Genomic DNA, 144,179 nt, shown 5'->3' on the forward strand with positions numbered 1-144,179 from the left:
TTCCACATTTTGTTGTGCCCATGCTGCGGAAAAAAACGCAGCATGTTCATCAATTTTGCGGAATCGCGGCGATTTTGCCGCTATATAATTGTATTGGGACGCATGGAAAAAAAAACACATGAAAAACACGCCCAAAAAAGTGAAAAAACGCAAAAAACCCCCCAGAAAAACACGAGCGGATTTCCTGGAAAGGGAGTCCGGTTTTGATGAGGAAAATTCTGCTTACATTCCGCAACGTGGGCACATAGCCTTACACAGAGTTTTCTGTGTGGATTTTCCCCATAGACTTACATTAGATGCTGGAAATCTACAGAAAAAAAACACATGCATTTTTAGTGCGTTTCCGCGGCAGAAACGCATAAAAAAATGTATGTCAATAAAGTTTTGCCAACGCAAAATACAAGGAAGTATCAGAAACAAAGCAGCTTTATTTAAAGCATGATATACCAAAAATGTGACACAAACGCAATGAAAAATAGCAAGAAAGCTAATTTAAATATTAGGTGCAGAAATTCTACATCATCAAAAACGCACCAAAAGCTCCTTGTGGGAACGTAGCCTTGGGGAGACTGCAACTATGATCAACTAGGGAGTGTAATACGGTGGATACATACACCCTGTCCTTGGACCCTTCAAACCACACTCGATTTTTAGTGTTTCATACACTAGGTATCTCTGAAACCTACCTACACCTGGATATTTATCTAAGGCCGGTTTCACACGTCAGTGGCTCCAGGACGTGAGGTGACAGTTTCTTCACGTACCAGAGACACTGACTCACGTAGACACATTGAAATCAATGTGTCTCTGCACATGTCAGCGTGTTTTCACGGACCGTGTGTCCATGTGCAAAACACGGAGACATGTCAGTGTTCGTGGGAGCACACGGATTACACGGACCCATTAAAGTCAATGGGTCCGTGTAAAACACGTACCGCACACGGACGTTGTCCATGTAACATAGTAACATAGTAACATAGTTAGTAAGGCCGAAAAAAGACATTTGTCCATCCAGTTCAGCCTATATTCCATCATAATAAATACCCAGATCTACGTCCTTCTACAGAACCTAATAATTGTATGATACAATATTGTTCTGCTCCAGGAAGACATCCAGGCCTCTCTTGAACCCCTCGACTGAGTTCGCCATCACCACCTCCTCAGGCAAGCAATTCCAGATTCTCACTGCCCTAACAGTAAAGAATCCTCTTCTATGTTGGTGGAAAAACCTTCTCTCCTCCAGACGCAAAGAATGCCCCCTTGTGCCCGTCACCTTCCTTGGTATAAACAGATCCTCAGCGAGATATTTGTATTGTCCCCTTATATACTTATACATGGTTATTAGATCGCCCCTCAGTCGTCTTTTTTCTAGACTAAATAATCCTAATTTCGCTAATCTATCTGGGTATTGTAGTTCTCCCATCCCCTTTATTAATTTTGTTGCCCTCCTTTGTACTCTCTCTAGTTCCATTATATCCTTCCTGAGCACCGGTGCCCAAAACTGGACACAGTACTCCATGTGCGGTCTAACTAGGGATTTGTACAGAGGCAGTATAATGCTCTCATCATGTGTATCCAGACCTCTTTTAATGCACCCCATGATCCTGTTTGCCTTGGCAGCTGCTGCCTGGCACTGGCTGCTCCAGGTAAGTTTATCATTAACTAGGATCCCCAAGTCCTTCTCCCTGTCAGATTTACCCAGTGGTTTCCCGTTCAGTGTGTAATGGTGATATTGATTCCTTCTTCCCATGTGTATAACCTTACATTTATCATTGTTAAACCTCATCTGCCACCTTTCAGCCCAAGTTTCCAACTTATCCAGATCCATCTGTAGCAGAATACTATCTTCTCTTGTATTAACTGCTTTACATAGTTTTGTATCATCTGCAAATATCGATATTTTACTGTGTAAACCTTCTACCAGATCATTAATGAATATGTTGAAGAGAACAGGTCCCAATACCGACCCCTGCGGTACCCCACTGGTCACAGCGACCCAGTTAGAGACTATACCATTTATAACCACCCTCTGCTTTCTATCACTAAGCCAGTTACTAACCCATTTACACACATTTTCCCCCAGACCAAGCATTCTCATTTTGTGTACCAACCTCTTGTGCGGCACGGTATCAAACGCTTTGGAAAAATCGAGATATACCACGTCCAATGACTCACCGTGGTCCAGTCTATAGCTTACCTCTTCATAAAAACTGATTAGTAAGCGCTGTCCCCCCCACGTGGTGCTGAAGCCGCCATTCATATCTTCTCTCCAGCAGCGTTTGCTGTAGAGAAGATATGAAAAATCCTTTTTTTTTTTGTTTTTTCGTGTTTAAAATAAAGATCCCTGGACCTGCATCAAACAATTTGTATAAAAGAGAAGATTTTGTAATGAAATAGTAACCTTATTTTTATGTTATGGGTTAAAAACATGTTTTATGGGTCTCAGTCTTGTCAAAAATGTGGAAACTGTTCTTGTATTCAGTAAGATATTGATACAAATCTTACTTTTCATAGAGGTGTACTGATTTATGCTGAGCACTGTAATTACCTCTGACATGACAGTCCTCCTGACTGTTGAAAGTGCAGACACCATCACCTTGAGTCAAAACCCACATCAACCAATCAAAGTTCAGCTTTCATTACAGTCATGAATATGCAGCTCCACCTCCCATAGGGGTGGAGCCGCATATTCATTACTGTAATGGGCGGTCCCACGTGACCGCTCATACAGGAGAAGCTGCGGCGAGGACAGGACGCTGCGAGGGAGCCGGGTGAGTATTTCATTAACAGCGAGGAGGGGAGGGGAGGGGGGGGGGGTTGCACAGGGGGTGGGGACAGGGATCTTTATTTTAAACATGAAAAAACAAAAAAAAAGTGGTGACGTGTTTCTATTACACTTTTCCTCTGATTGTTCCCTTCCTGGTTTGACTCACAAATACTGAGGTAAAATACTGACCAAATACTGAACATGTGAACGTGTCCTAGAGCACTTAATGACATCTCTGGATTTATTCCCTAAATACTAGATATCTATGATATATCTTATTTGTATGGGTCAGATTTGCACTTAAAAATCTCTGGTACTGTAAGGCTGCTGTCACACTATCAGTATTTGGTCAATATTTTACATCAGTATTTCTCAGCCAAAACCACGAGTGGGTGATAAATGCAGAAGTGGTGCATATGTTTCTATTATACTTTTCCTCTAATTGTTCCACTCCTGGTTTTGGCTTACAAATACTGAGGTAAAATACTGACCAAATACTGCTAGTGTGACGGCAGCCTTATCCGTATGTGGGACCTGTATGCTGATCTTGTTTTATATGATTGATTAAGGGGATCCTTGGGATTTAGGGATCCATGGTACTCAGTGGCGTAACTAAAGCCTGTTGGCCCTCCACCCATGTTGGTTAGATGTATGGGCCCTTGTAGTGCTCTAAATCCTAAAAAGTGAAACCTGGTGCCCCTCCATTATGTAGTAATGTCCCCCATCCTGTGCCCCTTTCAGATTTACATGTCCCGTTATGTCTATACTAGCTATTGAACCCGTTCTACGCCCGGGTGGCGAGCATTTATATTGGTATATGGTCTCCATCATGTGCTGCTGCCATCCTTCGCCCGTTCTGTGATGTGCTGCTCCCATCCTGCGCCCCCGTTCTGTCATGTGCTGCTGCCATCCTGCGCCCGTTCTGTCATGTGCTGCTCCCATCCTGCTGCCATCCTGCGCCCGTTCTGTCATGCGCTGCTGCCATCCTGCGCCCGTTCTGTCATGTGCTGCTGCCATCCTGCGCCCGTTCTGTCATGTGCTGCTGCCATCCTGCGCCCGTTCTGTCATGTGCTGCTGCCATCCTGCGCCCGTTCTGTCATGTGCTGCTGCCATCCTGCGCCCGTTCTGTCATGTGCTGCTGCCATCCTGCGCCCGTTCTGTCGTGTGCTGCTCCCATCCTGCTGCCATCCTGCGCCCGTTATGTCATGCGCTGCTGCCATCCTGCGCCCGTTCTGTCATGTGCTGCTCCCATCCTGCGCCCGTTCTGTCATGTGCTGCTCCCATCCTGCGCCCGTTCTGTCATGTGCTGCTGCCATCCTGCGCCCGTTCTGTCATGTGCTGCTGCCATCCTGCGCCCGTTCTGTCATGCGCTGCTGCCATCCTGCGCCCGTTCTGTCATGTGCTGCTGCCATCCTGCGCCCGTTCTGTCATGTGCTGCTGCCATCCTGCGCCCGTTCTGTCATGTGCTGCTGCCATCCTGCGCCCGTTCTGTCATGTGCTGCTGCCATCCTGCGCCCGTTCTGTCATGCGCTGCTGCCATCCTGCGCCCGTTCTGTCGTGTGCTGCTCCCATCCTGCTGCCATCCTGCGCCCGTTATGTCATGCGCTGCTGCCATCCTGCGCCCGTTCTGTCATGTGCTGCTCCCATCCTGCGCCCGTTCTGTCATGTGCTGCTCCCATCCTGCGCCCGTTCTGTCATGTGCTGCTGCCATCCTGCGCCCGTTCTGTCATGTGCTGCTGCCATCCTGCGCCCGTTCTGTCATGCGCTGCTGCCATCCTGCGCCCATTCTGTCATGTGCTGCTGCCATCCTGCGCCCGTTCTGTCATGTGCTGCTCCCATCCTGCGCCCCCGTTCTGTCATGCGCTGCTGCCATCCTGCGCCCATTCTGTCATGTGCTGCTCCCATCCTGCTGCCATCCTGCGCCCGTTATGTCATGCGCTGCTGCCATCCTGCGCCCGTTCTGTCATGTGCTGCTGCCATCCTGCGCCCGTTCTGTCAAGTGCTGCTGCCATCCTGCGCCTGTTCTGTCAAGTGCTGCTGCCATCCTGCGCCCGTTCTGTCATGTGCTGCTGCCATCCTGCACCACTATTGTATTATATGCCCCTGTATGCTGCTGCCATATAAAAAAAAAAAATACCATACTCACCTATCTTCCGGCTCCACTGCAGGTGTGTGTTCAAGAAAATGGCGCCGGAAAGCACGGACTGCGCAGGCGCCGATTCCGGCAGCAGGAATCGGCGCCTGCGCAGTCTGCGCTCTCCGGCGCCATTTTCTTGAAGGCACACCTGCAGTGGAGCCGGAGTGTGTCTTCAAGAAAATGGCGCCGGAAAGCGCGGACTGCGCAGGCTCCGGTTCCGGCAGCAGGAATCGGCGCCTGCGCAGTCCGCGCTTTCCGGCGCCATTTTCTTGAACACACACTCCGGCTCCTCTGCCTGTGACTGGACTCTGTCACAGCAGAGGAGCCGGAGACGGAGCCGCACGCAGCGCTGGAACGGAGGACAGGTGAATATACTTACCCTCCCTCCTGGCGCGTCCACGGTCCCTGCCTCTCCGGTGGAGATCGCGGTATGCGTTCAGTGCTTACGCATACCGCGATCTCCTGGGAGCATCACACTGTGGGGGCCAGACTGCGCCGGCGCTTGCGCCTGCGCAGTCTATAAAGGCTTCGGACAGAGTGACGCTCCCAGCGTTATATTATAGATACATAAAAAAAAAAACAAGCGGAGAGAGGAGCAGAGTGAGAGACAGAAATATTGTGCTTTGCTTTTTAACCAGATTTTTTTTACCTCATCCCAGAGCTGGATTTAGGCTGTGTGCACACGATGCAGATTTATTGCAGAGCTGCAGTCGTTTTTTCCGCGCAGAAACGCTGCAGAGCCGCACTGTGATTTACAGTACAATGTAAATCAATCAATGTGAAAAAAAAAAGCTGTGTACATGGTGCACAAAAATCTGTGCAGAAACGCTGCAGATTTCAAAGAAGTGCATGTCACTTCTTTTGTGCAGTTCTGCAGCGTTTCTGCACCCCTCCATTAATAGAATTCCGCAGAGGTAAAAACTGCAGAAAATCTGCACAAAATCCGCATAAAAAACGCACTAAAACCGCATAAAAACCGCGGCAAATCCGCAGCTGCAGATTCTGCCAGGAGATGCGGATTTTGTGCAGAAAATTCTGCACCTCTTTTCTTACGTGTGCACATAGCCTTAGATCTACACAGCTGAGGACGGCTGTATAATTTCCACCATGCTGCTTCTCTCTGTGTGCTAAACAATGAAGAGCAGAAATCCATTACGGTCAGGCTATGTGCACACGTTGCGGATTTTTCACACTTTTCCGTGGATTTGCCGCTATTTTATTGCATTGGGAAGCACCGCAAAAAATCTGCAAAAAAACCCGCAAAAACCGAGAGAAAAATGTGAAAAAAAGTGTGTGAATTTACTGCGAAAGTAGTCCGGTTTTGCTGAGAAAAATTCTGCACACTTTCCTGAAAGTGGGCACATAGCCTTAGATGTGATGTGTGGAGGCGACCTCATTATTGCTAGTCTCCTCTCATCAAATTAGAGGCAGATGCAAATTTGCCTCCAATATCGTTTTTCTGAGGTACAACATATTTCCATTCCTACTTTCAAATGGGCACAGAAATATTTTACCTCAAAGAAAACAGCAGCTGTGATCCCGTGCTGTAATGTCTGTATACTCGTTTGCTTCCTCCCTGCCCAGGAGCTGTGGTATGATCACACCATGTTCCTGTACGGTCAGACACGGCCATTACACAGTACATAGCAGGGGCACATTTAGGCTGTGTGCACACATTCAGGATTTTTTGTGTTTTTTTTCCGCGATAAAAACGCATACATATGCATCCCATCATTTATAATGCATTCCGTAATTTATGTGCATATGTTGCGTTTTTTTCCGCAAAAAAAACGCCTGGCGGTTAAAAACGCAGCATGTTCATTAATTTTGTGGATTTTTTTTGCATTTTTACCGCTATTTAATTGCACTGTAAAAACGCAAAAAAAACGCATGCGGATTTCCTGCAGAAAAAGTCCAGTTTTTGTTCAGGAAAATTCTGCAGAAAATCCTGACGTGTGCACATAGCCTTATAAGATTATCTCAGCACAGGGACATTATTTATTTATTTTTTTTTACAAATCCAATTGTGGAATATATTTCAAAATGTACTTTGTGGGAATCCCCCCCTTAAAGAAGAAGAGGCTGCAGAGATGTGAAAAAGTAGGATGCAAGTAACGTAAAGTTACTTGAAAGTGTAGTTCTGCAATCACAGAAAAAAAATCCTATTCTATTAAAAAATACATCTGGCCAATTCACAAACAATATTTGCACAAGTAAATTTTGCACGTTACAAAGTCTTGCAATTTATGCCCTTTGGTTTAAAAAAAAAAAAACCACAGGATCCCTATGAGTGGTGTTTTTGTGTGTGTGTGTGTGGGGGGGGGTGGAGCATGTGGTTTCAGCCTTTAAATAATGGATGTTAATGAGCCCCCTAATCAAAGATTCAAGTACAAGGTGAGAAAGGGCATGTGAACAGCTTTGACAGGGTCTGTGGACTTTGGGGTGATCTCCATATGCTATATACATGTATATGGAGGCCTGAGTTCAAATGCCACTAAGGAGCTCATCTGCAAGGAGTTTGTATGTTCTCCCCGTGTCTGTGTGGGTTTCCTCCCAGACGCTAAAGAAATACTGATAAGAAATTTAGATTTTGAGCCCTAGCGGGAACATTGACAACAGCATGTAAACCGCTGTGGAATATGCTGCCAGGTACAACGGACACATTTGAGATAGATGGAGACAAACAGGAAGTTGTAAAGGACTTCAACCTATTCGGATCAATGATCACTCAAGATGCAGCGATGACATTGGAATTCAATAGGAGCATAGCTATGAGCAAATCAACAATGAAATTCCTGGACAAGGTCTTCAAATTAAGGAAAATTTCGCTGGCAAAGAAGATGTTGCTTGTATAGTTTGGTCTTTTCTGTGGTTACATATAGATGCAAAACCTGGACAACAAACAAGACAGAAGAATCGATGACTTCATACCGCACTGGAGAAGGATATTGTCAATACCATGGATAGCAAGAAGAGCAAACATTTTGGTGCAAATCAAGTCAGATGTTACTTGAATCAATGATCACCAAGCTATGACTTCCCTACTTTAGACACATCATATGAAGACAGCGATGACAGGAGAAGGACATCATGATTGTAATAATCAAGGCAAAAAAGATGACCATCAACCCGATGGCTTGATACTATCAAGATAACGGCAAAGAAGACCCTGGTGGACATATCTAGTCTTGCAGAAGATCAATCTCCCATCCATCAGGCCGCCATGGCTCGAAATCGAGCTGAAGGCCGTTAAAATAAGAAACATAATTAAGTAAAAAAGTAATATATTACTATGTGCTTTGTGGTGGCCAGTTCATTGACATGCTAAAAGGCCATCATAATGTGCACCATCACTTAACCAAGAGAAGCGACACAACCACATGCAAATGTTATGGAAGCACACATAGAACTAATCGTTGGTGCAATGCAGACTACCTGTTTTAGTTACAATGGGCTCCTCAACATTTCACATAGGAAAAAGTATGAGTACAGGCTTGATAATGATTGTGTTGCTATCTGGAATACTGATTCGAGAAAGGTGATAAATGAACGATTCTGAAGTGTAATTACCCTTTACCCAAGAGGCTGGTTTATGTTTAGGATAAGAAAAATGACTGAGCAATAACACCCTGTCCATTAGGTATGCTTTGCAGGACGACTTCATTCACACAGTATGGCATCGATTTTCAGCTGTCCCTGGTTGTGTTCTACAACAGTATTGGTACACACCTCTTAATCACTGAAAGAAGGATTTTTCATCAGTCTCATTGCCACAGGTGTATAAAATCTAGCCTTAGCCATGCAGTCTACCCTACTCCTTGGTTGTTCTAAAGAGCTCACTGAATTACTGCATGGTCCTGTAGTAAGATGTTACCCAGGTAACAAGCCATTTGTGAAATTTCTTCCTTCCAAATCTGTGAACGGCGTTATTAAAAAAGTGGAAGTGTTTAGGAACTGCAGCAATGCAGCCAAGAAGTGAGAAATCAAAGTTGCAGAGGGTGGAGGTCACAATGTGCTAAGGCGCATAGTGCAGAAAAGTCACCAGTGCTCGGCTGACTCTGTGCCAGAGGAGGTCTGGAACGCTGCAGTTATTAATATCAACACAAAACAATGCACCGGGAGCTTTACAGCACAGGTTTTCATGGCCGAGCAGCATACAGGCACCCCTATCCCATCTCCTCCACCCATCCCATCAACTCCCCTTCCCCAATAATGGAGTGGTGTAAAGCAGGGGTCCCCAACTCCAGTCCTCAAGGCCCACCAACATGTCATGTTTTCAGGATTTCCTTAGTCTTGCCCAGGTAATAATTGCATCAACTGTGCAATGCAAAGGAAATCCTGAAAACATGACCTGTTGGTGGGCCTTGAGGACTGGAGTTGGGGACCCCTGGTGTAAAGTACACTGCCACTGCGTTTAGCGAATGCTGGATCATCATTATCCTGACTACATTTTGCTAATTGTAGAGTTTGGTGAAAGTGGTAAAATGCTATTGGATTGTTTTTCCAGGATGACTTGGGTCCTTTAGTTTCTGTCAAAAGAAATCTTAATGCTTCAGCATAAAAAGAAAAATTGTAGAGTTCACCTATTTGGAACAGTTTCGGTAAAGACCTTTTCAAGTGTACAAAGTAATATTCATAAAGGCATGGTTGGCAAAGTTTGATGAGGAAGAACTTGAATGGGCCTGAAAGCCATGACCTCAACCCCACTGAACACCTTGGGGATGACCTAAAAGATTGTAAACCAGGTTCTCTCATCCAACATCAATGTCTGATCTCACAAATGCTCTTCTGTATGAATAGGCAAAAATTCCCACAGACACTCCGAAATCTTGAAGAAAGCCATCTAAGAAGAATGGTAGCTGTTTTAGCTGCAAAGTGGTGACCACCTACAATTTTTGTGTTTGCCAGTACACAGGGTCGGACTGGGACTAAAATTCAGCCCTGGCATTTGAAGTTACACAGGCCCACTTGTCACATGGTGACTGTATAATATCTTTGTACACTTGTAGGTTACAAAAAGTGAGGGGAGTGTAGCACAACTATATAACATATAATCACAGCTGTATCCAGCATTACAGCTCAGTCCTATTTATTGCTTTTAGTTGCAGGACCAAGAAAAGCCGCTACTTTACCTACATAACTGGATCTCGTAGATAATGAAGGGATGAGACGACCAAAGGCTATGGGAACCTCATTCTGATGCTCCATAAACTTTGCCTACAGCCACTTTTGGTTCCGCTGCGCAGCACGAGACCCGGTGACTCTGAAGAGCGGTGACATCAGTAACGTCACCGCTCTTTAGATATTCCGGGTCTTGCGCTGAGCTTGGTGACTCTGAAGAGCGGTATTGTTACTATGACGAAGGAGCTGTGCGTCCGAAACGCGCGTCGGGGTGCACCATACACTATTTGGCGATCTGTCTATTCAGTCCATATACCCTAAAGTAAGTGGCTTCATATGTGAATCTATAGCACCTTATTCATATTATCTCTTGCACCTTATGCAGTTGCACTTTTTTCACGGATTGCACTCTTATTTGCTCTTGTTCTTGGTATGCACATTGTTGCACTTTGTTATAGAAAGAGCTTTTATACACACTATTGAAATTTTTTTTTTCGTTTTTTCACTATTGTTTTACCATAGTAAGTCCTTACGGGTATGGACATACATATATAATATATATTATGGTAGCCAAATAGGTATGGGCACTATTTTGATGTTACATACATGTATATTAAATGATATAATTTTTGGTTTTTAAATATTAAAATAATCTTTTTAATTGATGTATACCATGCAATAAATAAAATACTTACATCCTTTGTTGTGAATGGTTTCTTGGCCTTACCATGCTATAAGCACGACTCACACCGAAAGCTCTTAACTGGGAGCTTGATCTGGTCATCTTATAATGGAGCTTGGGGACTCGTGGTTTTGTAACCTAAACAGAATGTTTTTCAATGCCTATATAGAATGATTCTGTTTTTGAACATAGTATTTTCTTATGAACGTTATGTATACTTGTTCAGCATATATGCTTCTGTGTGAGGGATTAGTGTATAACATGCTGGCCTTCTTTATCTTCTGTGCACAAACTTATTTTAATACTCCTAGGCTATGTGACCTCTACGGTTTATCACTCCTGACTGGGGTAAGTAGCCAGACTTCAACAAAAATGGTTTCATTTTTATTTCCTTTTTTATCTTCAATTTTTGATTTTTATTATTTTGATTCTTTATCTTTATTTTTTCCTTTTTTTCATCTTTGTTATTTTTACTCTTTTTTCGGAATTTTTCTTGTTTTTCTTTGTATTCTATTTTTATTTTTTTTATTTCACTTACTTTTGCTCCCAAATTTCCAATTTTGCTAATTTTTATTTTCTTATTTTTTTAAGTTTTATTATTTTTTTTCGTTTTTCTTTTCATTATTTTTTCCTTTACTTTTCCCAATTTTTTATTCCATTGTCTTTCTCTAAAAGTTGCTGCAGTGCTACTACCTTCATTTGCATTCTTCAGTTAATTTTTCTGGTTCCACACGATCTTATACTTTTTCTTCAGCATCATTATACATTTCTATTCCATTTTCTTTTTTTTCCCTTTTTTCCCAATTTTTTATCTATTATTTCTGTTATTTTCACTGCCCCTTTACTGCATTCTCCTTTCCTCATTACATATCTTCACTCTGTTCCTATCCACGCTCCCTGTGCTCATAGCTGCATATTGTACTCCCTTCTATCCGGGCCCCCGCCCCCTTCCAGCGCCGCCCCAGGTCTCATACTCCTTGCTTCTGGTCGAGACAAACTGTCCCCACCACACTGCGCATGCGCCCGCCTCCATCAGCGCTGCTCTTAAGTACACATTATGATTCACTGCTGCGGCCCAGGGCTCTTCGTGCGCAGGCTGCGCTTCACACGCAGACACTTGTCTGCGTTCCCAGCCTCACTCCCATCATGCATACTACGCCGGCGCTCCCTCTCCCCGCTCAATTCCCTACCTGCCCACCCCCTTACTTCTTGTCCTGGCGCTATATTAACCCACAGACCACCTATGACAACACACAGCACCACAGGGAACTCGGCAGTCTGGACCTGCAGGTATCTATTCCGGCCATTATGGCTTTTATATTCACGCAATTTCTTGGCATCTGATCCCTTACGGACCTGATTCATTACACTGGTCTACAAAAAAAAATTTCTGGCATGGACTTTAAGAACAGTTTTAGACTAATTTGAGGGTGCTGAATTCTAATCTGATCTTATAATTTCTCTATCACATCACGTTTGTGCGCTATAGGTATATAGCCCATTTTCATGAATTCCATGATAAAACAGGATTTTTGGTTGCTTACCGTAAAATCTGTTTCTCGGAGCCTTCATTGGGGGACACAGGAACCATGGGTGTATGCTGCTGCCACTAGGAGGCTGACACTATGCAAATAAAAAAGTTAGCTCCTCCTCTGCAGTGTACACCCCACCGACAGGAAGTAGGATATTCAGTTAGTGAGAAAGCAGTAGGAGAAGCAACATGTAAAAGAGAAAGAATAATATAATAATAATAAACTTTATATAGCGCCAACAAATTCCACGGCGCTCCATAGATTAACAGTTTCAAACACTCAAAGAGTGTTCAAAGAACTCAAACGTATACAGTAAACAGAGCTGTTCAACTTGGGAGGGTGCTGTGTCCCCCAATGAAGGCTCCGAGAAACAGATTTTACGGTAAGCAACCAAAAATCCTGTTTTCTCTATCGCCTTTCATTGGGGGACACAGGAACCATGGGACGTCCCAAAGCAGTCCCTGGGGTGGGAAAAACAGACTTCCATCAGGTCCGAGGACTCACCACTGCCGCCTGCAGGATCCTCTGCCCAGGCTGGAGTCCGCCGTAGTTCGGCGAAACGTGTGGATGGAAGACCAGGTTGCCGCTTTGCAAAGCCGTCGGCAAAAGCCCCGTGACGTACCGCACTGTAAGCGCCGACTGCCCGGGTAGAGTGAGCCTTATCTCAGGAGGAGGCACTCTTGTTCTTGACCCGGTAAGCTTCGAAAGTTGCCGTTCTGATAGAGTGAGCAATAGTCGCCTTGGAAACCGGCAGGCCTCTACGCACGCCATCAGGGATGGCGAAAAGAGAATCCATCTTTCGGAAAGCGGCTGTGCTAGCCAGGGAGATCCTCACTGCCCTGACGAGGCCCAGCCTGTTCAACGATCACTCCAGAGGATGAGTCGGAGCTGGACAAAGGAAAGGTAGAACGATGCCCTCGTTGAGGTGGAAAGATGAAAACCACCCCAAGGAAGGAAGGAAGGAAGGAAGGCAGAGGCTGGGACCACCTTGTCCTGGTGGAAAATCAAGAAAGGAGGTCGGCAAGAAATGGCCGCCAACTCGAAAACACGGCGGATCGAAGAGATGCACCTGAGAAAGGCCACCTTCCGAGATAGAACTGACAGGGAAAACTCCCTGAGAGGCTCAAAGGGGGAACCCCTAAGAACAACCAACACAACCTTTAAATCCCATGAATCCACAGAGGCCCTGTACGGAGGGACAGTGTGGGCTACTCCTTGAAGGAAGGTCGTAACCTGTGGCTGAGAAGATAACGCCTTCTTAAAAGAGAAGAAGAGCGCAGAAACCTGGCCCTTTAGGGAACTGAGAGCGAAGCCCGAATCCAGTCGTGCCTGAAGGAAAACCAAATGGAAGGCAGGGAAAAAGGACATAGGAGAAAAGTGGTTGGACTCGCATCAACGAAAGTATGCCCTCCAGGTAGGATAGTAAATCCTGCAAGAAGACGAAGGCTTCCCAGCCTGAATTATAGAGTGGCTCATCTGGGCCGAAAGGCCGGACGCTCTTAGAACTGTGGAGTCCACAGCCACACCGTTAAACTGAGCGACCGATAATTCGGGTGGCAGATCGGACCCTGAGACAGCATATCGGGTCCGTTTGGAAGGCACCAGGGGTGTCCGCGAGAAGATTGACGATGTCTGCAGACCAAGACCTCCTGTGCCAATCCAGGACGATCAGAATGACCGGCACCCATCCCGCCTTGATCTTTTTCGACAGCTTGGAAAAGCAAGGGAAGGCGTGGGAACCGATAGGGGAGCACGAACTGCGACCAAGGAATGGCCAGAGTGACAACACCACTGTGAGAGGATCACGGGACCCTGGGCCGACCCGAGGGGCCTTCCTGTTCAATCAGGACGCCATGAGGTCCACCTCTGGAGTCCCCCATTGAAGGGCAATCCGATAGGAAACCTCCTGAAGAACCCTTCCCCTGCCGCGAGGCCCTCGCGGCCGAGGAAGTCGGCGGCCTAAAAGTCCATGCCGGGGACATGCACTGCGGAGCTCACCAGGACCGTTGCCTCTGTCCAAAGGAGGATCCTGGAATCTCGGCCGAGGCCAGGGAACGTCGAGTCCACCCCTGGTGGTAGACATATGCCACTGCTGTGTCATTGTCTGTCTGGATTCGAATTGGCAGGCTGCTGAGAATCCTTACCCAGTGAAGGAAAGACAGAAAGATGATCCGGAACTCGAGGACATTGATCGGCCAAGAGGACTCCTGCGCCGACCAACAACCCTGACAGAACAGGAAACAAAGCCCCGCGCCTCCGCCGAGCGGGCTGGCGTCCGTCGTCACCACCTGCCAGGGAACTGGAAGGAAGGCTGTGAAGGATCTACTCTGGGATAAGAGAAGTGACCTCGGCCACCAGTCGAGGAACCGTTTGACCCGGGAGAAAGCCGGATCGGACGATGCAGAGAAAAGACAGACCTGTCCCCTGTGATAGAATAGCCTGCCGAAGAAGTCTTGAATGAAACGGGCGAAGGGAAAATTGCTTCCGATGTTGCAACCAACCTCCTTAGGGCCTTCAAGGCCCGTCGGAGAAGAAGGGAGCCGAAAACCCTGGAGCAAGCGAACTTCCTGACAAAGGAGGGATATCCTGTCTTCGGGAAGGAAGACTCTGGTCCGACAAGTATCGAAGAACATGCCCGGAGATACGAGGTGCTGAACAAGATGGAACTTCTTCCTGTTGACGAACCACCCGCAACGGCTAGAATGTCGGGAAAGATGGATAGACTTTCGGGAGCCTGAAACCGAAATTCCTGAGCCTCCATGGAAGCGATTACTGAACGAGGGAATATCATCCTGAAGTGTCTCCAACGAAACTTCCTGTTCAGCAGATTGAGATCCGGACTGGGACGAACCTTGTCGTCCTCTGTCAGTACAAAAAGATTCGAAGAGAAGCCTGTGAACCGTTGAACCGTTCCAGTTCTGGGACGGGAACGATTACCCCGGATTTAAGGAGGGAAACAATGGCAGTAAAGAAACCCGGGACTAGAGCGGGGTCTCTTGGAGGTTGGGATTTGAAGAAAACGATCCCAGGACCGTGAAATGAAGATTTTGTATCTAGAGGGAACAAGTGCCCTGGCCCATGCGTCCTCTACTGAGGAGACCCAGACGTCCCTGAGGAACAGAAGATGGTTGCCCAGTCTGAGAAACGGGCTGGGGTCTAGTCGTGGGTCATGCCTAGGTGGAACTTCCAGTCCTGGACCTGGATAATCCGCCTTAGGAGTAGCGGGCACGCCAGGAAGGAGTGAGTCCGATGAATACCTTCTTCTCTTAACGTGCCTGTGGCCTCTGCTGTTGCGAAGAGGAATCTGATGCCGCGAAACTACGAAAAAGGTCGAAAAGACCGAAGTAGCCGCCTAAGGGAAAGTGGGCGAGGTCTGGAGAAGGGGACTGGTGCCGCCAGTGGCGTCCTTAATAAATTTGGTCCAGCTTGGAACCGAAAGGACGTGAACCTTGAAAAGACAGGCTCGTAAGGGACTTCTTTGATGACTCTTGAGCCAAACAGTGCGACGGCTGGCAACAACCTCACTGGGCGCCTGTGCGGCAGAAGACGCGACGTCCAGGGAACCAATTATTCCCCTGCGTGAGTAATCTGGGTGGCAAGTTCCGCCAGCCGGCCTGATGGAGCTCCAGCTTGAATGCCCCAACGGAGTTGTTTAGCCCCTCAGATACAGACTTTGAAACCCAAGTGGAAGCCAAAGTCGGGCATTGGGATGATGCGGCAGGTTTCGAAAGCCGACTTCACGAAGGATTCCATGATCCAATCGATGGAATCTTTCAGAGCCGCCCCACCGGACAGTATAAGGACTGTGTTGGTGGCAAGTCTAGCAGCCGACGGATCCACAGGGGGAGAGGTCGTTCTCTAACGCCTCTCAATCCGGTTGGCAATGAGATCCGGAGGAAAGAGATTATGAGACTCCAAGACGCTTGTCTCATTGAGAACGTCTGGTCGAATTCGCTCTTTCTCTGGCCAGAAGCTCCTCGAATTCAGGATGAGGAGCCAATACCTTGGGAGGTAGTTTAGACCGTCTAAACGAAACCGCCTGATCTGCGGGTTTCGTAGAGGAATCTTTGATGCCACAGGTCTGATTGGTCGCTCCAATGAGGCTTTGAACCATATCCCTCATGTTAGCGATTTGGTTCGAATCCGGCCCCAAATTATCCTCCGAAGGCGCATCAGAGAAAACCTCGCCTGACTCCGGGGGGAAAGGCCAGGGGGAAGTCGACCACAGAGAAGGACCGTGGGGCGAAGTGGACCGAGAAGAGAACTCAGACCAGCGTTCCTGTCTGGATCTTTCGCGGCCTGTATTAGAAGTCTCGGACGGAGCTTCTTGCGACCCACTGGCTACTACGGAAGTCTGCAGGGGCAACCGATCTAGCACGGACACAAGGGTCTGGGACACCCGTGTGAGATCCGCTACTGATAGAGTGGCGGGGGGGGGGGGGGTCCTGGGCGGTGAGCATAATGTGGATTGCTGCAGGCCTGCCTGAGAAAAGGTAGGAGGCCGGAAGCGAACTCCCGTAAAAATAGACCGAACGGGTCCGAGGAAAAATTCAGAAGGGAAGAGTATCAGTCTGCGGTGCAAGAACAAAAGCGACTTCCCTTAAGATTAGACATGGCGATGAAGAAGCCAGAAGGTTAGTACTCACGACAGGTGATGGATGGAAAGCTGCACCTCATGATGTGGATGGTCCTTAACGCAGGGGTGCAGGCAGACAGAGCAGACTTCTGGGACACTCTTCTGTCCAGGACCGGCTGCAATGCTGAGCCGCAAGGGATGAGGACGCCAGGCTATGCGCTTTGAGGAGCCAGCGCAAAGCGGTCCTGGTGCCGAAAAACCACTTCAGGGGCGCAGGAGAAAGTGGGCGGGGCTAACCGCCAGGATGGCGCTGGTGGGCGGGGCTCACCGACTTGAACCAGTCGGGCGGGAGAAAAGCCCGCCTGATGTAAGGAGGAAGTGGCGGAGTGCGGCCGGAAGTAGGCCCCGGGGGAAGCCGGGGCCTAAATTAGAGGCCGGCGTCCACCGGTGCAAGACCGCGGCGCCGGAGCTGTGCGCCGCGGGTATGAAGCGGCGGGGCAGCCTGGGACAAAGGCATCGTGGCCGCAGAGAGCGGCCGGAGAAGCGTGGCTGCAGGGGCCCGAAGCGGCCTGCAAATGCCGCCGCGCTGGCAAAGATGGCAGGGGAGCCGCCACGCTGGCACAGATGGCGCTAAGGGCGGCCGGAATCGTACGGTCGCAGGGGCCAGAAGCGGCGCGGCAGACAGAAAAGCACGGCCGCCGTGCGTAAAGGGATCTCGGCCCGTGCGCGCGGATAAAAAGGCCCCTGCAACTGCGTGCAGCTGCCCGTGCACACGGGCGACGACCAGTGGGATCCCCCCTTTAGAAGATCTGTATGGGGTGGGATGGAATGGGGAAAATACTCACCTTAAATATCCCACGTCGTTACTAACCTGAAGAGGAATGAGACGTCCAGGGAGCTGATGGACGTCCTCGTCTCCGCAACCGACAGGCTCTGGTGGGCGAGTGGGTGGGGGACGGAGCCAGGACCGGACTTCTAAGCACGCTTGTGTGCTAGGATCTTGGTCCTGGTGAGGGATCTATGAGGATACGGGGTGGCAGTACACGCCGTACTCATAGTCCGCACTGTGGGACTACAGGTGTGACTGTTCACCCTGTATCCCTCCGGAAAAACCTGAAAAGAAACGACGCACATTGAGGTAGATAAGGGTCTAATGAAAGACCCGTGTCCACCTCCTACTGACACTAAGCTAAACTGAATATCCTACTTCCTGTCGGTGGGGTGTACACTGCAGAGGAGGAGCTAACTTTTTTATTTGCATAGTGTCAGCCTCCTAGTGGCAGCAGCATACACCCATGGTTCCTGTGTCCCCCAATGAAAGGCGATAGAGAAATATAAGTAGTGTATGAAAAGTGTCGGTTTAATACTGTTCACTAAGGTAAATTTAGTTTTCATTTAGTCTCCCAATAAATGTGAGAATATCTTTGTTTTCATTGAACATGCATAATTCCCATTTGTTATGATAACACCCTTGTTTTGTGTGCTACTGGGACAGTAGAGCTACAGCAGAGCATTGGGTGAAAACTGAATGGCCTCAGTTTGGCATCTGGCGATAAGAATGTCATCCATGATCCTCTAGTGGAGAGGAAGAACATTGTCTTTCCTTCCTTACACATAAAACTTGGATTGATGAAGCAGTTTGTCAAAGCTCTCAATCACAGTGGAGAATGCTTTAACTATATATGTTCAACTTTTCCTGGTCTTAGTGAAGAGAAGATAAAGGCTGGAATATTTGATGGACCTCAAATAAGAACACTTATGAGAGAGCCAAATTTTATCACATCAATGAATGAGACAGAAGAAAGAGCTGGGAATGCATTTTGTAATGTGGTGCAGAATTTTCTAGGGAATAAGAAAAAAGACAACTATGAAGAGATTGTGGAAGAGCTACTAATGAGTCTGCGAAATCTTGGATGTAGAATGAGTATCAAGATTCAGTATTTACACAGCCATTTGGACTTTTTTTCCCAGAGAACCTTGGGGATGTGAGCGCTTTCATCAGGACATTAAAACAATGGAAGTATGGTATCAAGGCCGGTGGGACTCACATATGATGGCGACTATTGCTGGAGTTTGAGACAACCCAGAAGCTGTACGTCACAGATCAGCCAAGAAAAGAAAGTTCAAATAACTGCCATTTGTCATTCATCTGTGTGCCATATATATGTGTTTTTATATTTTGTAGTTTAATTCTGTAAATATATTTGATTTGCTGTACATAGACTTTGTAATCATTGCTATTCCTTGATTAAAAATATACAAAATGTAGTACCGAAAATGATGTTTTTATCATAAAACATTAGGAGTAATTTTCATCAAAAATTGAAAATCTCAAAATCCTGATGTAATAGCCAAAAACAGAGTTCATATTCGTGATCAGCAGCCAAAATTGACTTAATAGGTTTTAAAACTTTTTGCCAGAAAAACTGCGTTGACCAGTGTTATTTATACCATAGTATTCCCTCAGTCTCTATAGTGACCGTAATCCCTTCCCGTTGCTTTCCAGATTCTTGTCTTCAAAGCCAATTGGTATGTTATCTTACATACCTTTTCTTTTTCTACCGTTTGTGGCTTTTACTCAGTACAACCTTTTTTTTCCCACAGCTCTCTCCAGGAGCCCATATCTGAGTATTCCGCACTGCGGGTTTTTCTCCTTCTCAAACTATTTTCCTTTAAGGTCAGTCTCACATGTTTACACCTCAATTTTAGTATAACAAAACTGTTTTGCCTTTGTGTATGTGTATCACATGTATAGTATAACAATTCTGTTCTGCCTTTATGTGTATGTGGATCATACGTGGTGCTTACCACTTTCAGTTGCGCTCCATTATGTGAAAATTTGTTTTCTACATACGCAATTCACAGCTTCCATTTTTAGGGGCCTAGCTCGATGTGCATAGATGTATATTTTATACTTTGTATATAATTTTGTATATATTTCCACATAGGTGTAGTTTTTTTAGACCAAATATGTTCCATTGTATATAACTGGTATTGGCCTCGTTTATATTTGACATTGTATATACTTACACTGGGATTTTCCCATATTTTTTGCAGCACAAGCTTTTGCCTTTATAATGTCTAGTTTGGTGTATCTATTGTTTTTTCTAGTGAGGTTTAAAAAAGACTCGCTATTGGGTCGAAACGTTACCTCAAACACCCTTATGTTTTACTGTGGTAACTTCAATAAAACGCTTGCTTTTGACACTCATTTGAAAATCCATATTTAGAGTGCGGCTGTTTTCTTCAAATTTATGATTTAATTGGATCTACTCAAAGTTCAGCCCGCAACTGGTGTCTTTTTTTCAGTGTGCACGCCCTTGCTCTAAACGATACAGTTGAATGCGGCGGCGCTGGTGGGGGGGTGAGTTGGCGCTGGCGCCGCTGACAGCGTGCACAGATCGAGCGCCCCACTGCTGGCACCGGCCCTTCTGGCATTTGCCAGAAGTGCCCAATGGCCAGTCCAGCCCTGCCAGTACAGTAATGTTATAACTTCTCAAGATAAATATACAGGGGCCTCGTGTCCTACAGTCTCTCCCTGGCATAGATACACGCTACATCATATTCACAGGTGATCATGGATTTAATCATACTCCGCACTACCTGCACTTTATGGATCTATTGAGCATTACTCTCTATGCCTGGTCATCCTTTATGAGGTCATGATTTCTATGCAGCTTTATTATATACAGAGAAGTCAGTCTATACTTTGATGCACTGGATTTCATTATGGTGCAAGTATAGACCCTGAAAAACTATGTAAATACTATAATTTTTTGGCACCCCCCCAATTTATGTAGTTATTTTAGGCTGTGTAAGTGATTTTTTTTTTTTTACGAGAAATTTTGCTATGTGAAATAGTTTTTAAAGTTGTGTAGTAGCACCTCTTTACAGTTACTATTTTATGGAGGATGACCTTCTGTAGTACAGTGTGTTCTGGAACACCCTGAATCAGATCCTCTGCATAGAATGTTATTTACAACTTGGAGCTGCTATTTTGGAAATTAACCCCTTCATGACCCAGCCTATTTTGACCTTAAAGACCTTGCCGTTTTTTGCAATTCTGACCAGTGTCCCTTTATGAGGTAATAACTCAGGAACGCTTCAACGGATCCTAGCGGTTCTGAGATTGTTTTTTCGTGACATATTGGGCTTCATGTTAGTGGTAAATTTAGGTCAATAAATTCTGCGTTTATTTGTGATAAACGGAAATTTGGCGAAAAATTCGCAATTTTCACATTTTGAATTTTTATTCTGTTAAACCAGAGAGATATGTGACACAAAATAGTTAATAAATAACATTTCCCACATGTTTACTTTACATCAGCACAATTTTAGAAACAAAATTTTTTTTTGTTAGGAAGTTATAAGGGTTAAAATTTGACCAGCGATTTGTCATTTTTACAACGAAATTTACAAAACCATTTTTTTTAGGGACCACCTCACATTTGAAGTCAGTTTGAGGGGTCTATATGGCTGAAAATACCCAAAAGTGACACCATTCTAAAAACTGCACCCCTCAAGGTACTCAAAACCACATTCAAGAAGTTTATTAACCCTTCAGGTGCTTCACAGCAGCAGAAGCAACATGGAAGGAAAAAATGAACATTTAACTTTTTAGTCACAAAAATTATCTTTTAGCAACAATTTTTTTATTTTCCCAATGGTAAAAGGAAAAACTGAACCACGAAAGTTGTTGTCCAATTTGTCCTGAGTACGCTGATACCTCATATGTGGGGGTAAACCACTGTTTGGGCGCACGGCAGGGCTTGGAAGGGAAGGAGCGCCATTTGACTTTTTGAATCAAAAATTGGCTCCACTCTTTAGCGGACACCATGTCACGTTTGAAGAGCCCCCGTGTGCCTAAAAATTGGACCTCCCCCACAAGTGACCCCATTTTGGAAACTAGACGCCCCAAGGAACTTATCTAGATGCATAGTGAGCACTTTGAACCCCCAGGTGCTTCACAAATTGATCCGTAAAAATGAAAAAGTACTTTTTTTTCACAAAAAAATTCTTTTAGCCTCAATTTTTTCATTTTCACATGGGCAACAGGATAAAATGGATCCTAAAATGTGTTGGGCAATTTCTCCTGAGTACGCCGATACCTCATATGTGGGGGTAAACCACTATTTGGGCACATGGTAAGGCTCGGAAGGGAAGTAGCGCCATTTGACTTTTTGAATGAAAAATTATTTCCATCGTTAGCGGACACCATGTCGCGTTTAGAGAGCTCCTGTGTGCCTAAACATTGGCGCTCCCCCACAAGTGACCCCATTTTGGAAACTAGACCCCCCAAGGAACTTATCTAGATGCATATTGAGCACTTTAAACCCCCAGGTGCTTCACAGAAGTTTATAACGCAGAGCCATGAAAATAAAAAATAATTTTTCTTTCCTCAAAAATGATTTTTTAGCCTGGAATTTCCTATTTTGCCAAGGATAATAGGAGAAATTGGACCCCAAATATTGTTGTCCAGTTTGTCCTGAGTACGCTGATACCCCATATGTGGGGGTAAACCACTGTTTGGGCGCACGGCAGGGCTCGGAAGGGATGGCACGCCATTTGGCTTTTTAAATGGAAAATTAGCTCCAATCATTAGCGGACACCATGTCACGTTTGGAGAGCCCCTGTGTGCCTAAACATTGGAGATACCCCAGAAATGACCCCATTTTGGAAACTAGACCCCCAAAGGAACTAATCTAGATGTGTGGTGAGGACTTTGAACCCCCAAGTGCTTCACAGAAGTTTATAACGCAGAGCCATGAAAATAAAAAAAAATTATTTTCTCAAAAATGATCTTTTAGCCTGCAATTTTTTATTTTACAAAGGGTAACAGGAGAAATTTGACCCCAAAAGTTGTTGTCCAGTTTCTCCTGAGTACGCTGATACCCCATATGTGGGGGTAAACCACTGTTTGGGCACATGCCGAGGCTCGGAAGTGAAGTAGTGACGTTTTGAAATGCAGACTTTGATGGAATGCTCTGCGGGCGTCACGTTGCGTTTGCAGAGCCCCTGATGTGGCTAAACAGTAGAAACCCCCCACAAGTGACCCCATTTTAGAAACTAGACCCCCCAAGGAACTTATCTAGATATGTGGTGAGCACTTTGAACCCCCAAGTGCTTCACAGACGTTTACAACGCAGAGCCGTGAAAATAAAAAATCATTTTTCTTTCCTCAAAAATGATGTTTTAGCAAGCATTTCTTTATTTTCACAAGGGTATCAGGAGAAATTGGACCCCAGTAATTGTTGCGCAGTTTGTCCTGAGTATGCTGGTACCCCATATGTGGGGGTAAACCACTGTTTGGGCACACGTCGGGGCTCGGAAGTGAGGGAGCACCATTTGACTTTTTGAATACAAGATTGGCTGGAATTAATGGTGGCGCCATGTTGCGTTTGGAGACCCCCTGATGTGCCTAAACAGTGGAAACCCCTCAATTCTAACTCCAACACACCCCTAACCCTTATCCCAACTGTAGCCGTAACCCTAATCACAACCCTAACCCCAACACACCCCTAACCCTAACCACAACCCTAATTCCAACCCAACCCTAGCCCTAAGGCTATGTGCCAACGTTGCGGATTCGTATGAGATTTTTCAGCACCATTTTTGAAAAATCCACGGGTAAAAAGCACTGCGTTTTACCTGCGGATTTACCGCGGATTTCCAGTGTTTTTTGTCCGGATTTCACCTGCGGATTCCTATTGAGGAACAGGTGTAAAACGCTGCGGAATCCGCACAAAGAATTGACATGCTGCGAAAAATACAACGCAGCGTTCCCGCGCAGTATTTTCCGCACCATGGGCACAGCGGATTTGGCTTTCCATATGTTTACATGGTACTGTAAACCTGATGGAACTCTGCTGCGGATCCGCAGCGGCCAATCCGCACCGTGTGCACATAGCCTAATTCTAAAGGTATGTGCACACGCTGCGGAAAACGCTGCGGATTCGCAGCAGTTTCCCATGAGTTTACAGTTCAATGCAAACCTATGGGAAACAAAAATCGCTGTACACATGCTGCGGAAAAACTGCACGGAAACGCAGCGGTTTACATTCCGCAGCATGTCACTTTCTGCGGATTCCGCAGCGGTTTTACAACTGCTCAAATAGAAAATCGCTGTTGTAAAACCGCATTGAAATGCGCAGAAAAAACATGGTAAATCCGCCATAAATCCGCAGCGGTTTAGCACTGCGGATTTATCAAATCCGCAGCGGAAAAATCCGCAGAGGACCAGAATACGTGTGCACATACCGAAACCCTAACCCTAACCCTACCCCTAGTTCTTACCCTAACCTTAGTGGGAAAAAAATAAAAAAAATTTTTATTGTCCCTACCTATGGGGGTGACAAAGGAGGGGGGGGGGGGTCATTTACTATTTTTTTTTATTTTGATCACTGAGATATAACCTATCTCAGTGATCAAAATTCACTCTGGAACGAATCTGCCGGCCGGCAGATTCGGCGGGCGCACTGCACATGCGTCCGCCATTTTGGAAGATGGCGGCGCCCAGGAAAGAAGACGGACGGTCCCCGGGAGGCCAGGTAAGTATAAGGGGGGGGGGGGAGATCAGGGCACGGGGAAGGGGGGGCGTCAGAGCACGGGGGGGTGGATCGGAACATGGGGGGGTGGATTGGAGCACGGAGTGGGGGATCGCTGTGCGGGGGGATCGCTGTGCGGGGGGGTTTGATTGGAGCACGGGGGGTGTGATTGGAGCACGGGGGGAGCGGAGCACAGGACCGAGGGGAGCAGACCACAGATCGGGGGGCTGGGGGGGCGATCGGAGGAGTGGGGTGGGTGCACATTAGTGTGACCAGCCATGGCCGATGATATTGCAGCATCGGCCATGGCTGGATTGTAATATTTGACCATTTTTTTAGGTGAAATATTACAAATCGCTCTGATTGGCAGTTTCACTTTCAACAGCCAATCAGAGCGATCGTAGCCACGAGGGGGTAAAGCCACCCCCCTGGGCTAAACTACCACTCCCCCTGTCCCTGCAGATCGGGTGAAATGGGAGTTAACCCTTTCACCCGATCTGCAGGGACGCGATCTTTCCATGACGCATATGCTGCGTCATGGGTCGGAATGGCACCGACTTTCATGACGCAGCGTATGCGTCAAAGGTCGGGAAGGGGTTAATATGGAGGGACCTGTAGTAATTTCATTTCAGCCACCAAATATGCATTTTGTTGCAGATTTTACCCTATTTATCACAAAGGGTATACACAAAAAATAAATCAGAGTTAACATGCTGCAGATTTGAAAAACTGGACTGCACATCAGTTCATTTATTTATTTTTTCTTGTAAACAAGAAATAAAGACACACTCCGCTTTCATTTAGCTAAGTTTATTAAACCAAAAACTCTACGCAAGAGTTTTTGGGGACCTTGAAAAAGTTCTCTGGATGCATGGACACCTGCCATATAACAGCTGCTATTAAGACTATACATTTAAATGTTAGAATTGTTGGAGACGTCTTACCCATATTAGTAAGAACATGTACCTGACTACTTGCTATTGGACAATTTGTTAAAGCGATTCCACAGAAGCAAAGAAAATCACATCCATAAAAGAAATAAATAGGTGAACAGCAGTCTAAATTCCTTAATATCGACACTTAAATATATTTGCATTGTGCTGAAAAGTGATTTAAAAACACCTTTGCGGAAAACTGAACAAAATGGGTGGCAAATATTTATCCTAGGATATTTCTCAAAGCAGTGTGATCTCAGCATTAAATAATGTCGTCATCTCAATTAGCACTTATTTTTTTTGTTTTTATACAGCAGCCCAAAAATAAGGAATGTTTTCATACATTATCTCCTTTTTGACAACTAGAACTTTCATACATACAAACTAAATATGAACAAAAGTCGATTAAATTAAGGACTTCACTGTTAGTAATGAGTGAAATCCATTTAGCCTGGGACTATGTGGAAACCACACGCCCGCAGAGACTCAATTCTACCGACTAGAGCAGCTAGATCTTGCCTGCAAGTTTAAGGGGTCACAAAGCCCATAAATGTGCAAAGAAATGCAATATGAGAAACCATGCAGAATACAAAGAAAACAAACTGTAGAACAACTAAATAATGGAAATAGAGACAAACACACAAAAAAAATTGCTGTATAAATACATTTCTGCTCCCCTGCTTTGTAAGCAAAGGACCCAAATATGATCTGTATACAAATGGTAGTCTATAGCATTAGTTGTATACCGAGGCAGAGCCGACACCAGATTTAATGCTTCCACGTCTGTGCATTTATGCCATGCCATCTTTTTTGTTTTTTTTTTTTTTTTTTAACAGAAACTTTATTCTGGATTTCAACATAGGTCATGCCATCTTTGGTTGGCTGCAGTACCGAAAGGAGTGAATGGGCACATTATTTACGGATTTTAAAAAAATGTCAACTATCAGTAGAAAGTTGAGCTTCAATGTCCACTCTACAAATGGGGCACTTTTTGTTTGTGATCAGCCACTGGTCCACACACACTTGATGGAAGAGATGCATACACGGAAGGCGCCTGGGTGGAGAGAAAAACAGAAGATTAGTACAAATCTACAAACTGCCTGATAACACGGGCTATCCCCACATGTACGGTGTCTAACAGCTGCGAAACATGTAGCTGTTGGGAATCGGACATTTTCCTCGAGCGTCCACGATACTCGGTGCATAACCGCGCACCCTAGGCAAACTCGAGTGACGAGCGCTTGTGCTCATCACTACTTATAAAAACATTGTGTACTAGTCATACAGCCATTATCCGTTCACATGGTTGAGGCACCCAGGCGACCCATCACAGCTGCGACTGCAACGGAGCACCCACTAAATACAGTATAATAACCTATTAGTACATGATATCGGCTATTTTGCCCATATAGCAGCTTCTATATCAATAGGAAGATTGTCATATCCTTGGACTCCAAAGTAGAAACAACCCTCTTAAGCCATCTATATGGGCAAGCAGGTCACAGATATCAAGTTATCGTTTTATTCCATTTTCTGTGATCCGATGTCTTATTCCAGAGAAATCCACATTTTTCTTAATACATAAGCTAAGATCTGGAAATCTCCCCGAGAATCTTTTTCTAGAGGTAACATTAAATGAAAGGTGGTATTGCCAGTGTGAGACAAGTCATGACTGACAGACTGCTCTCCTGAGTTACATGTCTCACACTGGTAACATGCCCTTTCAATTAAACCACCCTCTAGAGGCAGATGCTCAGGGACATCCATGTCCGGCCCATAGATGATAATCGTCATTTACATATTAAGAACATTTAAGATAAACAAAATGAGCAAACACCCTGCAGTAAATAAATCGCAATAGTGCTTGAAAATAACAGTTAACGTGATTTTGATTAAAAAAATAAAAATGCAAAAGCCATCCCACCACGTCAAGGCGACCCTATTCGGGACGGTGCTAACCTCTAGTATTAAAACCTTGCCATAAATCAAATGATGTGAATGAATAAGGGACGAGCAGGACCGAGACCCGACTAACAGACACCCAGCCATGGGGAGCTATATAAACGTAATGTCCAGTTCACAGAAAAGGGAGGCCAGGCAGTGTGAACATGCACCTACACGTTGTATGTATACCAACTTTAAATAAAACATTTCCTTAATATAAAAACCCAAAGCTGAATTGGAGTATAAAGCCGGGTGAACACTATACAAAGTAGCAGCGCACATTCGCTGCGTCCAAGGTGCTGCTGTCTATTGAACGTAGGTAAATCCTTATGTGTTCACTGAACCGGGCGGATTTACCACGTCCAATATATTCGATGGGTGAAATTTCTCTTGCGGAGAGTAGCGTCTACACAAGAGAAGCTAACATGCTGCCGTCTCCGCAGGCGTCTCTGAACGCATAGTGGGCATGGGATTTCTTGAAATCCCATCCACTAGGTTGTAAAACATTTGGACGCTGCACAAGTACACAGCGTCCAACCCGCAGCATTTACTAACCGTGTGCACCTACCCCTAGACCTTGGATTGCAGATATCCAAAGGTATCAGTTTATTCAATCATCTATGACCTGCATGCCCATATAGAGATCTCAGAAGGGTTGATTCTACTGAGAGATTCCAAGCTAAGCAAAAGAGGAGCCGCAGCTGCAGTTAGGTAAAACGCAATTGTTCGGGCTCCAGTCTAACGGTCACAGAATATAGACCTGGCTGCTGGACCGGGGATTGAGAATCAATCCTCCCACATAGAATACCTACTATAGGAGAAATACAACTAACTGAAATTATATTTTGACATTTGCGAATAAGTATTTTACAGAAAGTTTGTCGTGTATGATTTATAACTTCTCAGTACAGAATTCAGCTGGTACATTACCTGACATCTTCACCTTCCTCTAATATAGAAAGGCAGATGGTACACTTCTCTTCAGTGTCCTCCTCAGTGGCTTCCTCCCCATCTTGCTTGCCATGCAGTTTCCTCTGTGAGAACCAATCAGTGGATACCTTATTAGAGATGAAATTATTGGCAAGCTTTATAAAGACCAGTTTTAGGAAGACATTTACGACAACAAACATTTAACTTTACTATTACATTTAGCAATAAATCCGGATTTCATTGACCAGAAGGGCTATTCCTGGCTCTCAAAGAATCGCTAACTCCCGGGGCCACGTTGCAAGTATACATCTGGATAAGTACATTACGGGGGTTGGGCCCTTCCAGTTTATGTATTCTCCGGCCTCCCTGGAGGGACCTATATTACGGTCCCACCAACCTGACATCATATTGTACCCACGTGACAAAAAGTGATCAGTAAAAGAGTGGGGAGGCAAATGTGCACAATAATGCCAATATTTGGATTTTGGCATCTGAAAGCTATGCCCACTCTGTTTATGAAACAATATACACGTTTCAAACAATGTTGGAGAAAGTTTGTATTTTCACGTCTCACCTTCTTATATTTGTGTGGGTATGTGCATCGCTCTATGGTCCCTTGTGAAGCGCCACGATTTACATTTCCAAGCCTTTCCTCCAGATGAATAAGCTCCTGCAGGAGGAAAATCGTAGCCATCAATGGAAAGAAATATTGCTAGTTACTGACAGACTGCTGGGGGTGTCAGGGTACAACGTATTGACGACTTATTTAATTTGGGCCTTCAATATCAGATCAGTGGTAGTCGGACATGGCAAACCCCATCGGCTGTTATTCACTCCGATTCAAAGGAACAGCCATTGCACAGTGTCCGAAAGATACATCCGGCAGACCCCAAAGCAAATAACAGCTGATCTATGGGAGTCCGACACCTGGCAACCCCAATAATCTGAGAATCGTGATCTCTCTTAAGGATGGGTCATAAAAAGATTACGCCTGGACAACCCCTTTAAAAATGTTTCCTCATGCCAATATAAAATAAAAGTTTATAGCCATTCCACATGGTATTACTTCACTATAGGTTTTAAATTTTTTGTGCTGAACAGACTTGAACTCACTATAAAAATAAAGGAAGCATGGGTTGCAGAATAAAAATAAAAAAAGCAAACAAAACCCCCCCCAACAATCCTCGGCATGGGTTTGCAGGAATATAGCAGTTGCCACTTTGAATACCTAGCAATAGTGATGAGCAAATTTGCTCGGATAAGGCGTTATTGGGGCATGCTCGTGTGCTAACCAAGTGTCTTTGCCGTGCTCGAAAAACATGTTCAAGGCCCTGTAGCTGCATGTCTCCTGGCTGTCTGACAGCCCCAACATATCCAGGGATTGTAGTTTGTTAGGCAATCGCTGCATGTGTTGCGACTGTCGAACACATGTTAAATATATTACTCGGGCATGCTAAAAAAAACAAACAAAAAAAACAAACCGCCAAAACACTCCATTAGCACACGAGCATGTTAGGATAACCCCTTACCCGAGCACTTTCCCTCATCACTACCTAGCAGTGTTTGGCCTCTTCATGGGCAAAGAGCAAAAGAATGGCGTGATGTTATAGAGAGGCACATACAGAATCACTCCACAGAGTGACATTCAGTTGTTTCAAGAAACTATGGAACTAAAAAGGTCATTGAAACAAGATGATCTTACAGAAAAACGTTGAAATGGCAACAAAGAACCTAATCGGAGTAATTAAAGTAACAGAAGTTAAAAAAAAAAACAAACAAAAAAAAACCTAATTCACAGCGTTTTTATAATAAAGTGTTGCCGTCTTTGAAAGTGAAACTACTTTTATTCTTCAGGAGCACACTGCTCCCCTGCCTCCCGAGGATTAGCGTATTCCTGAAGATTGACAGTTCAGGCAGGCGGCACGGCTGAGCCACTGGTCTGAGCTGAGAGGCAGCTTCACCTCTTCAGGATGGGAGAAGAGCAGGGACACAGAGGCAGGCCAAATCCAGCCACGCGCCTTGCCTAGGAAACCCAACACCTCTGAGGTGGCCTGTATCCTTGGTAACAAGCTGCAATATCTTTAAGGTGGTGAGAATTTTAATTTTTTTCAAGAGGTAAAATTTTAAAGCCGCTTACACTCCAGAAGAGTTTCTCATTTTACAGTCTACGGTGACATTTGAATGCATTACAGAAAAGATTAATAAAAAGATTTAGAAGAATTCTGGTGTTGCCAATAGCAGCCAGTCACAGAGCAGCTTTTCTTTTAGACAGTTGCATATATCCCCTCCAATATTCTTCACCTCTCGATCACCAAGTAAAGCTTGGTGGCCAACAATCTCATGTCGGGGAACATGCATGTTACGTTTTAAGTGGCAGATCCTTTTATCAGGAGAAAAGCAGTCTCCGTACTTGTCTGGTAGCAGCTGATACCCCTCTTCCATTTGTTCGGCCAAGCATAGATTAATTTTCAAAGTGTGCATATGTTATTAGTGGACGGGAAGGAATGACTGATTAGACTAAAGTTCCACCAAACACGTTCAATACTTGTTGGCCAAGTGTTCTTTTACTGTGCTGCACAAATCAAGATAAGCAGCTTCCCAACTCCAAGAAGTGGATAGTAGACAAGCGACAGCGTGGAGAGGACAGGACTGGATATGTTACTGCCCAACCCCGGTTACAGGCTAGGATGACTGTACGCTGCACAGAGAGGGTACCAGGCATATTCATAAAGGAACGCCTCAGAATAGCACACACTATACTGCAATCATTTTATAGTCCTTTACTTTGTATTAAAGATCTTACGTGATAGCAATACTTGTCAAATTTATTAGCCAATATTGTATGTACAAATCAGTTTTGGTATGTTTTTGAGATAAGTGTACAATTCTGAAGACCCTGGTTCAGTGGCCAGGTCAGTATTCTGTGGGCACTGGACAGAAGCCCCGTGTACCCCCTCCTAAATGATGCCAGCCGCAGTTCCACTTGCATACACGTCCTAGCGAGATATCATTGCGGCGTGAGGCACACATGATATCCTGCCAGGCCGGCTAATGAACGAACGAAGAAGAGTGTCATCAATGCAGTCAGGTAGAAGGTGGTTCACGGGGTTCTTGCCCAGCGGCCATGGACACAGACATGGCTGCTGGGCCAGAGTCCAGCGAATTTATCAGCTCATCTCTACTAGTCGTAGGCTAGGAACATGTGCTATGTGTGGACTCATTACGTTTTGGGAAGGGATCCCTGTATTTTTGTTTCAGCCCAACACCCGTACAATCGTTCTCTTTTGCTCACACATTAGTTACTGAATACAGAGGATACACAATGACCAAAGCTACAATATGCAGGAAAATGGCATCAATTCATATATAAATTACATACTAGACATAGATTATAGTTGGCTTAGCTACAAATCATGCTAGAAGTAAGCTTTAGCCTTACAGGGTGCACTAAAACAAGAAATCATGTGGATCATCAATGTGCATATAAAGTACACTGAACGTCACAGTAGAATAACTCCGGCAAGGAATTAAACGCCACTTTCATGTCTAACGGCTCACGCCAAGATGCTTGCTAAAGACATCTGCAGCAAACCTACTAATTGGCCTTGTATTTGGGGAACACATTAACACTCTGCATCTGATGGCGGGGGGGAGGGAGGGAATAGTTTATTGTGTATCCTGTTTAAAGACACCAAGAACACAGCAACCTCATGGAAAGATTCCATAGATGTGTTGCTCAAAAACATGACAGCAAAAAGCTAACATTCAGTTACAAACCTCAAAATTGCCCCTGAAAGGAACTCTGAATGACCTTCCATCCAATCCAGATGAAATGTAGCGGATGTGAGGGTAGCCCGCCATGTCTGGAACCTATTCAAATAGCAGATGTAAGTTAAACTTTAACACAACTGCTTGGAAATGATCGCATTGATCTATTTGCTGTTAGAGGGCTTTGTAGTGAGCACCCATCTGGCACCAAATAGCTCAAATGAAAAAAAGAAAAGTATATCAAACACATAACTATAGTGAAGGACCAGAAACTGGTTTAGCTTTTTCAAATCGCAGGAGAAAATGGTGGTATGCTTTATGAGACTCCGTACATTACAGTGTTCCTTACACTAAAAGAGGCCAAAACACCGTGTGGATGCATCGTGAGCCTCAGACATGATGGTTATTTATCTTTTTAAAGAAGACCACTTCTGTGACATAACACAACAAACAAACATGGGGCAACAGAAAGCAGCTGACTTGGCGCCCCAAAATACAAAGCTCTACAGTCTTTACAGGTTTTATTAGGTATAAAAAAGGTAACAGAACCCTTCAAAATGTGCAACATCAAAGACCTGACGAGACCAATTCAAGTCATGCTGCAATTATTGACATTTTATTCCAGTAAAGGGGTTGTCGGGTAAAAAAAAAAAAATAAATACATTACCCACCCACAAGATAAGTGAAATCTTATAGGTCCATGCAGGTTTCAGTTGTCAAACCCCACCAATTGGACGTAGATCTGGGGATTTATTATGATGGAATATAGGCTGAACTGGATGGACAAATGTCTTTTTTCGGCCTTACTAACTATGTTACTATGTAATTGTCAGAACAAAGCTCCTTTATTCCCATTACAAAGATGTGGCGGGGCGCATGCTCCACTGCCACTATTCATTTTCTATGGGGATCTGCCAGAAAGTGACAAGAGCAAAGTCCGCCCTATAGAGAATGAAAAGCGCGGTGGTCGAGCATACACACTACTGCCCCTTCTAACAGATAAAAGTGCCCCAGACTTGGCGACCAGTCGGACCCCATTGATTACATATCCAGACATGCACTAATCAGGAATAATAAGACAAGAGTAGAAGGGCGCTACGAGATACCTACTGTAATGTGTGCAGTAAAAAAAAGAAGAAAAAAAAAAAAGATAAAATATCTGAAAACTGCAACATCAGCTTTCACAATCTAATCAACCAACCCTTTGCTTTTCTAATCTTTGACATTTTGATGGACTGACAAATGTCATTAAGAATAGAATATACAGCAGAAATCCAGTAATGGAAAGACAAGCGTAGGCAATAAATGAGGCACATCCTCAGGAGCTACAACACGTGGTGAACTGGAAGGAGAGTAGGAATCAGATGCAGAGTGTCAATTCCGTTTTCAGGGAAAGCAAAAAAGGTCAATAAGAAGCTGGAAAAAATACAATATCAATATATTCTAGGGAACTAAAGATTCAGGCTGCTTCAGGTTATACGTTACAAAAAAAGCCCTCGTACTAGCATCTACATCCCGTACATAGTGCAGAGAGCGACTTTAAAGTAGCCGCCTGGCTCTGATGATACCACAGTGGTGTTCTGTATGAAAACAGTGGTGGTTGTCAAGGATTATGAGGCTTTAAAGCTGCTGGCGCTTTGCAGATTTCTTTAGAATATCTTTACACAAATTGCTTATACAAGGCCCCTATTGTAAAAATTGTGAAACATAAAAGGTATAGATAACATACAATTAATATATAATATTCTGTGTATACTGTATATTGACAGAAAGCTGCTGATCAGTGCTGGGGGCATGGTAGGACTAGGAAGCACGAGACCCCCTAGTCCTGTAGTAATTAAACCCCCCTCCCTGATTTTATTAAAAACCACAAAATACAACCCAGTAACATCTCTTGAATCAGACTCTACATCATGCTGAACATCTATGTAGAGCAAAAAGGAGTCCTCCAAACTCAATAAAATGTATTTTTTATGCATTACCTTAACAAAACTTAAAAATGTTAAAAGGAAGTGTTTTGGAGATGTATACAGACTATATAGAAAAAAAACCACATACATCAGGAGATCTTCGGTATGTATATTCCATTTATTATTATTATTTTTTTTCTTCTTTTAAATATTTTTTTGTACATTCCCATATATTTCTTTATGCCTGCAATTCAGACACTGTCTGGGTTTCTTTCTTGTAATTATGCATTTATTATTATTATTTTTTGTTTTCTCGAATGTCTGCACATTATCTATATTACACATTCTGCCACTAAGTTGCAGTCAATACGATGCAAAAAAATCTCTCATACTACATAGCAATTCATCTTTTTAAGCACGTGCACTGAATATGCGCATATTCATCACTGCAATGAGCGGTACCATGTGACCGCTCACACAGGACCTGCTGCCGGCGCTGAGAGCATATATCGCAGGAGCTGGGTGAGTATTTCTTGGCAAGCGTGCGGGAGCACAGGGGATGGGAGGCGGGAGGGGACCCACAAACTTTATTTTTAACACAAAAATAAAAAACCCTGATTTTTCATTCCTTCTCTCCAGCAAACGCTGCTGGGGAGAAGGAATGAATGCCGGCTTCAGCACCACACGCAGGGGGGACAGCGCTTACTATAGCTCTGTTTCTCCTGCGGCGGTACTTGCACACGGAGGAGAGTGCACACTGTTCTCCGTGTGCACGTGTGCGGGACGTATTGCGGTACGTGCTGCCGGAGAAAAGTGGACATGTCTCCGTGTTTTGCACACGGACACACGGTCCGTGAAGACACGGAGACATGTGCATAGACCCATTCATTTGAATGGGTCTACGTGTGTCAGTGTCTCCGGTACGTGAGAAAACTGTCACTACACGTACCAGAGACACTGACGTGTGAAAGAGGCCTAATGTGTGTCTGCTTTGCACGTTTCCCCTTCTCATATGCACTTGCTCACTTTAATGAAATGCAACAAAATCTCTTTGGGAAATAATTTATGATCTTGCTTATGTTTTTACACCCTATTCCTTTTGGAATATATTATTTATTATATACATTATTTTTCGTTGTTACCCATGTTTAATTTTTTCATTATATTCTTTATTTTTTGGTACTTTTTTTGGTCTAAACTTAATCTTTTATCTTATGTGGTGCATGTGGGCCCATTTATACCACACTTTGGGTCTACACTTTAATAATTTTAAACAAATGATGCATCATTAACTTTCAATTTTTTTTTTTAATCTAATCATGGTTAAATGTTGCCATGAATGGGTTAACATGACTCCTGATTTCTGAGGAGACTCAGACAGAGGCAAAGTGATGTGTTTCGGTTGATGTGCATGATGCTGCGATCAGGTCCTCACCATTACATCCAGCTATAACAACTACAGCTATGATGCTGCAGTCACATGACCTTCATGGGGCGGTACCACAGGTCCTCACCATTACATCCAGCTATAACAACTACAGCTATGATGCTGAAGTCACGCCAGTTGCACGTTAAGACGACACACCTCCCGTGGAGTCTCTGGCCGATTCCTCACTTGGGTCACACACTGGAAGGAACGCTTCCGGGAGACGCTGACCTAAGATGGAGTGTCACTTCCGGTCACGTGGAGATCACATTACTCACATTTGACAGGGTATGAGCTTTAGGAGATGGGTATAAATAGGTGGCATGTTGGACTGGTTTTATTTGCACCCACTTCTGAAGAAGAAACATCGAAATGCAGGTAAGGGGCACACTGGGACTTCGGACACTCTGGCTCCTCATTACATGCTTATGATTGAGAAGGATTTTTCTACTCTGCACCTTCAGCCATGGTATACATTGTCTCTGGCTTCCCTCATTAGGTGTTTACTTATTTGTTTCATGTTTTGAGGTATATCCCCACTGCATTCATACTATTAACCCTTTCCAAGCCTCATTAGGGGCAGCCATGGACATTACCCCAGTAGTGTCTGGGTATATTCATTTAGTTACTTATTTTGCACCCTATTGTTGTAATTTTTCTGCACTTTGCACTTTATTTATCTCTATAGATGATTATTGCTTTACAAGTGCACCTTGTAACTAAATCTCATTTTGTATGTAGTTGCAGATTGCTTATAATTATGGATGCAATATAATTATTCTATTGATATCCATTTTTTGAGCCCAGTGTTTTGCTTGTTTTTTTCTGTATACGGTACATTTCCAAAACACTTCCTTTCAACATTTTTAAGTGTACATATCATTAAAATGTTTTTTTTTATGCATTACCATGTTTGGAGGACTTCTTCTTGCTCTACATAGGTGTCTGGTGTTATGACGGTCCTCCGTGTTAATGATTTAGGGCATTTTTTGTTTCTACATCATGCTGATCTCAGATTCCATGGCAAAAACCTGATGCCAGATTCCCTTCAAGACTTCATTTCCCCAGCGGTAATATACAAATGACTTACTCACTTTACTCATCACTTACATATAAAAACAATGTCCCAAACAACACTATATTAGAAAACTGCATAGATTCACGCAGATAGAAAACTACAGGGAAATCAAAGCAATTACAGTGGTGGACCCTGGTGCCTGCTGGAAAAACCAGACAAGAATTACAGCACTAATTATAGAAAAAACCTGTAAAAATATCATCAGCAAGTGTACTTACAGGCTAAAAGAACTGGAATCTAACCTGCTTACAGGAGACAATCAAACTTCTGGAATTTTATACCATTACCTAAGCATTCCTTTAATAAAAATTAGAAGCCCAATATATATTAATAAAAAGGTAAGCAAAAAACCCAAGAGATGAAAAACATTGTTCTACCACAAATCTGAATACTGCAGCATTATACACACAGCACTAGCCTTCATCTTATGAAAAACTGCTAACAACTTACTGCAGCATAAAGGAAAAAAAAAAGTCAGCATTGACCAATATTTTAGTGACATACATGGGTTAAGCTTAGACAAGTGCAATGATTTCTGCAAGTACACGAAAATATTTTACTCTATGGCTGCTCTAAGGTTAGACATGTGCAATTTGGTTCAATTCACTGACCAAACTCATACCGTGTAAAAGTTTGGGCACCCCTGGTCAAACTTAGTTATTGTGAACAGTTAAGCAAGTTGAAGATTAAATGATCTCTAAAAGGGGCTACAGTTAAAGATGTCATATTTTCTTTGTTTTTTGTTTTTTTCTTATATTTTTTTTTCATAAAATACAATCTTAAATTTTAGAAATTACAAAAAAGGAAAAATGGGTCAATACAAAAGTTTGGGCACCCTTGGAGATGTGTGTGCTCATTTAACTTTGGTCAAGGTTTCAGACTTCATAAAAACCCAGCCTCCTTTAACCTTGTGCCAAAAAAAACAGCAGCCATGGGTTCTTCTAAGCAGCTGCCTGGCACTCTGAAAACAGTGGAGGCCCACAAAGCAGGGGAAGGCCATAAGAAGATAGCAAAGTGTTTTCAAACTGCCCTTTCCTCAGTTCGAAATGTATTTAAGAAATGGCAGTTACCAGGAACAGTAGAGGTGAAGATAAGGTCTGGAAGATGAAGAAAAATTTCAGTGAGCTGCTCGCAGGATTGCAAAAAAGGCAAATCAGAACCTCCGCTCGACTGCAAAAGACCTTCAAAAAGATTTAGCAGACTCTGGAGTAGTAGTAGTACATTGCTCTACTGTTCAGGCACACCTGCACAAATATGGCCTTCATGGAAGAGTCATTAGAAGAAAACCTATCCTGTGCCTTCAGCATAAAATTCAGTCAGAAGTATGCAAAAGAATGTCTAAACAAGCCGGATGCATTTTGGAAACAAGGCCTGCGGACCAGTGAGGGTAAAACAGAACTCTGACCACAATGGTATGTGTGGAGAAAAATGGCACAGAATTTCAGGAACCTCGACAGAACAACGGAATTCAATTAAACTTCAACAAATTCTTGATGGAAACAATCTGTAAAAAAAAAAGCGGACACTGAAAAAAGGATGGCTTCTACAAATTGATAATGATCCTAAACACACGTCAAAATCCACAATAGAGTACCTTAAAAGATGATCTGAACGGGGGCGTGGCTTGCTAGGGACTGGGAGCAGACCTGTGTCACAGGAGCTCCTGCTAAATCCCTAATTATTAGCGGCAATTATCATACATTTTGGGAGGAAACAGCTCAAAACTGTATTTAAAGCGTTCAAGGCCAGGACACAATATGAGGAAAACGACTTTGAAGAAGCCCCAAGCAGCACAAGGACATATGGATCGCGGCTGTGGCCTTGCCGCAGGCGGGAAGCTTTCAAGTTCCGGACCATTTCCAGCCACAGGAGGATACTTGGACAACCCCCCGTCCACAGCGACTCCCGCACCGAAATCCGCAGGACCCACGGGCATCCCCACAAGAACCGGAGCTGCCGACATTTGTGGGCCCAAAACCGCGGTCTCGCCTGAACTGGCGAGGCCGAGAAGCAGGAGAGGGGAGATGACCCCACCCATAGACCCGCCCATTACTCCGCCCACGATATGCGACGGTGCCGCTCCCCGAGGACAGAGCTGCAGCCCGAGGATGGAGGGGACAGCAGGTGAGCCCGCGCCACAAACAACTCGTGCTGCGGGACCCCCGAGACCCTCCGATTACCGCTCTAGAGCTGACACGACTTCCGGGATCAAACCCGGAACTGAAGCAATACGAGCGCTGAGAGGGACGGGGAGAGGAGGCGGGGCCGAAGCCCCGCTCATAACTCCGCCCACAACTAGCTGCGGCAACGCTTCCAAAGAGAAGAGGACGGCCACAGCTGCAGGGAGAACCTCAGGTGAGCTCTCATCACGAGCGACACCTTCCATAAGGTCTCCTAGACCCTCTGCCCCAGCCCCCAAGACCGGCACTACATCTAAAATCATAGCAGCAGCTGCATTCATGCCGGAGGGCAGGGGGAGCAGAGGCAGGGAGGAAACCCCACCCACTACTCCACACTCAACATACAGGGACACAAGGAAGCAGGCTGTCAGCCGAGCACTAAAGTATAGTGCCCCAGAACTTGTGCCCTGCCCTGGTCCCCAGATAACAGCTACTAATGTGTCTGTGACAAGTCAAACTTCAAGCCACACATTAAGAATTGATGCTCCCACATTTACACCGCAGCGCAGACCCCATATGAGAGGAAAACATCAGACCACAGGTCCTGTGGTGACACTAATTGAACTGGAGGGAGCGCCACAGGAAAATCGCCACTCACAGGCTACCCCACAACAGGGAGATGGCAGTTATGACAACAAGGGGGAGGGAAGCTCCACCTCAGAAGTTTCATGCCCTTTTCTTGGTACAGAGGGAACGGTAGATGCAGAGGGACCCCCCACTGAACTAGCAATGGACAATATGCTTAAAAACTTCTGCGGCATCATTAATAAAAAAATGGAAGAAGGATCACTAATATTGGATAAATATATATTCTCTCTCAACACATTAAATACAAGATCATCACGCACGGAGAAGGCATCTGAGTCCTATGTGAGAGACGCACTGACTTCCATTGCAGAAAGTCTTAGTTCCTCCTCATCCGAGTCATCCTCAAGGTCATCCCAATGTAGCTACTCTTCACCTACATGTGACTCGTACGCTTCCTCTGTATATTCCTCAATCAGTAGCATGGAAGAATACTCACCTGAGGGTATGGATCTCCCCTTTTCGGAAAGTTCGCCAACTTCCCCTGTTTCCGCAGTTCTGCTAGAAAATCTACAAAAAGAAATTGCCTCACTAAAGCGTAACCTGACGAGTCTAGAGGACCATAAGCGGAGAAACAATGTAAAAATCAGGGGAGTTCCGGAGTCTGTTAAACCCCCCCATCTAAAAAGCTATATTCAAAAAATGATATCCAAATTTATTCCTAATAACAACGAACCTAACATTATCGAAAATGCCTACCGAATTAAGAGACCTGTGTCGCTCCCGCCTGACGTGCCAAGAGACATCATTGTCTCCTTTTTCCCAGCTTGGGTTAGAGGTAAACTGTTTGAACTCTCCTCCGAAAAAAATTTTCTGCTTTCCCCATATGGTCACCTAGCATTCTATAGAGACTTGTCCAAAGACACTTTAAAAAAGCGACGGGATTTTTCACCAGTTACGCGGGAGCTCCGGAGGTCTCATTTCGCCTATTCATGGTCGCCATCCTCTACTCTTTTAATAAAACTCTTGTCCGGAACTGTACACATCACAACCCCTTTAGAGGGCATGTCCTTCCTGCGGCAGCATGGTCTGAAATCCTACAGAACCCACAATAGTCCTACCTGATTTATAGTTCTGCTTTACACATAGCGACACCTTTTTCTACTATTAGGAGCTATAGATATACCTCTTCCCAAAGATTAGCTTTGACAATGAGCCAGATATTTTGCTGCCCACATTGTCGCAGGGTCACCCGAAGGTGCTCCCGGACATAGTAAGCTACCTTATAACTTACTGTAAGCTTAGGTTCAAAATAGGCCTTTGCATTTTATTATATACTGATTAACCAATATAGCTTTAGATATTCTTGTAGCGAACCTGTACAAAGTATCACCTATGTCACTTAACAACCTACTGAGTTATTTTATCTTCATTATGTATACATTAACTTACTATGTAATCGCCTGTTTCCCCTATTGCTATAGGGGCTTATTTTCCTTACCTCCATACCCCACCCCCTTCCCTCCGTCCCCTCCTATCCTATCCTTCCCAGTTAAGAGTTAAAATCCTAATAAAAATTTTTGGAAAAAAAAAAAAAAGATGATCTGAACATCATCGAAAAACTGTGGCTAGACCTCAAAATAGTTCATGCAAGACGACCCCGGAATCTCACAGAACTGGAAGAGTTTTCCAAGGAAGAATGGATGAAAATCCCACAAACAAGAATCGAAAGCCTATTGGCTACAAATAGTGTTTACAACAGTGGTCCCCAACTCCAGGTTTTCAGGATTTCCTTAGTATTGCACAGGGGTTGGAATCATCACCTGTGCAGATGATCACATTACCACCGATGCAATACTAAAGAAATCCTGAAAACCTGCACTGTTGGCGGCCCTCGAGGCCTGGAGTTGGGGACCCATGGTTTACAAGCTGTGATCCTTTATAAAAAAAAAAAAATTAAAAAAAAGGAGGGTTGGGGTGGGGGGGGGAATGAGGGGGAACTAGGTACTAACCATGCAGGGTGCCCAAACTTTTGCATCAGCCCATTTTCCTTTTATAATTTTTAAAATCTAAAAAATATTTTTTTTTTGCCTAAAATACAGAGGAAATGTGTCATTTTTAGCTTTAGGCCTTTTAGAGATCATTTTCAACTTGCTTAACTGTTCACTACAACTGGAATTTTGACTAGGGTGCCCAAACTTTCAAACGTGCCAGCGTGCATTTCAATGAATCCATGGATATTATGGATGGACAGCACGAGGATGTCATCCGTGTAGCATGCAGGTACTGTGTTTCAAACGTGGGCACGTGGATTTAGCCATGTAACGTTGACAGCATACGTCATGACTGAGCCGTCTCGTTCCTTGATGGCCATAACACATTAGCTATACCATTGCCACGTGTATGTCAAATAACAATGAATCTATGCCCATGACATTGTTGGCATACTGCTCTCCTATTGGTCCAATACAATAGTATTAATGGAGTAGTTTTAAAGGGAACCTGTCACCCCGTATTTTAAAGATGAGATAAAAATGGCATTAACTAGGGCCAGAGCTGTGCTTTACATTACTGTCTTCTTTGTGCTTTTATTCCGCACCTATCCTGCCGAAATACCTTTTGAAAGTCGCCGTTTGGTGCTGTCACTCAGTCAGGTCTGGTCAGATGGGCGTTGAGAAGTTGCGGTTCCTCCCCCACCTCTTGCGTTTCCCTGCGAATTTTATTCCCGCCGTCAGCGTTGTGCTTAGCGCCTGCGCAGTAACGTTACCGGCATCCAGCTATACAGTAAATGCGCATATGACCACTTCCGGGGCACACAGGTAAAAGTGCCGACCAGCGCCTGCGCAGTGATGTAACGTATGCTATGCCCACAGTTGGGCACAGCATAATGAGCAGGCGCAAGAGGCTAATTTACTGCGCAACTGCGAAGAAAGTGCGCGATCTGTGCGATTCACAGAGCGCATTTAAGTCATACACGCCGAGGAGCAGGGGGGAGGAACCGCAACTTCTCAACGCCCATCTGACCAGACCTGACTGAGTGACAGCACCAAACGGCGACTTTCAAAAGGTATTTCGGCAGGATAGGTGCAGAATAAAAGCACAAAGAAGACAGTAATGAAAAGCACAGCTCTGGCCCTAGTTAATGCCATTTTTATCTCATCTTTAAAATACGGTGTGACAGGTTCCCTTTAACATTATTCTTCGCACAAATCACATACATCTGGAGAAAGCGAGTTGTGGCCCTCATTTTCTCTGGATGTATATGATGCATCCGAAGAAGGGGACAGTGACGCCAGAGCAGATTGGCCACAGGGACTGCGTGACAATGTTACACAATCCCTGGGAGATACAGTGTTGACCCCCTTTGAACAGCACGGGAAACGGGAGCATAAAAGGGTTATTTTACAAGAAGGAAACATGGGGACTTAGAAGGTGCTGTCAGGGTAGTGGACAACTTCTTTAACAAGTAAATTGCAAAGTTGCTTGTTTTGACATGCAAGCTGCAATTTTTCCCCCCATTTATGATGCTGAGAAAACTCCTTTAAAAAAAATATATGTCAAAGTAATTTCCTAGGTGAAAAACAGTAGTAATAGTATTACCCTGAGGATACAGAAATGCAGTACATAGGAAGTCTGACAGGAGTACAGGCAGGAGCTGTACGTTTTATGTATAAAGCACCTAATAATTCTTGCATTATATATACCCACAGTTAACAGATCTTACCATTAAGGGGAGGGCTCCGAGCTGTAAGTGGTGAAGCCTTGGAGGAGTATGGTAGTGAGATAAGTGGGGATGTAAAGGACTGGTTTGGTAGGGTGCTCCAGTCACTCCAGTTTCAATTGCTATCTCCCTGCAGGATTTAAATAGAAGAAATCTAGTTATGTCCTTGGTACCATAAACAGTGAAATAGGACCACAACATCACATCCGAAGAAAAAATAAGTAGGTAAAGTGCTCCAGGAGTGTCAAAGCACCTCCCAAGCCACTGCCCTCCAGGCGCTATACCCTACCCAGCTACACTTACTCTTCTTGACTGACAGGTCACTGGTTTGGCTACAAAGTCAGAGCTGTCAGTCAATCCTCCTGACAGACTCCCTTTAATTTCACATGTTCCTGTCCTCAGGACTAGAGATGAGCAAGTATGTTCGGGTCCCTCCTTATTCTGTAAGGAATAGCGCTTACCAAATAAGCTGCTGAGAATCCAAAGAGAAAAGCATTACTGCAACAAGTCGCACACCTGCAATTAATGAGCAACAAAATACAAGCTGATTTTATTGACAGATCAAAGAAAACACACACCATAAACAATAAAAACATAATTAAAAACATAAGCACCATCAAAAACACACAGGAAAAATGGACCATAATACAGTGTAATAAGGTAGCCCAAAATTAACCCAAATGGCTCATGGGGTACAGCGCAAAATTGTAAATAGCGGGACGGTGCCAAAATAGTAAGCCAGGATGCACACAGTGCAAGGCCAACAAAACAATAGTAGGCACAACAATATGTCCCAAGCAGAAGTAAAAAGAGGCGAGCCCAAACAATGGCTAATGGGAAACCTATATATGGTGAAATCACTGGGTCACAGAAGGTAAACGGGAGATAACCTCCCACAAAGATACAACCTGGTGAGGTGATGCCCCACGCGTATCGCCCGGCGGACCAGGCCTACTATGCCTACTATTGTTTTGTTGGCCTGGCACTGTGTGCATCCTGGCTTACTATTTTGGCACCGTCCCGCTATTTACAATTTTGCGCTGTACCCCATGAGCCATTTGGGTTAATTTTGGGTTACCTTATTAAACTGTATTATGGTCCATTTTTCCTGTGTGTTTTTGATGGTGCTTATATGTTTTTAATTATGTTTTTATTGTTTATGGTGTTTTTTCTTTAATCTGTCAATAAAATCAGCTTGTATTTTATGTATTTTGTTGCTCATTAATTCCAGGTGTGCGACTTGTTGCAGTAATGCTTTTCTCTTTGGATTCTCAGTATAGTGTTTATTACTGTTACCGCACCCTCATAAATGTCTTTATACAATTATATGGCAGTGCGCCCAATCCCCTTTTAGCTTTACCAAATAAGCTGCAGAGGGAACCTGGCTACCTGGATCGCTCTGGCCGATCAGCTGTTTGGCTCCGCAGCTGCATGTGAGGCAGCTGTGTCACTGTCACAGCACATGCATGGAGAGCCTGTTGGTTGGGCTGGCCATGCATGTGTTGTTACTGTCACTCGGCCACGACACATGTAGCTGCGGAGCCGAACAGCTGATCGGCCGGAGCGATCCAGGTTCCCTCTGCAGCTTATTAGGCAAGCGCTATACCTTACTGAATAAGGAGGGAGACGAATATACTCGCTCATCTCTACTCAGGCCACCTACAGCAGATTTTACCAAATATATTCTTAGGCCAATTTCACACGATCAGTATTTCACACGATCAGTATTTCACACGATCAGTATTTCACACGATCAGTATTTCACACGATCAGTATTTGTAAGCCAAAACCAGGCTAGAAAACCAATGAAAGTGTACAATAGGGCAGCACGGTGGCGCAGTGGTTAGCACTACAGCCTTGCAGCGCTGGGGTCCTGGGTTCTAATCCCACCTAGGACAACATCTGCAAAGAGTTTGTATGTTCTCTCCGTGTTTGCGTGGGTTTCCTCCGGGCACTCCGGTTTCCTCCCACATTCCAAAGACATACTGATAGGGATTCTAGATTGTGAGCCCCATCAGGGACAGTGATGATAATGTGTGCAAAACTGTAAAGCGCTGCGGAATATGTTAGCGCTATATAAAAATAAAGATTATTATTATTATTATTATAATAGAAACACGTCACCACTTCTGCATTTTTCACAGTCTCCAAGTTTAGGCTTTCAATTACGGACCAAAATACAGTGGTGTGAACGTGGTCTAATGGGTGAAAGCCACAAAGAAAAATCTGGAACATAATCAGATTTCTTTGGCAGCATCTAGAGGAGTAGGTCATCCACTATTGTGTAATTGTACAAGGCCCGTGTTCAGGTTGCAATACCCAGAACGACCACCAGGTTTCCAGGCCAGAGACAACTTCCTCATAGGCATATATGACTAATGTGGAGTTAAAAGGGAGTTTGGTCTTAAGGTACCTTCACACATAACGATATTGTTAACGATATCGTTGCTTTTTGTGACGTAGCAACGATATCGTTAATAAAATCGTTCTGTGTGACAGCGACCAACGATCAGGCCCCTGTTGGGAGATCGTTGGTCGCTGAATAAAGTCCAGAACTTTATTTGGTCGCTGGACTCCTGCTGACATCGCTGGATCGGCGTGTGTGACACCGATCCAGCGATGTCTTCACTGGTAACCAGGGTAAACATCGGGTAACTAAGCGCAGGGCCACGCTTAGTAACCCGATGTTTACCCTGGTTACCATCCTAAAAGTAAAAAAAACAAACAGTACATACTTACCTACAGCCGTCTGTCCTCCAGCGCTGTGCTCTGCACTCCTCCTGCACTGGCTGTGAGCGTCGGTCAGCCGGAAAGCAGAGCGGTGACGTCACCGCTCTGCTTTCCGGCCGCTGTGCTCACAGCCAGTACAGGAGGAGTGCAGAGCACAGCGCTGGAGGACAGACGGCTGTAGGTAAGTATGTACTGTTTGTTTTTTTTACTTTTAGGATGGTAACCAGGGTAAACATCGGGTTACTAAGCGCGGCCCTGCGCTTAGTTGCCCGATGTTTACCCTGGTTACCGGCATCGTTGGTCGCTGGAGAGCTGTCTGTGTGACAGCTCTCCAGCGACCAAACAGCGACGCTGCAGCGATCCGGATCGTTGTCGGTATTGCTGCAGCGTCGCTTAATGTGAAGGGGCCATTACTCTTCTGCATGACTGCCAAGGTAATCACATGATTTTAATAATTTGTTGAAAATACCCATTCAAAGTTCATTTGTCTGTCTCATTTAAAACCCCAACATGAGGAAAACAAAAGATCTAAATAAGGGAAACACAACTCTATTAATGAAGTCTGAAGAGAATAAAATATTGGGTTCTTTCCCAGGTCAGAGTTGCTAACAGAGGTCATAAAATGGCGAGCTATTTTACTGTCTGATTTTCAAGATCAACTAAATCTGTGGAATTATGGAGAGAAGATCAAATGTAAAAAAGGAGACCAGAATAGTATTGAGGCATGTAGAAAAAAAAAATCTGAACCTGTGGCTTGATGTCACAGAATAAACACAAGAGGCACCCGGCTGCCGCGGCAGTTCATCAGTACCCTACAATTGCGTTGCGAGAAGTAGGAGGTGGTTATGCATGCAATGGGCCCCAAATGAACACGCAGGTAAGGATCGTGGCATTTAAATGGTGTGGTCATTGATTGACACCAGCAGTCAATAGGTTAATATCGCTAGCACCAAGTGCTGCCGTTAGAGGAAATGCCAGCTATAATCACACAGCCACCACCTGCCCTGTGTGGATCAGGCTCAGCTCCTGAGCCTACACCCCACACCCAGATATGCTTTTAGACACATCAGCCATGGAGTGTTAAGGCGATAATGAATTTCCATTTCTGCTCTGCGCAGACATAATCCCACATAGTTTATAAGCCTGTACACTTCATATTCAGACTACTTACCAAGCTGACCGTTCAGAAGCTTGCCTGGGAAGAGAAGACATGGTTTGTGGCACATGAATATGGCGTCCATGTCCATAGTTTGGATGCATTCTGTGCGGATGTGGAGGTGGACGTTCATGAGCACGTCTAGAAAGCAGACCAAAATAAAATAAAATGAGAAACTTACCAGTAAAGTAGGCATATTAAAAGAATATAAAACTGGCTTACGTTGGATGTTGTATCAGGCGTCGCCTTTGAACTTCCATTCTCTGGATAACTTCATGAGGGTGTAGCCTCTGTGTTGCAGGTGCTGTTGCAGTCATATGATGGGCCATGGACTGATGAGAGGTGGTAAGATGCTGAGGCAATTGGGCAGTAGCACTTGTAAAGTGATGGGATGGTGGCGGAGGAGGAACAGGATGTGTGGATGAAAGGCTAGGAAGTGATGGATGGAAAGGGGGCACTGCGTGAGCAATCACATAGTCCATCTGAGGAGGCGGTGGAGGGGGTGGTGGCGGCGGTAGCTGGGGAGGAGGATTGGCATGTGAATGAGGACAGGCAGATGTTTGATGGTGGAGAGGTCTTGAAAGGGATGCATCTGCAAAAATGAAAAAAAAAAAAAAAAAAAAAAAAAAAAGATTTGCATTAAACAAAGTGCTCTAGTTCAATATCACACCCTTCTAGAGTGAGTATTATTCTAATGGAATCCAATGGAAACATGACACCTAGCAAACCAGTACCAAGTATATCCAAGTAGATAGAATGCATCTGAGAAAAGATGCTTGAAAGGAAGACAAATGAAGGGGAACCAAAGATTATGGAAACTGCAATGGTGTCTACAAGCTTATCTTTTGTTAGGGTATGTTCACGAGATCTTTGTTTCTAGAGAGGAGCGGGTCACCTCTCACCTCCAGTCCATGGTACAAAGTCAGAAGTCTCTGTCTGCACAGATAATACTTGTCAGTCCGGTTAAACATAAGCCGAGCCTGGGATCCTGGAGGCTAAGAGAATGCATGCAGCTCCTGTCAATGGCCAGAGACTACTGACATGAACCACAGACCAGGGTCATGAGAGATGCACGTACCCCAGAAAACCAGCGCACAGTGTAGCTGGAACCTATGCCAGCTCGTGGCTGGTATACATTTCCTTTTTCTGGTGCAGGCCATCCCACAGTATTTTTCACTTTGGTAGAAAAAGAAGCTCAAGAAAGTTTAGCAAGACAAAAGTTTAAAAAAAAAAAAAAAAAACAGAAAAAAAAGTAAACAGTATGTCTGCAAAATCAGCAGTCAAAGCATTCAATACCTACATGGGGCATGCATAAAATGCCGACAGGAGGAGAGAGAAGTCTGGGGAGGCGGTTGTGCCTGGGCCACCAAGCTAGGTCCATAGCCATCAATAGCCATAGTTTGGGCTGTATTGGCAGTTGACTGATGTCCATAAACTGAAGATCGTGAAGATGAACCAGGACAGCAAGGGTCAAAAGCAGAGGTGCTATGAAAGCTAACACTTCCGTGGCTTCTTATACCATTATTGCTCAGATCCACAGGCAAGGCTTGCTGTAACATGAATGGTATAGATAAGAACAAAGTTCTGAGTCTGCAGAGGCATGAAATAAAAATCTACCTGCATAGTATAACAAATAAATAATATATAACTAGGTTCTAACTCTGCAGCATTGAAAGGTAGTGATAGAAAAGAAAAAAAACAAACACTAGACAACGTTCCTATTGCTGTAATAACAATGCTATTTTACATAAACAGTAGGTTCTATTATATTTGGAAAGTTCCCATCTTCTATATTAAGGTACCTTCACACATAACGATATTGTTAACGATATCGTTGCTATTTGTGACGTAGCAACGATATCGTTAATGAAATCGTTATGTGTGACAGCGACCAACGATCAGGCCCCTGCTGGGAGATCGTTGGTCGCTGAATAAAGTCCAGAACTTTATTTCGTCGCTGGACTCCTGCTGACATCGCTGGATCGGCGTGTGTGACACCGATCCAGCGATGTCTTCACTGGTAACCAGGGTAAACATCGGGTAACTAAGTGCAGGGCCGCGCTTAGTAACCCGATGTTTACCCTGGTTACCATGCTAAAAGTAAAAAAAACAAACACTAGATACTTACCTACCGCTGTCTGTCCTCTAGCGCTGCGCTCTGCACTCCTCCTGTACTGGCTGTGAGCCGGAAAGCAGAGCGGTGACGTCACCGCTCTGCTTTCCGGCTCCCAGACAGTACAGGAGGAGAGCAGAGAAGCAGAGCGCAGCGCTGGAGGACAGACGGCTGTAGGTAAGTATCTAGTGTTTGTTTTTTTTTACTTTTAGCATGGTAACCAGGGTAAACATCGGGTTACTAAGCGCGGCCCTGCGCTTAGTTACCCGATGTTTACCCTGGTTACCGGCATCGTTGGTTGCTGGAGAGCGGTCTGTGTGACAGCTCTCCAGCGACCAAACAGCGACGCTGCAGCGATTCGGATCGTTGTCAGTATCGCTGCAGCGTCGCTAAATGTGAAGGGGCCTTTATTTTAGCCATTCTTCCATTATGCAAATCACATCTAATATTGCAATAGAGAACAGACCAAAAGAAATTGAACCGTATGATAATCTTGAGGATTCTTACCGGGTCGTGGTAAGAGGATGAAGAGCCGCCCGCTGCTCCACAAGGTGGGGGCACAGGGGCATTTCTTTCCACGGGACAGTGTGCATCCGTGAATGAGGGAGACAAGGGAACGGAGGGGTGAGAACCGAGATGATGGTGGTGGTGGTGGTGATGTGGAAAGTGGTGACTGTGCGTTGGATAACAACTTGAATGAGTATGTCCTAGGACGTGGGGATTCTGAGATGAACCACCACAGGGAGAATGCTCTGGGCAACAAGATGGTAATCGTGGCATTGCTGGGGGGCCACCATCAGCAGTTGTGCCAGTAGTCCTCCTGGTGTCATCTACAAAAAGGAATTACAATATAAAAGTCAAAGCTAAAACACTATAGCATCTCACACTGCATTGCAACTTGTCACTTACAGACATTTATTCATTATGTACAGACAACTTTAGCCTGGCTCAAAAAACTGATTGCAGCTGGCTCAGTTTTTAACATTGAAGTCTATGAAAAATGGATCTATTAACTAGCCATCAGCTTTCATTCCATTTGAAACGGATCACTTTTGTGTTTGCTGGATGACCGTTCACATGTACAGTAGTGCACTGTTGGAAATCGTCCTGCAGAGATACTAGATTGCAGCTGGATCCATTTCAAACAGATGATTATTGGACAGAACAGATCAAGTAAGCAAAAAAACAGATATTTTAAAATAGGAGAAAAGCAGAAAGCTATTTGATATATTTTCCATAGACTTCAATGGGGGTGGGAGACCGACCACAAACAGATCCCTTTAAAATCAGTTTCTCTAGTGGTTCTCTATAAAATATACATACATACATACATACACACACTATATAATTGTCTAAGGGTCACTTCCGTCTGTCTGTCCTTCTGTAACGGTTATTCGTTTGCGGATTGGTCTCGGCAGCTGCCTGTCATGGCTGCCGCGACCAATCAGCGACGCGCAGTCCGGAAGAAAATGGCCGCTCCTTACACCCCGCACTCACTGCCCGGCGCCCACATACATCCCTCCAGTCTGCCCTCACACAGGGTTAATAGCAGCGGTAATGGACCGCGTTATGCCGCGGTGTAATGCAGTCCGTTACCGCTGCTATTAACCCTGTGTGACCAAGTTTTTTTTCCTATTGACGCAGCCTACGCAGCGCCAATAATAAAAACATCGAATGTTAAAAATAATTTAAAAAAAAAATAAAAATGATTATATACTCACCTACGCCGCCTTTCCCGCTCCTCGCGATGCAACCGGCACGTTCCGGTCGCACGGATTGTCTGGCAGAAGGACCTGCCATGACGTCACGGTCATGTGACCGCGATGTCATCACAAGCCCTGTGCGCCTGCGCGGAAAGGACCTGCCGTGACGTCGCGGTCATGTGACCGCGACGTCATGACAGGTCCTGCAAGACAAGGACCTGCCGTGAAGTCACGGTCATGTGACCGCCACATGGTCACGTGACCGCGACGTCAGCACACCCTGGGACCGGAAGATGCCGCCTACACCCCACACAGGCGACAGTGCTACAACGTGCCTGCGGAAGGTGAGTATATGTTTATTTTTTTACCTGTGTCATACGTGGCTGGGCAATATACTATGTGGCTCTGTGCTGTATACTACGTCACTGGGCAATATAATACGTGGCTGAGCAATATACTATGTGGACATACATATTCTAGAATAGCCAATGCGTTAAAATCGGGCAACCATCTAGAAATAAATTATATATATTGACGCATACCGCGATCTCCCGGGAGCGTCACTCTGAGGCCCAGACTGCGCCGGCGCTTACACGCTGGGAGCGTCACTCTGTCCGAAGCCTTTATAGACTGCGCAGGCGCAAGCGCCGGCGCAGTCTGGGCCTCACAGAGTGACGCTCCCGGGAGATCGCGATATGCGTTCACACTGAACGCACACCGCGATCTCCAACAGAGAAGCAGGGACCGCCAGGAGGGTGAGTATCGGCCATATTCACCTGTCCTGCGTTCCACCGCTGAGCGCCGCCATCTTCCCGGTCTTCGGCCTGTGACCAGTTCAGAGGGCGCGATGACGCGCTTAATGCGCGCCGGCGCCGCCCTCTGACTGAACAGTCACAGCCAGGAGACCGGGAAGATGGCGGCGCGCAGCGCTGGAACGGGACAGACAGGTGAGTATAGGAAGTGCTGGGGGGCCTGAGCTGGCGGCGATACCGGCACCTGACCCCGCCTGCTCAGGCTCCCGGATGGGTGCAGCACATACCAGGATGGGGACGCAGGATGGGGACGCAGGATGGTTGCAGCACATACCAGGATGGGGACGCAGGATGATTGCAGCACATACCAGGATGGGGACGCAGGATGGGTGCAGCACATACCAGGATGGGGACGCAGGATGGGTGCAGCACATGACAGGATGGGGACGCAGGATGGGTGCAGCACATGACAAGATGGGGACGCAGGATGGGTGCAGCACATGACAAGATGGGGACGCAGGATGGGTGCAGCACATGACAAGATGGGGACGCAGGATGGAGCAGCACATACCAGGATGGAGACCATATACCAATATAAATGCTCGCCACCCGGGCGTAGAACGGGTTCAATAACTATATATCTATCTATCTATCTATCTATCTATCTCTACACACACTGGATCTGTTCTAACCGAGGATTACTGGACACGTGAACACAGCCTTAGGAGAGGAGTCCGGTATGTCTGACTTTGTAGGCCGATCTTTTTGTTCTCAGCAAGGATAAGCAGTTTTCTCAGAGAAAACAGGAGCCCTCTCTCAAGATTCGGTGCCAAAGAGAACAGGACCAACCCTTTGTTTCCTTGGAGTGGAAAGCTACTAAAAATGTTTAAACTCAAGTTGCCCCTCTATCGAAAATGAATGTGATTGCTAAATTAACGCAATTATGCAATTAAGTAGTAAGGGAATATGGTTGTCCAACGCTCGGCACATACACTCTGCTAAACCATGCCTATGTAAGTGTTCTAAACCGGGAGAAGAATATGCCGCTGTCAGACATCCTAAGGATCCTAACCTCTACCCCAGTCCTGCCAACAGCTAATGGTATAGCCACATTAACAAGCCCATCACAGAAAGTGCAGATGTAATCCAGTAATTAGATGGTTTATATGTGCACAAGTCGCCTTTCATACATTTCCCTGGAGACTTTCCTGAAATGATCTAGTCGGTGCTATAAGTGGAAGTCCATCTGGTAGCTTCGCTGTTAGTTGTTCAGGCACGAGTGCTCACTGCACACAATGATCAGAGTAAGGACATATAGAAGGATTTCTAACATCCAAGATAAACATGACAGCTGTGGCTTTGATATATGAAGTGAGGAGATGGCTACAGCAGGAAACCAGTTGTTGGCTTCATGGTTCTCAGGCATGTAGAAAGAATCTGGCATTCTGTACAGTATATTAGCCACTCGGTGTAATGTCTCAGTGCAAAGATCACTTAATAGAAGTAGTTCTCATTAAGGTGGTTATGAAGCCCCCGCTGCACTTGGAGATAGTGCATTACTAATACTTGGACTGGTCAATATTCATGTAGTTCAGGGAGGAAAGCACAACTTACATACATGTGGGTCGCTCCCTGCTCAGTCCTGGCACCCAGAGGTGGCAGTGACCAGTCAGTCTGACCCCCCTACCGAGTACCAGGGGCAGTAGGCTAGCGATTCTTTACCCTTTACCCCATGATGAACCATTTCCCACACATTCACCCCGCGGCCGTGGGAAAATGTCATATGACAGAAGTGAGGAGCAGAAACACTAGGAGCCTGAACTGGAGCAGGTTTGCAGACAAAAGCAGTGTTCAGATTGGCTGCATTCAGCAACATTGTACACGGGCACAGTAAGTTAAGGGTTAATATACAGAGAATGACCATCTGGAGGGGGTCACAACACAATCTACATATAAATGTGTATATTAAGACCACTGCATAGATTTTGAGCTACAATTCATCAAGAATTACATTCCCGATTGCCTATGGAAAACTACTATATGCTGCCTGATAGCAGGAGCTCTCACGAGGCTTTTTGGGGTCTGTTATATATCTGATTATTAACCATTAAAACAAATAAATAATGCTATGTTAGTATAGAATCCAATACTGCTGGGCAGGAAACTGACTTACCTGCAGTCACACCTGTTGTACTGTTACTTGGTGGGACAGCAGGAGCATCAGGAATCGATGTCTGACCCACCAAGGGTCCAGAAACAGCATCAGAGGCCGGCTCTGAGGTAGACGAGTCACTGGAAACAGTGCTGACAGGCTGAGACTCTGTTCTGCCAGAGGTAGTTGGCACAACTGTAGGATCTGTGTTATAAAAACAATGTATACATACATTAGACACACACCCTACATGTATAGAAGCCCACTGCCCTCCTGCAAAGCCATCAGTGGTCACCAACATATGCATTCTGAACCACAGGCGGGGTACACATACCATCTTCATCTACAGTCAGGTCCACAACTTCAGTTGCATTTTGCCTGAGAGGCTGAATCACAGTGGAAACCCTACTGCGACTCCGGTGCTCCTGGGATCTTCCAGATTGTGAACTTGAACTTTGGCCCCAATGAGATCGAGAGTGTCCTAGTGAGGAGCGAGACCTATGGGGAAAGCAAAGTGGCCGGTGTTAAATATGTAGAGCTAAGGTGTTGTGAATCACTTAGACACCCTAAATGGATGTACATATATCTCTAGTGTGACGCAAAGTATGGAAGCTGCTAAGACCTGGCCAATAACAGCATTTAGAGTGCAGACTTATCACATGGCCTTCCGCTTGCTCACAGACACTAGATAGGATTTTGAAACAGTCCAAAACATATTTTAAAGGCAAAAATTACCTCCAAACAAGATATAACAACAACACCTACCTTAAATAAATAGATGTTTAGGGGAAAGAGGGTCCCATTTTAAAAGATCATTTAAACAATTACATTTTTAATGAATTGTATTAAAAAATGTAATTTTTCAAGCAGGTAGAACGTATAGTAGCATGCTGACAATCAGATGAATGCATCCTGTGTGGAGCTTTCATAAGGGGCAAAGTGGAGTGTTCAATTCAAATCGCTGAACATATTATGACTTTAGATTCGACCACTCAAATCACAAACTGCATGGTTGCCCACAGCCCAATTATAAAGTGCATGTACATAGTTTATAGAGCTAAAGATATGAGTGATATGTAGCTGGAGCAGGAAGACTGCAGGAAGAAAAAAAAACAAACAAAAAAAAAAAACAGGAGTGGGGTAACAATTCTTCAAATATGAACTGCTGGAGAGTCAAGAACAGTAATAGTCTATTTCCTGCAGGTACAGAATGAACGGAGCAGAAGTGCATTATCTCGAAAAGCAGCATTATCAGGTTGTTTTTATTTAAATTTTTAATTCTTGCACTTTTGTTTTTATTTCTTTATTTCTTAAGGGTGGTGAAATTATGCAAGTCAAGTTTGTTTTGTAGTTAATTTACCCGTCGATTACAATTCATATTTTGACAGACCGGACTTATACAGACCATGAGGAACAAAATGGTGGCGACGGGTGCCTTTAACATGTCCCTGGCTGCCATAACTACCCATTGGTTACGATGTTTGTGGAAGTTGGTCACCGTTGGCATTGCCACCAACACTGATTCACAGGGGCATTGAAGTGCTTTAACTACAGCTATTGAAGCTCGCGGCGGCCAATGTAGTTCCAGCTATTGAAGCTCGCGGCGGCCAATGTAGTTCCAGCTATTGAAGCTCACCGCAGCCAATGTAGTTCCAGCTATTGAAGCTCACCGCAGCCAATGTAGTTCCAGCTATTGAAGCTCGCGGCGGCCAATGTAGTTCCAGCTATTGAAGCTCGCCGCGGCCAGTGTAGTTCCAGCTATTGAAGCTCGCCGCAGCCAATGTAGTTCCAGCTATTGAAGCTCGCCGCAGCCAATGTAGTTCCAGCTATTGAAGCTCGGCGCGGCCAGTGTAGTTCCAGCTATTGAAGCTCGCCGCAGCCAATGTAGTTCCAGCTATTGAAGCTCGCCGCAGCCAATGTAGTTCCAGCTATTGAAGCTCACCGCAGCCAATGTAGTTCCAGCTATTGAAGCTCACCGCAGCCAATGTAGTTCCAGCTATTGAAGCTCGCCGCAGCCAATGTAGTTCCAGCTATTGAAGCTCGCCGCAGCCAATGTAGTTCCAGCTATTGAAGCTAGCCGCGGCCAATGTAGTTCCAGCTATTGAAGCTCGCCGCGGCCAATGTAGTTCCAGCTATTGAAGCTCGCCACGGCCAATGTAGTTCCAGCTATTGAAGCTCGCCACGGCCAATGTAGTTCCAGATATTGAAGCTCGCCGCGGCCAGTGTAGTTCCGGCTATTGAAGCTCGCCACGGCCAATGTAGTTCAAGCTATTGAAGCTCGCCGCGGCCAATGTAGTTCTAGCTATTGAAGCTCGCCACGGCCAATGTAGTTCCAGCTATTGAAGCTCGCCACGGCCAATGTAGTTCCAGCTATTGAAGCTCGCCGCGGCCAGTGTAGTTCCAGCTATTGAAGCTCGCCACGGCCAATGTAGTTCCAGCTATTGAAGCTCGCCGCGGCCAATGTAGTTCCAGCTATTGAAGCTCGCCGCGGCCAATGTAGTTCCAGCTATTGAAGCTCACCGCAGCCTCTGTAGTTCCAGCTATTGAAACTCGCCGCGGCCAATGTAGTTCCAGCTATTGAAGCTCACCGCAGCTGCTGTAGTTCCAGCTATTGAAGCTCGCCGCGGCCAATGTAGTTCCAGCTATTGAAGCTCACCGCAGCCGCTGTAGTTTCAGCTATTGAAGCTCGCCACGGCCAATGTAGTTCCAGCTATTGAAGCTCACCGCGGCCGCTGTAGTTACAGGCAGATGTCTGCTACATATTACATCTGGTATGTTATGAGCTCAGCTCCAGAGTCCCCTCCATATATGAAGATCAGATTATAAGATGCATTATCGCATCTTATGTCGGGAAAGGGTTAATCAGAGGACTTTGGACCACGGACATATAATCAATTGTGGTCCCAGAAATCAGGCACTTATTACCTATGTGTTGATCTTGGGCTAACCCCTTTAATGTGGCGGACAGCATTTAGATGGCATAATCATTAAAAACCAAACGTCCTCAGTGTCTGTGATTTATATCATAACTGAAAGAGAACAGGAAATCTTCCCGTGTGATAAATATGTAATCAAGGCAGCATCTGAATGCGTAGTCCTCACATCAGTGTAGGCCGGGGTCGTCCTGATCAGGCACAAAGCCATCCATTTCTCCCAGCAATGAGAGCAGCTGTAGAATGAAGCACACATTTATAGTGCTCAGCAGCAAATGGGTTAAAAGCTTTCATTTAATTTGCTTTGTGTGTGAGGAGGAAACTGCAGAGCAAGCAAATTCAGGAGACTGCTCCAAGGGCCCGTGACACCAGAGCAAGTCCCAATTATCGGAGCGTCTTCCATCTCACACTGAACACAGATGAATGTTTAATAGCGCCTGGAGATCGCGGCTAGCTCGGCACGTGGCAGGGCATGTTCTAGTAAAATGGTAAGCCTTGTAGCGACAGCCCGGCCTCTGGCTGGTCCCATATCTCACAAGGCCATCTTAGTAAATCCTTGCATGCCTGTGAAATAACGATTCCGAATCCTCGTTTCTCACAACGCTGGGTTGTACCATTTCTCTTGAACATTTATGAGAAAATTGACAACTGGGCGTTACCATTTCCCTTGTAAAAAGCCAAGTGATCATATACGGTCTCAGCAGATTGGGTAGAATTATGTATAGGAACACATCCACAACTGGAAAAAGTGATTTTGTATAGTTTTTTTTTTTGGGGGGGGGGGGAAAATAGGAATGGTAACACTATTGTCAATTTATTCACTTCTATCCAGGAGGAATAATCCAGGACTAATGTGACATATTGAGAAACAGATTTGTTATTACATGTGAAATACAAGTAACTACCAGAACAGACGTGTGAAGAAGAAGAAGAGCGACTGCTCCTCTCCGAGACGGACGGACATGGTCAGGTTACTACTCCTCGGTTAGGCATTTTCCACCCATAGCTTTAGTCGCACTATTTCCTTTATGGTCACTGGAGCACATTAGGGGTTTTTATGGATCTTAACCAAGGTTCTCCAGGTTACTGTTTTGTTTTTGGAAAGTCCAATAGTCTAATGACTTAATCTATTTTGTTCCAGAACACACGCAAAAAAAAAGAAGCTTAATGGAGGCATAAGATTGACAAAATTAACAGAGTTCGATAACAAAAACTAAGATTTTATGCAAAGCACACTTATAATATATCTATAGCTCACATATTAGGAAGTAAAGGCTCAAACCTGTACGATTCTCCGACTGTCACTATCTCCACTTCACTGTCAGTTGAGGTGACGTTGATTTCTTCATTGTTGCCAGGGACTTGGGGTGTGGATGAAGCCTCAATGACTACAACGTCCTCATCAATGCTACCTGAGAAGTTAAAGTGGCAGGTATGAATATATAAAGTGTTACATTATCTTCCGGTAACCGTATAACCAAGTGTAAGAAATAAAACAACTTTGTTTTCAAGTTACTCATTCAAATTGGGCTGTTTAAAAACATGGCTCCCCCTTTAATGTTGCCCAAGCCCATTTCTCGGCTGGCAGGTTATATTTTTCTGGAATCTACAGGACTCCCCATTACCAAATACAGGGATGTGTATTTCTAGCTGTGTAATGAGTTAACTAAGAATCAGTCAGGGAGCTTTTTCTGATGATCCAATGGGAGAGCATCTAACTACTTCTTTCAGCCGATTTATGACCACATCAAAGACCAAATAGAAATTATTTTTTCACCCAATACATGAATTTAAAGGGGGTGGGAGAGGGATAGTGTGTAAAATATACCTATCTATATCCCCAGGACGGACCAGGAATACCTCTTAAGGCCCCGTCACACTTGGCGACGCTAAAGCGATCCCGACAACAATACGACCTGTCAGGGATCGTTGCTGCGTCGCTATGTGGTCGCTGGTGAGATGTCAAACAGTGAGATCTTCCCAACGACGCAGCAGCGATGCGGCGACCTGTAGTGACCTGTACAACGATGTCGTTGGTCGTTGTGACCCTGTCACATGGCAGCTATTATGACGATTCAGACCTCGATGAGGGACGTCCTGTGACGTTGTAGTCACACAGGCGTGCATTTGCGTTGCCTTTTCCGCGCCCATTCAGTTCCGATTGGTGGTCGATACTGCGTTCTGATTGGTGGCGGCCTTGCCTTATGAGGCGACACAATAACCCTTCCGTCCTTTGTTCCTGACCGCGTGGTGGTTTGCAGATCGTTGTAGAGTTCTCCGGCCTGCGACTCCTCTTCGATTTATCTATTCTTCAACGGTTCTTCTGACACATATACTTTGTGCACGGTAGGTATCGTTTGGGGTCTCAACTGCGTTTTCATTTTTCCTTAATTTATAGGGCACCTACTAATTATCTGCCATCATTGCTCTGGAGGGAGGGAGGGCTTCGCTGCTATCTGTGTACATATACTTTTGCACAGGCAGCCATTTTAGGCGGTCTCGTGGGCACACGGTAGTGTGGTTCAAACTTTATCTTTAACTCTTTTTAAAATGTTCCATATATGCTCACTGTATGCTATTCTTTCTTTCAGATGTCTTACAATAGCGAGGAATTTGTCCGTGAATTAATCGAGATGTATCGGTCCCTGCCCTGCCTTTGGCAGATTATATCTGCTGAGTACAGTAATAGAAATCATAGTACACGACAGCCCTATCCTTTACAAGTTGTATGGACCTTTTTTTATGTGCAAGAATTACCGGGAGACAAGACTGCACCCATATCACGGAGTGCTGCTGGCGAGCCTGTAGGTGACGAGCCTGTAAGTGACTCCGGCTGGGGCTCCGGGTCTGCAGGTGCTGGAGAAAAAATAACTTATTACATACCTGAGGTGCTGCACTGTAATTACTGTTGTAACTAATGTGCCGCCATATACTATGCTAACCTATCTTAACGCCACTCACCACGATGGGGCAGGCTCTGTGACCGGATGCTGGCGATACGCTCACTGGACCTGTACCGCAGATCCGCCAGCTTCTTCCGGATCTGGGTACTGGAGCGCTGCACCCCAAATCTCTGGGCTAGGCCCCGACTGATCCTCCGCACAGCACAGCCTGCTTGTGGAGGACTGGATGTCCAGAGTGCTCATGACACCCATAATCCCTTGCATCCACCTCTGCAACTAAGTAGCGCACTTCTGCGTCGCCCCATGGTGTTGCTCGTCTCCTGGCCGCCATTTTGCCGCCTCTTGTAACAAGCTAGGCCGCATCAACGTCGTAAAACCCGCCCACGACGCATCAACGCCGTAAACCACGCCTACGACGCATCAACGTCTCCAGCAGGTTTATTACAGGACGCTACTGCGTGCGCGAAGGAAGCGGGCTGAATTCTAAATATCTCCAGGTCAGACCGGAGACGCTGCTGCGTTCGAAAAGTGACGAATTATCAATACAGCGTCTCCAGTTGTACAGGAAGACTGGAGTGTTGGTGGTTTTATGTATGGATACGATATATATTTATTTTTAGGTATTTATATTTTTTAGGTATTTAGGTATTTATATTTGTATGTGAGTCTGTATGTGTATATGTGGGTATCTGTATATCTGTGTAGATTTCTATGTATGTGTACAGGGCCGCCATCAGGGCATTACAGCCATGACTGGCGTATGGGGCCCGGTGGGCAGAGGGGGCCCGCATCGGGCACCCTTTCAACTGCTCACCGGGCCCCTACCGGCAGCCGCAGGCTGAACCGGGCCCTTAGCGGCGGCCGGCGCTGCAGCTGTTTAAAGTTATTGACGTGCGGGCCTGCGCCCGCACGTCAATAGTTAACAGCCGCCGGCCAATATGAGGCTGGCAGCTGGGGTCAGCCGCAGCGTGCATGTCGCCGGCGTCTGACGTCATTGTCAGTCGCCGGCGAGTGCACGCTGCAGCTGCGTGGAGTGAGCAGGAGCGCGGCAGGTAAGCAGAAATTGTGTTTTTTTTTATTTTATTTTGAGCGGCGATCCGGGGGGCCCAGGGCAGAACGGCTGGACACAGTGGGGCAGAACGGCTGGACACAGTGGGGCAGAACACTGGAGACACTGGGGCATGACTGGAGACACTGGGGGCATGATTGGAGACGGGGAAGAATGGTGATACGGGCATGATTGGAGACACTGGAGGCAGGATTGGAGACGGATGGGGCAGGATGCATACGATGGAGACAGATGGGGCAGGATGGGGAGATCATATGGGGCAGGATGGATACTCATTAGGGCAGAATGGGAGAACATATGGCTGACGCCAGGAAAGACACACGGGGGCCAGGATGGTGAATATTATTACCATAGGGGCTAATTAAGGGATATTATTACTGCAGTGATGTATTTATTTTATTTTTTGAGTATACTGTTTTAAATGGAGGGGCGGTCCTATTACTGTGTAGAGTGATACTATGTCGCCTTCTTCATGTGGTGTAATGTAGAAGTTGGGAAAATTAAGTAATGTGTTCTGCAAGTGGAACTCGAGATAACGGTGTTATTTCCTGCAGAGATGAGTCCTGGCTGCATGAAGTGATGGCGGTCTGTGCTGGATGAAAGATGAAGGACTTGTACTTTTATATATGACAAAGTAGGGGGGGTCGACTCTTGACAGGTCTCTAGAGGGGGGGGGGAAGGGGGGTGGGAGTTTGGTTTGCGACTAAATATGTTTTCCTTTTTTTTTAAAAAAAAAAAAACAAGTATTGTACACTGGTATATTGCTGATAACAAAGTATTCCTTTTATTGTTTATGTGCAATATTTATGGTTTAATTAAAAATATCTGATTTAAAAAAAAAAGATGAAGGACTTCACCTAGAGACGTCACTGGTGAGTCAGTGTGTTACCTATACACTGACACTATACACTGTATACTATATGCAGAGCTCCTGTGTATAATGTCACCGGTGATCACTGGATCACCTATACACTATATACAGAGCTCCTGTGTATAATGTCACCAGTGATCGCTGTATTATTTGTACACAGACACTGCATACAAAGTACAGATCTCCTGTGAATACTGGCACTTATGGTGTTAGTATTGTGGTTTTTTTTATTATTGATCAGTATTGTAGTATTCTGTCACTATGTGGTGGTAATATGTGGTCTGGTCATGATGTTGTGGTATTTGTTCCTTGTATTTGATATTATTCGATCACTGTGGTGATAATGGCATCTGGTCATGGTGTGGCGGTATTTGTGCCTTGTAGATAGTATTATAGGTCACTATGGTGATAATATGGTGTCTGGTCATGGTGTTGTGGTATTTGTTCCTTGTATGTGGTATTATAGGTCATTTTAAAAATGTAAAAATAAATAAAAATATACTTTAATTGTATTGCATATTTTTACAAATATTTCATAGGTTACAGTAGAGTAGGGCCCGGCCAAAAGTGTCTACCTTGTCATTTTGGTGGCTTAAAAAAATCTTTTGGCCAAAACAAAAGCTGCCGGAATTTTTCCAAGAGAGTGGTGGGACTGTGGACAGTTTGAGGGGTGGAGTGTGGAGGCGGGGCTGGGGTGGAGCCTGGGCGGAGTCTCAAAGGGACCCCAAAAATTTTGACAGAATGGGGCCCCGAAATTTCTAGTGGCAGCCCTGTATGTGTATATGGATGTATCTGTATACATATGAGTACACGTATGTATATACGGGCCCTTACTACTGAAAGAATGAGAAACAAAGCTTTTGCAAAGTAAAACACACAATTTATTAGACAAATCATTACAATAATAAAAATAGTGTATAAATGTCAGTGGTAGCCCACTATAAGTTCTGATGCTGCCAAGTAACAGCACCAGGACCGTTAAAATATTGGCAGTAGTTGTCTCGGCAGGTCTTCGCATCGTAGGTGTTTCTGCCAGGTCCCAATGGTTGAAGGCCTGCAATTGCGGGATCGTTTGCGCGCCATTCACCGAGCTGCACTTCCCCATTTACTAGGCCCACGGAGTCCATGAAGCCAGGTGGACTGTACGCCAATGCATCGCGACGGTGAAGGAAGTTGTGAAGCACGCAACAAGCCAAAACAACGGAGTCTATCGATTCAAGCTTCATGTTAATAGGCGTGTGGAAAACTCTGAAGCGATTGGCCATGATACCGAAGGCATTTTCTACAACCCGACGTGCCCTTGACAAGCGGTAATTGAAAATTCTTCTTTCCTCTGTTAGACTTTTTTGAGGGAACGGTTTGATAAGATTGGGATGAAGCGGGAAGGCCTCATCACCGACAAAAACAAAATTAAGGTTGCCTCTAGTCTCAGAGTTGGGAGGCAAGTGAAGGTCACAGTTGTTCAAACGCTCTCCAAAGAGGGTGTGCTCTAAAACACCACCATCGGAAACCCTTCCGTTCATGCCAACATCTACATTTATAAATTCGTAATTCGCGTTAACAAGTGCCATCAGGATGATGCTGAAATAGCCCTTATAATTAAAGAAATAGGATCCGCTGTTCGGTGGTTGAGTGATCCGGACATGCTTCCCGTCCAAAGCCCCACCACAGTTAGGGAACTGCCAAAGCTGCTCAAAATCGGAGGCAATCATTTTCCATTTCTCCTCCGTGTTGGGAAACTGCATGTAGCTACGTAGACTGTGGAAAATCGCATTACATGTCTCTGGAATTAGAACGCTGAGCAGGGACCTTGAAATGGCTGAAGAAAAATGCAAGTCTTGCAGCGAGCACCCGGTGGCCAGGAATTGCAGCGTGACTGCCAATCTTTCATCTGCCGGGATGGCAGCACGCATCGCTGTATCCTTCCGTTGAATCAGTGGAGTAATTCTTTCCAGTAAATGTTTGAAGGATTCCTCTGACATCCGCAGATAGTTGCGGAAATCATGAGGATTCTTCTCCTGAAGCTCTCTTACAAGTTGCATGTGGGACAAATCAGACCTCTTCTGCAGCCACTCTCTGGTCCACATGCGACGCTTTCGTTTGGAACGCCTCTCTAGCATCCGTGCCTCATCTTGACGCCGAGCTTCCTCAACCAGCAATGCAGCAAACACAACAGCACACTGCGCATTGTTCATGATGCTGCAAACGGAAACAAATAAAATAAAAAGATGAGAAAGTTATTAAAAAAAAACAAAAACAAATGCACTCCATTCCGTTACCGTGCATGACAGAAAACATGCTGTATGGGTGTGCACGCACAAGACCCCCTAAAATGGCAGCCCGTGCAAAAGTATATGTACACAGATAGCAGCCAAGCCCTCCCTCCCTCCAGAGCAATGATAGCAGATAATTTGTAGGTGCCCTATAAATTAAGGAAAAATGAAAACGCATTTGAGACCCCAAACGATACCTACCGTGCACAAAATATAGGTGTCAGAAGAACCGTTGAAGAATAGATAAATCGAAGAGGAGTCGCAGGCCGGAGAACTCTACAACGATCTGCAAACCACCACGCGGTCAGGAAGAAAGGATGGAAGCGCTACTATGTCGCCTTGAAGGCATGACCGCCAATCAGAACGCAGTAGCGACAACCAATCGGAGCAGAGGGGTGCGGAAAAGGCAACGCAAATGCACGCCTTATGTGTCGGTGACCGAGTCGTCAACGAGGTCGTTGGTAAGGTGTCAAACACAGCGATGTGTGCTACCCAGCGGGACCTCAACGATCAAAAAAAAGGTCCAGGCCATTCCGACACGACCAGCGATCTCACAGCAGGGGCCTGGTCGCTGCTACGTGTCAAACATAGCGAGATCGCTACTGAGGTCGCTGTTGCGTCACAAAACTTGTGACTCAGCAGCGATCTCGCTAGCGACCTCGCTTAGTGTGAAGGTACCTTTAAAGTGGTTGCCCACTACTCGGACAAGCCCTTCTGAATACGTATGTTTGCCCACAGTAAGATAGCACGGCAGGTGCAGACAAGTATTTTCAGTCCCAGTGTGATCCGACAAAACACTGGTTTGCAATCAGACCAATATAATGTCAGAGGTGGGGGAAGAGCAGCATGCCAGAGTTTCAATATTCATATCGCACATGGGCATGCAAATCAATGAGTCTGAAAACAAATCTGACTGCACTCGGGACGACATCTGACTGCAGCCAGATTTCCACAGATCGGCAACATGGAGAAGATGGGAGAAATTTTTGACTCCAACTTCGCATCTAAATGAATCAGTTCACATTATGCTCACACTGATCAGAATTTGACACAAATGTGATTTGCATAACTGACCAGATTGTCTTGGATGAGAGAATATATGCTCCTCTGCACCGCGCCTTATACTCCTCTCCAGTGCCGGTGACGCTCTGGGTGTGTCGGCACCGCTTCTCCTGGGGATCATGTGACATAACAGTCCCTGTAGCCAGTCAGTGGCCGCGTCACTCTCCCTGCCTTTGGACAAACTCGCATACATCTGGAGGAAGTGAGCAGCAGCAGCTCCGACGTCCTCCCGGATATGCGATTCATCCAAAAAGGGAGAGAGTGAAGCGGCCGCTGACTGGCTGCCGGGGTCGCGTAACAATGTCACGTGATCACTGGGATTTAAACAACTCCAGCACCGGAGGGGGGAGAATGAGTGCTATTATTTTTACTGGGCGCACCAATGGGTTTCAGAAGGGGTAGTCCAAGAAGTGGTGTGCGCATGTCCAAGTGGCGAATCCACTGCGCAGCTTCAAGGAAAATAGCGCGATCTGCGCTATTCAGCCGTTTATCGGTGGGCGCGGCCATCTTCGTGAGGCCGCGCGTGCGCAGATGGTTCTTCTCGGCTTCCCGGGGCTTCAGGAAAATGGCCGCGGGATGCCGCGCGTGCGCAGATGGAGATCGCGGCGGCCATTTTCCGCGCCCACCGATAAACGGCTGAATAGCGCAGATCGTGCTATTTTCCTTGAAGCTGAGCAGTGGATTCGCCACTTGGACATGCGCACACCACTACGCCACCAACGGAGATCTGGGGGAGAAACAACGCTGTCACCATGCCCATATGACCTGACCAGCGTGAGTGACAGCCCAAAACGGCGACTTTACAAAGGTATTTCGGCAGCATAGGTGGGGAATAAAGGCTCACAAAATACACTAATGTAAAGCCCAGCTCTGCCCCTATTTAACGCTATTTTTAGCTCTTCTTGAAAAAAACGGGGTGACAGGTTCCCTTTAAGCTCTACTCCTCCAGTTGATGGGAAACTGTGCTCCAATGCCAAGTGAAAAAGAGCATGCCTCCCATAGAGAGCAAGGGGAAATGCAGACAATGGCAGCAGTTTGCCCTAGGCCACCAGGGATGCTGACATTTAAGTATTTAAGGAATTTTATAAAATGCAGGCAGGGGGAAAAAATACACATTTTTATTATGGGGAAAGAAATCAGTTAAAATTTGATGCTCAGGTCACACCAATCTCGTGGATAGGAGATGAAAGGGAATTCCAGTTATTACATGTGCATGTCCGCTGTAACAGACCTGGCGGGCACTGGCCATTGCTGTGTCTGTACAGCACCAAGGAATGGGAGATAGTAAACAGCAGTTGGAGAGATCGCAGATTACAGGCTGGCTGCGCTGCTGATTGAAAGCCATTTTACATCATTATACTCACACCATCTGCTCCATCTACAGCCACCCATGGCAACAAACTACTTATTGTCAGGCCGAGGGATCTATTTAGAGCCACTGACAACTCTTCATAACCAAGACGATGGGACGGAAAAGAAGAGGCCATCACTGCATCATCGTATTTCACAGATCAGGCCCAAAACAAAGGATAGACCATCAGCCTTACATCCTGTACATTACAATGTGTGTGGCTAATAATAATAATAATAATAATAATAATAAAAATAATAATAAAAATAATATATATATTATTTTTAAACAAAATGAAATTTAAACAAAACAACTCAGATGTAGTTGAAGTTCAGACTTTCAGCTTTCATTTGAGGGTATCCACATTAAAATTGGATGAAGGGATTAGCAGTTTCAGCTCCTTAACATGTGCCACCCTGTTTTTAAAGGGACCAAAAGTAATTGGACAGATTAAATAATTTTAAATAAAATGTTCATTTTTAGTACTTGGTTAAAAATCCTTTGTTGGCAATGACTGCCTGAAGTCTTGAAATCATGGACATCGCCAGACGCTGTGTTTCCTCCTTTTTGATGCTCTGCCAGGCCTTCACTGCGGTGGTTTTCAGTTGCTGTTTGTTTGTGGGCCTTTCTGTCTGAAGTTTAGTCTTTAACAAGTGAAATGCATGTTCAATTGGGTTGAGGTCAGGTGACTGACTTGGCCATTCAAGAATATTCCACTTCTTTGCTTTAATAAACTTCTGGGTTGCTTTGGCTTTATGTTTTGGGTCATTGTCCATCTCTAGTATGAAACGATGACCAATCAGTTTTGCTGCATTTGGCTGGTTCTGAGCACACAGTATGGCTCTGAATACCTCAGAATTCATTTGGCTGCTTCTGTCCTGTGTCACATCATCAATAAACACTAGTGACCCAGTGCCACTGGCAGCCATGCATGCCCAAGCCATCACACTGCCTCCGCCATGTTTTACAGATGATGTGGTATGCTTTGGATCATGACCTGTACCATGCCTTTGCCATACTTTTCTCTTTCCATCATTCTGGTAGAGGTTGATCTTGGTTTCATCTGTCCAAAGAATGTTCTTCCAGAACTGTGCTGGCTTTTTAGATGTTTTTTAACAAAGTCCAGTCTAACCTTTTTATTCTTGATGCTTATGAGTGGCTTGCACCGTGCAGTCAACCCTCTGTATTTACTTTCATGCAGTCTTCTCTTTATGGTTGACTTGGATATTGATACGATCATCCACCACTGTTGTCTTCCGTGGGCGCCCAGGGCTTTTTGCATTGAGGAGTTCAGCAGTGCTTTCTTTCCTTTCTCAGGATGTACCAAACTGTAGATTTTGCCACTCCTAATATTGTACCAATTTCTAGGATGGTTTTTGCCTGTTTTCGGAGCTTAAGGATGGCTTGTTTCACCTGCATGGAGAGCTCCTTTGACCGCATGTTTACTTCACAGCAAAACCTTCCAAATTCAAGCACCACACCTCAAATCAACTCCAGGCCTTTTATCTGCTTAATTGAGAATGACATAACGAAGGAATTGCCCACACCTGTCCATGAAATAGCCTTGGAGTCAATTGTCCAATTAATTTTGGTCCCTTTAAAAACAGGGTGGCACATGTTAAGGAGCTGAAACGCCTAAATCCTTCATCCAATTTTAATGTGGATACACTCAAATGAAAGCTGAAATTCTGAACTTCAACTGCATCTGAATTGTTTTGGTTTAAAATTCATTGTGGTAAATGTCTATAACCAAAGTTAGAAAAATGCTGTCTCTGTCCAAATACATATGGACCTAACTGTGTGTGTGTGTGTGTGTGTGTGTGTGTGTGTGTGTGTGTGTGTGTGTGTGTATATATATATACACATACATATATACATACATACACATATATATACATATATACACATACATATATATACATATACATATACATATATATATACACACACACAGAGCATAACTTGTATTTTATTCATGCCAGTCCCAGCCAAATCTGTGCCTGGCTATTTCAGTAGGTAAAGGAAAGGCTGACAACCAGGAAAGTATGGCTACCTACTGGACGTGAGCTGGGAGTCAGATTCTATAGTTGGTTGTGATGAGGTCTAAAGGTACCTTCACACATAACGATATCGTTAACGATATCGTTGCTTTTTGTGACGTAGCAACGATATCGTTAAGGAAATCGTTCTGTGTGACAGCGACCAACGATCAGGCCCCTGCTGGGAGATCGTTGGTCGCTGAGGAAAGTCCAGAACTTTATTTCGTCGCTGGACTCCCTGCAGACATCGCTGGATCGGCATGTGTGACACCAATCCAGCGATGTCTTCACTGGTAACCAGGGTAAACATCGGGTTACTAAGCGCAGGGCCGCGCTTAGTAACCCGATGTTTACCCTGGTTACCAGCGTAAAAGTAAAAAAAAAAAAAAAATACTACATACTTACCTACCGCTGTCTGTCCCCGGCGCTCAGCTTCTCTGCACTGACTGTGAGCGTCGGTCAGCCGGAAAGCACAGCGGTGACGTCACCGCTCGCTCTGCTTTCCGGCCGCTGTGCTCACAGCCAGTGCAGGAGGAGTGCAGAGAAGCAGAGCGCCGGGGACAGACAGCGGTAGGTAAGTATGTAGTGTTTGTTTTTTTTTTACTTTTACGCTGGTAACCAGGGTAAATATCGGGTTACTAAGCGCGGCCCTGAGCTTAATAACCTGATGTTTACCCTGGTTACCCGGGGACCTCGGGATCGTTGGTCGCTGGAGAGCTGTCTGTGTGACAGCTCTCCAGCGACCAAACAGCGACGCTGCAGCGATCGACATCGCTGTCGGTATCGCTGCAGCGTCGCTGAGTGTGAAGGTACCTTTAGGCCACAACTGCAATGATTTGAGGAGAACAAGGGCAGAAAAGCTTATTTTGCAAGAGGCCTCCATCAGTCACTGCGGATAATGCAGTTAGTGCACTAGGGAAAACTAATTTAATATAGAAAATGCTAAATAAACTGTACACGCTACCTGAGGGAATAATTGTACCATTTTGGTGGTTTTCCCCGGGAGACACAAATATGTCTTCTCCTTCAGTGGAAGAACTGGAAGCCGACTCACTGCTGAGGTCATTCTCACTGGAGCTACTGGAACTGGGAAGCAAGGCGTACTTCTGCCTCGCCAGCACTTCCCGCTTCTTTCTTTGCATTAATATCCGCTCTTTTTGCTTTTGCGTCCTCTGAGTTGAACCTTTTTTCATGAAAGTCTTCCGATGTACAGGCCTCCTCAAGCTGCTCACCTGATAACAAGGCCTTTTCATCAGCATAGGCACAGAGTCTGAGGGGGGACGAGGCCATTTTTGAGCCCTCGCACTGGGAGTTCTGTTTGTAGGATTTACTCCGGCAGGTGAAAAGCGTCGAGGATTGTCCTTGTCCTCATCAGAAGTCATAGTATCAGAGTCACCAAAATGGGAGCTTGATGAAGGCGAAGAAACACAGTCACTAAAGGAAGAGTCATTGTCATCGTCACTTTGGGGCTCTAGTCTTAGCTCCAGCAGTCTCTGGTTTTCTTTCACAGCACAACTTTGGGTGAAGGAGGGACCAGCCTGCTGGCTTTTCCTCTTTTTTCGGACTAGGCCCTTTTCTTGATCTGTGCCACCGTTGTTTAAGTTCCTCTGTTGCTTAGCAGAGTCACCATAACAGTGAGTGAATTCATTACCTACTTTACTTGAGATCATGTCTACGTCTGCTGGGAAGGTCCTTGCTGCCCCCGCACACTTAGGGTTCAGCAATACCCCTTTCAGATTTTCAGGTATCTTTGGTGCATCTGCAGGAACCTCACGCTTCATATCCGCTTATAGATGGTGTGGTCACTCACACAGAACTGACCATGAGTGAACTGGTGAGCTCCACCGCAAGCTGAAAAGAGGAGAAAGATATCAGTATGGCACCCAACACTTGAAGGATTTAATTTAACAGTAGGAGAAAAAAAAATAAAAAAGCAGCTTGCCAGTAGTGCCACATATGATCTCAAGCATATTTCAACAGACTATATACTCTGGATTCAGCAGAAAAGGTATAAAAGAAGGGTCACTTCCTTGTGAGATGTACACAGGTGCCCACACACCCAAGAAAGCAGTCAGCCAGATGATCGCTCAGCCGCCAGCTCTATTTTGACTTTCACATATAGACGAATTCTCAATGGGGAGAAGACAATATGCCACTGACAAAAGGTCTAGTCTTCCTTGGAGCTGGTAATTAGGCATGCCGAATTCCAACCTTATACCCTTGCCCTGTCAAAAATTGGAAGATTCCACTGGTATGCATCTAATGTGCATGGGCTCCATTATCTTTACAAAACAGCTATTTGACCTCTGTCAAAAAACAGATTTTTAACCCCTGGAAGTAAGCATGAGCTCCTAGTGAATGCCTGCAAGCAGAGTTATTGACAACTGATGACTTGATAAATACACTGGAATCATAAGTCTATTTCTCCCTGATGCTATTGTGTGCACAGACCCTTAGGCTATGTGCACACAGTACGTTTTTGATACGTTTTTTCTGGGCAGAAATGGGCCAAAACCGCTCTGGAATCCTTATGCAAGCTACGGTAATTCAGTGACAATCCTGAAGTGTTGTGCACATGATCAGTAAATTTCCTTAAGTATTTGCAGTGCGTTTTTTTTCTGCAGCATGTCCATTCTTTGTGCGTTTCTGCACCCACTGACTTCAATCGAGTCAGTCAAATCTGCAGGAAATCCGCAGGTGTAAAAATGTTTGCGGAGTTGCTGAGCTTTTGTTTTGCGTTTTACCAGCTTCCTATGGCGTTTCCCACACGGTCATCTGTGACAGTGTGGGAAACACCGATGCAATGGTTCTTATCGGTGGTAACGCAAAACGCAACCGCCGGTAAGATAGTTGGTCAGAGAGCTGCAGGGTCATGCTGTAGGATGTCAGCGTGACCTGTGAAATTGCTACCACCGGTGCGAACAAATCTGCACTGAGAAAAAAAAAAAAAAAAACACACAACGTGTGCACACAGCCTAACAGTCACTAAATAAAAGTTTAGATTTTACCGATGCTGCTCATCCATCAAAATACCACTGTGAAGTCCAAAGTTTCTGCATTAGCAGCGTGCTAACTCATTAAGTCTATGGGCCCATAGTTTCACTTTTACAAAGTCAGTCTGCAGCGCTGGTCATAGATAAAAACTTTTACATACGGACAGTAAAACCTTAAAGTAAACTTATGGTAATACGAGCGACCTACAAACCACTTGCCCAACACCCTGCTTTTATGTTGTACTGCAGTCATAAAAATCAACGCAACTGGGCAAAGTGTTAATTGTTCAAAACCCAAACACAAAACAAAACAAAAAAAAAAAAACCACAAACAAGGAACGAAACCTGTACATATGATACCGTGGGGGAAATAAGTATTTGATCCCTTGCTGATTTTCTAACTTTGTCCACTGACAAAGACATGAACAGTCTAATTTTAAGAGTAGGATAATTTTAACATTGTACAGTCACATTGTATAAATTATATAAATTTATTTGCATTTTGCAGTGAGAAATGAGTATTTGATCCCCTACCAACCATTAGGAGCTTCTAACGCTATGTGCACACGTTGCGGATTAGGAGTTTTCATTGCGGATTCTGCATCTCTTGGCAGAAAACGCAGCTGCGGATTTGATGCATTTTTTGTGAGGATTTATTGCGTTTTTACCACTGTGGATTTCTATAATGGAATGGGTACAAAAACGCTGCAGATCTGCAAAAAAGTGACATGCTACTTTTAATCCGCAGCGTTTCCGCACAGAATTTTCCGCACCATTAGCACAGCATTTTTTTTTCTATTGATTTACATTGTACTGTAAATCACTTGTGGATCTGCAGCGTTTCTGCACAATAAAAAACGCGCAGGAAATCAGCAACGTGTGCACATACAGTTAGGTCCATATATATTTGGACAGAGACAACATTTTTCTAATTTTGGTTATAGACATTACCACAATGAATTTTAAACAAAACAACTCAGATGCAGTTGAAGTTCAGACTTTCAGCTTTCATTTGAGGGTATCCACATTAAAATTGGATGAAGGGTTTAGGAGTTTCAGCTCCTTAACCCGGTTTTTAACGGGACCAAAAGTAATTGGATAATTGACTCCAAGGCTATTTCATGGACAGGTGTGGGCAATCCCTTCATTACGTCATTCTCAATTAGGCAGATAAAAGGCCTGGAGTGGATTTGAGGTGCGGTGCTTGCATTTGGAAGGTTTTGCTATGAAGTAAACATGCGGTCAAAGGAGCTCTCCAAGCAGGTGAAACAAGCCATCCTTAAAGGGACACTGTCACCTGAATTTGGAGGGAACAATCTTCAGCCATGGAGGCGGGGATTTTGTGTTTTTGATACACCCTTTCCTTACCCGCTGGCTGCAATATTGGATTGAAGTTCATTCTCTGTCCTCCGTAGTACATGCCTGCACAAGGCAATCTTGCACTGTGCAGGCATGTACTATGGAGGACAGAGAATGAACTTCAATCCAATATTGCAGCCAGCGGGTAAGGAAAGGGTGAATCAAACACACAAAAACCCCGCCTCCATGGCTGAAGATTGTTCCCTCCAAATTCAGGTGACAGTGTCCCTTTAAGCTGCGAAAACAGAAAAAAAACCATCCGAGAAACTGCAACAATATTACGAATGGCAAAATCTACAGTTTGGTGCATCCTGAGAAAGAAAAAGCACTGGTGAACTCATCAATGCAAAAAGACCTGGGTGCCCACGGTAGACAATCGGTGGATGATCGCAGAATAGTCTCCATGGTGAAGAGAAACCCCTTCACAACAGCCAACCAAGTGAACAACACTCTCCAGGAGGTCGGCATCTCAATATCCAAATCTACCATAAAGAGAAGACTGCATGAAAGTAAATACAGAGGGTTCACTGCACGGTGCAAGCCACTCATAAGCATTAAGAAAAAAAAAAAAGGCTAGACTGGACTTTGCTAAAAAAACATCTAAAAAAGCCAGCACAGTTCTGGAAGAACATTCTTTGTACAGATGAAACAAAGATCAACCTCTACCAGAATGATGGAAAGAGAAAAGTATGGCGAAGGTGTGGTACAGCTCATGATCCAAAGCATATCAAATCATCTGTAAAACACGGAGGAGGCAGTGTGACGGCTTGGGCATGCATGGCTGCCAGTGGCACTGGGTCACTAGTGTTTATTGATGATGTGACACAGGACAGAAGCAGCCAAATGAATTCTGAGGTATTCAGAGCCATACTGTGTGCTCAGATCCAGCCAAATGCAGCCAAACGGATTGGTCGTCGTTTCATACTACAGATGGACAATGACCCCAAACATAAAGCCAAAGCATCCCAGGAGTTTATTAAATCAAAGAAGTGGAATATTCTTTAATGGCCAAGTCGGTCACCTGATTTCAACCCAACTGAGCATGCATTTCACTTGTTAACCCCTTCCCGACCCATGACGCCACGTAGGCGTCATGAAAGTCGGTGCCATTCCGACCCATGACGCCTATGCGGCGTCATGGAAAGATCGCGTCCCTGCAGATCGGGTGAAAGGGTTAACTCCCATTTCACCCGATCTGCAGGGACAGGGGGAGTGGTAGTTTAGCCCAGGGGGGGTGGCTTCACCCCCTCGTGGCTACGATCGCTCTGATTGGCTGTTGAAAGTGAAACTGCCAATCAGAGCGATTTGTAATATTTCACCCATTATAACGGGTGAAATATTACAATCCAGCCATGGCCGATGCTGAAATATCATCGGCCATGGCTGGAAATACTAGTGTGCCCCCACCCCACCCCTCCGATCGCCCCCCCACCCCCCCGATCTGGCCGGTACACTGCTCCGGCTCCCCTCCGTCCAGTGCTCCGCTCCCCCCCCGTGCTCGTGTCCGCTCCCCCCGTGCTCCAATCACCCCCCCGTGCTCCAATCACCCCCCCTGCACTCCGATCCACCCCCCCCCCGTGCTCCGTTCCACCCCCCCGTGCTCCATTCCAGCCCCCCCGTGCTCCGTTCCACGCCCCCCGCGCTCCGTTCCACCCCTCCCGTGCTCCGATTCCCCCCCCCGTGCTCCGATCCCCCCCCCCGTGGTCCCCCCCCACCCTATCATACTTACCGATCCAGCCGTGGTCCCGTCCATCTTCTCCCGGGCGCCGCCATCTTCCAAAATGGCGGGCGCATGCGCAGTGCGCCCGCCGAATCTGCCGGCCGGCAGATTCGTTCCAAAGTGCATTTTGATCACTGAGATATAATCTCAGTGATCAAAATAAAAAAAATAATAAATGACCCCCCCCCCCTTTGTCACCCCCATAGGTAGGGACAATAAAAAAATAAAGAAATTTTTTTTTTCCACTAATGTTAGAATAGGGTTAGGGTTAGGGGTAGGGCTAGGGGTAGGGTTAGGGTTAGGGTTAGGGGTAGGGTTAGGGGTAGGGTTAGGGGTAGGGTTAGGGGTAGGGTTAGGGGTAGGGTTAGGGGTAGGGTTAGGGTTAGGGGTAGGGTTAGGGCTAGGGTTAGGGTTAGGAATGTGCACACGTATTCTGGTCCTCTGCGGATTTTTCCGCTGCGGATTTGATAAATCCGCAGTGCTAAACCGCTGCGGATTTATGGCGGATTTACCGCGTTTTTTTCTGCGCATTTCACTGCGGTTTTACAATTGCGATTTTCTATTGGAGCAGTTGTAAAACCGCTGCGGAATCCGCACAAAGAAGTGACATGCTGCGGAATGTAAACCGCTGCGTTTCCGTGCAGTTTTTCCGCAGCATGTGTACAGCGATTTTTGTTTCCCATAGGTTTACATTGAACTGTACACTCATGGGAAACTGCTGCGGATCCGCAGCGTGTGCACATACCTTTAGAATTAGGCTATGTGCACACGGTGCGGATTTGGCTGCGGATTCGCAGCAGTGTTCCATCAGGTTTACAGTACCATGTAAACATATGAAAAACCAAATCCGCTGTGCCCATGGTGCGGAAAATACCGCGCGGGAACGCTGCGTTGTATTTTCCGCAGCATGTCAATTCTTTGTGCGGATTCCGCAGCGTTTTACACCTGTTCCTCAATAGGAATCCGCAGGTGAAATCCGCACAAAAAACACTGGAAATCCGCGGAAAATCCGCAGATAAAACACAGTGCCTTTTACCCGCAGATTTTTCAAAAATGGTGCGGAAATATCTCACACGAATCCGCAACGTGGGCACATAGCCTTAGGGTTAGGGTTGGAATTAGGGTTGTGGTTAGGGTTAGGGGTGTGTTGGGGTTAGGGGTGTGTTGGGGTTAGGGGTGTGATTAGGATTATGGCTACAGTTGGGATTAGGGTTAGGGGTGTGTTGGGGTTAGTGTTGGAGTTAGAATTGAGGGGTTACCACTGTTTAGGCACATCAGGGGTCTCCAAACGCAACATGGCGCCACCATTGATTCCAGCCAATCTCGTATTCAAAAAGTCAAATGGTGCTCCCTCACTTCCGAGCCCTGACGTGTGCCCAAACAGTGGTTTACCCCCACATATGGGGTACCAGCATACTCAGGACAAACTGCGCAACAATTACTGGGGTCCAATTTCTCCTGTTACCCTTGTGAATCTAAAAAAATGCTTGCTAAAACATAATTTTTGAGGAAAGAAAAATGATTTTTTATTTTCACGGCTCTGCGTTGTAAACGTCTGTGAAGCACTTGGGGGTTCAAAGTGCTCACCACATATCTAGATAAGTTCCTTGGGGGGTCTAGTTTCTAAAATGGGGTCACTTGTGGGGGGTCTCTACTGTTTAGGCACACCAGGGGCTCTGCAAACGCAACGTGACACCCGCAGACCATTCCATCAAAGTCTGCATTTCAAAAGTCACTACTTCCCTTCTGAGCCCCGACGTGTGCCCAAACAGTGGTTTACCCCCACATATGGGGTATCAGCGTACTCAGGAGAAACTGGACAACAACTTTTGGGGTCCAATTTCTCCTGTAACCCTTGGGAAAATAAAAAATTCTGGGCTAAATAATTATTTTTGAGGAAAGAAAACGTATTTATTATTTTCACGGCTCTGCATTATAAACTTCTATGAAGCACTTGGGGGTTCAAAGTGCTCACCACACATCTAGATAAGTTCCTTTCAGGGTCTAGTTTCCAAAATGGGGTCACTTGTGGGGGGTTTCTACTGTTTAGGCACATCAGGGGCTCTGCAAACGCAACGTGACGCCCGCAGAGCATTCCATCAAAGTCTGCATTTCAAAACGTCACTACTTCAATTCCAAGCCCCGGCATGTGCCCAAACAGTAGTTTACCCCCACATATGGGGTATCACCGTACTCAGGAGAAACTGGACAACAACTTTTGGGGTCAAATTTCTCCTGTTACCCTTGGGAAAATTAAAAAATTCTGGGCTAAATAATTATTTTTGAGGAAAGAAAACGTATTTATTATTTTCACGGCTCTGCATTATAAACTTCTATGAAGCACTTGGGGGTTCAAAGTGCTCACCACACATCTAGATAAGTTCCTTTGGGGGTCTAGTTTCCAAAATGGGGTCACTTGTGGGGGGTTTCTACTGTTAAGCCACATCAGGGGCTCTGCAAACGCAACGTGACGCCCACAGAGCATTCCATCAAAGTCTGCATTTCAAAACGTCACTACTTCACTTCCGAGCCCCGGCATGTGCCCAAACAGTGATTTACCCCCACATATGGGGTATCAGCGTACTCAGGAGAAACTGGACAACAACTTTTGGGGTCAAATTTCTCCTGTTACCCTTGGGAAAATAAAAAATTGCAGGCTAAAAGATCATTTTTGAGAAAATAATTTTTTTTTTTATTTTCATGGCTCTGCGTTATAAACTTCTGTGAAGCACTTGGGGGTTCAAAGTCCTCACCACACATCTAGATTAGTTCCTTTGGGGGTCTAGTTTCCAAAATGGTGTCATTTCTGGGGGATCTCCAATGTTTAAGCACACAGGGGCTCTCCAAACGTGACATGGTGTCCGCTAATGATTGGAGCTAATTTTCCATTTAAAAAGCCAAATGGCGTGCCATCCCTTCCGAGCCCTGCCGTGCGCCCAAACAGTGGTTTACCCCCACATATGGGGTATCAGCGTACTCAGGACAAACTGGACAACAATATTTGGGGTCCAATTTCTCCCATTATCCTTGGCAAAATAGGAAATTCCAGGCTAAAAAATCATTTTTGAGGAAAGAAAAATTATTTTTTATTTTCATGGCTCTGCGTTATAAACTTCTGTGAAGCACCTGGGGGTTTAAAGTGCTCAATATGCATCTAGATAAGTTCCTTGGGGGGTCTAGTTTCCAAAATGGGGTCACTTGTGGGGGAGCTCCAATGTTTAGGCACACAGGGGGCTCTCCAAACGCGACATGGTGTCCGCTAACAATTGGAGCTAATTTTCCATTCAAAAAGTCAAATGGCGCGCCTTCCCTTCCGAGCCCTGCCGTGTGCCCAAACAGTGGTTTACCCCCACATATGAGGTATCGGCGTACTCGGGAGAAATTGCCCAACAAATTTTATGATCCATTTTATCCTACTGCCCATGTGAAAATGAAAAAATTGAGGCGAAAATAATTTTTTTGTGAAAAAAAAGTACTTTTTCATTTTTACAGATCAATTTGTGAAGCACCTGAGGGTTTAAAGTGCTCACTAGGCATCTAAATAAGTTCCTTGGGGGGTCTAGTTTCCAAAATGGGGTCACTTGTGGGGGAGCGCCAATGTTTAGGCACACAGGAGCTATCCAAACGCGACATGGTGTCCGCTAACGATGGAAATAATTTTTCATTCAAAAAGTCAAATGGCGCTCCTTCCCTTCCGAGCCTTACCATGTGCCCAAACAGTGGTTTACCCCCACATGTGAGGTATTGGTGTACTCAGGAGAAATTGCCCAACACATTTTAGGATCCATTTTATCCTGTTGCCCATGTGAAAATGAAAAAATTGAGGCTAAAAGAATTTTTTTGTGAAAAAAAAGTACTTTTTCATTTTTACGGATCAATTTGTGAAGCACCTGGGGGTTCAAAGTGCTCACTATGCATCTAGATAAGTTCCTTGGGGCGTCTAGTTTCCAAAATGGGGTCATTTGTGGGGAAGCTCCAATTTTTAGGCACACGGGGGCTCTCCAAACGTGACATGGTGTCCGCTAAAGAGTGGAGCCAATTTTTGATTCAAAAAGTCAAATGGCGCTCCTTCCCTTCCAAGCCCTGCCGTGCGCCCAAACAGTGGTTTACCCCCACATATGAGGTATCAGCGTACTCAGGACAAATTGGACAACAACTTTCGTGGTTCAGTTTCTCCTTTTACCATTGGGAAAATAAAAAAATTGTTGCTAAAAGATAATTTTTGTGACTAAAAAGTTAAATGTTCATTTTTTCCTTCCATGTTGCTTCTGCTGCTGTGAAGCACCTGAAGGGTTAATAAACTTCTTGAATGTGGTTTTGAGTACCTTGAGGGGTGCAGTTTTTAGAATGGTGTCACTTTTGGGTATTTTCAGCCATATAGACCCCTCAAACTGACTTCAAATGTGAGGTGGTCCCTAAAAAAAATGGTTTTGTAAATTTCGTTGTAAAAATGACAAATCGCTGGTCAAATTTTAACCCTTATAACTTCCTAACAAAAAAAAATTTTGTTTCCAAAATTGTGCTGATGTAAAGTAAACGTGTGGGAAATGTTATTTATTAACTATTTTGTGTCACATATCTCTCTGGTTTAACAGAATAAAAATTCAAAATGTGAAAATTGCGAAATTTTCAAAATTTTTGCCAAATTTCCGTGTTTATCACAAATAAATGCAGAATTTATTGACCTAAATTTACCACTAACATGAAGCCCAATATGTCACGAAAAAACAATCTCAGAACCGCTAGGATCCGTTGAAGCGTTCCTGAGTTATTACCTCATAAAGGGACACTGGTCAGAATTGCAAAAAACGGCAAGGTCTTTAAGGTCAAAATAGGCTGGGTCATGAAGGGGTTAAAGACTAAACTTCAGACAGAAAGGCCCACAAACAAACAGCAACTGAAAACCACCGCAGTGAAGGCCTGGCAGAGCATCAAAAAGGAGGAAACACAGCGTCTGGTGATGTCCAGGAGTTCAAGACTTCAGGAAGTCATTGCCAACAAAGGGTTTTCAACCAAGTACTAGAAATGAAGATTTAATTTAAAATTATTGAATCTGTCCAATTACTTTTGGTCCCTTTAAAAACAGGGTGGCACATGTTAAGGGGAACCTGTCACCCCGTTTTTTCAGTAGGAGATAAATATCGTAGTTACTTACCGATAACGGTATTTCTCTGATCCCATGACGGCACTAACGAGAGAGGGATCCGCCCTCAGGGACAGGAAACCCACAGGTTAAAAAGGCGGGACCTCTCCTCCACCTCAGTTTGGTTTACAGAGCCTTGCAGGGAATTTCTGCTGTAACTTAATTGGTTATTTTACACAACAAAATATAACTATATACATATTTTCTATTATTTTTTTTTTTTTTTTTTTATGCACACCTCGTGACTTAAATTATTAGTAGTGTGGGCACCCATACGTGAAGGGAGGGAATATACAGGTGCCGTCATGGGATCAGAGAAACACCGTTATCGGTAAGTAACTACGATATTCTCTTACCCCATGACGGCACTAACGAGAGAATTTCAAAGATTGAAAGTTTAGGGTGGGACTACTGCCTCAAGAACTCTCTTACCAAAAGTTAAGTCTGAGGGAGAAGATAGATTAAGCTGATAGTGCTTGAAGAATGTAGAGGGGGAAGACCAAGTGGCTGCTCTACATATTTGATCTATTGATGCTCCACCACGTTCAGCCCAAGAGGTTGCCACCGACCTGGTTGAATGAGCCTTAATTGTGTCCGGAGCTTGTTCTCCGGAAGAGGTATATGACATCTTGATGGCATCTCTTACCCACCTTGCCAACGTGGCTTTCGATGCCTTGTGACCCTTATTTGGTCCCTGAAAGCAGACAAACAGAGCCCTCCCTTTCCTACACTCCCTTGTGGCTGATAGTGTGTTAGACATCTCTTTACATCTAGAGTGTGTAGAGCCTCCTCTTTTTTGTTTTTTGGATTGGGGCAAAAAGATGGTAACGCTATCTCTTGAGATCTGTGGAATTTTGACGCCACTTTGGGAAGGTAAGAAGGGTCAGTTTTAAGGATTACTCTGTCATCTAATATTTGGGTTAGAGGTGGGTAAGCTGATAAGGCCTGCAGATCACTAATCCTGCGAGCTGAGGTTAGGGCCACCAATAAACAGGTTTTCCAAGATATTATTTTCAGTGAAGCCTGAGATAAAGGTTCGAACAGTGCCTTAGTTAGTGCTGAAAGGACTAAGTTCAGATCCCAGGGAGGAGCGGTGAGATGTATAACTGGTCTGGACCTAGTAGATGCTCTAATAAATCTTTTTACCCAGTGATTCCCCGCCAAATCCTGGTTGTAAAGGGCACCCAATGCTGCAATCTGAACCTTCAGAGTGTTTGTTGCTAGGCCTTTCTCTAAACCTTTTTGAAGAAATTCTAAAATTTCCTGAATTGGCATCTGATTTGATAGGATAACCCCTGACGTGGAGAGGAACTTTTTCCAGACTTTGCCGTAGGCTCTGGGGTAGTTATAGGTTTTCTACTGGCCAGCAGGGTAGAAATTAGATTTGAAGAAAAACCCCTTTTTGTTAATAGTTCCCTTTCAAAAGCCAGGCCGTCATATGTAAACTTTTTATTTGTGGGTGATTCACTGGCCCTTGATGCAGAAGGTCTGGGATATCTGGGAGTACCCATGGATCCGCTATGGACATTAGGCGTAGCCTATGGGAACCATACTCTTTTCGGCCAGAACGGAGCTATCAGTATCACTTTGGCTCTGTCCTCCCTGATTTTCTTCAAGACTAAGGGAATTAGAGCTATCGGAGGAAACACATAAGCTAGATGGAATTTCCATGGAATTAACAACGCGTCTATAGCCACTGGACTCCCCCGAGGATCTATCGAGCAGAAGGCCTCCGTTTTTCGATTTTGATTGTTTGCAAATAGATCTATATCCGGGGCCCCCCAAAGATCCACTATGCGTTTGAATATTCTTGTATTTAACTCCCATTCCCCCTGTTTTAATTGGGTTCTGCTTAGAAAATCTGCAGTTTGATTTTCTGACCCTTTTATGTGAAGGGCTGTCAGGGAGGACAAGTTGGCTTCTGCTTGCGACATGATGAAATTTGTCACTTTCATTAGGGATTGAGACCTCGTCCCTCCCTGATGATTTAAATATGCTACTACCACCTTGTTGTCCGTCAGTACTCTCACGTGGTGGGAACGGAGGGATGTTAAAAAATGATTGATGGCGTACTGAACTGCTAAAAGCTCTTTCATGTTCGAAGTAAGGTCTTTTTCTTCCCCTGACCAAGGACCTTGGGCAATTTGCCTGTTTAGGTGGGCCCCCCACCCCCAAGGACTTGCGTCTGTGGTCAGGATTATCGAGACCGGCCACACCCATGGAACCCCCCTCTGAGATTGGACGGATTTGTCCACCAGCTTAAGGAAGTTTTTGTTCGAGAGGATATTTTTAATTGCGTCTCTAAATTTCCTCCTGCGTGGGATACTGCTTCTAGTATTTCCCACTGGAGATCTCTCGAGTGGCTCTGAGCCCACTGGACTGCTGGGATACAAGATGTCATTGACCCCAGTATGGACATGGCTTTCCTTAGAGTGATCAGAGGAGAAACACTCAACTGATTCACTAGATGTATCATATTGGATACTTTCTCTTCTGGTAGACGACACTCTTGCTTCGTTGAATCTATTACTATCCCTAAGTACAGCTGCACTTGAGACGGGATAAGCCTGGACTTTTCCAGGTTCAGAAACCATCCTAGATTCGATAGGGCTACCATCACTCTGTCTAGTTGCTGGCTGCAATGAAGAGAGGAACTGCCCATCACTAGTAGGTCGTCCAGATAAGGCACAATCAATATGTTTTGTTCCCTTATATGGGCCATTACTTCCGCCATTAATTTTGTAAATACCCTTGGGGCAATGGCTAGACCAAACGGAAGAGCTCTGTATTGGTAATGTTTTAATCTCCCTTGTATCATCACTGCCACTCTGAGGTACTTTCGGAACTCCGGATGTATTGGCACATGATAATACGCGTCTTTTAAGTCTATTACAGTCATGAAACAAGACGGGATAAGGGATCTGACACATGATTTTATTGTTTCCATTTTGAATTTCTCTATCACCAGGTATTTGTTTAGTTGTTTCAAATTTATTATCACCCTGAAAGTTCCGTCCGGCTTCGTTCCCAGAAAAAGTGGAGAATAAAATCCCCTCGTCTCTTCCTGTTGTGGAACTTCCTGTAAGAATTTCTTTTCCAGAAGACTGAGAACTTCCCTCTGGATACTCAGTTGCTCGATCTCCGATTTTCTTTGTGGTGTAACCACAAACTGACTGTGTGGCATTGTGTGAAAAGCTGGTTTTAGGCCCGTCTTTATGATGTTTAGAGTCCAGGCACTTCCAGAAATTTTTTCCCAGGTTTGAAGAAAGTGAGTCAGTCTCCCTCCTACCTGGGGCGTACCCTCATTGTGGCTGTTTTTTATTATCCGGTTTGTTAAACATAAACCCTCCTTTTTTGAATTTTCGGTCTTCCCACCCCTCCTTTTGGTTTTTTGGGGGGCGTCTGTGTGAACCTCCTCCCTCGAAAGGGCCGCCTGTAAGACTGATTTGGGAATCCTGGAAAGGCTTTCTTTTTATCCACCGCTTTTTCGAGGACATCGTCTAGGGTGGGACCGAACAAATATTCACCTTCACACGGTATGGAACACAACTTGGCTTTAGTTTGCAGATCCCCCGGCCAGCACTTCAGCCATAATGCTCTCCTAGCCGCATTTGAGAAAGAAGCTGATCTTGCCGTCAGCCTAACTGAGTCTATTGAGGCATCTGCTAGATACGCAGCGGCACCTCTCATTGCTGACACTGAGTCCAGTATAGACTCTCTCGGGGTTTTATTTTTTAATTGAGTTTCTAAATGATCTAGCCAGACATCAGAGCTCTCGCTGTACAAGTGGCAGCTATACCGGGTTTTAGCCCCCCGCTGGCGGCCTCCCAGGACCCCTTTAGAAAGACATCGGCCTTTTTATCCATAGGATCCTTGAGGGTCCTCAAAAGGCAGAGCGAATTTTTTGGAGGCTTTCGCAATGGCGACGTCTAATTTTGGCGCCTTTCCCCATGATGCGCAGGCTGGGTCGTCAAATGGGTATTTCCTTTTGGGTGTCAACAGTACTTTTTTGTCTGGTCTTTTCCACTCCTTTTTTATAAGGGCTTGAATTTTTTCGTTTAATGGGAACACTCTGTACTTCTTTTGTTCCAGGCCACTAAACATAAGATCTTGTACAGATTTTTTGGAACGAGTGTCTACCAGACCCATTGTCGCCCTAACCATTTTTACCAGCGCATCCGTTTCATCTATTGGGAAACAGTTGCGACCGCTTTCTGACGATGCGGAGGAGGATGCTGAAGCTGTAGAGCTATCTGAATCCTCACTCGAGCTATCTCCCTCGCTGGAGCTGTAATCTGGAGTTTTTTCTGTACGTTTTCTTTTACGGTTTTTTACACTTTTTAGTGCGTCTGCCACTTGGGTTTTAATTAAGTCTTTTAATTCAGATGTGAAACTCAGCGTCTCCTCATTAATGGTGTTCCTAATACATGACGCACAGAGTTTTTTAACCCATGAATCTGGCAAATCTGCTGAACAAAGCGGGCACACTTTATGTTTACTTTTCCCTTGGCATTTCTTTCCCTAGGAAACAATAAACCCCTATTAGGATATACACTTTCACGGAGGTCACTTACCCTCCTAATGTGAGGAAGATACCGGTTGTGGCTTTGAGGATGCCTCCTCCACTTGAACCACCGTCTCCCTCCTGGATCCACCAGAGCCTCTGCTGCGCTGCGTAGGTTTCCGTGACGAATGGCGCTCCTTCGGGTTCTTAGTCACAGGGGCCTGTGAAATTTCTTCCACCGACTGCTCTATTCCACTCATGGTGGTGTTTTCTGAGCAGCGGTATGCCCCTTCTCTTCCTGCTATACACCAATAGTGCGGCGCAAGGCGACTTCCGGATTACCCAGAGGTCCCCTGCACCGCCCCGGAAGTGACCCCCGCGCCTGCGCAGTAAGACGCGCCAGCCTCGCGCGCGCTCCATTAGCCGCCGGCTTCACAGAAGGGACGGAGGGATCCCCGCAGCCGCCGCTGCCCATACCAGCGCCTCCTGTTGGTGACCGGTGTCACCTCCTTCTCTGAGCTCCGTTAGACCGGCGGTTTCCCAGGTAACCGCCGCTACCTATTACCGGCTGATTTGTAGGAAAGGAGAAGAAGCAGACTTGTTCCTCTTCACTGCTTCTTCTCCACACATACCGACAGGGCCCGCCGACCCCGGAATGTGTCCTCAGGGAGAATATCCACCCGGAACCGCGGCAGGGCCCCCCGCTGCCTGAATTCGGTCCGATGGTCCCTGGAATCCCGCGACGAACGGTGAGCTGTGGGTTCCCCGTCAGGGACAGGAAACCGAACTGAGGTGGAGGAGAGGTCCCGCCTTTTTAACCTGTGGGTTTCCTGTCCCTGAGGGCGGATCCCTCTCTCGTTAGTGCCGTCATGGGGTAAGAGAAAATACCGTTAAATAGGGCCTGAGCTGTGCTTTACAATAGGGTATTTTTTGTCCCCCGATTCCCTACCTATGCTGCCGAAATACCTTACAAAAGTGTCCTTTTTCGCCTGTCAATCAGGCTGGTCAGGTCAGATGGGCGTGGTCACAGCGCTGTTTCTCCCCCACATCTTGCTTATGTTCCCGTTGGTGGCGTAGTGCTTCTCGCATGCGCAAGTGCCGAATGCACTGCGCAGCTGTAAAAAAAAAAAAAAGAGCGCGCTCGCCGCTATTCAGCGGATTCTCGGTGGGCGCGGCCATCTTCCTGAGGCCGCGTGTGCGCAGATGGAGTCTCCTGCTTCCCGGGGCTTCAGGAAAATGGCCACGGGATGCCGCGCGTGCGCAGATGGACATCGCGGCGGCCATTTTCCTTAAGCCGAGATTCGAACTCGGCTTCAAGAAAATGGCCGCCGCGATGTCCATCTGCGCACGCGCCGCATCCCGCGGCCATTTTCCTGAAGCCCCGGGAAGTAGGAGACTCCATCTGCGCACGCTCGGCCTCAGGAAGATGGCCGCGCCCACCGAGAAACCGCTGAATAGCGGCGAGCGCGCTCTTTTTCTACAGCTGCGCAGTGCATTCGGCACTTGCGCATGCGAAAAGCACAGCTCAGACCCTATTTAACGGTATTTTTATCTCCTACTGAAAAAACGGGGTGACAGGTTCCCTTTAAGGAGCTGAAACTTCTAAACCCTTCATCCAATTTTAATGTGGATACCCTCAAATGAAAGCTGAAAGTCTGAACTTCAACTGCATCTGAATTGTTTTGTTTAAAATTCATTGTGGTAATGTCTATAACCAAAATTAGAAAAATGTTGTCTCTGCCCAAATATATATGGACCTAACTGTACCTTTAGGCTATGTGCAAATGTAGGTAAAGAGGTGCAGAATTTTCTGCACAAAATCCGCATCTCCTGGCAGAATCCACAGCAGCGTATTTGCTGAGGTTTTTATGGGGATTTTGTGCGGATTTTCTGCGGTTTTTGCCACTGCGGATTTTTAACATAGAGGGGTGCAGAAACGCTGCAGATCCGCACAAAGGTAGTGACATGCACTTCTTTGAAATCCACAGCAATTCAGCACTGATTTTTCAGCACCATCTGCATAGCTTTTTTTTTTTATCCCATTGATTTACATTGTACTGTACATCACAGTGCGGATTTGCAGTGTTCCTGCGTGGAAAAATCTGCTGCGGCTCTGCAGCAAATCCGCATCGTGTGCACATAGCCTAACTGGTCTGCAGGAGCTAGAACTCTAAAATCAACTTGCTACCTGCAATAAAGACAACTGTCTTGCATAGTCACCTTTATGAAAGACTCCGGTCCACAGACTCAGTCAGATTAACCTCTACAACATGGGCAAGCCCAAAGAGCTTTATAAGGATGTCAGGGACAAGATCATAGACCTGCACAAAGCTGGAATGGGCTACAAAACCATAAGTTAAGACACTGAGTGAGAAGGAGACAACTGTTGGTGCAATAGTAAGAAAATGGAAGAAATACAAAATACAAAATGACTGTCAATCGACATTGATCTGAAGCACCATGCTAACTCTCACCTCGTGGGGTATCCTTTATCATGAGGAAGGTGAGAGATCAACCTAAAACTACACAGGGGGAAAGTTGTTAATGATCTCAAGATAGCTGGGACCACAGTCACCAAGAAAACCATTGCTAACACATTAAGGCGTAAAGGTTTAAAATCCTGCAGTGCCCGCAAGGTCCTCCTGCTCAAGAAGGCACATGTGCAGGTTCATGTGAAGTTTGCCAATGAACACCTGGATGATTCTGTGAGTGATTGGGGGAAGGTGCTGTGGTCGGATGAGACCAAAATTGAGCTCTTTGGCATTTACTCAACTCGCCGTGTTTGGAGGAAGAGAAATGCTGCCTATAAACCAAAGAACACCGTCCCCACTGTCAAGCATGAAGGTGGAAACATTGTGGTTTGGGGGTGTTTCTCTGCTAAGGCCACAGGACTACTTCACTACATCAATGGGAGAATGGATGGAGCCATGTACCATAAAATCCTGAGTAACAACCCCCTTCCCTCCGCCAGGACATTGAAAATGGGTCGTGGCAGGGTCTTCCAGTAAGACAATGACCTAAAACATACAGCAAAGGCAACAAAGGAGTGGCTCAAAAAGAAGCACATTAAGGTCATGTTCTCTGGTCCTGCTCTTCTGTGTCAAACTGCATACAGGCATAACAGAGGTAGGATGACCGTTGGACAATGACAGACAACAGATCACCTATAGTGCTGGCAGAACGTGGATGAAGAGGAACCACTCACTAAAGTGGATGGCAAGTATCCAGGAACAGACCATGAAAACCAGGATAAATTACCGTAGACTGGTACGTGTACCATATGGGCAACAAGACCATGCAGTTCTATTATTATGCTTTTGATTATATAGGGCTATCTTATCCTGCAGCACTTTGCAGACATCGCTGTCCCCGATGGGGCTCACAATCTAAATTCTCTATCAGTATGTCTTTGGAATGTGGGAGGAAACCGGAGACCCAGGAGGAAACCCACGTAAACACGGGGAAACCATACAAACTCCATGCAGATGTTGTCCTTGGTGGGCCCAGGTCCTTGAGCCCAGGACCCCAGCACAGCAAGGCTGCAGTGCTAACCACTGAGCCACTGTCTACAGGTGTTGTGAGGAGGATAGATGAACTTCAAATTTAAAAAAAAAACAAAAAAACAAACAAACAAAAAAAACACCCTGCTTTCTCTTAAATTAATTTCCCTATTCAACAATTAGAGAAAAACCATCACTTTCTTGTCAAAGTTCTGATTTCTGGGACCTGAATCCAGGGATCCACAGTCATCTTAAACATATTGTTCAGCAGTTACATATAAGCACTGTCTCATGAATATAGGGAGTACAGGATTCTAGAGAGAAAGGGTTCCTGACAAACTGTAAAGGATATGTTCACACGTCATGTTTTTGTGCTGCACTTAAAAAAAAAAAAAAAAACACGGCAGCAGCGTTTTTCCTGCCAAGAGACATTTTTGTTGCAGATATTGATGGAAATACGCAAAGTGTGCACATATCCTAAGAACAACCATCCACAGAAGGTTCAGGAAGATGTCCAGTGTATTATACTGGAGGACATACGTCATGCATTACTCCATGACTGTCCATGCATCCTGTGGCTCCATCTTCCATCACTTTCTTATATGGTGCAGTTATCATGCACACCTTGGAGAGTATAAATTCATATATTCGCTGATGTCTGCCCAAAATTCACAAGCTAGAGTAGACTGGACATTTTAGGGCTACTCTAAAAGCTAGCAGTAACCAGTACGAAAACCACATCAAAGAACTTCCAAAACCAAAGTAATCCTTTATATTTCTCCCTTTACGCTGGTAGCACACCCAATGGTGCATTTTTACCAGAAAACATTCAGTGAACGAGCACTCCAGTTTCCCCTCTGATGCAAACATACCAGGAAAACGCCAATTTGTAGATTTTTTTCCTGGAATCTAACATGATTTTCAGCAGCACATTGTCCTCTGTAAACAGGGATGTGCTGCCGGGAACAGATCGCCAGTATAAGGCTACGTTCACACTAGCGTTCGGCTAGTGTGCGTCGCGCTAGCGTCAGGCGACGCAGCGGCGACGCACGCGTCATGCGCCCCTATGTTTAACATGGGGGACGCATGCGTTTTTGCTTGTTGCGTTTTCCGACACGTGCGTCTTTTTTGACGCTAGCGTCGGACCAAGAAAACGCAACAAGTTGCATTTTTCTTGCGTCCGATTTTCGGCAAAAAACGACGCACGCGTCGAAAAACGCAGCGTTTTTGCGTGCTTTTGCACGCGTTTTTCGGTGCGTTGTGCGTCGCCGACGCACAACGCTAGTGTGAACATAGCCTTAGTGATTGTTCTGTACCCATCACTGTTTCCATAGACTGGTAAAGAAGTGCCGAACGACCCGTAGCTAGGCAATAAGCTGAGGACTCACCAAAATCAGCATGACTACATTTAGCCAAATGCTTGCTACTCCTGAAACCTCCACAGTTGCATCTTGTGGGTACCCCTTGGGGCAGAGAACCTTTGTACAAAGGAACCTCCCAAGGAACAAAATATATTTTTGCACTGATTGGGGTGCAAGATGATTTTTTTTTTAAACTAAAATCTGCATCTTCCTACTGCACAGTAACCAAATCCAGGATCTGCGACCACAGAGACATTCTTGTCCAGTGAAATACCCAAGTGCTCATTTGTGGCCACCACAGAAAGCCATATGATTATATGAGCAGATTCGTTTTATTTCTTGCTCTTACAATATTTCATAACTTCTAACAGTAACTTTGTACAGAAAGCCATATATCAAGAATTATGCAATCACAGCAGAAGAATGTGACCTTTTCTGCTTTAGTATTTGGATAATCCCAAATTTTCCCGTGTTCAAATCGTTTTCCAATATGAAAAGGAAAAAAAAAATCCCAGTATGTTCTCATGTAAGGTGCTGCAGTTGGAGCAGCACAGAAGAAATTGCAGTGTGCAGGAGACCTTCCATCTACAAGCACAAGATCGCAGCACACCTACACGACCAAGAATAGATCTGGATGGGGATGGGTAGGGCAAGCTAGTCACACCATGCAGAAACCTGCTGGAATGTCATCTCTGGCAAAAGATGGTGTGGAAAGAGGGGTAATGACCCCACAAAGGTTTCTCAGGGAGCTACCAAGTTAGAAACAAAGCAAACAAGATTCTGACAAGTCACATCCGTGGTCAAAAGAAGTCTTCTAGAATAAATAACACACTAGGACCTAAAAATACCAAAACATAAAAAAAATAGCAAGTATATTTTTTTATTCACTAAATATTCTAATATTTTACTCAGTTTAAAGGAAGGACTAGTTCTTGGATTCATTAAAAGCACTATTTATTTTAAAATTTCAGCGCCAGAGTGGTACCACTAATCTAAGGTCCTGTCCCTAGTAATATACCGTACTTAACAGCCGGTGTCTTCATCTCTTGTTGGCACCACTCCGTTCACCTTCTGCAGGCTGTGACCTGCACGATCGCTTCAGTGTTTGCTGGGCAATCTGGAAGTCACCACAATGTCAGTCTGAGGGCCAGAAAGAGGGTCTCAGACTTACACCAAGAACCTGTGAGAGACAGTTAGAGGTAACGGTTCCATCAAAAGTTGGGGTCACAAGATGGCAGCGAGAGGCCAGACCCATAGATGGTGGCTAATAGATTAATGGGTTGGTGGGAATTTACATTAGTAAGTAGCACCACTCCGTCGATCTAAAAAACCTAAAATGCTTGAGTGGCGCTTTAAAGGGAACCTGTCACCCCCCCCCCCCCCCCCAAAATCGAAGGTGAGCCAAGCCCACCGGCATCAGGGGCTCATCTACAGCATTCTGGAATGCTGTAGAAAAGCCCCCGATGTATCCTGAAAGATGAGAAAAAGAGGTTAATTATACTCCCCCAGGGGCGGTCCGGTCCGATGGGCGTCGCGGTCCGGTGCGGGGCCTCCCATCTTCTTACGATGACGTCCTCTTCTTGTCTTCACTCTGCGGTAAAGGTCAGAGAGGCTCGGCGCCTGCGCACTGCAGTACTTTGCTCTGCTCCTCAACAGGGCAGACAAAGTACGCCTACACCGGAGCCGCGGCGTGAAGACAAGAAGAGGACATCATCCTATGAAGATGGGAGGCCCCAAACCGGACCGCGACGCCCATCGGATCGGACTCAGGCCCAAATGAGTATAATCTAACCTCTTTTTCTCATCTTTCAGGTTACATTACAGAATGCTGTAGATAAGCCCCTGATGCCGATGGGCTTAGCTCACCTTCAATTTTGGGGGTGACAGGTTCCCTGTAAGCAGTTCCTACAGTTTTAGGACCTAAAAGTTTTTTTTAAATGTGAATTTTTGGGCAAGTCAAAGTCGAAACAATTGCCTGCTCATGGCTCACTAAAGTAAAAAATTAGGTCTTTTCATTATTTCATGCATGAAATGAAGAATGTGCCTTGTGGCAGTACTGTAAGGAGATAAGTTACCTAGGAAGGGCCCAATACAATACAGACATGTTCATAAGGTGAACTTCCCGTTTACAGCCAATAAAGTGAATGAGTCATGTTTGTACTTGCAAAGCTGTTCCAATATGACAAAAACCTGGGTGTCAGGGAGGTCAGTTTTTCTCAGGTATATGGGACACGTAGGATAAGAGATGAATCTCATCAACTCTACCGGCATTACTCACAGACACCATCTAGGATAACCCGACTCCAACATAATGTGGCACATTATTATTAATATAGTCATGGGACAACAAGCATGGATAATTCATTTTAATATCTGTGACTTTTCTATTGACATGGCTTCAATAATATGAGCCGGTAGAAGGGAGACATGTTGCAAGTCAGGTCAGACCGGTCGTGTGTGCTCCGCTGTACACAGCATTTCTGTTGAAGCTCACTGATAACTAGGCCTTACATATAGGCCTAAAGTGTAGATACAATGCAAGATAATTGTGAACGAGCATTGGTAATCTTCAGAATGAGCATCTATCTTGCCATGTACAGTGCCTTGTGAAAGTATTCGGCTCCCTGGAATTTTTTTACCTTTCCCAAATATTCTTCAAACATAAAAGATACCAAATGTAAATTTTGGGTGAAGAATCAACAACAAGTGGAACACAATTGTGAAGTTGAACGACATTTATTGGTTATTTTACATTTTTTATGGAAATTCAAAAACTGAAAAGTGGGGCGTGCAATATTATTCGGCCCCTTTACTTTCAGTGCAGCAAACTCACTCCAGAAGTTCATTGTGGATCTCTGAATGATCCAATGTTGTCCTAAATGCCTAATGATGATAAATATAATCCACCTGTGTGTAATCAAGTCTCCGTATAAATGCACCTGCTCTGTGATAGTCTCCGGGTTCTGTTTGAAGCACAGAGAGCATCATGAAGACCAAGGAACACAACAGGCAGGTCTGTGATAATGTTGTAGAGAAGTTTAAAGCTGGATTTGGATACAAAATTATTTCCAAAACTTTAAACATTCCAAGGAGCAGTGTGCAAGCGATCATTTTGAATTGGAAGGAGTATCATACCACTGCAAATCTACCAAGACCCGGCTGTCCCTCTAAACTTTCATCTCAAAGGGTATGTTTCCACGTGCAAGAAACGCTGCGTGTCTGACGCTGCATAGAGTCGCAGCGTCAGACAGGCAGCGTCCAGATGTTACAGCATAGTGGAGGGGATTGAATGAAATCCCGTCTCCACTATGCGTGGTAACACGCACGCGGCAGCCCTGCGACTCCGGACATGCTGCGCGTCTTTTCAGATCGCACAGCATGTCCGTATATCTTCCAGCGACGCTGCGTCGCCGCAAGATATAGCACAGGGCCCTATGCGATGGGTGCGATGATGCCGGATGTGTGCTATGAGCACATCCGGCATCATCGCGTCCCAGAAGGGGGCGGGGCTTAGCGCAGAGCGCAAAGCCGCTCCGACGATACCGCCGGCCATCCTGAAAGTGGACACTTACCCAAAGAAGGAGAAGACTGATCAGAGATGCAGCCAAGAGGCCCATGATCACTCTGGATGAACTGCAGAGATCTACAGCTGAGGTGGGACAGTCTGTCCATAGGACAACAATCAGTCGTACACTGCACAAATCTGGCCTTTATGGAAGAGTGGCAAGAAGAAAGCCATTTCTCAAAGATATCCATAATAAGTGTCGTTTAAAGTTTGCAACAAGTCACCTGGCAGACACACCAAACATGTGGAAGAAGGTGCTCTGGTCAGATGAAACCAAAATCGAACTTTTTGGCAACAATGCCAAACGATATGTTTGGCGTAAAGGAAACAGCTCATCACCCTGAACACAACATCCTCACTGTCAAACATGGTGGTGGCAGCATCATGGTTTGGGCCTGTTTTCTTCAGCAGGGACAGGGAAGATGGTTAAAATTGATGGGAAGATGGATGGAGCCAAATACAGGACCATTCTTGAAGAAAACCTGTTGGGAGTTTGCAAAAGACCTGAGATTGGAACAGAGATTTGTCTTCCAGCAAGACAATGATCCCAAACAAAGCAAAATCTACAATGGAATGGTTCACAAATAAACGTATCCAGGTGTTAGAATGGCCAAGCCAAAGTCCAGACCTCAATCCAATCGAGAATCTGTGAAAAGAGCAGAAAACTGCTGTTCACAAAACGATCTCCATCAAACCTCACTGAGCTCGAGCTGTTTGCCAAGGAAAAATGGGCAAGAATTTCAGTCTCTCGATGTACAAAACTGATATAGAGACATACCCCAAGCGACTTGCAGCTGTAATTGCAACAAAAAGTGGCGCAACAAATTATTAAGTTAAAGGGGCCGGATAATATTGCACGCCCCACTTTTCAGTTTTTGAATTTCCACAAAAATGTAAAATAACCAATAAATTTCATTCAACCTCACAATTGTGTTCCACTTGTTGTTGATTTTTCACCAAAAATTTACATTTGGTATCTTTATGTTTGAAAAATATGTGGGAAAAGGTTGAAAATTTTCAGGGGGCCGAATACTTTTGCTAGGCACTGTAAACAGGCTGCCAATCATCCATTGAACGATCAAAATGCACATTCATTAAGTGAAATTTTTTTGTGCTGTGCATAAGATAATCTCTTGTTGGCGCATTGTCCTGTGTACTCCGGACTTGCACTGCCGAGGACAATGGCGAACTATGCACTGGATGACCGCTGAGTGGGCATCGCTTACTTTGGTTTGCCTGTGTAAAAAGGCAATGAAACAATAGTTGGTCAGTAAAGGTTTAACGATTAGTGGCCATATTGTGCAACCAATTAGTCCACATACACGGTCCTTAAAGTACTCCTTAGGCCACAGTTACACGGTCAGTATTTACCTCAGATAAAACCAGGAGGGGAACAATCAGAGGAAAAGAAAAATAGAAACCAGTCACCACTTCTGTATTTATCGTCCACTCCTGGTTTTGGCTGACAGATACAGAGGGAAAAAAAACTCATCAAATACTCAACATATGCACGTAACCTTACGAGCATACTTTTTTGGTGGGCTTGTGTTGCCACACACCGGACCTTGATAGCTGAGGGCTCAGTACATTGGACCAGTACCGGATGTGAATACAGGAGAATTGTAATAATTGGCCTAGTCATTAACGTGCAAACCACCTTCGAGGGTAAAGGGGTTAAGAAATATACAAAAAATACTTTAGACAATTGAGAGATGAAATTCAGAGAATTAAGACGTGTTGTGATTGGAGTGAGTAATGACATGAACAATATAGATGTTAATCTAATGGGACATGAACAGAGGGACTCAAAAACAAAGCAATATTATAAGCGTCATATGCGACTTCTAAGCAAATAAATAATCAATATGTATAAAATACAGGGCTCATTATAAAGCTATGGCATTAGCCCCATAGATGAACAAGCATGGCAGGTAGTAAATATCGGACGCTATTAGCAGAGTAGTTACCAAAAAGCAATGTATTACTAACTCGGCCCAGTAAAAAGGTATGTGCACACGGTGAGTATTTGCAGTAGATTTTTATGGCAGGAATAAGGATTTCTACAATACTACAAATAGAAGCAGCTTTGAGTGCGAGACTTCAGGAATCTCACACTCTTTGCTGGTACGGTAAAACTCAAGAGTTTTACATACAAGATATATAAGTGACGTCAGCGCTGACTGGGACACGGGGGTCACGTGTCACGGGAGCCCTGAGAAGAGCGTCAAACATTTAGATTAAGGTGTTGTCCTAACCCCTTTAAGCCATTACGGTACATATTACTATAATTGAGACCATATGTTCTTATTTGTGTCCTACATTAAAATCTAGATTATTCACACAAATACGCTTCTCAATCAATTATATTTAAGTATCTTAAATCGGGATAATGTTTTTCAAAGTTTTTATCATAGCTTTGTTGCAATAAAATATTTCTCTCTTTTTTTTTTAAATCAAAATATGACAATGATCCTTGTGGCATGGTCCTTCCGAAAGTGTCCTTCTGCTACAGGGTAAACAAATACTGCAAGATGGATGAAAGTCAAAAGCCCTTGAGGCCATCCACAGACATCGGAGGACATACCAAGAAAACATTTCTCTCCCTTAGTTTAAGCTGGCAGCAGGCCACGAATGCACAAAGCTCATTGATGAGCATGTCAAACATGGGTCAGCTTGTCCGATAGGACGCCACTAAAGTTACTGTAGTATGAATTGCTTAGAGTTACTGTTCCTGCAACTAGAGATGTGCAAACCCGAACAGTAAAGTTCAGTGTCCGTACCGAACACCTAGTGTCTGTGCCAGGCCCCCCGAACACAGACTTCTCTAGGAAGTCAGTGTTAAACATGTGCACACGTTTGGGAATTTTCGCTAAAAACGTGAAAAAAAGCATATATTAACCCCTTCATGACCCAGCCTATTTTGACCTTAAAGACCTTGCCGTTTTTTGCAATTCTGACCAGTGTCCCTTTATGAGGTAATAACTCAGGAACGCTTCAACGGATCCTAGCGGTTCTGAGATTGTTTTTTCGTGACATATTGGGCTTCATGTTAGTGGTAAATTTAGGTCAATAAATTCTGCGTTTATTTGTGATAAAAATGGAAATTTGGCGAAAATGTTGAAAATTTCGCAATTTTCACATTTTGAATTTTTATTCTGTTAAACCAGAGAGATATGTGACACAAAATAGTTAATAAATAACATTTCCCACACGTTTACTTTACATCAGCACAATTTTGGAAACAAAATTTTTTTTTGTTAGGAAGTTATAAGGGTTAAAATTTGACCAGCGATTTGTCATTTTTACAACGAAATTTACAAAACCATTTTTTTTAGGGACCACCTCACATTTGAAGTCAGTTTGAGGGGTCTATATGGCTGAAAATACCCAAAAGTGACACCATTCTAAAAACTGCACCCCTCAAGGTACTCAAAACCACATTCAAGAAGTTTATTAACCCTTCAGGTGCTTCACAGCAGCAGAAGCAACATGGAAGGAAAAAATGAACATTTAACTTTTTAGTCACAAAAATTATCTTTTAGCAACAATTTTTTTATTTTCCCAATGGTAAAAGGAGAAACTGAACCACGAAAGTTGTTGTCCAATTTGTCCTGAGTACGCTGATACCTCATATGTGGGGGTAAACCACTGTTTGGGCGCACGGCAGGGCTTGGAAGGGAAGGAGCGCCATTTGACTTTTTGAATCAAAAATTGGCTCCACTCTTTAGCGGACACCATGTCACGTTTGGAGAGCCCCCGTGTGCCTAAAAATTGGAGCTCCCCCACAAGTGACCCCATTTTGGAAACTAGACGCCCCAAGGAACTTATCTAGATGCATAGTGAGCACTTTGAACCCCCAGGTGCTTCACAAATTAATCCGTAAAAATGAAAAAGTACTTTTTTTTCACAAAAAAATTCTTTTAGCCTCAATTTTTTCATTTTCACATGGGCAACAGGATAAAATGGATCCTAAAATGTGTTGGGAAATTTCTCCTGAGTACACCAATACCTCACATGTGGGGGTAAACCACTGTTTGGGCACATGGTAAGGCTCGGAAGGGAAGGAGCGCCATTTGACTTTTTGAATGAAAAATTAGCTCCAATTGTTAGCGGACACCATGTCACGTTTGGAGAGCCCCTGTGTGCCTAAACATTGGAGATCCCCCAGAAATGACACCATTTTGGAAACTAGACCCCCAAAGGAACTAATCTAGATGTGTGGTGAGGACTTTGAACCCCCAAGTGCTTCACAGAAGTTTATAACGCAGAGCCATGAAAAAAAAAAAAAAATTATTTTCTCAAAAATGATCTTTTAGCCTGCAATTTTTTATTTTCCCATGGGTAACAGGAGAAATTTGACCCCAAAAGTTGTTGTCCAGTTTCTCCTGAGTACGCTGATACCCCATATGTGGGGGTAAATCACTGTTTGGGCACATGCCGGGGCTCGGAAGTGAAGTAGTGACGTTTTGAAATGCAGACTTTGATGGAATGCTCTGTGGGCGTCACGTTGCGTTTGCAGAGCCCCTGATGTTCCTTAACAGTAGAAACCCCCCACAAGTGACCCCATTTTGGAAACTAGACCCCCAAAGGAACTTATCTAGATGTGTGGTGAGCACTTTGAACCCCCAAGTGCTTCATAGAAGTTTATAATGCAGAGCCGTGAAAATAATAAATACGTTTTCTTTCCTCAAAAATAATTATTTAGCCCAGAATTTTTTATTTTCCCAAGGGTTACAGGAGAAATTGGACCCCAAAAGTTGTTGTCCAGTTTCTCCTGAGTACGCTGATACCCCATGAGTGGGGGTAAACCACTGTTTGGGCACACGTCGGGGCTCAGAAGGGAAGTAGTGACTTTTGAAATGCAGACTTTGATGGAATGGTCTGCGGGTGTCACGTTGCGTTTGCAGAGCCCCTGGTGTGCCTAAACAGTAGAAACCCCCACAAGTGACCCCATTTTAGAAATTAGACCCCCCAAGGAACTTATCTAGATATGTGGTGAGCACTTTGAACCCCCAAGTGCTTCACAGACGTTTACAACGCAGAGCCGTGAAAATAAAAAATCATTTTTCTTTCCTCAAAAATTATGTTTTAGCAAGCATTTTTTTTGATTCACAAGGGTAACAGGAGAAATTGGACCCCAGTAATTGTTGCGCAGTTTGTCCTGAGTATGCTGGTACCCCATATGTGGGGGTAAACCACTGTTTGGGCACACGTCAGGGCTCGGAAGTGAGGGAGCACCATTTGACTTTTTGAATATGAGATTGGCTGGAATCAATGGTGGCGCCATGTTGCGTTTGGAGACCCCTGATGTGCCTAAACAGTGGTAACCCTTCAATTCTAACTCCAACACTAACCCCAACACACCCCTAACCCTAATCCCAACTGTAGCCATAACCCTAAACACAACCCTAACCGCAACACACCCCTAACCACAACCCTAACCCCAACACACCCCTAACCATAACCACAACCCTAATTCCAACCCTAACCCTAAGGCTATGTGCCCACGTTGCGGATTCGTGTGAGATATTTTCGCACCATTTTTGAAAAATCCGCGGGTAAAAGGCACTGCGTTTTACCTGCGGATTTTCCGCGGATTTCCAGTGTTTTTTGTGCGGATTTCACCTGCGGATTCCTATTGAGGAACAGGTGTAAAACGCTGCGGAATCCGCACAAAGAATTGACATGCTGCGGAAAATACAACGCAGCGTTTCCGCGTGGTATTTTCTGCACCATGGGCACAGCGGATTTGGTTTCCATATGTTTACATGGTACTGTAAACCTGATGGAACACTGCTGCGAATCCGCAGCCAAATCCGCACCGTGTGCACATAGCCTAATTCTAAAGGTATGTGCACACGCTGCGGAAAACGCTGCGGATCCGCAGCAGTTTCCCATGAGTTTACAGTTCAATGTAAACCTACGGGAAACAAAAATCGCTGTGCCCATGCTGCGGAAAAACTGCACGGAAACGCAGCGGTTTACATTCCGCAGCATGTCACTTCTTTGTGCGGATCCGGCAGCGGTTTTACAACTGCTCAAATAGAAAATCGCAGTTGTAAAACCGCAGTGAAATGCGCAGAAAAACCGCGGTAAATCCGCCATAAATCCGCAGCGGTTTAGCACTGCGGATTTATCAAATCCGCAGCGGAAAAATCCGCAGAGGACCAGAATACGTGTGCACATACCGAAACCCTAACCCTAGCCCTAACCCTAGCCCTAACCCTAACCCTACCCCTAGCCCTAACCCTACCCCTAACCCTAACCCTAACCCTACCCCTACCCCTATTCTAACATTAGTGGAAAAAAAAAAAAATTCTTTATTTTTTTATTGTCCCTACCTATGGGGGTGACAAAGGGGGGGGGTCATTTATTATTTTTTTTATTTTGATCACTGAGATATAATCTATCTCAGTGATCAAAATGCACTTTGGAACGAATCTGCCGGACGGCAGATTCGGCGGGCGCACTGCGCATGCGCCCGCCATTTTGGAAGATGGCGGCGCCCAGGGAGAAGACGGACGGGACCCCGGCTGGATCGGTAAGTATGATGGGGTGGGGGGGACCACGGGGGGGGGGGGGGGGGAATCGGAGCACGGGGGGGGGAATCGGAGCACGGGGGGGGAAATCGGAGTGCGGGAGGGGTGGAACGGAGCACGGGGGCGTGGAACGGAGCACGGGGGGGCTGGAATGGAGCACGGGGGTGGTGGAACGGAGCACCGGGGGGGGTGGATCGGAGTGCAGGGGGGGTGATTGGAGCACGGGGGGGGTGATTGGAGCACGGGGGGAGCGGAGCACTGGACGGAGGGGAGCCGGAGCAGTGTACCGGCCAGATCGGAGGGCTGGGGGGGCGATCGGAGGGGTGGGGGCACACTAGTATTTCCAGCCATGGCCGATGATATTTCAGCATCGGCCATGGCTGGATTGTAATATTTCACCCGTTATAATGGGTGAAATATTACAAATCGCTCTGATTGGCAGTTTCACTTTCAACAGCCAATCAGAGCGATCGTAGCCACGAGGGGGTGAAGCCACCCCCCCTGGGCTAAACTACCACTCCCCCTGTCCCTGCAGATCAGGTGAAATGGGAGTTAACCCTTTCACCCGATCTGCAGGGACGCGATCTTTCCATGACGCCGCATAGGCGTCATGGGTCGGAATGGCACCGACTTTCATGACGCCTACGTGGCGTCAAAGGTCGGGAAGGGGTTAAAGGGAACCTGTCACCCCGAAAATCGCGGGTGAGGTAAGCCCACCGCATCAGGGGCTTATCTGCAGCATTCTGTAATGCTGTACATAAGCCCCCGATGTTACCTGAAAAAGGAGAAAAGGACGTTATATTATACTCACCTAGGGGCGGTCCCGCTGCTGGTCTGGTCGGATGGGCGTCTCTGGTCCGCTGCGGCGCCTCCTATCTTCATTACAAGACGTCCTCTTCTGATCTTCAGCCACGGCTCCGGCGCAGGCATACTTTGCTCTGCCCTCTTGAGGGCAGAGGATAGTACTGCAGTGCGCAGGCGCCGGAAAGGTCAGAGGCCTGGCGCCTGCGCACTGCAGTACTTTGTCTGCCCTCAACAGGGCAGAGCAAAGTACGCCTGCGCCGGAGCTGAAGATTAGAAGAGGACGTCTTGTAATGAAGATGGGAGGCGCCGCAGCGGACCAGAGACGCCCATCTGACCTGACCAGCAGCGGGACCGCCCCTGGGTGAGTATAATATAACGTCTTTCTCCTTTTTCAGGTAACATCGGGGGCTTATCTACAGCATTACAGAATGCTGCAGATAAGCCCCTGATACAGGTGGGCTTACCTCACCCGCGATTTTCGGGGTGACAGGTTACCATTAAACATTTTACTTTTTCCGCGCATACTGCGTTTTTTTCTCCGCGGCGGAATCGCATTCCGGAAATAGACGCAGCATGTTCATTCTTTGTGCAGAATCGCGGGGATTCCGCACAAATAGGAATGCATAGATCCACTTACTTTCCGCATGGGGCTATGCCCACTATGCGGGAAGTAAGCGGATCATGTGCGGTTGGTACCCAGGGTGGAGGACAGGAGGCTCTCCTCCAGACCCTGGAAACCACATAATTGTTAAAAGAAAATAAAAAAAATTAAAATAAAAAATAGTGATATTCTCACCTTCCGGCGTCCCTACTCAGCTTTCCCTTTCCTCGCAATGCTCTGGTTCCAGTAATGCATTGCGAAAATGACCTCTGATGATGTCATCTGGGGTCATGCCGCAAAGCATTACTGGGACCGGACCATCGCAGGAGCGGGGAAAGTCTGCCGGGGAAACCGGAAGGTGAGAATATCATGATTTATTATTTATTTTAATTATTAACATTCTATCTTTTTACTATTGATGCTGCAAATCTAAATGACACTGCTAAAAGGTGCCATCGTGGCTTCTGAGTTAACACAACCAAATGAGCATCTGTGGGGTGGTGTGCGGAAAAGACCAGTCTCATTCATGGAGTCCCACCGCACAGCTTACAGTACCTGCTGCTGCATCCTGATGATAAACGGCCCCTTCAGTGAGGCTGAATATAAAAGGTTTATAATGACACATTTACCATTAATAACAGTGCTGCTCTTTAGGTGACAAAACATAACAGGTCTTATACTCCTCAGCTTCTACAAAGGAATCCCTTAGCTTTTTGACAGCAGAATGTGTTTTGGAAGGAGGTAAGGGAGGAAGGCTCACGGAGTCACATGCCGAATTGTACAGCTAAGAATCTGCTCTGAAGCATGCACTTCGCTCCAAGAGTGAGCCAGGCAAGTCATAGCACATAACCACTCCCAGGAAGACAAATATGTGGCCAACAAAAAGGAAAAATATCCTGATTATTATCAGTATTGAATAATATAGCATCCTACAGAAAATAAATAAATATGGTAAATTAAAAAAAAAATACAAAAACAGGAAAGAAAAAAAATCCTAATATTGCATTATAAATAATAATAATCTTTATTTATATAGCGCCAACATATTCCGCAGCGCTTTACAGTTTAACAGTTTCAAACACAAAAGTCATAAGTAACAACATTAACAATACAATAATTATAGCAAAATAAATTATAAACATGGAGCCTAAGGCTGTGTGCACACGTTCAGGTTTTTTCGCGATAAAAACTCATTAAAAACGCATACATTATGCATCCTATCATTTAGAATGCATTCTGCATGTTTTGTGCACAAGATGCGTTTTTTTCCGCGAAAAAAATGCATCGTGGTAAAAAAAAGCAGCATGTTCATTCATTTTGCGGATTTTCTGCGTTTTTCCCACTATTCTATGCATTTGGGAAAAAACGTACAAAACACGTGTCAACAACGCGATAAAAACGCATGCGGATTTCGGGCAGAAATGTCCGGTTTTTGTCAGGAAAATTTCTGCAAGAAATCCTGATGTGTGCACTACCCTTAGGCACACTTTTGGGCCTCTGTTTCACTTTCAAGGAGCAGTTTTGCAATTTTTTTTCCTGGGCAAACCGCCCGCATTTATACTCGAGTATAAGCCGAGATTTTCAGCCCAAATTTTTGGGCTGAAAGTGCCCCTCTCGGCTTATACTCGAGTCACAGTCGGCGGTGGGGTCGGCGGGTGAGGGGGAGAGAGGTCTGAGGCATACTTACCTGCTCCCGGGGCTCCTGGCGCTCCCCCTGCCCGTCCCATGGTCTTCGGTGCCGCAGCTCTTCCCCTGTTCAGCGGTCACGTGGGACCGCTCATTAAACTTATGAATATGGACTCCACTCCCATAGGGGTGGAGTCACATATTCATTCCTCTAATGAGCGGTGCCAGTGACCGCTGACAGAGGAAGAGGCTGCGGCACCCGGAGACCAGCTGTCCGGGAGAAGGAGCCAGGGACGCCGGGAGCATGTAAGTATTACATATTCACCTGTCCACGTTCCACACGCCGGGCGCCGCTCCGTCTTCCCGTCCTCTGGCTCTGACTGTGCAGGTAAGAGGGCGCGATGACGTATAGTGTGCGCGCCGCCCTCTGCCTGATCAGTCAGTGCGGAGAGACGGGACGCTGAGGAGCTGCAAGCAAGAGAGGCGAGTATGGCATTTTTTTTTTATTGCAGCAGTCGCAGCATTATACAGTATATACCGGTAGCACAGTTTTATATGGCACATCTATGGGGCAACAATGAACGGTGCAGAGCACTATATGGCAGAGCTTTCTATGGCACATCTATGGGGCAATAATGAACGGTATGGAGCATCTATTTTTATTTTTGAAATTCACTGGTAGCTGCTGCATTTCCTACCCTAGGCTTATACTCGAGTCGATAAGTTTTCCCAGTTTTTTGTGGCAAAATTGGGGGGGGGGGGGTTGGCTTATCCTCGGGTCGGCTTATACTCGAGTATATACGGTAATTAATATTTTTCTGCACAAATAATAATAGCTCATACAGATGTCAGTAATTTTTCCTGAACACAAAAAATTGTCCAAGTTTTTAATCAGCGTTTGATCAGTTTTTACCATCAGTGTTTTATCAGTTTTTCACAGCTAAAAAAAAAAAAAAGAAAAAAGAAAAAAAAAAGAAAAGGATGGAAGCTCAGTAAAAAAACAAAAACTAATATATGGACATGTATACAGCTCAAGAGAATAGATAACCGTGAAAAATACAGAGAGGAAGAGTACAAGAAAACCTTATGTCTGAATGATCCCCAATAAATTAGGCCAATAATACACAAAAAAACAAAAAAAAAAAAAACACATTATATCACTACTCACGTTTGCTTTAAAGACTTTACATTTTACAGTGGGTTCGTTATATTAAAAATTAAATTGAGAACGCAACAGAGTTGGCCAAACGATAAACTTGAAAATGACATTCCTGGTTTGGGGCGCACACGGGGTCCATCATACTGAAAGCCCCACCATTCTAGATTTGGTGACTAGGGTTGGGATCATGAGTTCACATAAGGGCTGTAGCAAGAGGTTTATTTGCAGTCTTGCTATATTGGAGTCTCTCCCCTGATGTATAAACCAAACGTGTAGGCAGAAATGGCACAATGTACTGGGTATAAACCCAAACCTTCCAATCTATATACCAACTGGCAAAAGAGAGAAGACAGCTACTGTATATCCCCCTAATTGATATACAATTGTCTCTACCATGCCACAGAGATCGGCACCCTATATGAAGAAGATGGCGCACTCTGCTCAATATACCGTACATTAACGCTAAAAACCCTTTTGTGTACCTTCCCCATTGCATAATAGTGCAAAAACACACCAGTATGACAAAACACAATCCTAGGAATGTAATCAGCAGAAAGGGGAACCAAATAGTAAATGGGACCCTTACCTTATACACCAAGAAGCAGCATTCAAATAATCCCGGTTCACATTAGGCCTCAAATCAGAAATTTTGCTAGCATCAAGACAAATAATAGAATAGGGGGAGCGGAGTAGATGGATCTATCGTTTTGTGAGAAAACATTCAGTATAACCCTTGTCCTAATCATTTCAACTTCACATGTACAGCACCATGGAATTAATGGTGCTATATAAATAACTTATCTTTCTGGGATTTTCGGTCCAATGTCCAATCCTATCAGTGACTGACAGCTATCTTTGTTAAGTGTGTGCACAGGGAGCGGTCAGTCACTGATAGGGCCGCCCACTGGACCAAACATCCCAGAAAGAGCAGAGGATTACACAGGGCTGTGGAGTCGGAGTTAGTTTTGGTCAGAGTCGGTAGAAATGTACCGACTCCAGCTTTAAAAAAAAAAAAAAAAAAAAAATGTATTAAAATTTCATAATTGAACTTTCATATGAATGTTATAAATGTTACTCAAATATATATGTTCTATCAAACTATGAACAACAGTGATAAGCAGATAAGAACACAGCCAGTACATTTCAGCAGAATTTTTCATGTGCACTAAATGAAATTGAGAAATTTGACCGTTCATCAAAAATAACAGTGCAACAAGCGATTCCTCTGTATCCCGACATTGTCAGAGATGTTGCCCGAGTGGTTACTGCTTTGCCACCAACCCAAGTTAGTGTAGAACTCTGCTCTCAAAATAATTAGATCAGATTTCAGGGCATCCATGAAGGAGGATCTGACAGAGGCAATACTTTTTCTGAGGACAAATTTATAGATTTCTTCTTATTAACTGCATAACAGTGTTTATTGCATATTTACTTAAAAGAGTTAAGAAAAATTTATAAAAGTTATTTGCTATATTCTAATTGTATTCTAATAAATATAGTTTTTGCTCTAAGTGGTCTGATTACTTATATGATGGTGAGAACGATGTTAATATTTGACAACAGTAAATTTATTGTTACGAATTGGCCATTTATGAAGGAGTTGGAGTCGGAACCTGATAAAATCCAGGAGTCGGAGTCGCAACTGTGGCTTACTGACTCCACAGCCCTGGGATTACATTAGTACACAGGTTTTGTGAGAAAACAACGTATCAATCTACTCAGCTCCTCCTGCTCTATAACGTGATGCCTACAGATGGGACTGTCATCTCATGGTGGCAAGTTCACTTTAAGAAATTCAACAAAAAAGGAACACAATTCATAAGCACGTTAACTTAGTTGTCCTGAATTAAAAGAAAAAAAAAAACGAAGACGTCAGGAAAAGAGATCTCCACCGATCGCCATTACTGAAGAGCAGAAGCAATTTACTAGACCCAAGTTCAGCTCCGATCTGCATTGCCTAGTGTCATCAGATGGAATTCCAGAGTCTTCTCCTGCACTGGCCGACCTTTTCTTATACATTTCTCTTTGAAAAGTTATGGAATTATTCTAGTTTTACTACTAAACTCAGCTGACCATACACCTTCTGAAACAATGGCAGAATAGTATCAGTTTTGCTAATGTCAAACAGCTCTTCTTGCAAGGACATGATGCCAAAGTCCACAATTGCAGTTCAAGAAGATTTCATCAGTTTGAGCATGTTAAACTGGCCACATGGAATACTGGCTTCAAAGAAGAGTAAAATTTAGTTTTTATTTAATTTCTTCTCCCCACAGTGAAAATAAGCACTTGTAAAGTTCAGGTTATGACTTACGACAAGGTCAGATTTACTTTGTGGTCGTGTACTACTTCCACTGTATGATCAATCATAAACTGGCAACATACAGAGGATAAAAAATAGCCAAGAACAGGCTTCCTCCTGTGAGACATGTACTGAGTCTGCTCTTCAGTGGTCTCACTGTAGTCAGTGCTGGGAGTAATGAATGTGCTTACAGCGCCGGTAGCACAGCTATATGCTCTCACCCACACCAAATGCCATGAGATGAAAACGAAAGTATTAGGTTTTCACATTTTGCTCGGCTCCACTTCTGATATTTTGCAATCACACACAGGTCTACAGTTACAGTTTACTCTATCATTACATGCCTCATAGAATGGTAGAGTTGGAAGAGACCTCCTGGGTCATCTGGTCCAACCCCCTGCTCAAAGCAGGATTCACTAAACCAGAGGTCCCCAACTCCAGTCCTCAAGGCCCACCAACAGGTCATGTTTTCAGGATTTCCTTAGTCTTGCCCAGGTAATAATTGCATCACCTGTGCAATGCAAAGGAAATCCTGAAAACATGACCTGTTGGTGGGCCTTGAGGACTGGAGTTGGGGACCTCTGCACTAAACCATCTCAGATAGATGTCTGTCCAGCCTCTGTTTGAAGACTTCCATGGAAGAAGAACTCTTCACCTCTCGTGGCAGCCTGTTCCACTCATTGATCACCCTCACTGTCAAAGAGTTTTTAATATCTTATCTGTACATTCTCCTTTTAAGTTTCGTTCCATTGCTTCTTGTGTTTCCACGAGCAAATGAGATTAAAGGATGATCCCTTACACGGACACCCCTTCAGATATTTGTAGGCAGCCATTAGGTCTCCTCTTGGCCTTTTTTGCAGCTTCAGAATGCTATTAATCTGCACTGTGACACCTTTCACAGTGAACACAGAAAACTATCAGTGTTGTGAGGAGGGTTACCGTATATACTCGAGTATAAGCAGAGATTTTCAGCCCATATAGTGTGCGCGGCGCCCTCTGCCTGATCAGTCAGTGCAGAGACGCCGGACCGAACGCCGGGAGCTGCAATCAAGAGAGGCGAGTATGGCATTTTTTTTTTTAATTGCAGCAGCAGCGGCACAGTTTTATGTGGAGCATCTATGGGGAAATATGAACGGCGCAGAGCACTATATGGGGCACAGCTATGGGGAAATATGAACGGTGCAGAGCACTATATATAGGGCACAGATATGGGGAAATATGAATGGTGCAGAGCATATATGGCACAGCTATGGGGAAATAATGATCTATTTTTATTTTTGAAATTCACCGGTAAATGCTGCATTTCCACCCTAGGCTTATACTCGAGTCAATAAGTTTTCACAGTTTTTTGTGGCAAAATTAGGGGGGGGGGAGGGGTGTTATGCAGCTATTAACCCTGTGTGACCAACCTTTTACTATTGATGCTGCGTATACAGCATCAATAGTAAAACGATCTAATGTTACAAATAAGAATAATAATTAAAAACAAAAAAAAAAAACAAAAAAAAAAAAACACAAAACAAAAAAAAAAAAAAAGGTTATTCTCACCCTCCGATGTCGCGTCCGGTCCTCGGCAGTGCAAGCGACAGGTTCCGGTGCTAAGGATGCTATGCAAAAAGGACCTGCCATGACGTCACGGTCATGTGACAGCGACATCATCACAGGTCCTGCGCTCATACCAACCCTGGGACCGGAAGCTGCCGTGTGCACCGCACAAAGGTGCCAGGACTACGAGGGGCCCCTTGGAAGGTGAGTATATGTTTATCTTTTAACCTGTTACATATGTGGCTGGCCAATATACTACGTGGCTGGCCAATACACTACGTGGGCTGTGCAATACACTACGTGGGCTAGCCAATATACTATGTGGACATGCATATTCTAGTATACCCGATGAGTTAGAATCGGGCCACCATCTAGTTTGTATAAGAAACTCCCATGGTTTGCTATGCTCAGGTTATGAGCGACTACCCATTTCATGATGAAGACCCCTGCCTCCTTCTCACATTAGGAATGCCATTCTAGTGTCTTGCTAGTAATAAAATCTATCAATATAAAGCAGCCGCCTAGAAGTGTCATCTCACATTCCAGAGATAATGATCATAACCTGAAAATTAGCATTGCAGAGTTCTGGCAGGTATCAGCAATTAATATGCTACCATTTCCTGCTTTGACTTTATGTAGAGCCTTTGTAATAACTCCTTTGGCACAACTATACTGGGGGGGGGAGGGAAAGGATAATTACCGTACTTACTCGATGACAATAGGAATGGTGGCTCAATAGTTTGCAATGGGGTCTTAAGTTTCTTATTCAACCAGGGGCATAATGAACATACGATATTTGGAATGTTTTCCCTACTACTTGGAAAACCTCTCAATCCCCATGTTCCCAGCTTGTAAAATTAGGGCAAGGTCACACTTGCGAGTGCAATGTGAGGAACTCGCACGAGTCTCGTGGCATCAATACCCGGCACTGGAGGGTTCAGCTGCATAGAAATGCATGCCGGCGCACACTCCGGTACCGAGTGCCGCCAGCAGTGCCGGGTATTGAGGTGCGAGAGACTTGTGCGAGTTTCTCACATTGTACTCACAAGTGTGACCCCGGCCTAAAGGTACCGTCACACTAGACGATATCGCTAGCGATCCGTGACGTTGCAGCGTCCTCGCTAGCGATATCGTCCAGTGTGACAGGCAGCAGCGATCAGGCCCCTGCTGTGCTGTCGCTGGTCGGGGAAGAAAGTCCAGAACTTTATTTCGTCGCTGGACTCCCCGCAGACATCGCTGAATCGGCGTGTGTGACACCGATTCAGCGATGTCTTCACTGGTAACCAGGGTAAACATCGGGTAACTAAGCGCAGGGCCGCGCTTAGTAACCCGATGTTTACCCTGGTTACCATCGTAAAAAAACAAACAGTACATACTTACATTCAGCTGTCTGTCCCTTGCCGTCTATTTCCTGCACTGACTGCTGGCCGCAAAGTGAAAGTGAAAGCACAGCACAGCGGTGAGTCACACAGCGGTGACTCACCACTGTGGCTGTGCTCTGCTTTCACTTTGCGGCCAGCAGTCAGTGCAGCAAACAGACGGCAAGGGACAGACAGCTGAATGTAAGTATGTACTGTTTGTTTTTTTACGATGGTAACCAGGGTAAACATCGGGTTACTAAGCGCGGCCCTGCGCTTAGTTACCCGATGTTTACCCTGGTTACCGGGGACCTCGGGATCGTTGGTCGCTGGAGAGCGGTCTGTGTGACAGCTCTCCAGCGACCAAACAGCGACGCTGCAGCGATCCGGATCGTTGTCGGTATCGCTGCAGCGTCGCTAAGTGTGACGGTACCTTTACACTTAAAGGTATGTTTCCAAATTCAGTAAACGCAGCGTTCATCCACAGCGGCCAGATGTTACAGCATAGTGGATAGGATTTGAAGAAATCCCATCTCCACTAAACCTGCAGGGACGCCTCCAGTTTCCCTGTGGAGAAGGAGATGCAGAGCATCTTTCGAGACCGCAGCATGTCAGTTTATCTTGCAGAGACGCTCCATATCTGCAAGATAAACTTCCTGTCCAATGTATAGGATGTGGTGATTCCACACAGTTCAGTGAACACACGCGGCAGCGCTTTGGACGGAGTGGACATGTGCTGCGTCCTAAGCGCTGCCTGTTCCTGACCGTGGAAACATACCCCAATACTCATCGCCGATGCCGTTCCTGCGGTGTCTGTACTGGCTCTCCGCGACATTGCATGACATTAGGTCACAGGATGCCCGGGAGAGTCAGCACAGATACCGCTTGAACAGCGCCAACCCCGGACATGGGTATAAAAGTGTTATTTTACAAGAGGAAAATATAGGGATTGAAAAAGGGTTGTCCAAGAAGTGGACAGCTACTGTAAGTGGGGACATATAGAGACAAACATTACCAAGTAACACCTAGTCCAACAGTTATAGGAGTAGTGAGGGCCCAGTGACGCACCAACGGTTTGCTATGACAACAAGGGGTCTGTTAAGACCACACAATGCCTGGCATCATGGAGATCCCTTGGACCCTAGCCGGGGCTTCATAGGAGATAGTGATTTTTACTATATGGGGTAATGCAGTGGTATTGCTGTATGTACGAGTGACCAGACAATGCAGGAAAGGGGGGGTTTTGGAAATCACCCCTCTTCCCTCCCCTCCCCCCCCCGCCGCCATTACAAATGGAGTTAAAAAAAAAAAAAAAAAAAATGCACATATTTGCTTATGACCGCATACTGAAAGTCTGATCAAAATATAAAAATAAGTACCCCAATCAGAAAACATTGCCCCCTACTGTTTATACTACCACATATACTTCAGGCTATCAGTGTCTGGAGTTTCCTCTTTTTGGCCAAGTAGGCACAATCCATTAGACTGCTTTCACACATCAGTTTTTTGCCGTCAGGTGCAATCCGGCGAATTTTGAAAAAAAAAATATTTTTTTTTTTAATACGTTTCCGGCAAGAGTTGCCGCTGGATCCGTTTTTTCCTCATAGACTTGTATTAGTGACAGATTGTGACGGATGGCCTCACGTTTCATCAGTTTTCGGTTTTCCAGTGGCCGGAGAAAAAGGACATAGTAACATTTGTGTCCGTCAAAATAAACGGACAGCAACGGATCCGTCATTTGCTACAATGGAACCCTATGGCGCCGGCTCCGTCAAATGACTGAGCATGCTCCGATTTTTTTTTTAGGATCCAATTAGCTGTATCAGCTAGTCCGATCCATCGCATCAGTTTTTCACAATCTGCGATGGATCCGTTTTTATCAACATTCGACGAATTGTGCCTGATGGCAAAAAAACTGATGTGTGAAAGCAGCCTTACTTTATTAGACATGGAAAATGCAGCCACCCTCTGAACTCCCGAGCCATTATTTTTGCAATACATATGTATAATACTCTATTCCTCTATTGTTGTGGTGCCACATTTCGGTCACATCCTGTCACCCTATTTTATTTTAATGTACAATTTTTTTTTTTTGTTAAATTAAGCAATATTTTTTTTCTTTCTATAACCTTGTTCTTGGGTGCATTTTGCTGTACAAGTTCTCAAAATGACAGCAAGCAGCCCAGTAAGTGACATCACTGGAATCACAGTATCTGCCCCACATCATGCTGCTTTTAGATGGTGTCAGATTTCCTTGAAGTAAACCTCTTTTATCCACTTTCAAGTGTGAAGGCTGCAAAAAAAACCTGCAGTTTTCAATGCAAAAAAATCCCAAACCCATCTCAGTGTTAACACGAATTTAAAAGACAAGTCCATTGCTTTGGCATCAATCTGAGGGGCCCTAGTAACGGTTATCTAAGTTTTGTCATCAGCCACAAGGGCAACAGAATCCGGCATCTCTTAACTGTTGGGCTACATGCACACTGCGGATAAACGGCACGCTTTCCAGCAATTCAGATCCTCACTGTAATATAGATGCTGCCTCTTAGAGTTATCTACACACTGCAAATCTGAAACACGGCAATTCATTTATGCCGAATTCCTACTAGACTGAACTCTTGCAATGCACAGAGCAACGTCTGCAGCAATTCTGCACGAGCTTATGCGGATATTGCCAGAACAACGCCACCAAGTGTGCACACAGCCTTAGGGTACCGTCACATTTAGCGACGCTGCAGCGATAGAGACAACGATGCCGATCGCTGCAGCGTCGCTGTTTGGTCGCTGGAGAGCTGTCATACAGACAGCTCTCCAGCGACCAACGATTCCGAAGTCCCCTGGTAACCAGGGTAAACATCTGGTTACTAAGCGCAGGGCCACGCTTAGTAACCCGATGTTTACCGTTGTAAAAGTTTGAAGAAAAATAAACAGTACATACTTACATTCCGGTGTCTGTCCCCCAGCGTCAGCTTCCCTGCACTGTGTCAGCGCCGGCCATAAAGCAGAGCACAGCGGTGATGTCACCGCTGTGCTCTGCTTTACGGCCGGCCGGCGCTGACACAGTGCAGGGAAGCTGACGCCAGGGGACAGACACCGGAATGTAAGTATGTACTGTTTGTTTTTGTTTTTTTTAACTTTTACAATGGTAACCAGGGTAAATATCGGGTTACTAAGCGCGGCCCTGCGCTTAGTAACCCGATGTTTACCCTGGCTACCAGTGAACACATCGCTGGATCGGCGTCACACACGCCGATTCAGCGATGACAGCGGGTGATCAGCGACCAAATAAAGGTCCTGATCATTCCCCAACGACCTCCCAGCAGGGGCCTGATCGTTGGTCGCTGTCACGCATAACGATTTCGTTAACGATATCGTTGCTACGTCACAAAAAGCAACGATATCGTTAACGAAATCGTTATGTGTGAAGGTACCTTTAGACCACGTCCCCACGTCGTGTTTAGCAGTCCAAGCAGAGCAGATTTTATTTCATGAAAACTCATGCACCCTTTCAGTTTAATATATATAATGACTTTTCGGTTCGTCATCCATTTTTTTTTATCCATCAGCAGATACTAAAAACTTACAAGACTAAATACAGTCTACGACAAGCAATGGTAATATATTTGTAAATCTCAGATGCTATTCAGTAGCTCCATATAGACTTGAACAGTCTGATGTGACACAGAACTGGCACATGAAGTGGTACATGCAGAATCTGTACATGGGGAAAGAAAACTTGCTCCCCTGCACTGCCCCCAAAATAGTAGTTTGTGGCATTTAGACCGAAAGTACACAGTCACATGAACCCACTCTAAAAGAGCATAGTACTTACTCCACACATGCCGCAGGTTATCCTCACAGACTGGCCCTATTAATGGGGCTAATGCTCATTCTGCTCTGCAACACATCAACCTATGGCAGGAAAATTAAAGTGACTGCCAAGTGCGAACATGCCCTTATTAGAATTTCTGTACCCTCAGATAACCCGTGCAATCCGGTCACTGGCCACATCAGTAATCTATAGCTGCTGGATGGGAGCCCCCAGAACTTCCTCCTACCTGATGGCATCTCAGTTCTTCCGATTAGCTAACCTGGTGTGACTCAAGTGACATCACGCCAGGCTAGCTAATCAAAAGAAGAGCCACGGATGTGGCCACATCACAGGAGGCAGGTCTCAGGGCTCCCTTCTGGCAACCACACATTACTGGCAGGGCTGACGGACCAGGACCTCCAAATCAAGTCGCACCAACTCCACTGTAAGGAATTTAGTTGCCTGCATTGCCACCAAAGCCTTGTTCACATTCATGTGAGCGCTACTCAGGTTTCTAGTGGGGTCATTCCATATCAAGTGATCCAAATATCAGTATTTTTTAACCTCACATCTTTAGATTTTTTTTTTTATTTTTTGTTTTTATGAAGTACACCTTTAATTAATTACAAATTAAAAGTTTTGAATTTTTTTCTTCATCGGTTAATTTTTTCTTTTTTTTTTTTTAACAGATTTCTAAAGTTTAAAAAAGTGCGGATTTTGGCCTGGTATGGATTTTCATTTTTTATCATATCTCGGGCTAGAATTAAGATAAAGAGGTGGGAGAGGCATCATTTTTCTCAGCACGGTACCGGCTTTCATTTGGCATGTCACAAGACTATGTTTCTTTATATTTGTTTTGGAGAAATCAAATTCAAAATTTTGATGCGCAATTGTGAAAAAAAAAAAGTTTGCTTTAAAATTGTGAAAACATGCATGTGTGTTACTTGTGTTCTTGTTTATATTTGTACAGGGTTTCAACTCGGGACCTATCAAACCTTTATTTATTTTTTTTTTAAAGCCTTGAATCATCTGATTTTATGTTTGTGTGAGTTTCTTCCTTTTTTCTTTTCAAATTACAATTTATTGCATTCAACATCTATATGTAACAATAAAGCAACACAAAAAATACCGAAGTGCCAGAATAAATATATCTTAATCATCATAACACAACTTGTTCAATGCATTCAGGTTGAAAATGCTGAGCAAGCCAAAAGAAAAAAGGTGATCGTATCCTCAAGTATGATTTTCCAAATACAGTCTCATCCTAATTATATGTTACAAACAAGATTAAAAGAACCAATATTTTTACCACCTATTTATACATTAACAATTTTTTTTCTATCACTAAACATGTAATTTATTAAAGGGAACCTGTCACCCCGTTTTTTCAGTAGGAGATAAAAATACCGTTAAATAGGGCCTGAGCTGTGCTTTACAATAGGGTATTTTTTGTCCCGATTCCCCACCTATGCTGCCGAAATACCTTACAAAAGTGTCCTTTTTCACAATCTATGGAGAGTCCAGTAGCCGCCACCAGCGCCGATCATATTCACAGGTCACATCACCAGTTCTGTCATCCATTGCCGATCTTGTGCCGCCTTCTACCACTTCATGGACGTCACTGTCTTCATTTCTGCTTCATTACATGGGATAACAGTACGGTATTGCTGAGTCCCTGCGATGGGTTCTGCTTCCTGTAACCGAGGCTTTTACAAACTCTCCTCCTCTCCGTAGTCCTGGTTTGTACTATACATGAACTGGATGGTAAGAATATTTTTCTCCCTCCATGGAGTTTCCTGGGTGCTAAGATTTGGTGTGAATTTGGCCTGTGGAGGCTGGAGCTGCCGGCCGGTCATCTGCTCTGCAGTCACCGTCTACCCCTGGTCATTCTCAGCCCTAACAAAGCTTCCTCCTCTGTCCTCTCCTGCTTCTAAGCTGTAACATAATATAATACAGTAATATCTAAAAATCATGGATTATTTGGGAAATATAGACCCCACACTGTTAGACCACAGGCTGAACAGATCTGAATTCAAGATTTTCAAATTGACACTGTAAAAGTTGTATTTTTTAAAATATGATCCCATCACAATCCCAGCTTGTGTTTTTGTACAGATGTGGATAGGAGCATAGCAGGCGCATGGGCAGTTTTTGACATTTTGAAATTAAACGTTTTTTTTTCGGAAATGCGTTTTAATATTTTGTGTTTCCGTTCGCATAGGTAAAATATTCTCTTGTGACATATCTGGTGAATGCCTGTACAGTTCTGAGTAGACTGATGTTTATTTTGTTTCTCTATCTTTTTTCTAGCCTGAGTTATGAGTAGAAATGCAAAAGGCAGGCAACACCGAAATTCGCACTTTTTCCGAACTTTGAAAATCAATTTAAAAAAAAAAAAAATATCTAGAATTTTTTTTCTTCACATTTTGCATTCTCTGACACACTATCACCAAATAACAAAATCTCAAAAGAATTAAAAATATAAAGGTAAAAATCATTGGTTCACTTGATATGGAATGACCCAGTGCTGTGTCAGTCAGGATACATCACCATCTACCGGTCCTTCATGCCAACTGGAGAGTAGAGGATATAAAATAAATAAGAAAAACCATAACAGACCGGCCAAGGGTCCTCAGCCACTAGACACCATCACCCAAGAGCCTTCCTTAAGGCTCACTTAGGCTACGTTCACATTAGCGTTATGCTAGTTTGCGTCGGGTTTGCATCGGGCGACGCATGCGCCCTTATATTTAACATGGGGGACGCATGCGTTTTTGTTTGTTGCGTTGTGCGACACATGCGTCTTTTTTGCCGCAAGCGTCGGACCAAGAAAACGCAACAAGTTGCATTTTTCTTGCGTCCAAATTTCGGCAAAAAACGACGCATGCGTCGCAAAACGCAGCGTTTTTGCGTGCGTTTTTATTTGCGTTGTGCGTTGCGTCGCACAACGCAAATGTGAACGTAGCCTTACAGCAACACAGCGTACTGAGCACTAGGGGTGATGCTCGTTATTTCAGGAGAAAACGCTGGTTCAAGAAAGTCACCTAGAATTAGTGACAGCATAAAACATCCGGCCCACCGCTCCCACGGTTCACCCCGGCCCGGCGCTCCCACGGTTCACCCCGGCCGCACGGCCCAGCGCTCCCACGGTTCACCCCGGCCCAGCGCTCCCACGGTTCACCCCGGCCCAGCGCTCCCACGGTTCACCCCGGCCCACCGCTCCCACGGTTCACCCCGGCCCACCGCTCCCACGGTTCACCCCGGCCCACCGCTCACCCCGGCCGCACGGCCCACCGCTCCCACGGTTCACCCCGGCCGCACGGCCCACCGCTCCCACGGTTCACCCCGGCCGCACGGCCCACCGCTCCCACGGTTCACCCCGGCCGCACGGCCCACCGCTCCCACGGTTCACCCCGGCCGCACGGCCCACCGCTCCCACGGTTCACCCCGGCCGCACGGCCCACCGCTCCCACGGTTCACCCCGGCCGCACGGCCCACCGCTCCCACGGTTCACCCCGGCCGCACGGCCCACCGCTCCCACGGTTCACCCCGGCCGCACGGCCCACCGCTCCCACGGTTCACCCCGGCCGCACGGCCCACCGCTCCCACGGTTCACCCCGGCCGCACGGCCCACCGCTCCCACGGTTCACCCCGGCCGCACGGCCCACCGCTCCCACGGTTCACCCCGGCCGCACGGCCCACCGCTCCCACGGTTCACCCCGGCTGCACGGCCCACCGCTCCCACATGTATAAGGAGCACTTAGTGCCATTCCCCCGTGTGCAGATTAGGGGTGCTGGACAGGGGCCCCTGGGAATCATACGACCCACATCAGTAACCAGGGACACAGACACGGAGCTCCGTGTATCACACCTTTCACTATCACGCACCCACGGAGGGTCTGGCTGTAACAAATGGTTAGTGACGAGATGTAAATACCCCCTCCCCCACCCGGCACTCCTCGCCCACGCTGCAGCCCCCGATGTGACGGCACCAGGTGTCCTTACCGATCACGGTTAGCAGTCTGCGGCCTGGATCATTTCTCCGCCTGCCGTAGCCAGGGACAATCCGACCCCCCGCAGCTTCCTTCCCCACCCAAAGGGGCCGATCGCTTGGCTCTACCCCCGGCGGGGGAGGGGTGGCTCCTATGGTAATATTCTTCTGGGATTCTTTAACCCTCTCCCCGTAGAATGGAGAGGAGCGGTAAGGCAGGGGTAACTTGTCCTGGAGCTGCCCCGTATACCGCGGCCCGTACCACCAGAGCGGAGACTCGTCCTCGGCCACAGCAACTGAGGCTCTCCCTTCCTCTCGCGACACTTATTATGACACAACAGGGAAGCGGAAAAGCGAGAGCCGAAGTACGACAGCTGCTAGGGCTGGTCACGTGATGCGCAAGGAGATGCGCCGGCGTCCATTTTCCTTTAGGGCACTTCCGTTCCCTATGGTCTACCTGAAGTAAATGTCACGGTATACGCATTCGTGTGTATTCCACAGCACGTGGTTTCTGCTCTGCTGTGGAAAAGGGCAGCTACTCGGCAGGTTTATTACTTGATGGTCATTATAGGGAGTTGAAAAGTGCTGAGGTAAAGCCCTTGGAGCGAAGTATGAGTTACAGGAGTGTTAGGCGACGTTCACAGGTTGAGTATTTGATCAGTATTTTATAAGCCAAAACCAGGAGGAGAACAATCAGAGAGGGAGCATTAGGCCATGTTCACACGATCAGTATTTGGTCAGTATTCTATATCAGTATTTGTAAGCCAAAACCAGAAGTGGAACAATTAGAGGAAAAGTATAATAGAAACATATGCACCACTTCTGTATTTATCACCCACTGCTGGTTTTGGCTTACAAATACTGAGGTAAAATACTGATAGTGTGACCGTGGCCTAATAGAAATACGTCACCATTTCTATATATCTCACCCATGCAGGCTTTTGGCTTACAAATAGGTGAACTACTGAGGTAAGATACTGAATGTGTGTGCATGGCCTCAGACTACCTGCATGTGGCCCCAGACTACCTGCATGTGGCCCCAGACTGCGTGCATGTGGGATCAGACTGCGTGCGCATGGCCTCGGACTGCGTGTTCGGGGCCTCAGACTATGTGCTCGTGGCCTCAAACTACATGCATGTGGCCCCAGACTACAGACTATAAACTGTAAAAGCTCACAAGGAACAATGCAGTCAAACGAAGTCCCATAAAACATCAAACTTTATTAGACACCAATGAATAAAATATCACACACGAACAGACCATTGGAAAACAGAAGGAAGATGAAGCACTATATGGCGGTACTCAAATAACCAAAGGACACGAACCCCCATCACTGTAGCACTAATCATACATATGTATAGAAACGGGACCCTTGGCCCTAGAGACATACTATGAGGATCGATGATCCCCTATAAGGCAACAGTGGCCATAGATACACATCTCTGTACAAATATACTGCCAATTAAAGCATGGCCAAGGAGCACCCAGATGAAAATAGATTACCTGCCAATGACACAGTGAGGGGTCCCGGGTCCACCCCGACGCGCGTTTCGGAGCGATCCGCTCCTTCCTCGGGGCATACAGACACACCGAGCATATCGCTCTTTACAGCGCCGAACCGGAAGTGCCGAGAAGGAATATGCCTGCCGCTCGCCGAGAAGCAGATCCCCCGCACCAGGCACTCACATCGCCAGCCGAGGCAGGAAGTACGTGGGGCCCCACGTGATCCCCCATCGGGTAGCTAAGGAGCCGCGGCATACAGGGGAGTGCAGGCAGTGCGCAGGCGCGGCACAACCGCGGCCATGATGGATGAGGGAAGCTGAAAGGGCAACCCATCAAAAACGTAGGGAAGGGCAATACATAACAGAATATAAAGAATACAGACCAGTGTGGCCCCAGAATACAAATGGAATATAACAAACGCACAATAAATACAACATACAGATATATATCAAGACATGGATGCAAACCACTATAAAAAACCCACCCATAACACCCGTACCCAACCTAGCATAGAACCGGACATATGTTCTTCTGACAACCAAAACCGCACATAAATGAAGTTCATATATACAACATGGGAGCACCATCCAGGATAGTCCAACATCCCACTCCATAGAGTCACATGGTTTGGAAAAAGATGTACATCCAACCTGAGCCCACAGTTAACGATATGTCTGGAAACAAGATAAAACAGTTAAAAACATGTAAAAAGTACAAGCCATCGATGCGTCATCGGGAGTACAACGGATCGGAATCACAGGAAAGGTGCAAATGAGATGTTCTCATTAAGTCCCTTCGGGTGGATGGTCTGGAGAGTCCAGATCCATCGGGCCTCTATCTGGGCCAGACGTTTACTAAGATTACCCCCCCTAATATTGATACTAAGAAGCTCAATCCCCCGGACTTTAAGACCAGAGGCATCACATTGGTGGAACTCTCTAAAATGCCGTGGAAGTGTTTTGAGGGTGGCTGTGTCAATACATGTTGAGGCCGCCATTATGCCCAGAACATGTTCTCTGACGCGCACTTTTAGTTGACGGGTGGTCAACCCGATATAGATAAGACCACACGGACAAGTGGCATGGTAAATGACGTATCTAGAGATACAGGAAATATTTTGTTTAATTGTATAACTATTAGTACCACTAGAATCAGTAAAGGTGTTACATCTCTCGATGTTAGGGCATGCGACGCATCTCCCGCATGGGGCACAGCCACCCCCCGGCCTCATACTATCCAGAAATGTAGGCACAGTCTGACTCACATAATGGCTACGTGTAAGCCGATCACGGAGGTTGGCAGCCCGTCTGAATGCAACCAAAGGATTCTCCGGTAGGAATTTCCTAATAATAGGATCTACCCTCAGGATAGGCCAAGCCTTAACAATCGCCGCACGTACTTTACGGTGCTGTGGATTGTACGAAGTCACAAATCTCGTCCCACCACCCCCTCCCGCTGGTTTGGTAGAACTATCATATAGGAGGTTGTTACGATTAGAGTATTTGGCGCGATGGTAAGCGCGCTTCACACTACGATGACTATACCCCCTTGCATAAAAGCGTGATTTCAGTTCCACCGCCCTTTTCTCGAAGTCTGCATCAGTAGAGCACACCCGACGGAGGCGGAGAAACTGGCCTACTGGGATTGCTCGGATCATATGGTCCGGATGGCATGAGGTGGCGTGTAACAAGGAATTAGTGGCCGTATGTTTCCTGAAGATATCCGTCTGTAAAAGACCATCGCCATCCTTGCGGATGGTGACGTCAAGGAAATCAATTTTCTCCATATCCCACACCGGGGTAAGGCGAATGTTAAGATCGTTGTCATTCAATGTGGACACGAACTGCGCAAGGTCGATGGCCGTGCCCTGCCAGACAAAAAAGATATCGTCAATGTAGCGTGCCCATAACAGGACATGTGAACATGGGTACATGTGAAAACCTCTTCCTAGACTAAAATTCTCTCTCTCTGTGGAGGGGTATTGGACCTGCTGTAATTAAAACTTAACTATATACGAGTTGGCGACTCTAGGTTCAGCACCTGTTCACACTTAGTCTATGTTTGGATGTGCCGGTCAGGTTTTTGAAATGTATTCTTTAGCCTTCTGATCGTGCACTCCGCCTCCTAGCTTCAGGCGTTTTAATTACAGCAGGTCCAATACCCCTCCACAGAGAGAGAGAATTTTAGTCTAGGAAGAGGTTTTCACATGTACCCATTCAGATGGAGACGTTTATTCTCAGCGAGGTAAGGCAAGTTTTAGGACCTGGTATAAGAGAGATGCCGTAAAGGGGCTACCAGGTACACATAAAATTGGCCATTTTTATGCGCTAAAAGCTCTCATTTTTCATATTTCTAGTGCAGTAATGCAGTTCAAATTTCGTGTTTTCAAGTTCACATGTTTTAGCGCTGCAGTGTGCTGCCTTATTTACTTAACTATATACGAGTTGGCGACTCTAGGTTCAGCACCTGTTCACACTTAGTCTATGTTTGGATGTGCCGGTCAGGATTTTGAAATGATTAGGAGGGAAAGACCCGCCTCCGGGAACATTTCAGGATATTAGGAGGCACTTTTTATAAACGTTTATTTCAGCGTGTGCAGGCATCATAACTAAAAGAGCCACCTTGTCAGAATGCAGCATTTATGCTGCACAAGGTGTCTCTTTTAGTTACAAACGCCTGAGGGGGGTGACAGGTTCCCTTTAATCTGGTTGACTCGGACAATGTCCTCAGAAATAAGAATACAGATAATAAATGGGAAATTTTTAAGAACATCCTAAATAGGCACCGTAAGCGGATTATACCTTTTGGGAATAAACTCTGTCATTACACTGGCTGCCCATTCATTACACAATACAATTCAAAGTACTTGTTCTCACCCAAAAAGCTCTCCACAGAGCAGCACCCCATTACATCTCCTCCTTTATTTCTGTCTATCGGCCTAACCGAACTCTGCGCTCTACAAACGACTTTCGACTAACCTCTGCAGTAATCCGTACCTCCCACTCCTGACTCCAAGACTTCTCCCGCGCTGCGGCAATCCTCTGGAATGCTCAACCCCAAGATATTAGGACCATCCACAATTTGCATAGTTTTAGGCCCTCCCTCAAGACACATTTGTTCAGAGCGGCCTATCACGTTCCATAATCAAAGTCATTTTATGTTTGTGTGTGTAGCCCATTCACTATCTCAATCTACAGTTGTGGCCAAAAGTATTGACACCCCTTCAATTCTGTCAGATAATACTCAGTTTCTTCCTGAAAATGATTGCAAACACAAATTCTTTGTTATTATTATCTTGATTAATTTGTCTTAAATGAAAAAACACAAAAAGAATTGTCCTAATGCCAAATTGGATATAATTCCACACCAAACATAAAAAACGGGGTGGACAAAAGTATTGGCACTGTTCGAAAAATCATGTGATGCTTCTCTAATTTATGTAATTGACAGCACCTGTAACTTACCTGTGGCACCTAACAGGTGTTGGCAATAACTAAATCACACTTGCAGCCAGTTGACATGGATTAAAGTTGACTCAACCTGTGTCCTTGTGTGTACCACATTGAGCATGGAGTAAAGAAAGAAGACCAAAGAACTGTCTGAGGACTTGAGAAACCAAATTGTGAGGAAGCATGAGCAATCTCAAGGCTACAAGTCCATCTCCAAAGACCTGAATGTTCCTGTGTCTACCGTGCGCAGTGTCATCAAGAAGTTTAAAGCTCATGGCACTGTGGCTAACCTCCCTAGATGTGGACGGAAAAGAAAAATTGACAAGAGATTTCAACGCAAGATTGTGCGGATGTTGGATAAAGAGCCTCGACTAATATCCAAGCAAGTCCAAGCTGCCCTGCAGTCCGAGGGTACAACAGTGTTAACCCGTACTATCCATCGGCGTCTGAATGAAAAGGGACTGTATGGTAGGAGACTCAGGAAGACCCCACTTCTTACCCTGAGACATAAAAAAGCCAGGCTGGAGTTTGCCAAAACTTACCTGAAAAAGCCTAAAATGTTTTGGAAGAATGTTCTCTGGTCAGATGAGACAAAAGTAGAGCTTTTTGGGCAAAGGCATCAACATAGAGTTTACAGGAGAAAAAAAGAGGGCTTCAAAGAAAAGAACACGGTCCCTACAGTCAAACATGGCGGAGGTTCCCTGATGTTTTGGGGTTGCTGCCTCTGGCACTGGACTGCTTGACCGTGTGCATGGCATTATGAAGTCTGAAGACTACCCACAAATTTTGCAGCATAATGTAGGGCCCAGTGTGAGAAAGCTAGGTCTCCCTCAGAGGTCATGGGTCTTCCAGCAGGACAATGACCCAAAACACACTTCAAAAAGTACTAGAAAATGGTTTGAGAGAAAGCACTGGAGACTTCTAAGGTGGCTAACACTGAGTCCAGACCTGAATCCCATAGAACACCTGTTGAGAGATCTAAAAATGGCAGTTTGGAGAAGGCACCCTTCAAATATCAGGGACCTGGAGCAGTTTGCCAAAGAAGAATAGTCTAAAATTCCAGCAGAGCATTGTAAGAAACTCATTGATGGTTACCGGAAGCGGTTGGTCGCAGTTATTTTGGCTAAAGTTTGTGCAACCAAGTATTAGGCTGAGGGTGCCAATACTTTTGTCTGGCCCATTTTTGGAGTTTTGTGTGAAATGATCAATGTTTTGCTTTTTGCTTCATTCTCTTTTGTGTTTTTTCATTTAAGACAAATTAAATGAAGACAATAATACCAAATTTGTGTTTGCAATCATTTTCAGGAAGAAAATTAGTATTATCTGACAGAATTGCAGGGGTGTCAATACTTTTGACCATGACTGTATTTGCTCGGTTGACCGTTTTGCTTGATGATGGATCAATTCACTCTTGGTCTGGACGAGAAATGCCAAGGAAAGGAATGATTGGGGCACCCAATGGTTCCTGTCTCTGCAAAATTTCAATTTCACTGAGGAACATCATGCAGCGAAGGTGCAAGGGAATGCAGATGACCTGTCACGGGCATCCTGTATGGTGACAAGTGTTCAACCCCCACAAGTTTGAACAGAGGTGGGCGATATGTGAAGCAGTGAGGCGATCATATGTGAGGGTCTATGTGTGCACCAGGATGCGGACAGAGTCCTATTGAACCCGCTGGAGTGCCTTGTGTTCACAGCAGGACGCCTGTGAGTCACAAAGCAAAATAAAAGAAAGTATGGATTGGGTCCAGGTAGTGACTCAGTCAGATTTTTAGGAAAACCCATTAACCCTGCTGTACTGTTCGGGTCAATATGACCCGAAATGATTTTTGAGACCCTGTAGATTTTTTTATACGAGGATTTGAATCTAGTGGTAGCTTGACTTCTCCTCATTTGTGGAGCTCTATATATTTTTTTTTTGTTTACTTTTTGCTACACGCTGATTGTTACACTTGTACTGTTCGGGTCAATATGACCCGATAGCATTTTATACTGTTCTACAGGTCTCTGATTATTTCTGACTGCAAAAGTTATGTTTTTTTTATGTGTACTTCATCTCAAAATGGTGGTGGTTTCACTGTTCTTATCAGTAAACAAGTAATTAACTAGTATTATCCATTTGCTGTTTGTGAGAGAGGAGACTGGTTGTCTATCATTCAAAGGCTGGGGGCTTCACTGTTATCAGTAATCAAGTATCTATGTTCATATGCTCTAAATGTTCAAGTGTACACAGGAAAAACCCCTGGTGAAAGACCTGAAAAAAATCAGGGTATGCGTGTTGTTCTCGATTTGACTCATGAACTAAAAAGACAAAATGTCACATGTGACAACTTTTTTACATCCTATCAACTAGGCCAGATGTTGAAGAAAAAACAACTTGCCATGCTGGGTACTATAAGAAAAAACAAACCTGAACTACCACAAGGTATCCTTAGCAAGAGAGAGGTGTACGGTTCTACTTTTTTTTTTCTGGAAATACAACTGTTGTTTCTTAAGGTACCGTTACACTAAACGACTTACCAACGATCACGACCAGCGATACGACCTGGCCGTGATCTTTGGTAAGTCGTTGTGTGGTCGCTGGGGAGCTGTCACACAGACAGCTCTCTCCAGCGACCAACGATCAGGGGAAAGACTTCGGCATCGTTGAAACTGTCTTCAACGATGCCGAAGTCCCCAGGTAACCAGGGTAAACATGGGGTTCCTAAACGCAGGGCCGCGCTTAGTAACCCCATATTTATCCTGGTTACCATTGTAAAAGTAAAAAAAAAAAAAACAGTACATACTCACATTCCGATGTCTGTCACGTCCCCCGCCGTCAGCTTCCCACACTGACTGTGTCAGCGCCGGCCGTAAAGCAGAGCACACCGGTGACGTCGCCACTGTGCTCTGCGTTACGGCCGGCGCTGAGTCAGTGCAGGGAAGCTGACGGCGGGGGACGTGACAGACATCGGAATGTGAGTATGTACTGTTTATTTTTAAAACTTTTACAATGGTAACCAGGGTAAATATCGGGTTACCAAGCGCGGCCCTGTGCTTAGTAACCCGATATTTACCCTGGTTACAAGTGAACACATCACTGGATCGGCGTCACACACGCCGATCCAGCGATGACAGCGGGTGATCAGCGACCAAAAAAAGGTCCTGATCATTCCCCAACGATCTCCCAGCAGGGGCCTGATCGTTGGTCGCTGTCACACATAACGAGATCGTTAGCGGGATCGTTGCTACGTCACAAAAAGCGTGACATTGCGTTTTTTTGTACATGCGTTTGCATGCGTTTTTTTGACGCATGCGTTTTTTTTTTAACAAAGGTTGACTAGACTGTAGATAAGGTTGTCTAGACACTGATAAGCCTCCCCCATAGCAGCAGGGTTATAAAAGGAAGGTTGGGGGAAGTTTTTGGTCACTTCTCATCAGACTCCAAAGAAGACAAGACCCTGCTCGGACGCATTGGTGGACAAGACCCAGAGCAATGTGAGTATATCCTAGCCAATGCATTTATTTTTAATTTTTTGGATCTACATGTCCTAATTTCTTCTTTTTTTTTATTTCAACATGCATCTTCTGCGGAGTCTTCATCTGATGAGGAGTTTGAGCCACGTCAGTCAGAAGTGGATCATGTCAGTGAGGTTAGTTTTTTGTCCTTCAGCTTGGTAAGTATTGACTGTCACATCGACACATGAGACAATTTGATTTTTTTTTTTTTATAGAGCACTTCAACTGAGGGACAGAGAGGGACGGAGCAGCGGAGTCAAGGTCCGGTGGGAAGACGTCAGCGGGTATGTATACAAGGCAGACTGTCCTCATTGTAATATTCTTGAATCTTCCTTTCTGTACCCTTGATTTTCTTTAAATTTTTCTTGTATGATCCTTTTCTGAAAGTTGACTTTCATATTCCTGCCCTTTCTCATCTTCTTTTTTTTTTCTTTTTTCCCAATGTGATTGAGCAAACTTATATGATTTTCTTTTACTTTTAGGTTTCACAACGGGACGATGACCGGATCGATAATGACCTCCTGATCACCCTGGTCCAGGAGCGAGTCCCGTTGTGGGACGGCCGGGATCCACAGCACGCAGTCAATAGTACGCTCCGTCGGTTGTGGAGTGAGGTGGCCCAAGCGTTGTGGGATGGCTGGGAGAATGCCCCGCCACGGGTCCGTAATGCATTTGGTAAGTATTGCACTGCAGTGTGAAGCAACAGAGACCTTGGCCGGGCTCTCTTGACTGTGTGTGATGAAAGAAACTTTTTGGAGTTTCTGTCATCACACACAGTCAAGAGAGCACGGCCAAAAGTACTTTTTCTGACCATTATATGTTTTTGTTATTTCACAGTGGACAAAATAAGAACACGTTGGCGTTCCATGCATTACTGCTTCAACAAGGACCTTCGTGCAGAGAATCGTGCAGCTAGTGGTTCCGGAGCAAGGCACTGGCTGTACAAATACCACCGTGTGCTGGCCTTTTTAAGACCGGTCCTTCTCATGAGAACGTAAGTATTTCTCACATGCTTCCGGTTGTATTGCATTGACATAATCTGTAATTTTAAATTCCACAGGATGTACCGTCTTGTTATATTTTGGTATTCATTTTCTGTGTTCTTTTTTCACAGCACACACTGCACGACTGTCGCACCAGGTTCTGGAGCGGTCCTTCAGCCGGCAGCCACGGACCCGTCCCAGCCATCCAGCAGCGCAGCAGCAGGTGGGTCTTCCACACTCACTGGAGACCAGGGGGCTGGCCCATCAGGTCTTCCCCTTTCGCAGTCCTCTTTCACTGCACCCATTTTTGCGGGCTCATCCCGGCAGCGACAGAGGGCTTCGGATAGGTCCCTCATGCCCGAGTTTTTGCACTTGAGCTCGGTTTTACACGAAGCAATCAAGGCTTTAGGTGACAGAATGGATGTGTCCCATAATCTCTTAGATTGCCGCATACAGGATGTCGCCAAAAGCATTGATCAAGTTAAAGCCGACCTCCAGAAGCCAGCTCATCATTTTTTTAATCAAATACAACAGGGCATGTCGGAACACCTTAGCCCTGATCTCCAGCTGAGTGTGATGCAGGCCTGCAATGTTGCTTTTGTGCAGGCTATGCAGCAGAGTCAGAGTCGTAATGTGGCGGCATATCCAACTGTGCCGTCACTGTCACGATTAACCACCATTCCTACCTCTGCTGCATACCACTGCACGGCCACCTCTATTCCCTCCACAGGTGTACTCCACTACAGCGCCAACACGATGACGAGTGCTGTTGGACATCCCACCGCCACCACCGTGACAACCGCTGCTCCGGCTTGGACCTCCTCCGCTGACACCACGATGACGCAGGACCCTGGCGTGGCTTATCGGCCCGGCCCCCTCCCGATGCAGCAGGACCCAGGCATGGCATATCGGACCGCCAAACCCCCCCCCCGATGCAGCAGGACCGAGGCATTGCTTTCCGGGCAGGACACCCCCCGATGCAGCAGGACCCAGGCCAGGCGTATAGGACGGCCCCCCCCATGCAGCAGGACCCAGGCATGGCGTATTGCACCAGCCCCCCCACGATGCAGCAGGACCAAGCCATGGCTTTCCGGGCAGGACCCACCCCGATGCAGCAGGACCCTGCCAGGGCTTTATGTTCCCCCCCACCAGCAATGCAGCAGGACCCTGGGAGGGGTTTAGGTCCCCCCCAACGATGCACCAGGACCCTGGTATGGGCTTATGTTCCCCCCCCCCAACGATGCACCATGACCCTGGGAGGGTTTTATGTTCCCCCCCCCCAAACAATGCACCAGGACCCTGGGAGGGTTTTATGTTCCCCCCCCCCCCCAACGAGGCACCAGGACCCTGGCAGGGCTTTATCTTTCCCCCCCACAACGATGCAGTTGGACTCTGACGTTGCCGAGCGCTCCACAATGGAGACAGACTGTGTTATTGTGGAGCCGGATCCTGACGTGTCTCCCGCCAACACTCAACATCCAATTAGCCAAAGAAGACATCCCCCTACAAAAAAAACCCAAAGGAAAACCCCCAAAACACACAAAAAACTCTGAGTATTCCTCCCCCATCACCTACCGATGTGTCTGTATTGTCTGTTGTGTCTCACCCTTCCAGTGTGTCTCAAGCCCCTCATGTTTTAAGCCCCATCCCCGAACTTCCAGACCCTTCCAGTTTTATTGCCCCTTCTCCTGCCACCTCTGCCTCCTCCACGGTGAGCCAGGCTTCAGTTCTCAACACCCCCCGATTACGTCACTCTACCCCAAGCCGTCGCGGTACAACCCGTCGCGGTACCAAAAAATAAATTTGGTTGTTAAAACTCAATAAAAAAAAGTTTATTTGCAACAATTATGCTTGGTTTATTGTGTCTTTCACGGCTCTCAATACACACCAATAAACTTCGCCACACACTTATTCTTTTGGCCAAAACATATCTCCAGTAGTATAAAATACAAGACTACATCTATATGTGTTTCTTCAGTATACAGATATGAGTTGGCCAAAAAAATAGTAGTTATTTCCATACTCTTATTATTGTACCTAGTGTAGTGTCACTGTACAAAGAGAAAATGGTGGAAATCAAGTTCAGTACTCAACTGAACCGGTCAGATGTCAAAATAGACACCTGACCTATTTAGTTGATTACTGCCTTGTATATTCACCATATTCTCTTATTTATATAGCACATTATGTGACAATGATTGTCAAACTGATGGGACAATGGTTGTCACACCCTACATATCTATGCTCACCTGGCCAGGTGTAAGAAATTGTGAATTCATGAGCATGTATATGTTTATCATGAATTCATTATTTCTTACACTTGACTTGATGGGTATAGAGAGCGTGACAGTCTTGACGCAATGATGTCAAGAAGATTACCAATAAATCAACATTTTTTTCCATTATTATAAGTATGCGGCCTGTGTTTTATATCATTATTTGTAAACCAAAATAAGGTCAATTATGATAAAAAAAAAAAAAAAAAAAAAAATTACCTCATCATCTATCACCCACTCCTGGTTTTGGATTACAAAATATGATATACATATCTACTGCCCATCTTTGGTCAACCTTTGTTTAGAGAGGAAAAAGGAGACATGGTCAACACAACCAACACTCAAGTTTATTAATTTTTAAAATTTGTATCAGTATTTAATAATTGGTAAAGATAAACATACAACAGGACATTTAAACAACATTGTCCTGCCATGACACCCGTCCAATATCGGACACAAAATAGGCCGCAAATTGGTCCCGCATAAGACCAACGGCTGCAGTTGACCGCATCGGGTGATGCTGAAAATCAGGCAATGGGTGTGAAACTGGTTCATCAAGTTCAATGTGGGGTCGCTCCTTAGCAATGAGGTAATTGTGTAGAACCACACAGGCTTTGACCACCTCGTCCACTGTTTCCACTTTTAGATTGATGGCTGTTGCAAGAATGCGCCATTTAGCAACCAGAATGCCAAAGGCGCACTCTACGGTTCTTCTGGCCCTGGTCAGTTTGTAGTTGAATATTCTTCTAGTGTGGTCCAAGTCCCTACTAGAATATGGCTTCAGGAGATTTTCACACATCTGGAAGGCCTCATCCCCAACCATAACAAATGGCAGCGGTGGGCCTTGAGTGTTGGGGAGAGGCTGTGGAGTGGGAAAATTAAAATTGTTGCCATACACACGACGGCCCATATCCGAACTCTTAAAAGTCTGGGAATCATTGCCACGGCCAAAAGCTCCAATGTCCACGGCGATGAAGCGACACTCCGCATCCGCTATTGCCATGAGAACTACCGAAAAATATTTTTTGTAGTTAAAAAACTCAGATCCGGTTCTGGCAGGTTTTATAATGCGGATGTGCTTTCCATCCACCGCCTCTATACAGTTGGGGAAATCACACACGTTCAAAAAATTTTCAGAAATTTCCCACCACATGTCCACGGTGGGTACTGGTATAAACTCCTCACGGAGTACATTCCATAATGCACGACAAGTGTCCACAACAATTCCGGACAGGGTTGAGATTCCAAGGCGGTATTGGAAGTATAGGGAAGATAAACTCTCTCCTGTGGCAAGAAATCTAGAAGAAAAAGAAACAAAAAAAACAGTTAAAATCGGCTCTTTTAATGGTGTGTTTAAAAATAAGAAAAAGAAAAAAACAACATAAAATATATGTCATAACCAAAAATTTAACGGTCATTGGTTTAGTTTTGGAACGTACCGTAATGTCACTAACAGACGTTCCTCGGGTGGAATCGCTCTACGGAGCCGTGTGTCCTGTCGCCGTATGGATCCTTCGACACGAGACAGTAAATCCCGGAAAGATTCCTGAGACATTCTCGTGTAATCCTGGAATTTCTCCGGGTTGGCATTCAGCTCCGCATAGAGCGTGTGATATGCTCCACGGCTCTCACGCACTTCAATGATGGGGTGCCTCCAAAAACGCCGACGCTGTCTCCTTCTCCATCTTTGGCGGTTTCGGTCTTGCTCCCAAGCGAAAACACAGGCAAGGAAAATCTTGAAGCTGAACTCCAGTTTGAAATAAAAGCTCTCCATTGCAAGATCCATCATGACACCGGAAACAGTAGCAAGCTGTGTAAATTTCTGTACCCCTAGGGTCTATATATTGAGAGACAATCATATACGCCCTCTCTATTCCCATTGGTTGTGTCTGGTTACCTTTTTTTTGTATTTTTTTTTTTTGGGGGAAATGCTGTAAAAAGCGCAAACGCATGCAAAAACGCATGCAAACGCGTGTAAACGCTGCATTTTTTTGACGCATGCGTTAAACGCATGCGTCAAAAAACGCAGCGTTTACACGCGTTTACATGTGTTTTTGCACCATGCGTTTTTTTTTTAAAACGCATGCGTTCAAAAACGCAAGTGTGAAACCAGCCTTAGCTGTGTGTTTCGGGTCATTGTCATGCTGGAAGACCCAGCCATGACCCATTTTCAATGCTCTTACTGAGGAAAGGAGGATGTTGGCCAAAATTACGCAATTCACGACCCCATCTATCCTCCCTTCAACACCGTGCAGTCATCGTGCCCCCTTTCCAGAAAAGCACCCCCAAAGTATGATGTTCCTCCCACTATGGTTCATAGTTCGGATGCTGTTTTTTAGTGTTGTAATCATCCTACTTCTTCCTCAAAACACGGCAAGTGGAGTTGATACCAAAAAGTTCTATTTTGGTCTAATCTGACCACATGACCTTCTCTCCTGCTTCTTTTGGATCATCCAGATGGTCATTGGTAAACTTCAAATGGGCCTAGACATGTGCCCGCATGAGCAGTTGAACCTTGTGTCCCAGTAGGATTTCCATGACGGCATAGTGTGTTACTAACAGTAATGTTTGAGACTGTGGTCCCAGCTCTCTTCAGGTCATTGACCAGGTCCTCCCAAATAAGACTGACAGTCATCTTGTGTTTCTTCCATTTTCATAAAAAAAAAAGGGGTTTGGTACCGTGTTAGCCAGTTGAAAAAATAATGCTCTCTGTGAAAAACCTTTCAATGGCTAACAAAAATATAATAAATGACAAAGCTTGCTTTGTAACATAATTTATTTTATTTTTGTTAGCCATTGAAAGGTTTTTCACACTGAGAGCATTATTTTTCCATTTTCTAATAATTGTTCTAACACTTGTTGCTGTCTTACCAAGCTGCTTGCCTATTGTAGTATAACCCATCCCAGCTTTGCGTAGGTCTACAATTTTGTCTCTGGTGTCTAGAGACAGCTCTTTAGTCTTGGCCGTGGTGGAAAGGTTGGAGTGTGATTGATTGAGTGTATGGACAGGTGTCTTTTATGAGGGTAACAAGTTCAAACAGTTGCAATTAATACAGGTAGTAAGTGCAGAGTAGGAAGGCTTCTTAAAGAAAAACTAACAGGTCTGTGAGAGCTAGAATTCTTGCTGGTTGGTAGGTGATCAATTACTTATTTCATGCAATAAAATGTTTTTTTATTTTGATGTTGGGTATGTTTCCACGGTCAGTAAACGCTGCGGGTTTGATGCTGCTTTCATCCGCAGCATCAAACCCGCAGCGGCCAGATATTACAGCATAGTGGATGGGATTTGAAGCAATCCCATCTTCATTAAGCGTGCATGGATGCCTCCGGCTTCCCTACGTAAACGGACATGCGGCACATCTTTCCAGACCGCAGCATGTCAATTTATCTTGTAAAGACACTCCATCTCCGCAAGATAAATATCACCGTTTAATGTATAGGACACGGTGATTCCTCACGGTTCAATAAACACATGCGGAATCACCGGCGTCAGTAGCGTAGCTACTGGGGGGGCAGAGGGGGCCATTGCCCCGGGCCCAGTGACCTGAAGGGGCCCACCAGGAGATCCACTGCCGAGTCTGAGGTGTCAGGGAGAGAGCAGCACATGAGCACAATGCCGGCTGCAGAGCCCCCCTCCTGCAGAGTGCAATGTGGTCTCACCCGAGGAGTCTCTTCGTGGCTGGCAGCAGCAGCTGCAGTTACTTTCTGGCTGTGCACGTTTGGTTTGGCTGAGGCACGCTGGGTCCTAGTGCCCTCCGTGCATCTATCTGGACACTTCCTGGTTCTCCTCACTGCCTGAAAACTTCATCAGTAAGTGGGGATGGAATTTATTAGAGTAATTCGGTTTAGGCATATCATGGTCACTGTGGGGGTGAATGTGAGAGGATTGTGGTATTGTAGCAGCTGAAGTGGGAGAGGACAGGGCACTGTGGGGTAAATGTGAAACCATGGGGGTTATTGTGGGTGTGCAGGGGGACAGGGCACTGTGGGGTAAATGTGAAACGATGGGGGTTATTGTGGGTGTGCAGGGGGACAGGGCACTGTGGGGGTAAATGAGAGAGGGTGGTGGTATAGTGGGAGGGAGACAGGGCACTGTGGGGGTGAATGGGAGAGTTTGAGGGTATTGTGAGGGCTGACGTGGGTGAGGGGGCACTGGGGGGCTGATTATTATTATACTGTTTAATGTTATGAGATATTCACTCCATCATATGTGAGAGTATGTGTCCTCGAGGTGTATTGGCAGCGCTTTGGACGCAGCAGATACCCCGCTCCACCTAAAGCGCTGCCCCCTGTTGTACGCACGGTGATTCCGCATATATTCATTGAACACAGGTGGAATCACTGCATCCTATTCATAGCCTGTTATATTTATCTTTTGGAGACGGAGCATCTCCACAAGATAGACATGCTGCTGTCTAGAAAGACACGCCACATGTCCGGTTACGCAGGTCTGCCACCTGCGTCTATGTACGCATAGTGGAGATGGGATTTCATAAAATCCCCTCCACTATACTGTAACATCTGGAAGCTGCGGTTTCAACGCTGCGGATGTACACAGCATCCAATCCCCAGCAAAAACCCAAGCAATACGCCCCTTGAAAACATACCCTAATAGTTGCTGTCTTGGGGGCTGGAGATGGGGAGGTCAGGGGCTTTTTATTATTGCGAGCTGGGTCTTTTATAAGTATTAGTAAAACAAGCATAGCAAAGAAGGTTAAAATTACTATAACAAGGATAAGTATTAATATAAGGGTGCAGACAGACACTGTATAACTCATGCGACAAGCGCATTGCAATCCTCGGACTGGCCCTGACACCTCTCCTGACATAAGCTTGACAGCGTGATAGATTACTATGCAACTGTCAGCCTCAGGTCAGGAGAGCCGACGGTCAGTCCGAGGATTGCGATGCGATCCTCACATGAGAAATACGTCCGTCTGTCTGCCCCCTAACAAGTATAACAATACAGTAACCACGGGCTGCATTCTATGTTATAAGAATAAATTGCTTATAATTAAATTATTAAAGGGAACCTGTCATCTCACCCCACCCCCCCCCCCCCCCCCAGGGCCTATTAAGGTAATACAGCCAGCCTCCTTCAGCAGCACTAAGGCTGCATTCTGTGAAGGTGGCTCTTATGGTTTTGATCCCTAATAATGCTGAAATATTCACTTTTATAAACTGCGCCCCATACCTGTATTGAGTCTGGGCGGTGTGTCTTTTGTCCCCGGACACAACTGCCTCCCAGCCGTCCATCATCCCACCGGGTGCCGATGCCTGGGCTCTCATTTTTTGGGCATGCGCCGTGCGCGCTGCCCTGGAACTCACATCAGCTGATGTACTGATACTGCGCCTGCGTGTAGCGGAGGCCCGAGATCCCGCCCCGCAGTGTGTTATGATTTATTCACACTGCAGGGCTGGGAATCTGGCGCTATGCGCAGGTGCGATCTACTTACATCACTTGATATAAGTTCCAGGGCAGCGCGCACTGCGCATGCCCGAGAAATAATTGCAGAGCGCCGGTGACGGCACAAGACAGAAAGGAGGCGGTGCTCGGTGGGATGATGAACGGCTGCGAGGCTGCTGAGTCAGGGGGAGAAAACGTACCCCCCAGACTCAATACAGGTATGGCGCACAATTCATAAAAGTGAATATTTCAGCGTTATTAGGGATCAAAAACATAAGCGCCACCTTCACAGAATGCAGCCTTAGTGCTGCTGAAGGTGGCTCTTTTACCTTAATAGGCCCTGGGGGGGGGGGGGGTGACAGGTTCCCTTTAAGTTATTAAAGGCTTGGGATATTTGTCTGCAGTCACTCTACAGACTGCCAAATCATGATGGGGTGCACTTGCCGTCATGAGACCCCAAGACCACTGGTGTGATCAGGCAGTCATGCAACCACGTTTGCTATTTGCACGTGTCAACTAGATAAGTTTGACTTCTCTCAATAGAAGAAAATCGTCACATGACCTCCTGCTCTCATCAGCGATGCTGGGGCCATTATTACTGTACATAGGGGGACTCCTAAATATTAAGTAGGCACTTACGAAGCATTGAAGCCTAACTACTGGGTGGCAGATAGTGCTGTAGCGGCTGTCAGTCAGTCCCGGGGCATCAGTTACAGCCGCCACTCTCTATACACAGAGCGGTGACTGAAAAATGTTGAAGTAATAGTATACACAGTTTGTCAGTCTGGGCCAGGTGGAAAAGATGGGAAAAGTGAATGGCTCCCCCGGAAAGAACGTCCTCTGTAAGTCACCATCTATAACTGTACTGTGAACTCTCTATGTCATGCAGGACTGGTCGCTACCACTATATGGTATTACCGTATGGCGGTAATATCAGTACTGGTTATTGTATAGAGATTTATTTTGTCTGTGGACACAGACAGAAAAGGGCCTATGTGCAAGAACAATATATGGGCCCTTTGCAGCCCAAGAACTTCTAAAAATACAAAATTGCACCTTATTTAGGGGTAGAAAAGGGCCCCCTTAACTCTTGGGCCCATGTGCTGCCGCATAGTTTGCACTAATAATATGTCCGCCTGTTAGGGGCCCACTCACATGTTTCGCCCCCCCCTGAGCTGAACCCCTAGCTACGCCTCTGACCGGCGTTCAAAAGCCGGCAGCGCTTTGGACGCAGCTGACATGTGCTGCGTCCAAAGTTCTGCCTAATGCTGAAAGTGGAAACATACCTATTCTGTCTCTCACAGTTGAAGTGTACCTACGATAAAAATTACAAGCCTCTCCATTCTTTGTAGGTGAAAAAATTTGCAAAATCGGCAGTGGTATCAAATGCTTAATTTCCCCACTGTACATCAGGCTGATACTGTGCCTCATAGCCATGCCATCCATGATTTATTAGGAGATGAAATGGATGAAGAGATGAAGGATGAAGGAGATCCAAGCAGACCATGTCCTGTCAGATTCTATAGGTGGAGACCTTATTCAAGAGGGTATGGATTCACATGAGCCAACAATCAAAGATGTGTTTTCAGTGCTGTCTTATTGCAAGTCCACGTTAACAACACTGACCCTGCAAATGGGTAGGTTAACCCCTTAACGACGCCTATATGCCTTTTTAGCGGCGGTGGTTAAGGGGTCTTATTCCTCAGTGCCGCTTTTTAACAGCATTCAGGAATAAGAGTATAGTGCCGCCGAGCAGCGGCGACTTCCCCGGGTGTCAGATACCTTGGAGTATCGGCCACAGACAGTTTTGCGACCTATCGGGCCGATGAACCCCTTAAATACCGCTATCAATCACGACAGCTGCATTTAAGTTGTCAGAAGGAGGTCACAAGACCCCCTTAATAACCAACGGACCACCGTGATGAGAATCGTGGGTCCTGATGGTTACCATGGTACTCTGAGGTCATGTGATAATCCCAGGCTACGGTGGCCTGAGAGATCCAGCAATAAGCTGAGTCTCACAGACACCAGTCAGAGAGTCGCTGACAGTCTGACAGGTGATCAAAATTAAAATTATACATGTCCCACAGTGGGTCTAAGTAAAAAAGTGAAGAAAGTGAAATAAAACGTAAAATGAGACATAAAAAAGCACACAAATCTCTAAAATCCATTTCTCCACTCAAAACGCAGCGTTTTTGATAAAACAAAAATAAACAAAAAAGTACACACAATTGGTATAAATGAAAACACCAAACCGTCCTGCAACAAATAAGCCCTAATATGCCACATTTGACAAAAAAAAAGTTACAGCTCTCAGAATATGGCAAAAACAAATTCATTTTGCTAAAATATTTTTTAAAAAGAGTAAAGCTTAAAAAAATAATGTAAATCTGGTATTGCTGTAATTGTACTGACCCGACAAACAAATCGGTCTTACCACTTTTACCGCACATAGAAGATTAGGCACCAAATATATTGGCTGATGACTGTGCTTCTTTCACTTCAAGTGATACCTCACACTTTTAGTATCAAAGACTAGAGTTGAGCGACTTTCACTTTTTTAGGATCGAGTTGGGTTTCGTGAAACCTGACTGTTAGGGCTAGCAGAACGCACCAAATAATAAGAAAGATAGAATAAGGTGGGTTCGCAGCCCGGGGTCCACCGTGCAGAGATGGAACCTGCTGCCAAGTAATGACGAACTATATGGCGATATAATGTGAATACACACATGGGTTAACTTCACCCTGTGTGAAGGAAGCGAACCCTGTTAAGTCACAGGGCCGCGGTACCGCACACAAGAGCGCAAGCAAGGAGTCACCGAGCTCAGTCACAAGACTTGGGATCCGAGTCCGTCTAGACTACTTGCGCTCGACACCGCTAATGGGGTGTCAGCGTAACCAAAGTAATAATTAAAGATGCATGAGAGTGAGTGCGGTGCTGCACTGGCGGATGCCACTAACCACCCAGGCTTGGGTCAGCAAAGCGCTGTGAAAGCGCACGGCGCCGCACTGGCGGTCACGGCAATTAGACGCTGTATGGTGTGTTATGTGCTGATGGCTTAGTCGGGCGCTAGATAGCAATCATCCAACTTCCGCGAGCAGTCATCCAATAGGGAGGGGATTTTAAAGAACGACTTTCACAACACACACTCGTTTACAAATGTACACTAGCGCATGGCCGTGCGGTCATGCGAACCTTATATAGCTGCAGTATGTACATGACCTTCCCAGAAGGACCAATGGGAGTCTGCCACAGAAGTTGAGCACCTTCAGGACCTTCCTGAAGGACCAATGCGATCTGCTGCAGTTTCTGAGCATGTGACCCTCGATCTCCAACGGGAGATCTTGCTCTGGGCATGCTCAGAAGAGGAAAAGCAGGACTTAGTCCCAAAAGCGTCTGCTCGCCGCTGCTCAGCACTGGCTTCAATGGCAGAAGCTGGAAAAGCAGCAGTAACCCTATGCACAGAGTGAGACTGAGCAAGACGCTGGGACCGATGTCTCCGCTGAGCATACTCCACTGTGGCTGGAGAAGAATGGGAGACCGCAGCAGAGATGGTTCCAGATTCCCCTTTTGCAGAGGTGGGAACTTGACACCTAACATTACCCTTTCCTAGGGCCCCTCTCCTCCTTGGACCTCGCTACGCTCGAAGGCAGCAATGAGCTGTGGAGCTCGAATGTGTTCAGCAGGCTCTCAGGACCTGTCCTCTGGGCCATAACCCTTCCAATCCACCAAATAGAATTTTTTGCCACGTACCACCTTGCACCCCAAAATAGCGTTCATCTCGTAATCGTCCATAGACGAACCCAATGTCCCGGCAGATGACTCGGAAAACCGGGACATGTATACGGGTTTCAAGAGGGACACATGAAAGGTGTCGGTGATACCCAAGCGTGGAGGAAGTGCCAGACGGTAGACCACAGGATTAACCTGTTCGAGGACCTTGAAGGGGCCCAAGTAGCGAGGTGCAAACTTAGTGGACTCAACACGCAGCCTGATGTTACGGGCGGAGAGCCACACTAAGTCGCCAGGAGCAAAGGTCGGAGTGGGGCGCCGATGAGCATCGGCGGAGGACCTCATTCTCTCCTTGGAGGCCCGAATGGCATCCTGAGTGTGGTCCCAAATGTCCCGTGCCTCCACAGCCCAGTCTGCCACCCTGGAGTCGGCGGAAGACACGGGCATGGGCACAGGGACACGCGGATGCTGGCCGGAATTTAGGAGGAATGGAGTCTGACCGGTGGAGTCGGCTACGGCGTTGTTAAGCGCAAACTCTGCCCACGGTAGCAAGGATGCCCAGTCATCCTGCCTGGCAAAAACAAAATGTCGTAAATATGTGACCAGGGTCTGGTTGGCCCTCTTTACCAACCCATTCATCTCAGGATGATATGCCGAAGAGAGATTCAACTCAATACTGAGTAGACGACAAAGCTCTCTCCAGAATCGAGACGCAAACTGGGGACCCCGGTGACTAACAATTTTGTCTGGCATACCGTGTAGGCGAAAAATATGTTTGATGAACAACACAGCCAGAGCCCGTGCAGAAGGTAGCCGTAGAAGAGGCACCAAGTGCACCATTTTGGAAAAATGGTCGGTGATCACCAGGGGTGGATTAATTGTAGCCAGGGCCCCGGGCTGTTCAGACACTGTGGGCACCCCGGTCATGTGACGGGGGTCATGTGATGGGGTCATGATATACCCGAACCAGATTATTCCAGAAAAATGGCCGGGCTCTACTCTACTGTAACCTATTAAATATTTGTTAAAATCTGCAATACAATTTAGGTATATTTTGACCAATAATATCACATACAAGGAACAAATACCACCCCACCATGACCAGACCACAAATTACAACCACAGTGATCGAATAATATCACATACAAGGAACAAATACCACCGCACCATGACCAGACCACAAATTACAACCACAGTGATCGAATAATATCACATACAAGTAACAAATACCACCGCACCATGTCAAGACCACATATTACCACTTGGTGACCAAATAGCACATACAATGGACAAATACCACAACACTATTTCCAGACCACATATTACCACCACATAGTGACTGAATACTACAATACTGATCAGTAATAAAAAAACACAAAAAAAAAAACACAATACTATCACCATAAGTGCCAGTATTCACAGGAGATCTGTACTTAGTATGGAGTGTCTGTGTAGAGGTAATACAGAGATCACTGGTGACAATATACACAGGAGCTCTGTATATAATGTATAGGTAATACAGTGATCACTGGTGACATTGTACACAGGACCTCTGTATATAGTATGCAGTGTATAGTGTCAGTGTATAGGTAACACTGACTCACCAGTGACGTCTCTAGGTGAAGTCCTTCATCTTTCATCCAGCACAGACCGCTATAATTTCTTCCAGCCAGGACTCGTTTCTGCAGGAAATAACACAGTTATCTCGAGCTCCGCTTGCAGAACACATTACTTAATTTTTCACAACTTCTACATTACAACACATGAAGAAAAAAAGGCGATATAGTGTCACTCTGCACAGTAACAGGACCGCCCCCCCCATTTAAAACAGTATACTCAAAAAATAAAATAAATACATCACTGCAGTAATAATATCCCTTAATTAGCCCCTATGGTAATAATATTCCCCACCCTGGCCCTGTGTGTCTCATTCCTGGCTCCAGCCATATGTTCTCCCATCCTGCACTCATGAGTATCCATTCTACCCCATATGATCTCCCCATCCTGCCCCATCTGTCTCCATCGTATCCATCCTGCCCCATGATCCAATCCTGCCCCATGTCTTTCATTCTGCCCCGTGTCTCCAATCATGCCCCGTGTCTACATGCTTCCCATGCCTCCAGTCCTGCCCCCAGTGTGTCCAGCAATCTGCCCCAGTGTGTCCAGCATATTACCCCCAGTGTGTCCAGCATATTACCCCCAGTGTGTCCAGCAATCTGCCCCAGTATGTCCAGCATATTGCCCCAGTGTGTCCAGCATTGCCCCCAGTGTGTCCAGCAATCTGTCCCAGTGTCTGACTCCAGCATATTGCCCCCAGTGTGTCCAGCAATCTGCCCCAGTATGTCCAGCATTGCCCCCAGACAGTGTGTCCAGCAATCTGCCCCAGTGTGTCCAGCAATCTGCCCCAGTGTGTCCAGCATATTACCCCCAGTGTGTCCAGCAATCTGCCCCAGTATGTCCAGCATTGCCCCCAGACAGTGTGTCCAGCAATCTGCCCCAGTGTGTCCAGCAATCTGCCCCAGTGTGTCCAGCATATTACCCCAAGTGTGTCCAGCAATCTGCCCCAGTGTGTCCCGCATATTACCCCCATTGTGTCCAGCAATCTGCCCCAGTATGTCCAGCATATTGCCCCAGTGTGTCCAGCATTGCCCCCAGAAAGTGTGTCTAGCAATCTGCCCCAGTGTGTCCAGCATATTACCACCAGTGTGTCCAGCAATCTGGCCCAGTGTCTCCAGCATTGCCCCAGTGTCTCCAGCATTGCCCCAGTGTCTCCAGCATTGCCCCAGTGTCTCCAGCAATCTGCCCCAGTGTGTCTGTAAGAGGGTGGTGCTGTTATGGACAATAAGAAACACGCTGTCACTTTAAGAGGCTGCATCCCCTTGTCTGGTGTGATGGTATGTTCTGCTTTTCTCCCCTGCTCTTATGTTTGTGATGAACTGGTCGGTGCTGTGTGGAGGGAAAGTTTCAGAGAGAACTGAGAGAACTTTGTGCTGTTCTGGCTGCAAGGAAGATTACACAGCTTGAGTCGAACTGCGTTTGTTAAATAGACTTTCCCGGTTACAGCAAAGGGTGGCTGTTCTGTGCTAATTTGTGAAGCCACGAAGATACTGAGAAGGGGACTTACAGTTTCCAGGAGCACCCCTAGGATCCAGAAGCAAGGAGAAGACCATGCTTTGCAGAGCTGACAGGAATCCGTGCGCACCACCGTTTTGGACTTCGGGGGCCCCTGGGACTGGACCTGTGTCCCCAACATCACCGTGAGTTTGTTCCTGTTTGGTGCACCTGTTAGGGCCTAGTGCAGGCTTCAGTAGTTAGAGCACGGTAGCCGTGTGGCCTGCGTAGTAAAGGCCAGGGAGGTTATATACAGAGTAGCATCTATATATGTTTTATTGTGTAAAGTTGCTTGTGAGACAGATTCTGAGTTTGTAATTGTTGAAGCACTGTGCTATGTTACAGACAAGATAACTCATGTGCATTATCTTTTGCTATTGTAAACCCCTGTTTGCACCTTCCTTGTCCCTTCCATTCCGTCTCCCAATAAATCTAGCCTTTGTTGTTTGCACCTCATCTTGTGTACAGTAGTCTTCCTGCACCGTGGTGGTCCCCCGGCCATCGCTTCAAGTGACGCTGCGAGCAGGGTGCTGTCACCAAGATGGAGGCAGCAGACCGCAATGGCGGGAATGTTAACATTAATGGGGATGCTGCGGGCATTGGTGGAACCCCTGCAAGGACACTCCCTATGGGCACCATATTTAGTGTGCTCCCAAAGTTTGACGGCAAGAATATGCCACTGTCCGACTGGGTGTCCCGGCTGCAATGCACCCTGAAGATTTATAACATCAGCCCAGACCTTGAAGCGGACATTGCTTTAACTGCCCTAGAGGGGGAAGACCGCAGAAACATCTGCCTACAACCAGAACTCACCCGCAGTACCCTGAAGGAGCTAGTGAAGTTCCTGGAAGAGATCTACGGCGAGACTGCTAGCGTGGGACATCTTCGCGCCAAATTTTTCTCTAGGCTGCAGCGGGAAGAAGAAGGAATTTCTCAGTATGCAACAGCACTGCAAGAAGTGTTCGAAGAGGTGCAGAGAAAGGAGGCAGATGGATTTGGCGGCATGGGCTCTAAATACCGGATACTCCGGGAGCAATTCTTTCTGGGACTACACAGCACATCCTTGAGGCGAGCACTGTCAGAACGGGTCCAGGCAGATCCAGCCCTTACGTTTCGTCAAGTTCTGGCGGAAACAGTGGCCCGAAGTAAAGAAGAAAGCTATGCTTCTGGAGTGATGAGTGTCCAGGGCGCAAATTCCAGAGGGGACCCAAACCATCAAGAGGTGCTGGTCCAGGTAGTGCAAGACTTGCAGCGGTCCCTTGTTAACGTGCAAGAGAAACTGACCCAGATGGAGCGAAGAGTGGAGGAACTACAAGAGACTGACCCACCATACTCATGCAACCATTCTTCAGCCCGATCGACAAGGTATCAGTGGGAACAAGCCCCCTCCCGTCAGGCATCGGCGGCACGAGGACAGGCTCGAAGTACCCCTCGGCGAGGAGGAGGCATTCAATGCTGGGAGTGTGGAGGACGGGGGCACCTTGCCAGAGACTGTCGGAACTATACTCAAGGCCAGTGGAAGCTGCCGTTAAACTACCAACCCCTACCAGAGTGCGGCACTCTGCGGGGGAGGCGAGAAGAGAGGCCGTTCCATATCATAACGAACACTTGATCGCTGGGAGCCCCATCCTACGTGCTGAATTTCAAGGAGTTCTGGTGGATTGCTTGGTAGATACCGGGTCACAAGTGACAACGATGCCAGAAGTGTACTTCAAGCAGCATTTCCAGAACCTGGCCAAGCCAGAAAAAGAGGCATTGATTCGCTTGTTTGCTGCCAACCAACAACCAATTCCGGTCACAGGGGTCGTGTGGATGAATATTCGAATCTGTGGGCAAGAAGTTGGAAGAAAAGGGATCCTGCTAGTCCCTGAGCCTGTCAAGGAAGATGTGCCTGTAGTATTGGGAATGAATATCCTACGTGAACTCGATCAGATTATGTTTACCAAACGGGGACCTGGATATTGGAAGAAGGCTACTCCACATAAGCCTACTCAAGAAGCCCTTCAACGACTGATCCGCGTCTGTGGGACGCAGAAGAGTGTGCCATCTTATCAGACGGTAGGGGTCATCCGGGCTCCTGGTAAAGAACCTGTAATCCTACCTCCCGAGCGAGAAACTATAGTATACCTTCCAGTGGGGACTCACCGCAACCTTGATGGGTTGGAAGTGGTTGTTCAGCCTGTGGTAGGCGGAGGAGTGGATCAAGAAGTCATGATAGCTCGTACGATATCTGTGGTCCAGTGAGGACATGTCCCCATAAGAGCTTTGAATGTGAGCCCCAGGGAGGTCACCTTGCCACGAGGGACAGATCTGGCCCTGGTGTACCTACATAAGGGTGAAGTGGTGAGTCAGAAGGAGATGTCTTTATCACCGAAAAAAGGCGTGGGGTGGACCCTAGCAGTTGCTGCGAGAGACGAAGAGACACCATCCCCGGAGTGGAGTGGACGGATCATCCTTGAGCAAATGGAAGTGGATGTGAAGGCTATGGGCCCTGAGCGTGTGCAAGCAATAGAAAATATGCTGTGGGAAAATCAGGCCGAAGATTTCGGCTGTACTGAAGCCATCACGCATGAGATCCCGACTGGGGAAGCTCGTCCAATTCGAGAACGATACCGGCAGATCCCGCCCAAGATGTACCAAGAGGTGAAAACATTATTGAGGCAGATGCTGGATTCAGGAGTGGTGCAGAGTAGTCAGAGCCCTTGGGCAGCCCCGGTGGTGCTCGTCAAGAAAAAGGATGGGACCATCCGGTTCTGTGTAGATTACAGGAAACTCAATGCCTGCACTGTTCAAGACTCGTATCCATTGTCCCGCATCGAGGAATCCTTGACAGCGTTGGGTAAAGCCAAGTACTTCTCCACCCTGGACCTAGCAAGCGGATACTGGCAAGTAGCCGTGGCAGAGAAAGACAGAGAGAAAACCACCTTCATCCTCCCTATGGGACTGTTCGAGTTTAACCGGTTGCCCTTCGGGATCTCCAATGCTCCAGGCACCTTTCAGCGGCTGATGGAAAAGTGTTTGGGAGATTTAAATTTCGAGGCTACCCTGATCTATCTGGATGACATCATTGTGTTTTCATCCTCATTCGAAGACCATCTTGCCCGGCTTGGACAGGTACTCGGAAGACTGCGAGCGCATAACCTGAAGTTGAAGCCAAAAAAGTGCCACCTCTTCAAGAGGGAGATCGAGTACCTAGGCCACATAGTGTCACAAGATGGAGTTCTACCCTCGCGAGAAAAAGTGGCTGCTATCCAGAAGTGGCCAGTCCCTCAAACAGTGAGAGAACTCCAGGCCTTCCTGGGACTCGCGGGGTACTACCGCCGGTTTGTTAAAGACTTCGCGAAGGTGGCAGGTCCTCTCAATGAGTTGCTGAGGGGAACCGCTGGAGTGCCAAAGACCCAGCGCATCCCCTGGGCACAGGGACAACACGAGGCCTTCCAGGCTATAAAGAATGCCCTTACTTCGGCCCCGATTTTGGCCTACGCAGACTTCGATCAACCGTTCCTGTTATACACCGATGGTAGCCTTCATGGACTCGGTGCAGTACTTTCTCACATACAGGATGGACATGAGAGAGTTATCGGGTATACTAGCAGGTCCCTGCGAGACAGCAAAAAGAAACCCTCACAATTACAGGTCCTTCCGGTTAGAGCTCCTGGCCCTGGTGTGGGCCATGACAGAAAAGTTTGCAGGCTTCCTGACAGGAACCAAAATTCAAGTTCGAACAGACAATAATCCCCTGGCCCACCTTGAGAATGCTAAACTGGGAGCCTTAGAACAACGGTGGATGGCTCGCCTGGCCAAGTTCGACTTTACCATCCGTTATCGCTCTGCTACCGAAAACGCAAATGCGGATGGGCTGTCAAGAGTGCCTGTGGAGACTCCAGTGGGGGATCTTGATGAGCAACTCGAAGAGGAGGAAACCCCAGACTTCAATAAGTTCAAGCCCCCAATGGTTGTGGCCCAGTCAAGAAGGGAGGCCTGCGCATTACCCCGGTCCCTGGGGAGAACCAATGAGGAATGGGGACACGTTCAGGATGAAGACGAAGGGCTGAGACAGATGAAATGGTGGGTAATGCAAAAGCAGAAGCCTGGCAAACAAGAGAGAGATAATCTGGACTCTGAAATGAGGAGTGTGTTGCACCAGTGGGATAGACTGGAAGTGCGAGAGTCAGTACTATATCGTAAGAGGCAACAGCCAAAAGATATGGAAGTAAGGTGGCAAGTGGTCATCCCGGGAAGAATGGCTCAAGAAATAGCTAAAGAAACCCACGAATTCGAAGCGCACTTCGGCCCCACAAAGACCTACCAATGGTTGCAGCGGTATGTGTATTGCCCCCGGTTGGAGCTTGTGGTGGAAGAGGTTTGCTGGCAGTGTCGAGTATGTGACCTCATTAAGAGTACTGAACAGAGGGCACCCATCCAGACCATACAAACTAAGGAACCGTTGGAAGTCT

At 45.6% G+C, this 144,179-nt stretch overlaps 2 protein-coding genes across 6 annotated transcripts; both read right to left on the minus strand.

Annotated features, from left to right (window-relative positions):
• Positions 1–25,153: 25,153 nt before the first annotated feature.
• RNF111 (ring finger protein 111) lies at positions 25,154–116,128 on the minus strand. 5 transcript variants are annotated; one of them, XM_069765894.1, is made up of 14 exons: positions 115,776–116,092; positions 68,848–69,734; positions 57,598–57,727; positions 53,717–53,880; positions 53,404–53,586; positions 49,283–49,605; positions 47,963–48,212; positions 46,885–47,254; positions 46,678–46,803; positions 42,780–42,906; positions 31,946–32,038; positions 28,743–28,838; positions 28,169–28,272; positions 25,154–26,348 (listed from the first exon to the last, which is right to left on the minus strand). In XM_069765894.1, exons 2-14 carry the CDS (start codon positions 69,662–69,664, stop codon positions 26,231–26,233), a joined length of 2,901 nt encoding a protein of 966 aa, XP_069621995.1. In that variant the 5' UTR covers positions 69,665–69,734; positions 115,776–116,092; the 3' UTR covers positions 25,154–26,230. The 5 variants fall into 5 exon arrangements, with proteins under 5 accessions (XP_069621995.1, XP_069621993.1, XP_069621997.1 ...); XM_069765892.1 differs by having other exon boundaries at positions 28,169–28,296; XM_069765893.1 differs by having other exon boundaries at positions 26,100–26,348; positions 28,169–28,296; positions 68,866–69,734; positions 115,776–115,915.
• On the minus strand, positions 62,017–63,479 carry LOC138676516 (uncharacterized). Its single transcript, XM_069765897.1, has one exon. It carries the CDS (start codon positions 63,351–63,353, stop codon positions 62,097–62,099), a length of 1,257 nt encoding a protein of 418 aa, XP_069621998.1. The 5' UTR covers positions 63,354–63,479; the 3' UTR covers positions 62,017–62,096.
• Positions 116,129–144,179: the final 28,051 nt, after the last annotated feature.

Source organism: Ranitomeya imitator, chromosome 4 (genome assembly GCF_032444005.1).
Source record: "Ranitomeya imitator isolate aRanImi1 chromosome 4, aRanImi1.pri, whole genome shotgun sequence".
NCBI lineage: Eukaryota > Metazoa > Chordata > Amphibia > Anura > Dendrobatidae > Ranitomeya > Ranitomeya imitator.

Excerpts from the sequence above, each read along its gene's own strand:
- RNF111 (XM_069765892.1), bottom strand. The coding sequence starts at position 69,664 with ATGAAGCGTGAGGTTCCTGCAGATGCACCAAAGATACCTGAAAATCTG. Across the intron at positions 28,839-31,945 it reads CTTTCAGGGGCAATTTTGAG|GAGCTTATTCATCTGGAGGA; the intron begins GTTTGTAACTGA and ends TTCCTCCTGCAG. Across the intron at positions 26,349-28,168 it reads GAGGAAGGTGAAGATGTCAG|GCGCCTTCCGTGTATGCATC; the intron begins GTAATGTACCAG and ends CTCTCCACCCAG.
- LOC138676516 (XM_069765897.1), bottom strand. The coding sequence starts at position 63,353 with ATGAACAATGCGCAGTGTGCTGTTGTGTTTGCTGCATTGCTGGTTGAG.